At 46.0% G+C, this 142,480-nt stretch overlaps 4 protein-coding genes and 1 long non-coding RNA gene across 14 annotated transcripts; 3 read left to right on the plus strand and 2 right to left on the minus strand.

Moving 5' to 3' along the window:
- The first annotated feature begins 5,583 nt into the window (after positions 1-5,583).
- SMYD1 (SET and MYND domain containing 1) lies at positions 5,584-56,821 on the plus strand. Of its 2 annotated transcripts, XM_073342892.1 has the most exons (10): positions 5,584-5,720; positions 23,687-23,863; positions 29,047-29,260; positions 32,193-32,323; positions 36,073-36,111; positions 39,780-39,972; positions 47,942-48,034; positions 48,991-49,154; positions 51,555-51,723; positions 53,500-56,821. In XM_073342892.1, exons 1-10 carry the CDS (start codon positions 5,584-5,586, stop codon positions 53,656-53,658), a joined length of 1,476 nt encoding a protein of 491 aa, XP_073198993.1. In that variant the 3' UTR covers positions 53,659-56,821. The 2 variants fall into 2 exon arrangements, with proteins under 2 accessions (XP_073198993.1, XP_073198994.1); XM_073342893.1 differs by lacking the exon at positions 36,073-36,111.
- Positions 56,822-62,493: 5,672 nt separating this feature from the next.
- Positions 62,494-67,478, minus strand: FABP1 (fatty acid binding protein 1). The gene is made up of 4 exons (XM_073342895.1): positions 67,361-67,478; positions 65,981-66,153; positions 63,378-63,470; positions 62,494-62,605 (listed from the first exon to the last, which is right to left on the minus strand). The coding sequence occupies exons 1-4, from the start codon at positions 67,425-67,427 to the stop codon at positions 62,555-62,557; spliced, it is 384 nt and encodes a 127-aa protein (XP_073198996.1). The 5' UTR covers positions 67,428-67,478; the 3' UTR covers positions 62,494-62,554.
- Positions 67,479-81,138: 13,660 nt separating this feature from the next.
- On the minus strand, positions 81,139-89,517 carry LOC140910859 (uncharacterized). The gene is made up of 3 exons (XR_012158775.1): positions 88,750-89,517; positions 82,900-82,994; positions 81,139-81,236 (listed from the first exon to the last, which is right to left on the minus strand). It is a non-coding gene; the product is annotated as an uncharacterized lncRNA (long non-coding RNA).
- On the plus strand, positions 88,803-102,280 carry THNSL2 (threonine synthase like 2). 8 transcript variants are annotated; one of them, XM_073342901.1, is made up of 9 exons: positions 88,803-88,896; positions 91,383-91,618; positions 93,068-93,262; positions 93,728-93,880; positions 95,500-95,730; positions 97,429-97,577; positions 98,740-98,865; positions 99,811-99,962; positions 101,404-102,280. In XM_073342901.1, the coding sequence occupies exons 2-9, from the start codon at positions 91,396-91,398 to the stop codon at positions 101,606-101,608; spliced, it is 1,434 nt and encodes a 477-aa protein (XP_073199002.1). In that variant the 5' UTR covers positions 88,803-88,896; positions 91,383-91,395; the 3' UTR covers positions 101,609-102,280. The 8 variants fall into 8 exon arrangements, 7 of the variants coding, with proteins under 7 accessions (XP_073199002.1, XP_073198997.1, XP_073198999.1 ...); XR_012158774.1 differs by lacking the exons at positions 88,803-88,896; positions 101,404-102,280 and adding exons at positions 88,901-88,980; positions 97,670-97,731 and having other exon boundaries at positions 99,811-99,898; XM_073342896.1 differs by lacking the exon at positions 88,803-88,896 and adding an exon at positions 88,901-88,980 and having other exon boundaries at positions 101,404-102,279.
- Positions 102,281-113,616: 11,336 nt separating this feature from the next.
- On the plus strand, positions 113,617-126,845 carry LOC140910039 (threonine synthase-like 2). Of its 2 annotated transcripts, XM_073340152.1 has the most exons (9): positions 113,617-113,707; positions 114,509-114,744; positions 116,891-117,085; positions 119,801-119,953; positions 121,053-121,283; positions 122,165-122,313; positions 124,714-124,839; positions 125,739-125,890; positions 126,550-126,845. In XM_073340152.1, exons 2-9 carry the CDS (start codon positions 114,522-114,524, stop codon positions 126,752-126,754), a joined length of 1,434 nt encoding a protein of 477 aa, XP_073196253.1. In that variant the 5' UTR covers positions 113,617-113,707; positions 114,509-114,521; the 3' UTR covers positions 126,755-126,845. The 2 variants fall into 2 exon arrangements, with proteins under 2 accessions (XP_073196253.1, XP_073196252.1); XM_073340151.1 differs by lacking the exons at positions 113,617-113,707; positions 116,891-117,085 and having other exon boundaries at positions 114,554-114,744; positions 126,550-126,842.
- Positions 126,846-142,480: the final 15,635 nt, after the last annotated feature.

A 142,480-nucleotide genomic window follows, 5' to 3' on the forward strand; every position in this document is an offset into this window, starting at 1 on the left:
CTGTTTCTGTTGTTAGAGTATTGCTTTGAGTCTCTCTCTCTGTGAATTGCTTTGAGAACAGACTCTGTCTTAGAATGTACTAACACAATTAGCAGCTTGCAAGTTTCACACATAGAGGGAGAGAAACAGCACCAAAAACCAAGAGACCTCTTAATTAGTAATACCCTGGAATTTAAACTCTGGGGAATCAAACTCATTTGTGATTTTAATACAGAACTTCTTTAATATGATCCAACATAATCCCCCTTTTGACACTAAGATTTATAATCGTCAGTGTCACTTTCTATGTAGCCTATTCAAGAGAAAGTACTGTGAGGCAATTTGAGTTTGTGATTCCAATTCATGCCACATACATGATCCTAGTGATGTATCTTTACTACAAGGTTCTGGGGCAACAGGCAAGGTGAGGCACACCCACTTTTGAGGAGTCCATTCGGTACAACCTCTAGTGTCCAATAGCTTCCCTCCCTCCCCAGCCCACTGGCTCAAGGTCCAGGGTAGCCAAAAGGATCCCATGTGTAATATGGGGAGTGGGTTAACCTTCAATACCTTTGCCTCCAGGGACTGTTGGTGTGCAATTTTGACAACAATTTCTCCCATTAACAAGTCTGGTTTACCATACTGGAAACATATTGCATCCATTCATATTGATAAGTGTCAAACAATTATCTCTTTCTTTTTTAACAAATGCATCAAACCCTTAATATTTCCCAATATGACCCAGAACATTTTGTGTTCCAAAGTAGCTAGTGCAAGTATCTGCATTTCAGTGCATCCCATAGCTATGCCTGTGTAGTTTCCTATTTCTAATATTTTTTTTTCTTATGGATAAGCCATGTGGTAGTATTAAGCCATTACTAAAGATTCCATTGGCCTTTTAGGTTACCCAGACCAATTTGGACCAAGTCTACTTTGGCATGTACTTGTTTTTGTATCAGGCTGTCCTGTAGCTGGGACAGAAAGCTTAATTTATTTTTAAGTTCCTGCAGGTCTTCAGTATTTTTTTTTTTTAAACACACAACAGTGCTAGCAACAACACAAAACACAAGACAAAACATAGAACACAGAACACAATTTCTATTGTGACAGTAGATTCGTGGTATTGGGTTGCTTTTCAGCTGGCAGCTTTTCCTGATTTTCTGAAAGACAAAAAGAACATGTTTCTACCCCTTTTGGGGTGGCAGATTATTGCTTAAAATATTTCTTTTACAAATACCCTTGCTGATTGCAGGCAAAACAGAGAAATTGCCCCCATATTTTCCTGTTTTTGTTCTATAGGCAGGCCAGGTTTCAAAGGCTTTTATCTTCTAAGGGTTATGGGGAAATTATCCCACTGTTTAGTCATTAAATCCCTGAGTTTTCCTTCTTATACAGCAGACCAAGTTTATAATGTTTTTCCTGCTGTGTTAAGCTTTAAGTTTTATTTACAGGTAATAACTGAGAAGCATCATTACCATACGACCTTAAAGGATTTTTCCAAAAATCATACACACTATACGTTGTTACAGGGATACTTATTATCATTAAATTTATTAAAATTATCTTGTTATCCCATGCCTTTTATTTAGACAATTTGTTTGCTGACCAGGTATGTCCTTTATCTGCAGCTCCTTTGTGCTGCTAGTTCTTTCCTTCCTTTATCATTTAGGTAATTTGCATTTTCACAGAAACTTCCTGCTTTTGGATTTAAAGCCATCAGCAGCTCAGAGAGTCTATCTTAAAAGGGACACAATCAACTTTCACCAGAGTTTTGATTACTTTTAACTTCTGCTTCCAAAACACACAGCAATCTGAAAAAGAAAACCCAACCTATTGTGGCTCCCTTTGGAGCCCTAATAGCATTTTAATTAAGTAACATGGTATGTTTGCATTTCTTTTGCCCCTTCTACAATATACCCTGCACATGTTCTGGGGCAAATGCACATTCCTTCCATAGTTTAACTTCTATAACATTATCCAGATCCATTTTTACATAAGGTGTCACTATTTCTTTTTTTTGCTTACAGAGTTTTCATGTACCTTTATCAAAGTGACAGTCTGATTACTCAGAGCCATTTTAAGACTCAGTGTTTCTAACATTGCTTCTTTTTGTTTTGTGCACCTCACCCCTGCTGTTGCTTCAGAGAGGCACTGTCTTTTTTTAATTTTTTTTTTTACTACAACTCTCATCTGCTATTTTGTTACAAAAACAAACAAACAAAAAACAAACAAAAAGAATCCAAAAATTTTTTTTTATATTCTCCTGATTTTGACTGCCCTGCTGCAGCCACAACTTAAAAACATTTTAAATTTTGTAAAGCATTGAGTTACCTTTTAAGGGTTAAATGCCAAATCCCAAAGCCAAACAACACTAATTACCTGTGTCTAGCAAAAAGGTCTGTCAGTTTTGCAACTTTGAATTAAAGAGTCAAATGGATTTTTAGTGGCATTATTTAAAACAAAAACAAAACTAACTGGTCCTTAGAACTTTACATATTTACACACACACAGACAGATACATACACATTTTCTTTTCCTTAACATCCCTTCCACACTGCTCTGTTTTTTACATCTTACATTCCCTTTATACATTTGAGGCAGTTAAGTTCCAATAGAACCCTCTTACGTTCTTTTAGCAAATTTGACTAAATTGTCCAGTCAAATGATTTTAATCAGATAGTTTATTTTTGCCTGGCTAATTTACAGACATTCCTTTGGAAAAGGGCCCATTTTTCTTTCAGAATGGCTGCAAAGAAACCAAGAATGCTCTAACACTTTTCCTTTTTAACATTTTTGGTTAAAAGTTGTTTGGGTGAAATACAAAGTTTAACTGCTTAATTCCCTCCAGCCTCTGCAGAGTTAACTTTTTTTTTTTTTTTACTCTCTTTTCTCTTTGTCATTATGCCTGGGGGTGCCGTACATAGGACCTTCTCCCCCTTTACCTGCCTCCCTCCAGCCTTTGCAGAGTTAACTTTTTCACTCTTTTTGTATTCCTGGAGTGCCTCTTTCACTATTTTCAGCTGGCTTTGGATATTTGTAGCCAGCACCTTCCAATTGTCTGCTCCCTTTTCCATTTGTGCCTTTTCCTCTTTACATGAAGACAAGCGGAGGGAAGAATCCTTATATGCCTCCCACAACAACCAAATTGCTGCTGCATCTCTTTTGGCAGCACTAGAAGGTTTGTATATGAGGATATACTGAGCCAATCTATCCTCTAGGTCCGAAATAGTGCAGACATCAGCTAGGGCTTGTTTAGTCCAAGGACTGTGCCCAAATTTTTGAAGGATTTGTTTAAAAGGTGTAATTTCTTTAACAAAAGGTGAGGTTGGAGTTCCTTCTGACTCCATTCCTCCCTCTAGTACTGGCTTACCCTGTTTTCTTTTAAACATCTTAACATGGATATTTCAATCTCTTTGTCACTGCTGGTATTACTTAGCAAGTGACACAGCCTAGATTCTGAAATCATAGCTTAATCTATGCGTTTTTCCCCTGCTACCTTCCCGGAGGCCAGCAGGTCCCCTGCTACCTTCCCAGAGGCCAGCAGGTCCAGTTAACCTATTTCTCCCTGCTACCTTCTCGGAGGCCAGCAGGTCTGGTTAACCTGTTTCTCCCTGCTACCTTCTCGGAGGCCAGCAGGTCTGGTCAACCTGTTTCTCCCTGCTACCTTCTCGGAGGCCAGCAGGTCCGGTTAACCTGTTCTTCCCTGCTACCTTCTCGGAGGCCAGCAGGTCCCCTGCTACCTTCTCGGAGGCCAGCAGGTCTGGTTTAATCTGTTTTCCCTACTACCTTCTCGGAGGCCAGCAGGTCCCCTGCTACCTTCTCGGAGGCCAGCAGGTCTGGTTTAATCTGTTTTTCCTGCTACCTTCTCGGAGGCCAGCAGGTCCCCTGCTACCTTCTCGGAGGCCAGCAGGTCTGGTTTAATCTGTTTTTCCTGCTACCTTCTCGGAGGCCAGCAGGTCCCCTGCTACCTTCTCGGAGGCCAGCAGGTCTGGTTAACCTAATAGAAATGCCTAGCTCACTAGAGCTGGCGGTGTGCACACCAATATTTACAATAACTGAGGTTTTTTACCAATATTCTCCCTTTTGCAATTCTCCACCAAAATGTTGTACCAATAAAATAAAAACCAGCAGGATCTTATTAAAGGGAAAAAGGCAAAATACCACATTTATTGTGAATACAGAAAGAATCATAGTAAGCAGTTAGTTATAGCTATAACATTCCATTCAATCTCATATTTATTCTCACATTCATTCATACAAACACACACACACACACACACACACACACAGGTTCTGCAAGGTTGTTATCATAGTTACCAGCCTTAGAGTTGCTCATGCCAAGTCACTGGCCAGGTGGCCTGGACATGAGGAGGGAGCAGGGCCTTGTCAGATGCTCATCTGATGCTCCTGGAAGTTGGTTTGCAGAATCAGACCCCAAAGTTCTCACTTTTTAGAGTCTATTTTTATAGGAATTTCTTCCTATGCCAGTCTATGGGAATTGCTTCATCATGCTGTTGCTGAATCAATCAGCAGATAGCACATTCCTGACGGCTCCAAGATGTTATCTTGTTCTTTGGTTCTCCCATCCTTGAGGCTGTTGGGTGGATTCCAGTCTGCCCTCCGGGGGGGATCCTCTGATTATTTCCACTTGATGCCTTCTTCAGCCGATGGACACTGGATTCTTAGGCTGGCACCTCCCTGATCATTCAGTTATTATCCACACCAAGCATCCATCCACATACATCCTCTATCTCTATTTTAATCACAATTGTTAATACAACAAAAGGGTGGGGAGTCTCTGGGTGCTGTTTCTGTTGTTAGAGTATTGCTTTGAGTCTCTCTCTCTGTGAATTGCTTTGAGAACAGACTCTGTCTTAGAATGTACTAACACAATTAGCAGCTTGCAAGTTTCACACATAGAGGGAGAGAAACAGCACCAAAAACCAAGAGACCTCTTAATTAGTAATACCCTGGAATTTAAACTCTGGGGAACCAAACTCATTTGTGATTTTAATACAGAACTTCTTTAATATGATCCAACACACTCGGGGCAAGTATTTGACTATGGCCTCCTCTCTCCTACTGTAAATCTCACTGAGGGGGGAAAAGAAAGCAGCATTGTTTCCTTACTGAAAGAGACCAGATGACAGCGCAAAGGATACACACCAGCCCACCACTTACCACTGTCTCAGCTGTTGGCTCCTGACAGACAGAAGCATGTGGTTTCTAAAAATACCCTCCTAAAGAAAATATGTGCTCTTTCCAATGGGAGAGGGTTAATTAAACGCTGTGGCCATAACATATACAAATGCTTTCAGCTTGGGGAAATAATTCCAACGTGTTTTTCAGACAGGCGTATCCTAATGAAGCAAACAGTGCTGGTCACACGGGACCAGCCCCTTTGATTTCCGGGCTTACAACTATATTAAGTAAAAAGCTCCCCCCACAAGTGGAAAATAGTACAGCCTCATGTAGGTGGGTGTGATGGGGACCATCTATTTCTAGGATTGGTCCTGTGGCAACCCAAAGGTGCTGAAAAAGCAGGAGTGACAAGGGACCTGGCTCACAGTGGGACACTTGCGTTGCAAGCCCAGTTTCCCTGACATGACACCTAGGGAGATGGAGATGGTGGAAGTGTTCACTTCGGAAGGCAAAGGCAGGGGGTTGAAGGCAGCCAAGGAATTCTGGGCTGGAGATGTCATCTTTGCGGAGCCAGCCTACGCCGCAGTAGTTTTTGACAGGTAAGAGAGAAGTTATTACACAGCAAAAAGCCAATCTGTGCTTCTTGTGAAGCCTGATCTGGCTGCGGTCGGTGAAGGCTTCCTTAGAGTCTGGATAGCATCAAGAAAGGCTGAGAATCGCAGTCAGCAGCGCTCCACTGTGAGTCATTCTGTGGAGATGCAGCTCACAGCGGCTGTCCTCTTGCTATGATGGGATAGTCAGTCTGCTTGCCTGTTTTAAATACAGTGTGCCTGCTTCTGGGACATGATCTTGGAAGGTGCTCAGCGCCTTTAGCTTCCATTGAGAGCAGAGGGAGTGGAGGGAGCTCAGCGCCTCTCAAGATTGGTCCCCAGCGAATTATTCAAGTGGATTGCAGTGTGCAAGCTGCGATTCTAGTTACAATGGGCCTCTAACTGACTTTGCTATAGGAGGCTTCCACTATATACTGTATGATGCGGGTACAATATGCCATTGTGCTTTGTTTTCACATATAACCTCTTTGACTATATACGTAGAGAGGGCACTAATGCTGAAAGTCAGTAGATACATTCATGCCACTGATAGTTTGTAGTAACTTGAGATTCCTTCATCCTGTGCCCCTTTAAAACCCATTGCCCCCAAACAAATAGCCTAATACATGGAATTTGGCAGCATTTGGCCTGCTTTAAAATGGTGTTATACCTGTCAGTGGATGAATTAATGGGCTGGGCTGGTGCAGTCATCTTTGAGAGGAGAGATCAGATTTCTGTAACTTTCCTGTGATATTGACGAAACCCGAAAGCGAATCCTGATGAAGATGCATTTTCCAGTGATGTCACTTGTCGTGCGCTTCTTATTTTTACATGAATAATATTTGATCAACTTCTCTTGCGGATGTGGACACTGAGGGCTAGATCTGCAAAGGGATATAGGCACCTAACTGCCATGTTAGGCACCTAAGTCCAAAACGTAGATCCTCACAACCACTGCTCAGATGCCGCCTCCCACAGTAGGTGCCAATTTTTGCTGCTAAAGTCCCTTAGGCACCTACATTCCCACCAGTGGCCATGCAAAAAGCTTCCTGATTCCTGGCACCAAGTGTCTAGCTGATGCTTAAGCCCCAGTGGGATCCTCAAACTAGGCATTTCTCCTGCCTATGTGGCCTGTGGGGTCTGGTCCATGGGCATTTTCAGATGCTGCCTAAGAGCACAGCAGATCAGATGCTGTGGGCCAGGGGTTAGTTGAGATGTGGGAGGCTTAGGTTCAAATCCCCTTTGCAAGGACTTGCACCCATGTCTCCAATTCCCATGTGAGTGCCGTAAGCCTTGGGCTAAAGGTCATTCTGGCCTGGGGGTTTCTCAGTCTCTCCTGGTGAAGCTGTTCCACTTTGTATGAAATCCTTAAATACTCAGCAGGGCAGGAACTGGAAGCTGGTTCTCCCAGGTGAGTGCCCTAAACACTGGCCAGCAGAGTCATTCTCACTCTTTCTCTGGCCCATGAATATGAGATAATAGAGTTACTCTGGATTTGACATCAGTGAAATTACTCCACATTTGTATTGGTGTAACTGAGAGCAGCATTTGGCCCAAAGTTCTTAAATATGAAACTAACCTTCAGCTGCTGTTTTTCATTCTGCACTTAGGAAGAGTCTAAACTTTCCTTAAGTGCAGCACAAAAATGAATTCTGGGATTGAATTTTGCTCAAAACTGCCATTCATTTCAGTGGGGGTTCTGCACATGAAATAAAGGTAGGATGTGATCTTTCCTATTAAAGCCTTCCACGAACAAATGGTTTCTTTGAATGAGGTCACGGGTAGCATCTAACCTTTCACTGTGCTTTTTAACTCTCGTCATCTGGGATATTTTAAATCACTCACTTGAAGTGAATTTGCTTGGCAGCTTCATGTCACCTGACATGAAAATTAGGTATTGAATGGAAAGAGTAGAAAAGAAATGTGTGGAGTTGTTTGTGTTTGCATCTTTTCACTCCTTCTTTCCCTGCCTTTGCAGTATCAGTGGGAGAACATGTCTGTGAACCTAGCACAATGACAACGTAGAGGTTGAGGCCCAGATCCACAAAAGGATTTAGGCGCTAATTCCCTGAGAGAGACGGGGCTTAGGCCATACCCTGTCCTTGGCATCTGCTATTGGTTAGCTCTGCTCAGCATGCTGGTTGTTGTGGATTTCATTCTTAGGCACCTATCTCTCCCCATTCATTGTATAGAAAGTCTGGGAGTCTAACTCAGGACTGTGGATTCCACTGGGTGGCAAGACGTCTCAAAGTTAGATGCTGCAACACTGCGCATTGCGATACCTTATCCCTTTGTGGATTTAGTCCCTAGGTTTTATTTTGCATTTTAACATGTCATTGCAAGAGCTGCTGTTTTAAAATGTAACTGCAAATGTAACACCGACAGACCCCGCTGTCGGCGGGTGAGAGCGAACCTGGGACCTCTGAAGCTAAATGCATGAGCCTCTACTGCATGAGCTAAAAGCTACATAGCCCTTAGCTAAGGCTGTAGAGCAGACTCAATAATCTCTCTCTAAGTGGTCTCGGTGCCAGTAGATGGGACAGAACACCACACCCAGGCGGTGTGTGGGTTACACAAACACAACTGTACTTGAATTATGCCTAAATACCACAGTGGGTAGTGCTATATAAATGCCCAAATAGATTAGACTGACAGACTATGGGCCCAAATTCTGCTCCTGTGACTAGGCCAGATTCTGCCCCCCGTTACATTGGCCCTGATCCAGATCCCATCAAAGTCAATAGGGCTCTTTCCACTGACTTCAGTGGGCGTTCGGCCAGGCCCATTGAGTAACTTACTCTGCAATTAGTCCCACTGGAATCAGTGGATCTAATTGTGGAACACGTAGTACTCACTAAGAGTTGGGGTGGCAGTACCTGGCCTATTGAACTCAGTGGAAAAATGGAAGCAAGATAGGATTAAGAGGTGATTTTATAGTGATTTGTTCCTAAGCATGGTCGTTTGATGCCAGTTAATCATTCTAGCCAAAGCTGAACTAGGCTGGATCTGATGGATCCTTATAATGAACTTTTTTTAAAAAAATAAGCAGCAGGCTAATTAAAATATCTGGAAGAATGTTTTGTCTCAGGCAGAGACAGCAGTAGCTTGCACAGAATGTTCTATCTTTAAAATATCTTTAAAATAAAATGGTTTTATTTAGTTAGGGGTTTTTTTTTTTTTAAAATATGTTCCTAGTAAATGGACACTGCCCATTGAGACGAGTCTTAAAGATTGTAGCTGCCTTGCAGACTCCTCTAGAAATGGATGGTTATGATTATACACTGTTCTTGGAGTACTGTTCTTGGGAGCCAGTTATGCTCATGTTAAAGGCCTAGATCTTCTTCAGTCGGCTCTTTGCATACAGATCCTTATCTCTATGATGAGCCCCTTTGACTACAGCAGAGATACTCCACTTTACACTGGCTGAGGTCAGGCCCTTAGATTGTGTTGTTTGACAAAAAAAGGCTGCTTGGTCTCTTTACAGCTAAGGATCTCAAAGATCTTCACAAGCCCTCATTAATTTGCACAGCGCCTTGTCAAGGTAGGTATTATCCTATCAATGGTCCATTTATTCTACATTGTTCTGTCTACTGAACACAGCAAGCCACATCCCCACATGGTGTAAATTGCCATAACCTATGTCTGTGTATGCCAGCTGGGGATCGGGACCAATATACGGAGCTTTGCAGGCTTATGTGTGGAAGCAGCGTGTAAGGCGGGGGCGGGCAAACTTTTTGGCCTGAGGGCCGCATCCGGTTTCTGAAATTGTATGGAGGGCCGGTTAGGGGAGGCTGTGCCATCTCGGCACTGATCCTGGAGCAACTGGCCAGCCAGAGGGGTGTTCCCCAGTGCGGCCATCTCGGCACCGACCCCCAAGCAATTGGCCAGCCAGAGGGGTGTTCCCCAGTGCAGCCAATACCAGCAGAGGAACCTCCTGCTGTGAGCTTGTTCGGCACCCAAGCTCTAGAAGCTGAAACCTGAGAAGGGGCTTCCTGCCGTGAACTCTGCCCTGCTCTGAGCTCTGCTCTCTGCACCGACATGGGGCTTCTGTGAGTTCTGTGCTGCTCTGAGCTCTACTCTGGTCAACTACTGCACCGAGAGGGCACAGTTACCATACCATCTCTAAAAGAGTGCCACAGAGAAGCCCTGCTGTCAGTTCTGCTTCGCACTGAGACACCAGAGGCTTCCACCGTCATGCTCTGTGGCAATGGTACTGGTACCGTCCCCTAAGGAGAGGGGACAGTTACCGTACCATCTCTCGTCCCCTAAGGAGAGGGGACAGTTACCGTACCATCTCTCATCCCCTCCTCAGACGTTCTTGTTAAACCCTGGATTTGTGCTGGAAATGGCCCACCTTGATTATCATACACATTGTAAGGAGAGTGATCACTTTAGATAAGCTATTACCAGCAGGAGAGTGGGGTGGGGGGAGAGAAAACCTTTTGTAGTGGTAAATACCCATTTTTTCATGGTTTGTGTGTATAAAAAGATCTTCTGTACTTTCCACAGTATGCATCCAATGAAGTGAGCTGTAGTTCATGAAAGCTTATGCTCAAATAAATTGGTTAGTCTCTAAGGTGCCACAAGTACTCCTTTTCTTTTTGCGAATACAGACTAACATGGCTGTTACTCTGAAACCCATCTCTAAAAGAGCGGCATAGAGAAACCCTTTGGTACCAGGTGCAACAAAACTCCCATCTAGGAAGTGTTCTGCACCTTCCCAACCATTGATACCGACTCTCATTTAGGGAGTGCTCTGCCCAAATATTGGTACTGACAACGTACCATGGATCCTCCTCTGTGGTACCAAATGAACCCATGGTACTGCATTAGCTCTGGTACCCTGGAAGCTTGATGACTGAGGAAGAACCACAATCCCCATTACTTGGTACCAGGACCCCAGTATCGAGCACATCCCAGCACCCAGAATCGCTCTTAGCACTGGACTGTATACTGCCAATACCCCAGTCAGCGGCACCGTTACCCACTGACCAATCTGACGCTGGCCAAGAGAATATCATTCCCTGGCCCCTCAAGGTGGCCCACCACCACACTACAAGGGTCATCCCCAATTCCATCACGCCAACCACCTGTGCCTGTCTTCCTACCTCTCCCTCCCAAGGCCATATTGTAACTCTTCGGGTATATACACACACATGGTGTGACAGTCTCCGGTGTCTCTCAGGGAGAGTCCACCAGATGGTTTGCTACAGCCTGGCACCTGAGCCAGGGCAGGAGAAAGCTTTCTGAGAACAGGAAAGAAGGGGGAAGGGGAAAAACAAACAAACAAAAACAAAAAAACCACACCTGAAGAGGAAGCTACCTCTTCAGCACACTTCTCCTCATCTCTGCCAGATGAGACTGTGCTGCCCACCCCTCATCACTAGGTGAAGATTTAAGAATTTTCTGGATCTTACCAAGAGGGTGGCAGACGAGCTGCAGATTCCCTTACAGGAGGTGGCAGATACACATCACAAGTTGGTGGAAATTCTGCACACTACCTTCTCATCTAGAACTGTCCTCCCAATTAATGAGCTAATTCTAGATCCTACCAAAATCATCTGGCAGAGCCAGCCTCTATCGCACCAACCAGCAACAGAGTGTAAACAAAAACAACCCTACATCTCTACCCAAAGAGGCAGACTTTGTTTTCAAAATCCGCAACCCAACTCCCTCATAGTGGATGTGGTTAATGCATGAAGCAAGCAACATAATGCCAAGTCAACTCCATATGATCAGGCTTCACAGGATGGCATATTCATCAACAACTTTACTGTTTAGAGTCATAAATTACCAAACTGTCATGGCCAAAACAATTTTGTTAATCTTGGGAAACCGAGGATGTTTCTGAAACATTACTGGAAACACAAAAAGAACAGATTCAGACCATTCTTAGAGAAGGTCAGTTAATAGCCAGACCGGTCCTAGAGACACCACTGGATGTAGCTGTTACAGCTGCCCGCCAAGTCTCCATGACAGTGGTACTGAGGTGGGTTGTGGTGTTTTTTTTTTGTTTTCTACACCTCTCTAGATTGCCCAAAGAGCTACAGACTTCCAATTTGAAGGATCAAACTCTTTGCGGAGAAGACAGATTTTTCTCTCCACATCCTGAAGGATTCTCAGACTGCACTACATTCCTTAGGAATCTACACTGTGGAACAGAAGAGAAGATATACCTCTCAACCACACCACAGATCACAATCTTCTCAATACTCACCGTCTCTGTGCTGTTATGAGCCACAGTGTAAGAGCCCAGGGCTCAAAAGTGAGAACAGTCTGCACCCCAGTCCATGACCTCTCAAACTGCCTCTTATAAGCACTTTGATGAGCTGGTCGGGGGCCTGAACAATGATACTGTACAGCATCAGCTGCCATCTATACACCTGTCAGGGCACTCAGAAGTCACCTTACCTTACTTCACAGCAGTTAGGACCAGCTCTAGAGCAAAGAGATTGATTTCTAGCCTTGAACTTACAGGGTGCCTATTTCCATATCTCAATACAACCATCGTACAGGAGATTTCCTACTGCTTACCTTTGAGGCAGGATCATATAGGTACAGACTGCTCCACACAGGGTAGTCTCCAAGGTTCACTTTATTGTAGAGGCATACTAACCCCGGTACAGTGACTGGACTTTATCAGCACCAACCTGATGCAGTACAAGTGAGATCACTCCTCTCACTGCTCACATTCACCACCCGGAGACACATGTCTCCCTGATATGCTGGGGAGCTCACATGCACAACAACAAGGTTCAGGACAAATGGCCTTCCACAGAAATGACCTTCCATATCACTCTTCTGGGGTTAGGGGCGGTCAGGAGTGCCTGTGCACAAACTGCCTTTCATCAAAAACAACACACAAAGGTTATGATGGACTTAATGTGACCTGTATGTTTTGTATAAACTGCCAAGGAGCTGCCAGATCTCCCTCCCTCTGCAAGACAGCATTCAAACTTTGGAATTGATGCACTTATCACAATGTGCTCATCTCAGCTGTTTGTCTACAAGGGATACAGAACGGAATAACCAACAGTCTCAGTTGGAATTTTCTCACGACAATGAGTGTATACTGAATTCACAGGTGCTTCAAGATATAGCCACCCTTTGGGGAAACATTCACTGGCAGTTGCCCTCATCTTCTCAGCGGACAGGGCCCACTTGTATGTCTTTTCCCAGTTTCCTACCCTATCCAAGATTCTGTAGAAAATTCAATGAAACAAAGCAAGAGTTATTGTGATTGCCCCTCTTGACTATGACAAGTCTGGCTCCCTTACCTGATGCAGATGGCAATATGCCCTCCTGTTCCTCTGACATCAGCCCATTCCTCACCCGCTCTCTCAAAACAATGGGCTGACCCTTCACCCCAACCCATGGGTCCTCTGCCTCCAGGCATGGATCTTTCTTTGTTCCAAGGCTTAGAAGCAGAATGCTCTGACAAGCTGAAACACATGTTGCAACACAACCACAAGTTGACCCCTCCACATACCTATCTACAAAATGGGAACGACTCCCAAGTTTGTACCATTCCCAACGGACAGACCCAACCTCATCTTTCCTCCCTGTGATTTTGCATTACATTTTAAACTCTCACTCAGCTCCCTTAAGGTACATCTCATGGCAAACATGGCTTCCCACTTGGAGTTTGCTCAACAACTAATGCGTAGACTCTTTAAGGGCATTGGGACTCTCTTCCCTCATGTGACACCACCCGCTCCAGCCTGGGACTTTAATCTAGTTCTCAGGGCTTGGACTAGACCTCCCTTTGAGTCCAGGGCAACTTTTTCTCTCTTCCACCTGTCCATGACGACAGCATTTCTAATTGCCCATCACCTCAGCTAGGCTCATAGGAGAAATAGCGGCCCTGATGGCACACCCATCATTCATGGCCTTTGTCTTTAAAATAAATAAATAAATAAAATAAAAAATAACTCGAAGGCCATATCCCAAGTTTCTCCCTACTTTTTTGCACTTTCCATATGAATTAACAGATCCATCTCCCTGTTTTTCCCCAAAACCACATTGTGACAACTGGGAGACAAAATTATTGTGCATATAAAAGATATTAGAAGGACATTAGCATTCTACTTGGACAGGACTAAGGACTTCAGGAAATCCCCTAAACTCTTCCTTTCGTCCACAGAAAGATCCAAAAGCTCTTGATATCTCCTCAAAGACTATCCAAACGGGTCTTTAGTTGCATTAATCACTTAGCAAGGGCACAGCTTGCTTCCGTCCATATGCACTCCATGAGATCAGTTCCTACCTCAGTCACATTCCATAGGGATACCCCTATCTCCCCAATCTATAGAGCAATGATTGGGGCCTCTGTCCATACTTTCACAGAACATTATGCGATCACTGCAGATTTGGCTGCTGACACCATCTTCGATTCCACAGTACTCTCTGTAGTGAAAGACTCCGCTCCGAAGTCCCAGCCTTCAGTGGTACGTACTACTCTGGAGTCACCTAAAGTGGAGCACCCATAGGGACACTACTCGAAGAAGAAGAGGAAGTTACTCACCTTGTGCAGTAACGATGGTTCTTCGAGATGTGTGTCCCTATGGGTGCTCCACAACCCACCCTCCTCCCCTCTACTTCGGAGTTCTCTATAGGGCTCTGTGGTAGAGAAGGAAGTGAGGGGGGTTCACCCATGCAGTGCTAAATAGACTCAAGGCAGACCACAAGGGAGGGAGAGCACATGTGAGGGCTCAATGGGACACTGCTACCGAAAGTCTCCGATTAGAGGTGCAGGGGCATACAGATACCTAAAGTGGAGCACCCATAGGGACACACATCTCGAAGAACCATCGTTACTGCACAAGGTGAGTAACTTCCTCTTTCTTCCTGCTCTCATGGGGGGGGGACCCCAACAGCCATAGGTCAGCGGTTCTGCTGCAGCACATCCTCCAGAAAACCTTCCTTTGCTTTGACGGGTACATTGTTTACAAACCTTTTTCAGCTGCTGTCTACATGTGTGCAGTAAGATGGCTCCCCTTAACGACAGTGGGGAGGACCCCTCCATTCCCAGGCATTATCTTTCTCCTTGCTTCCCAGTACAGTACACTTGTGTGTTTTTATCAGTCCTGTGGCTCTTTGCTGCCTTACAAGGAGCGTAATCTCTGCTGCACCTTTCTGCCCCCATGACTTGACAGCTGACAGAACACAGTCTTGCATTTCTGACCAGCACCCAGTTCTGCCGTTTGACTCAAGAGAGCAGGCCACTGCTCCTGCTATTAGCATGGAACCTGCTGGCCAGCCTGCCTATTGTTAGCATTCCAGCATGCCTGATCATTGTCATCCTACAAGCCACAGTTTAACATGGGACTTTACACTCTGCCTATAATCTTGTTTGTAATTGTCGCTTAATAAAGCTCTGTTTGTGTTGCAAAACCTTGGGTGAAGGGAGCAAGGCATATGTCGTTAGCAGCGCAGGTAGCAATGCTAGACGAATTAGAGCTGGGCTGGCCTTTCCCTTTTAAGTAGCGAGGAAGGATGGCTGTGTGGGCACTGGATGAGGCCTCTGAAGCTCTGGGTTGAAGTCCCATCTCTGGCACAGACCTCCCATGCATATGGCACCTTAGAGACTAACCAATTTATTTGAGCATAAGCTTTCGTGAGCTACAGCTCACTTCATTGGATAAATTGGTTAGTCTCTAAGGTGCCACAAGTACTCCTTTTCTTTTTGCAAATACAGATTAACACGGCTGTTACTCTGAAACCTCCCATGCATAGTTTCTCTCAGCCTCGGTTTTCCATTTGCAAAAGGTAGGTGATAATCATAGGACTGGAAGGGACCTGGAGAGGTCATCTAGTCTAGAGCCCTGCACTCATGGCGGCACTAATAAATAATGCCTCCTTTGCCTGTCCTGTCTATTTAGATTGTGAGCTCTTTGGAGCAAGGATTCTCCCTTCTAGGTGCATCACTGTGCCTACCTAGCACAATAATGCATTGCTTGAGGCCTTTGGCTGGTAGGTTAGACCTTGTTACGCTTATTTGGATTCTCTTGTACTCAATAAGACACTCTTAGACTTCTTTACACCCACTGACCACTGTCTAAGCAAAAGCTGTGCACAGGCTAGCCTACCTGAACTAGTTTGAACCCAGCTGGTGCAGGTAACAACAGCATTGAAGAAGGCTCAGTGTGAGCTTCAGTGTGAGCAGTACAAGCTCGACATGGCCCGTCAGTACGTACTCAGGTTTCAGAGTAACAGCCGTGTTAGTCTGTATTCGCAAAAAGAAAAGGAGTACTTGTGGCACCTTAGAGACTAACCAATTTATTTGAGCATGAGCTTTCGTGAGCTACAGCTCACTTCATCAGATGCATACCGTGGAAACTGCAGCAGATATTATATACACACAGAGATCATGAAACAATACCTCCTCCCACCCCACTGTCCTGCTGGTAATAGCTTATCTAAAGTGATCATCAAGTTGGGCCATTTCCAGCACAAATCCAGGTTTTCTCACCCTCCACCCCCCTACACACAAACTCACTCTCCTGCTGGTAATAGCCCATCCAAAGTGACAACTCCCTTCACAATGTGCATGATAATCAAGGTGGGCCATTTCCTGCACAAATCCAGGTTCTCTCACCCCCTCACCCCCCTCCAAAAACCACACACACAAACTCACTCCTGCTGGTAAAAGCTCATCCAAAGTGACCACTCTCCCTACAATGTGCATGATAATCAAGGTGGGCCATTTCCAGCACAAATCCAGGTTTTCTCACCCCCTCACCCTCATACACACACAAACTCACTCTCCTGCTGGTAATAGCTCATCCAAAGTGACCACTCTCCCTACAATGTGCATGGTAATCAAGGTGGGCCATGTCCAGCACAAATCCAGGCTCTCTCACTCCCCCCCTTCCCCCCGCCCCCGGGGACACACACACACACACACAAACTCACTCTCCTGCTGCTCCAAACGTACTCAGTTTGCTAGCCAAGGCTGTGCTGTATTCATTGCCTTTGTTACCAGTGCTAACCAGGTTCAAGCTAGCATAGGCAGGCTAGCCTGTGCACATAGACATATCCTAAGTTTCCAGTTCATTCATGGTATAACTGTATCAGAGACTGGGGTGGAAGGATCCTGAAGGTTCTGGGGCTTACGGCAGAGGAGAGAAGTGGCTTCCCCTTTTTTCCAAACAAAGCAAGTGACCAGGAGAGGCAGCTATATGGATGAAAGTTGTAGAGTTAGGTGCATTATGGGTGGGCTTCTGCCTCCCTCTGAAGTATCTGACATTGGGCACAATCAAAGAAAGGATAGTGTGCTACTGGCACTTCCAATGTGTTTTATGAGAGACACAAGTGAAGCCCTTATGCACTTGGAGAGGAAAGTCTAAATCTCACCCTTTGAAGTGTAAACTGTAAGCTAGTAAACTACAGAGCCAGCTGGCTGCACCTGTTGTGTCCTCTGGATATAAATGTCCCTTGCATTTCAAGTGAACTTTCTGGGGACAGCTGGTTCTTCTGAGAAACCTGCCATCGCCAGCCAGTCTGCATGAAAGAGGAAGGTGTTCTAAAGAGCAAACACAAGGGTATAAAATCCTCTTGAAATGTGTGGCACATAACCTAGAGAGGTTACTCGTTACCTTGTAGGTTTAATAGTAGGCTGGTGATGAGCCTATGAAGACATCAGTGTCCAGTTCTAAATTGCTAACCTTTCAATTTGCCAAAGTGCACTTGATTCATTACTAACATCCTATCATGGTTGTTAATGCTAATCGCCTGGCTGCATTTGGCTAATATTACAGTCTGTCACCTAAAATCCTACCTGCGGTCAGTAATTTTGCAGTTTTTTAGAATTCTTCTTTATTTCCTAAAAGAAAAGGAGTACTTGTTGCACCTTAGAGACTAACCAATTTATTTGAGCATGAGCTTTCGTGAGCTACAGCTCACTTCATCGGATGCATACAGTAAATTGGTTAGTCTCTAAGGTGCCACAAGTACTCCTTTTCTTTTTGCGAATACAGACTAACACGGCTGTTACTCTGAAACCTGTCTTTATTTCCTGGCCTCAGCTATGATTTAATGTTGCTTGTATACTGCTAGACAGCTGACACATTGGATCCCACTTCAGTGATAGGTAAACAGATTCCTATGTGTATATATGGTTTTATTCAGGAGAAAGCAAAGTTAGCTCCTTTTTTAGTGCCTGATTTTGCTGCCATTGAACCAATGGACAAACTTCCAGTGATTTCACTGGGAGCACAGTCAAGTCAGTGTGAGGCAACATTTCAATCATTACATATGTAGGACCTGATCCTGCCTATCCTTACCCTGAGTACCACTTGTGATGATGGAGGACCAGGTGCCAGCTCATGCCGAAGCCCTGGGTTAATTCACTTGTGTGTTAGTATAGATCAAAGTAACTGTTAAATGTAGAAGAGTGTATTTGGTGTTTAAACTTCATGAAAACTAATGGGATGTTAGTTGCGTTGTTTTCACTTATCTGTATTCTGTTACACTATACTAGCAAACGTTTACATTGTGCATATCCCATAACGAAATAACCCATCAAACAGGAAGAGGCCTTGTGGAATTTAACAGAAAAGTGCTAATTTCAAAGCAAGAGGTCACTGTGTGTAATGATCGGAGGCAGGACCGGTGTAAGGATCTTTTGTGCCCTAGGTGAAACTTCGACCTTGCGCCCGCCGCCCCCAAGCCCTGCGGCAGCTCCCTGCCCCCCCCCGCCTTGAGGCACCCCCCCTGCAGCAGCTCCCCGCCACCCCCTCCCTGCCTCCCTCCCCTCGGCCCAGGGAGCCGTGCGGCAGCTCCTTGCCGCCCCCTCCCTCGGCCCGGGGAGCCGTGTGCAGCAGCTCCCTGCCCCAGCTCACCTCTGCTCCGCCTCCTCCCTGAGCACGACGTCGCTTCTCCTGTCTCCCAGGCTTGCAGTGCCAATCAGCTGTTTGGCGCGCAAGCCTGGGAGGGAGAGAAGCAGAGCGGGGCGGTGTGCGCAGGGGAGGAGGCAGAGCAGAGGTGAGCTGGGGCGGGAGCGGTTCTCCTGTGCGCCGCCCCCCCCATTACTTCCTGCAGGTGGCCCTCCCCGCGCCCCCCTGCCCCAGCTCACCTCTGCTCCACCGCCTCCCCAGAGCGTGCTTTTGGCCGCCCCCAACCACTTGGCGCCCTAGGCGACCGCCTAGTTCACCTAGTGGTTGCACCGGCCCTGATCGGAGGTCAAAGACTCTAAATGAGTTCCTCACTCTCTGTCCTCAAAGGAAAAGCCCATGTGGGTAGTGACACTGTCAGCTTGTTTTCTGTGAGAAGACACTATAAGTATGGATTCAAAGCAGGATCTCTGGACTGTTCAGACTCTTACAGAGAAATGTACTAGATGCAAACTGGAGATCCCCACAGATAATCGGGGTACCCCGAAAGACATTTGGGAAACTGGCAGTTTATTACATCACTGCCACCATTTGAAATGACAAACCATGACTCACCTGTGAATATAACCTCTCAATAACTCTCACTTCCTTAGCTAATAGACCTTTAGTTAGTTTTACTATAGAATTGGCTGCCAGTGTAAGATCTTTGGTGTAAAATCTGGAGTACCAATTGATCTAGGGTAAGTAACCAGTCTCTTGGGACTGGGAGCAACCTGATGTGGTGTGATTTTTGGTGTAAGTGACTTTTCATCATAAAGTCCTCTTTGTCTGGGTGGGAGAATGAGAGTGCCTCACAACCTTTAATATCTTTATTTGTCCTCACAGTACCTCTTTGATGCAGGGCACTACACCCGCAGCTTCCCTGCTATTGTCGTTTGGCAGCTAGATCAAAACAAGCTCAGGTCGGTTCATGCGTGCTCTGATTACCATGTAGACCTCTTCTTAGGGTACATCTACACTGCAGCCAGGGCAGTGAATAGCAGCTTGGATACAGGTACCCACACTTCTTTAATCTAGTAGCTCACTGAAAGTAGTAGTGAGGACACAGCGGTGTGAGCTGCTGATCCTCCCCCTCCTCCTCTTCCTCCAGGCATGTGCTCGCTTGTGCAGCTCACGCTGCAGCATGCTCACTGCTATTTTTAGCAAGCTAGCGAGATGGAAGCTAGTGCAGGTAATTGCCCATCACGCACCTGGCTGCAGCGTAGAAGTACCCTAGATGATTCACCCAGGGTCACGCAGGACAGAGAACTGAACCCATAACTCTAAAGTCCCAGGCTAGGACCTGAACCACTGGATCATTCCTCCAGCTGTCCCTAAGCTTGTGGTCAATGTCTATTTCTACCTATTGTCAGCATCATGGCAGAGAGGCCATTACTGTTTTACCCATTTGGTGCCATACCCACTTCACATTACAGACTTTTTTTTAATTCGTGCTTTCATGTTTTCAGTTCCTGCCAGACCGAGGGTGAACTGGATTAAAAAAGTGCATTTGTTTTTCTTATTCCTACACCATAAGTTATATGCTGTGTTTCAGGTGGAACAGTCGGTAAGGTTTCTATGACATTTTCCTTGTTTCCCAATCCGACCTGTGTGCTGGAAACTCTCAGGCTCCTAATATTTCTTTATGCAAAGGATCATGTCTGCAATGCACCCTAACAGTCACAAACCTGTTTTTCCAGGAGTTAGACAGGCTCTTAGGGGAAAGGAAATTGACGGGGTAAACATTAGCCAGGTAGATGGAGGGAGCTACAATTGTGACAAGGATTAATTGCAGAGAGAACATGGTAAATGCTTTGTAAACAATGGTAGTCAGTCATATGGTAACAAGCTGTACCTTTCCCATGGATTGTCCTAAGAGTGTGCACTTTACTCGGACAGGCCCCAATTCAGCAAGGTACATGAGCTAACTTTAAGCATATGAGTGGCCCCTTTGATTTCTGTGAGACAGCTTACATACCTAACCAGTGAAGCAGAGCTGTAGCCATCCATTAGAAGGCAGTGGCGCATATCAACACTAGCCGTCTAGTTACAAATATCTCCAGGTGATTTATTGCTATCCAGTGCTGTTGCCATGTGTCTATGGTGGTGGGTGGGTTACGGACGGCTTATGCCCTAGGCAAGTTCTCTGTCTCAGCCCATCCAGTAGAGTTGCCACCTGTTCAGGTTTTTCCCAGTATTGTCCCCTTTTTGGAGGTAGCTCTCCTCAGAAATCTGTGAGGATACTCAGTAAACACTGTCCCGTTTTATGGTCCCAGGATCATCCCAGATGTCCCCCTTTTTTGTACCTCAGAGGTGACCAGTTCTTAATTTATGCTGGGGCTTGCCAGGGCTGAGCCCTGGCACCTCTAGGCTTGGCAGCTCATAGTCCTGGCTCCTCTGCGCTTCCCATGTCAGTTATGAAAGTAAAAAAACTGCTTGAGCCCAGGTACCTCTTTCATTAGAAATTAGGCACTGGAGGTGGCAACCGTACCTCTCAATTAAAATGGGAGATAGAAACTGGTATCCCCAAGGGGGTGCCGAAAATCAGGATCCTCCCAACTATTGTGGGAGACAGAACAGCTCTGGCTGGGGCCTTTGGGTACTATCTTGTGGAGGGGGAGCCAGGGAGCCCCATGATACGTATTGCTGGGGTGTGTGAAGGTGGCAGAAATGTCCCAGTGGACAGAGCAAGCACTCCTGTCTGTCAAGATGGATTTGCTAGCAGCAGCCCCTTATGGGAGACTTGTAGAATCATAGTAATCACTTTCATGAATTCATGGCTGAGGGAGGGTGAATCAGTGGGGAGGGAGGAAGGAGAGGGAATAAGAGAGAGAAAATAAGTGGGGGGTGGGGACTGGCTGGGGCAGCACTCCTAGGTTTTAAACCCTCAGCTTGGCTGCTTTTCATTCGACACACAGGGGAAAAAAATTTGGGAACATTGGTGAGTGTGTGAGTGTCTTTACCTGCTTCCAGAGAGAGTTGGAGAGGGTGAAGGGGGGAGTTCTCACCTCCTGCCTCCCACTCCTCTTTGTTCCCAGTGCACTGAGGGATTTAGGCCTGCCTGTCCCACCCCTGCCATTGCATGGGGGCTAGAGGGGGTGAAAATTAGGGCTTCTCTCTTGCCTGTGAGAAATGTCCCCCATGGAGCCACAGAGAGCTTGGCAGCTGGGTTCTCACGCAGGTTTGAAATCAGTGTAATCTGTTGAATTCAGAGGAGTTACTCTTGAGTTACACCAGTGTAAAGAGGTTCTGCTGAGTGACAGACTCACTAAAACAACGAGGAGTCCTTGTGGCACTTTAGAGATTAACAAATTTATTTGGGCATAAGCTTTCATGGACTATAGCCGATGCCCAAATAAATTTGTTAATCTCTAAAGTGCCACAAGGACTCCTCATTGTTTTTACTGATACAGACTAACATGGCTACCCCTCTAAAGACTCACTAAATGAATTTTTAGAAGGAAATTCTCAGTGGACAGGCAGCTAATGTTTTAACAAGGGCCTACCGGGAAAACAGTGTCCCTTTAGCAATGATGATACGAACCAGGAGTGCATATGCTGAAGACAGGAAGATTGGAGGACTGGGGAATGCATCCATTTGTTCCCTCTTTTAAACAAAAAGCTCTCTCATACTTATAGCCCAGGAAAGAGGCAACAGCACTTGGCAAAGACACTGATAATAACTGCACTTTGCTTGAAATGTTTATCCTTCCTTCCCGATAGGCATGTGGAATATATTGCTCAGCATTATTCAGTTTATTGGGTGTGATAACCTCATGGGGTTGGTGTGATGGGTTCGGTCACAGAGACCCCCTTGGAACTGTCACCTGATGTGCTGAAATTACTCTGAGCCCATTTTCCCTGCCAGCTTGGGACTCCAGAGCCCTGCCTTGTTGAGCCAGACGTGCAAACCTGCTGCAGCACAGACTCAGGGTCTGGACCATGCTCCCAAAGCTGCAGACTTTAACTAAAATCAGCTCCTCATGTTACCTACCTCCAGCACCCGGACACCCAGCTCCCAGTGGGATCCAAAACCCAAATAAATCTGTTTTACTCTGTATAAAGCTTATACAGGGTAGACTCATAAATTGTCCGCCCTCTATAACACTGATAGAGAGAGATGCACAGTTTTTTGCTTCCTCAGGTATTATATACTGTATATTATATATATAATATTACTCTGCGTATATTAATAAACAAAAGTGATTTTATTAAGTATAAAAAGTAGGATTTAAGTGGTTTCAAGTAATAATAGACAGAACAAAGTAAGTCACCAAGCAAAATAAAACAAAACATGCAAGTCTAAGCCTAATATTATTAAGAAACTGATTTCAGGTAATATCTCACCCTCGGAGATGTTCCAATAAGCTTCTTTCTCAGACTAGACTCCTTCCTAGTCAGGGCCCATTCCTTTCCCCAGTACTTGTTAGTTCCAGCAGACATCTTAGGTGGTAAACAGGGGTTTTCTAATGACTGGGATTCTTTGTCCTGCTCCACCCCCTTTAATAGCTTTGGCACAAGGCGGGAATCTTTTGTCTCTCTCGGTCCCCACCCTTCCTTCTAAATGGAAAAGTACCAGATTTAAGATGGATTCCAGTGTCATGTGACATGGTCACATGTCACTGTAAAACCTCATTCTTCATTACCCATGGGCTGGCCCACACATACACAGGAAGGCTTTCAGGTAAATAAACCATTTACAACCAATTGTCCTAGTCAATGGGAGCCATCAAGATTCTAAACCACCATTAATGGTCCACCCTTTGCATAATTACAATAGGACCTCAGAGTTATACTTCATATTCCTAGTTTCAGATACAAGAATGATACATTCATACAAATAGGATGAATATATTCAGTAGGTTATAAGCTTTATAATTATACCTTAAAAGAGACCTTTTGCATAAAGCATATTCCAGTTACATCATATTCACACTCATAAGCATATTTCCATAAAACATATGGACTGCAACGTCACAGTTGGGACCTAGGCTATCCTCCCAGGGAACATCTCCATGGAGCCAGGGACCAGCTGGGAAGTTTGGATTGGGATCCGATGGACTTTTCCTGGGTGCTGACTGCCATCTCCTTTTGTCTTTTTAGCCTTACTCACCTGGTCTGCCACACCTGCTTTAAAAGGCAGGAGAAGCTCCACCGCTGTGGTCAGTGTAAGTTTGCCCACTACTGTGATCGAACCTGCCAGAGGGATGCCTGGCTGAACCACAAACATGAGTGCTCTGCCATCAAGGCGCATGGGAAAGCGCCCAATGAAAACATCAGGTGAGAGGGCAAGAGTGTTGATTTTGGTCTGGTTCTTGAGTAGGCCTGAAGAATGTAGGCGTGAGAGGGGCCTTCCCTTCTATGGCTTGGAAATCAAGATAGAGCCTAAATCAGATCTAGGCAGGAGTGATGCCTCCACAAAGAGCTGGTGACAAAGAGCTAGGAAGAGCCCAAGGATCATAGCCCTAGGCCAAAACCAGTACCAGGTTTACAATGGCAACAATGGCTCCATCGTGCTGGGCCCACACTCATATGTTTGCCAGGCAGGAGTGCTGGAAGCTCCCTAGAAGTGTGTGTGTGTGGGGGGCACCAGTGCCTGGACTGTGACCCTGCCCCCCCACCGGCTCCACCCTTCCCCCCAAGGCCCTGCCTGTGCTTCGCTCCAAGGCCTCATCCCCATTCAGCCTCTTCCCAAGGCCCTGCCTTTGCTCCGCCTCTTCCCACTCCCATTCTGCCTCTTCCCCGAGGCCCTGCTTGCCGCTCGCTCCTCTCCACCCTTCCCTGTCTGTCGCTTGCCCTTAAGGTAGGGAAAAAGTGGGAGGGCATTGCTTCCCACTTTTAAAGGTGACCCCTGATGCCCCTGTTCCAGCGCCCCTGTTGCCAGGTGTCCAGTTTTCGACTGGAAAGTCCAGTCAAAAAGCAGACCTGGTAGCGTCCAGTCAGCAGTGCTGACTGGACACTAAAAGTTCGGTTACAGGAGTAACCACAATCAGCCTCAATCAGCCTCCCCGCCAGGAGGGCAGGAAGAGCAGCTGCTGCTGCTTGGAGGAGCTGCAGCTCAGCTGGAGAGAGAGAATTGGCTCCCAAGAACCCGGCTCTGGTGGAGAGAAGTCGGTACCGGCTCTGCGCCACTCTGGGGGGATCCTGTCTCTCCCCCCCTCCCAGCCCTGCTATGCATGTCCCCAGCCCCTTCCTCATTCTGGGGACAGACCCCTCCTTCTGTCCCACAGTGCTTGCTCCCAGCCCCTGCCTCACTAAAGGGACTGAGCCCCTTCCCACTCCATGGGGGCCCTCAAATATGTTTGGTGCCAAGCCCACAAAAGGTTAAAACAGACTTACAGGGTGTCACTCCATCCTCTGCCTACCAAGTCCCTACCTTTCTGTGTCTTGCTATTATTTGTATCACTGTGGTTCCTAGCACCCTTAGTCACGGACCAGGACCCCACCCCTAAGAGCTTACAATTGAAGTATGAGGCAAGGAACAACAGGGAGATACAGGCAGACCAACTGGAGAGCGCAAGGAAACAATGAGACAAGATAGGTCAGCAGGATAGGCTGCATCTGCTCCCAAAGCATCTCTCTTAGCAGAGCCTACCAAGCCAAACCCAGCCTGAATGGTTTGGTCAGGTGAGGAAATGTGGAGAGAGATCCAAGCAGAAATTTCACTTGTGTCCAACTGGACACACTGATTTTGATTCCTGTCTGAATCCTGGGGGCCAAATCCCAAGGTCAGTGATTTATTTGTGAAAGTCCTGGGTGACGGGAAGCCACAAGAACGTTTCAAATACTAGGGGAAATAGCGTAATGTAGTATATAAAATATGGCTGTGAATTGGTGAGTGTGTGCACCACTGCCCTTTAGAGCAGTGGTCTCCAACCTTTTTACCCAAGATCACTTTTTGAATTTAAGGGTAACCCAGGATCTACCCTGCTCCCTTCCCTGAGGCCCCACCCCTTCCCCAAAGCTGCACCCTGCTCACTCCATCCCCCACCCCATCTCTCACTCTCCACCACCCTCACTCACTTTCACCGGGCTGGGGCAGAGAGTTGGGGTTCAGGAGGGGGTGTGAGCTCTGGGCTGGGGCCGAGGCGTTTGCAGTGTGGGAGGGGGCTCTGGGCAGAGCCTGGGGCAGGGAGCTGGGGTGCAGGAGGGGGCTCTGGGCTGCGGCAGAGTGTTGGGATGCAGGAGGGGGTTTGGGGTGTGGGCTCTAGAAGGGGGTTAGGGCTGGGGCAGGGGGTAGGGGTTCAGGAGGGGGTTTGGGGTGCTGGCTCTGGGAGGGGGCTCAGGGCTGGGGGTTGGGGTGTGGCCTCCCGCCGGGCGGCACTTACCTCGGGTGGCTCCCGGGCGGAGGTGCAGCAAGGCTAAGGCAGGCTCCATGCCTGCCTTGGCTCCATGCTGCTCCTGGAAGGGCCAACGCGCCCCTGCAGTCCCTGGGTGGGCGGGCGGGCGGGCAGGGGGCACATGGCTCTGTGCACTGCCCCTCTCTGCAGGCACCACCCCTGCACAGTTCCCCATTCCCGCCAATGGGAGCTGCAGGGGCTGTGCTTGCAGGCAGGACAGTGTGCGGAGACCCCTGCTCCCTGGGGCTGAGGGGGCATGGGGCCAGGGCAGGCAGGGAACTTGCCTTAGCGGCAGTGGGCAGCCCCACTGCACCACTGGAGATTGCGATCTACTGGGAGAGTCTCGAGGATTGACCAGTCGATCGCAATCGACCAGTTGGTGACCACTGCTCTAATGTATGGAATCAGAACTGCTCACTTGTGTGTCCTAGATTCTACACTGGATAGAGCAATAGGAAATTCCCTTTTAGCTCAAGTGGTAGGGGCCTGTGATTTTTGGAGCAGGCAGATCAGAGTTATTATTATTTATTATTTGTATCGTGCGAGCACCCAGAAGCCCTCATCCTGGACCAGAACCCCCTTGTGCTAGGCACTGTACAAACATAGACCGTCCCTGCCCCAAGGGACTTACAATCTCCATCCCTGCTCTCTCTGTGAAGGTCTGAATGGCTGTGGCATGCAGCATGGTGAGGATCATTGGCAGCTAAAGGTCCGTCTACAATACACAGTGGAGGAGAATGCAAAACAAAGAATTAGTCAGCCTCCTTCCCCTCTCAGACCATTTCCTCACTCATCCCTAGAAGGAGTTGAGCCCTCAGAGATGCACATGGCTGAGTGTGCTTTGTATTGCATCATGCTGTACTGACCGCACACAGTATTTCAGCCAGCAGGCGAGGGCCACCAAGGAAAGGAGACAGACGGGGTTTCTGAAGACGCTCTGGGAAGGGGTTATGCTCTGTGTACTGCATCACCCAGAGGGATAGTATGGGGAGAGTCCCTTTTCTCCCTTCCCCGCTGAAGTTGGAAACACCTCTGCTGTGACTCAGTTCTTGGCTTGCCCCATGCACTGCCCACCTGCCATTTGCTGCCCTGGGTGTTTGAATTCAGCACGTAAACATGCTGGGCCTTACAGAGTGCCTCGGGTAACGTAGCGCTGTAGTATAACCCACTAATTCAAGGAGGATATGAGTTGTTACAGCCCCCAGCTTGGGAGCTGGGCTCTAGCTCAAACTGTATCAGTTCGTGCTTGAAGCTGTGGAGGCCCCCGGTGTGTGGCTAAGAGGGTGGCTGTCACAGAAGCACACTGTATTCAAACACTGGGCAGCTGAGTCCAGCCTGACCCCAACTGAATCCCTGTCCTCACTTTTCTCCAGCAGTCGGGCCTCCCGCGATGGAACTGGGGCTTGAAGTTCTGTTGGGCCCTGGACTCTGCGTGTGATCTGCCGTTGCTTGGAAGGGTTTTGGGGGCCTCTGAGGCCTAGGGCCTCTTGGGAGATGGACCTGTAGCACCATCTGACCCTGACCGTATGCCACTCTGTGTTTGTTTTGTATTGTGTCACACTGTTGTACCCATATATGCTCTTTGGGGCAAGGAACTGTTATTTGTCCAACCCCAAACACCTACTGAACAGTGCTGTGTATGCTTCCAGCCCTGTATAAATAACACAGCAGAGGAGAGGAAAATCCATTCATTGCTTGGGAAGCTACTGAATATTTGGAGCTGGGGGGACAGACAGCTTAGAGCGGTGAGGGGATCTGGGAATAGCTTTGGCCTTTCACTTGCCCACTCCAAATAAATTGGGGAATCTGCTGGTAGCCCTAAGGAAGGTATGTCTAAAAGCCGTTCCTTCCAACAGCAAAGTTGACAGCTCTCACCATCCAGAAAATAACAAACATCTCTACAATGAAGGAAGTTAATCTCCCCTTAAAATATGAAGTTAAAAGGCAGGTTGGCTTTCGCTAGGACATGGAATTGCCACCTGCTTTCCCTGGGTTTAGTCTTTGCCTCACTGTAGAGTTTCTTCACTTATCAGGCTAGCTATTAATAGCCTCCGTATAAAAATAAACCTTTGTGATACATGAGACTGAAAGGTATTGTTAGCTAGTGGCAAACATAGCTCCAGGGGTTAGCAATCACTCAGACGGCGCTGGCATGGGAGTGTGTGTTGCCAACCACCAGTGTGGGTGTTCAGCCTGCAGGACAAGCAGAGGAAGGATGGAGACTGCATTGCCACTTTTAAACTAACTTGTTAACAGTTGCACTCTGCACATCGTCCACCCACGGGGCCCGTGGAGCTTAGGGTGTATTATCCTTCGATGGCTCCACTCCACCGGGGGATCCCCCTTCATGGGGGGTCCACTAGGCAGCCACTAGCTGTGGGAGTTCTGTCAGGCCTTCCATGCTGCCGGGGTGGTGCTGGAGTCCCAGAGGATACACATAGAGTGGAGAGTGGGTGTGGTGAATAAGAAGGTGCCATTTCTCAGCTTAATGACTCTGTAGAGGAAGGATTGACTAATGGTTAGAGTGAGAGCTGGCGACCCAGGTTCAATTCCCTGCTCTGCCCTGGACTTTCTCTGTGATCTTGGACAAGTCACTTAGTCTGTTTCAGTTCCCCATCTGTAAAATGGGGGTAGTAGCACCCACTCCCTACCCTTGGAGGATGTATACATTAAACAGTGTGAGGTGCTCAGATACCCAGGTGATGAGGGCCAGGTGAGCACAGTAACTATAGTCACAAGTTGATACATTTCATACCATATTTTAAAAATGAAAAAATTACTGAACTCCCTGGTTTAAAAGTTTCGTGCTTTACACAACTAGAGAGAGGACACGAATAACAGAAAAGTCTCATCACTGTTCTGCTTTAAGACTCTGCATTGTTTTCCTTCGGTGCTTTGAAGGCCATGTTCAGTTATATTGGTAGCTACCTGCGAAGGGAGCCAGGAGCCACTGATTGAACTAATTCCAGATGAGAATCATCAAGGCCAAATCCTACCCCTGCTTTGCCCTAGTGCAGTGTGATGCCTCCATTCGGTCCCTGCCGCCTTGCTGGGCTTGGGTTTGATTGTCTGTGGATTGCACAAGCACATTGGAGTTTCCTAACATGCTTCTGTATTGGCCAGGCTGGCAGCCCGCATCATGTGGAGGATAGAGAGAGAGGGAGGTGGCCTTACAGAGGGCTGCTTGGTCTCCATCGACGACTTGCAAAACCACGTGGAGAACTTTGGAGAAGAGGAGAAGAAAGAGCTGAGGGCCGACGTGGAGAGTTTCCTCAACTTCTGGCCCCCACAGAGTCAGCAGTTTGGCATGCAGTACATCTCTCATATATTCGGAGTGGTATGTCAGCCTCCCGGGAGAACAAAGTGAGAGCTATTTATAATGCTCAAGGACAAGGGCTATGCTGAGTTCACAAAGAAGGTTGAAAATGAGCCTTCTGCCATTGACTCCTGTAACCAATTAGTTCATTTTATCATCCATTTATCATTGTGCTATGTGGTGTTCTGGTCAATGCATATGCTATTGCATATATAATCAGTGTATGTTAAATAGATTTAAATTGTAGGATTATAGAAGTATAAGGTTGACAAGTATTTAGGAGTGATGAGTGTGTATTAGATACATAAGTAAAGCATGGCTGGAATGCAAGGCCTACAGGTTGAGGCCTGTAAGATTTTTGTTTAGCCAAACTAGGCCATAGACTTAAGAACACTTGACATGAGTGGATGACCTAGGAATAACCCTATGTCAGTAAGGTCACAAGATTACTGAAAAAGATGTGCCAATAGTTAACATTATGGAAACCTAGATGGCAATAAACTGCAAGTTGTTGTCCAAGATCATGAGACACCTGATTGTAATATCATGGAATGTCCTGTCCTGACTGCAGGGTCCATGTTATGTGTAGCTGCTATGAGAATAAGAGGAACTAAGAAACAACCTATGTAAAACGGGCCACCCCAGTATTCACAGGGTGTGGATGTATAGATAAGGAAAAGAGGGTTGAAACCCTCATGCATATGCATAAGCTGTTAGGTGTGGTCAGAACACCATTTCCCAGTAAAGTAGTTTGCTCTTTTTACCAGAGGCTCTCCAGACCCTTTACAAACAGTGAGGAACTTCCCCCAATACCAGAATTCCTATGTGACCTGGAGCAAGTCATTTAGTCTCTCTTTGCCTCAGTTCCTCATTCATAAATGGGGAATTGAGGCGCAGAGAGTCCAAGTGACTTGCCCAGTGGTAAACTGTGCTCTGCTTGGTGTAGCAGAGAGGGAGGCCTCAGCATAGGTGCTGACACTGTGGGTGCTCCGGGGCTGGATCACCCAAGGAAAAAAAACAGTGTGTGCTCAGCACCCACCGGTGGCCCTGTCAATCAGCTCCTCCCCCTCCCTGCCAGCACCTCCCACCTGCCACGGATCAGTTGTTCAGCAGCGGGCAGGAGGCACTGGGAGGGAGGGGGCAGAGCAAGGGAGGAGCGCACTCCAAGGAGGAGGCAGAGGGGGTGGGGTGGTGGCAGAGTGGGGGTGGGAAGAGGCAGGGTGGGCTGGGGACCTATCAGGGGCGGGAAGAGGCGGGGTGGCAGTGGGGTAGGGACAGGAAGAGGCGGGGCGGGGTGGGGCCTTGGGGGAAGGGTTGGAGTGGGGGCAGGACCTGGGGCGGAGCAGGGGTCGAGCAGACCCGTGGAAATGAGAAAGTCGGTGCCTGTGGGCCTCAGTGAACCAGTTATGGCTCTGATTCTCTGTCTGGCCCTGGTACTGGTGAGAGTTGACATGAGGATGCTGTAACATACACCAGTGGGCAACAGTCCCAAAGAACCATCGCCAGCTGAGGCTAGATGCATAGAGTGTGCTCCAGTGATTCCTTCTCCCTGCACCAGGGGCTGATGGGAGGGTTGCACAGGAATTGGCTATGCTGACTCTCAGCCTGCTGGGGGAATCCCCAGCTAGGGGGATGCAGCCAGTCTCTGCTCCCTCTGTGCTGCTCCAGCAGAGGGAACGTGTCCAATGGGTCAGTGGCAGAGCCAGGAATTACAGAGTCCAGACTCGCTCTCACCTCTGCTAACTGCTAGACGATGCTCTGCTAGTCCTTGGCTGGAGGATAGGGTCAGGGAGGCCAGGAAAGGAAATAAAACAGATTGTAGTTGAGTGAATTATTTCCTAGTGAACAGTTCATTTGACAGATTTCCGCTCCTTTTCTGTCTCTGAATTGTCTGAAAACACCTTATGGTTTTTTTGGTTTCAGAGTAGCGGCCGTGTTAGTCTGTATTCGCAAAAAGAAAAGGAGGACTTGTGGCACCTTAGAGACTAACCAATTTATTTGAGCATAAGCTTTCGTGAGGTACAGCTCACTTCATCGGATGCATTCAGTGGAAAATACAGTGGGGAGATTTATATACACAGAAAACATGAAACAATGGGTGTTATCATACACACTGTAAGGAGAGTGATCACTTAAGATGAGCTAATACCAGCAAGAGAGCGGGAGTGGGGGAGTGGGGGGACACAGGGAAGAAAACCTTTTGTAGTGATAATCAAGGTGGGCCATTTCTAGCAGTTGACAGGAACGTCTATGTTTTTTGTTACTGAAATTAGTCCCTGAATAATGACTGCAAATAGTTCTCAGTTTGTTGGTCATTTGGGAGTTGCCAGGATGCGATAGGCGAAAGCCATTACAAATGGTGTTATTTTTATTTGGATGCATAGGTCACGTGTTCTCAGATTGGGTGAGGGTGGCATGTAGAATTAGGTTGACACACATACTCTCACAAATTTGGAATTTGCTTCCTGTGACTATTCTGCACAAATTGCTTAAAAGTCCCTTTCCCCATGAGACTTGTTTGCTGGAATATTTGCAAAAAGTGAACACAAAAGGGGCTTGAACACGCTCAAAGCAACAACATTTAAAAATGGGAATAAATGTTAGCAGACAGTGTTTTGCAATATTTGCTCTGCTCATTAGATCATGCAGTCTATCTGCTAGAGTTCTGCATTGTGAACTTTCTCTTGCTTTGTCCAGGCTAAAGGATGCTGTTTCTAGCACTCCGTGTGTGTATCTCTCCCTTGTTCCCAAAATTTGAAGACCATGCCCCTATGCCTAGAGCACAGAAAATATACATTTTATGAAGAATCAGTGGAAAGTATTCTAAAATCTAGGGTGCTATCTGGGCCTCAGTGAAGTCAATGGCAAAACACCCTTTGAATTCAATAAGGCCAAGATTTCACCATTATTCTCCTCCACTAACACTTTTTTTTGCCTATGTTTTGCGGCCTAGATAAACTGCAATGGCTTCACCCTGAGTGACCAAAGGGGACTGCAGGCTGTTGGCGTGGGCGTCTTCCCCAATCTCTGCCTGGTGAACCATGACTGCTGGCCTAATTGCACTGTCATATTCAACAACGGCAAGTGAGTACATTTCCATTCTAAGGGACGGGGGGAGACGTCGGCCCCAATGCTTGACTCATTTCCCAGAGTTGGTTCCAAGCCTCGCATTGTGCACCTAGGAAGAAAATCCCTTGGTTTCCTCTTTTTCTGGCTTGTTTGTGGAAAACAAAATACTAGACGCAGGAAAGCCAAACCCCTTAGTGGCGAGCTGCTGCTTTTTCTGTCTTTTGTTGTTGTTGTTCTTGTTCTTATTGTTTTTTGGTGCACAAAACAAATACGCAAAAGACACCTAGAAGGCTTGGTCCAAACCCATTGAAGCCAGTGTTTCAATTGATTTTAGTGGGCTTTGGATCAGGCTCATAACACTCAAATGGAGTAAAATAGTAACAAGACATATGGGTTACACTTTATATTAAGGTTCCACTTAGAAATAATTTACAGTTAATGGATGATTATGGTAAAGCAATTGTTATAAGAGTCCAGGTCAATAGGTTGCTTAGAACTGTGGCTTGTAACCACTTATAATACCTTGATGAGTTTACAACCATCTATAACACAGCATACTCATGTGGCTGGCATGCTTATAATATCTAGTAATCATTTATTAACCCTTAATAAACCATTTATAAATGGAACCTTAATATAAATTGTGACTGACGTATGTGAGCTGAGACCCCCCATGCAAATATGGTGCTGAGCACCCACAATTCCTCCTGAGGTTACTTAAAGATAACAGCTGAGGCTGAAAGGGATTGTGCAAGTTACAGTGGAAAACACAGCACCAGCAGACCAGTTGGACAGGGCTGGTAGGTTGCCAGCTGCCAGAACATTTGTCCAGCCAAGTCAAAGGGGTGTGTGTGTGTGTGTTCAGAAACTTCTTGGGATCATGCCCGCAGATTTTAACATACAAGGAAGGCCAGATCCTCAGCTGGTGTGAATGGGCATTGCTCCACTGACTTACACTGACTTATGCTAAGTTACACTAGCTGGGGATCTGGTACACAGTGTTTAAATCTGAGCAAAAACTGCTGTCACTTTAATTAACAAAGAAAACCTCAGAACATCTGTATCGTTTGTAGGGTTTGTCACATCTTGTTCTCACAAAAACTAAATGTTGGGCCTAAATCAACCCAACAGTGTCCTCTTAATTATCTTCCTCGTGCACCAAAACAGGGAGCTTAAGGGGTGCCAGGAATCGGATTGAAACCCTTGCAGCATCTACTGACCATTCAAGCTTCTACGCCCACCAGTGGGGAATGAGAAAAGAGCAGGAAACTGCTTTGTAACTGTTAGATTTGGGGAGATAGGGCCTGATCCAAAGACTCTCATGTCAATGGGAGTCTTTTAATTGATTTCAGTGGGCTTTGGATCAGACCTATGTCATGGCGATGGGACTGTATAAGAACCTAGATAGATAGTGAAGTAGTGAGGTCAACAGCTCTCACATCTGATCTTGGCTCTTTGGCAGCTATGTAGGGGAGTTATTGATAGTTTTGTTTATTTGGCAGTATGTTTATTTTAAGTTTGTATGCCCGTAGACACATTCTGTTACTGAATTTAAACCATTTGGTTATTTTTTTAAAAAGGCATTTCAGTTCACTTTCAATAGCCACTGCACACCAGGCCTGGGTTACTTATAGTGCTATCTGTCATGTCAAGTGTTTGCCTTCAAAAGGTGGAGACCATTTTGAGCTGCATTCTCATCTCATATGTGTGGCAAACACTGGCTTATTTCTTTAGGACTCCACTACTGTGCATATACCCCACATACTCCCCCATGAATGAGGGTACATGCATTGTTTCTTAAATCTGTGGCAGGAAGAGGGCTGGGGATGTTCTGAGGCAGACACTCTCCAGGGAAACAAAGAAAGAGTAGATTTCAGGACAACACTGTTTCCCTGCTCCTAATAAATGTCCTTGTTCAAGAAAGTGACTCCTTCTGTGATTATATGCCATTGCCACATGACACGGCTGCAGAGACCTGGGCTGCACACTGCAGATCTACCTAGGGCCTGGGCTGCAGAAACTTTTCCTCTCTGCCCCCAGGATGGCAGTGAAGCGTCTCTACGCTTGCTATTCCAGCCACAGCTGTAGGACCAGCTTCCATACATCCCTCTCCATTCGGAGGGATGGCCCAAGAATCCATGTGACAACTGATCCCCTCACCCTGATCCAAAATGCTGACTGTGCAGCCATGGGCAAGGACTCCTTCTGGAGCTGGCCTCTGCAAGGCACAGGGGAAGTGCACTTGCCCCATGGGCTCACCAGAGCCTGCCCCTCTGTACTGTGGCATAAGTGAGGTTCTGCCGCAGACAAGGTCTCCTGGGCTCCCATACTCTGGGCTGTGCTGAGGAAGGAGTTGCTCCAAAATGTGCGAGCACACTGGCAATCCGTTACATAGACACACACATCAACGCCCACCACATGTCTGAGCTTAGAATCTGCTCTTTTGCTTTGAACATTGCTGTTTCTCATGTGTCCTGAGGCCTATTACTATTTTAGTTCTAAATGTCCAGGGCCCTGTGCGGAGTGAGTTGGAGGTCTCAGTTCAATGCTTAGGAAACCAGTGTTCATATGGCAAATCAAGGGCACTACAGCTGGCAGCTTCACCTGAGTTTCAGAATTAACTTCCCTGGAAAATGTGGAGGGTTTTTCTCCATGAAAAGTCATACATTTAAGATGGTTTAAATCATGACTTTCCAGATGATATATTATCTGGTTAGTTACTGCTCTCCCAAATCCCCTCTCGAAGAAAATGTCCCAGACACTGGTATTCTCCAGATCTCTATGCACAGTTTCCCCCCGCAATGAATTTACCAAGACTTGCAAAGTGGGTAAACACGTGAACAAATATCATGTTCAGGACATCTGCTGACCACTTGTGGGAGTCAGGAAAGAAACTCTCCACCCCTCTTGCAATTGGCCAGGTGCATTATGGCAGTTTCTTGTCTTCCTCTGAAACCCGAAATAGGTAATGGGGCCTGCTCCCATGAAAGTCAATGGGTATTTTGCCATTATTTTTAATGAGGCTGATCAGATATGATCATTTCTATGTTTCTAATAACTGGGGCTGATTTTCCTTTCACGCTGGTTTTAAGCCAGTGCATATCTATTGGTGTCAATGGAGTGATTCATGATTTATGGAAAAAAAATCAGATCCATTCTTTTCATAATGTAGCAAAACATGAGTCTCTCTCATCCAGGTTATCCATATATGCCCAGTTCCTTGCAGATAACACCTGTCGGTGGCTAAACTAACTGCAAACAGAGCTGATTTCCCCTTGACACTCACATGCACTCTTGTGCAGAATGCTCCTTAAGTCACAGTGCCAGGACAGCTGCCAGCTGAAATTGCCCTGGGCCTAGGGTGACCAGATGAAATGGACAAAATATCCAGACGCATGGGGGGAGCAAAAAAAAAGAAAAAGAAAAAAGGCAGCTGGAGCAGCCAAAGCCGCAATATCGGGACAAATGGCGTCCCGACCTTGCATCAGTCGGGACGCGAGACAAAGAACTAAAAATCAGGACAGTCCTGACGTCCGGTCAACCTACCCGGGCCACCGATGGCTGATTTGGTTACAGCTGCTGTATAGTGACAGCAGAGAGCTACATCACTTCAGACTCCACCCTGCAACTGTCTGTCTCTGGGGCCTCTGTATGTCCCCCGGACCGTGAGCAACGAATGTGCCATATACTGTATGTGCTGACTCCATTTTGCTTGTGTCGTACGTGTACTTGTGTAAACTGCAGATGTTTGTTTTGTCTTTCAGTCATGAGGCTGTAAGATCAATGTTCCACACACAGATGAGGTGGGTTGGTGTTGTAAGCATAATCCTTCCCCTTTGACCTTCCCCTCTGACCCTGTGTTAACTAAAAGCCATAAGTGACAATGATGAGGCTTGAAGTTGCCTCGGTTTGTGAATAGTTTCACTCTCCCCACTGTCGGAATGTAAATGTTTTTTCACCCCCATGTGTAAAGCCCCACTAAACCCGAAGCCTCCCTTTGTAACCTCTGCATTTTGTAGTAGATTAAAATAAAAGCTGACATTATTCAGTATGCTTAGACCTGCCACTTGTTAATGCCCTCTCTGTCTCCTCATTCCTTCCTTCCCCTGCCCTCCTTCTGTATTTGCCTTCTGCACTCTTCACTCCTGTTCTCTCAACTACAGCAAGGGCATGAAAGTCCAACAAGGCCTTGCTAACCTTGCCCAGCCCCAAATAATTGCAATAAAACCTGGTTTATTATGAGATGAGAAGTGATTGCATTACTGACAAACTAAATACTCTGTGTTTCTTTGTAACAAAGAGTTCCCTCTGGATGCACTGATTACAGTGGCAACACACTGAGATTTAGATGTCATCCATTTTTACCTTTACAGTTGTTCTTGTTATGCCTTTTTATGATGCCACTGTTAGCTGTTCAAAATATTTTTCTGTGTGGTGTTATAAAAGGATTTTTAAAGGTGTATTTTGTTTTTTAAATTCTCTGGTTACCTCATTGCACTTGATATATTGCAATCTGTTTAGTTTAAAGGGACACTGTTGTCTTAACCAGGGCTTTGGAGCTGTGCTCCGGCTCCGCTCCAGCTCCAGGCAAAAACCTGCAGCTCCACTGCTCTGGAGCTGCTCCGCGGGCTCTGCTCCAAAGCCTTGGTCTTAACATATAGGATCCAGAATCTCAACATATGTAAACCAGCATAGCTCCATTGGCTTCAATAGGATCTGCATGCAAAACAAGCAGGCAATGCATTGTCATAAATTAGAACTGAAATATTTTAAAATGATTTTCACCATTAATGTTGTTTGTGTCCTCAATGTATTTCCATGAAAATAGACTAGTGAGTTTCATGTTTGTTTACAGACATTATATCTGGTCAACTTCACTTTCTGGCTGTTTTGTGTCAGCACACTGGGGCAATGCTCCAGGTATAAACACTGCAAGTTCATTGGAATTTTGGCGGAAGAAGGGAAGGTCATGGGAGCAGTTTTGTTGATCTTAAAGTCTTGTAAAAACCTTGTTTTGAGCCCTTATCAAGCAGACAGTGTCCCTGTAACTGTATAGTTCCAAACAATTCCTTGTATTTCTTTTTTCCCCCAAAATGTTGCCAGTTCCTTCTATGGTACGGCTGGCTGGTTAAAAATATCTAAACCTCTACTGTGCTTGGGCTACCAAAGCACCATCAGAGTTCAAAAGCTTGATTTTGTTTCTCTAAGTTTATGAAAGGCCCTAGATAAGGCCCCACTAAGTCTGAAAAGGGATGTGCATATATGTAAACCTTCACCATGGATACTGTACCTGATGCATTTTTCTCCTTAGACTCACAGCTGGTTGCATCTTACTCTATGTATATGTAGTACTTTCTCATGACATAACAAATAGCTGTCCTTTTTGACGGCATGTTCAGTGGTGAGTCTAGTCTGAAGGAGCCTGCTGATATAATCTAATGCCAACAGGTGGTCAGGGCCAGCTTCACAGGATGAGTAACTTAGGTAGCAGCCCTAGAATTTTATGGCTGAGAGATTCAAGATGGCAATCCCTGCATAGTTATGGTCAAACATAGTTATCCTCTGCAAATCTTCATCCTCTTAGAAAAATGCAGTAATGAAAATCACTGAAGTAGATTTGCTCCATCCCTTGAAAATTCTCCAGGTATGCTTTTGGCTGTATTTGCCTTAGGTGCCACTGTTTAAATGAAAGCGAAGAGTTCTCATATGACCTACCCTGTTCTACTGAAGTCAGTGGGAATTTTGCTATTGACTTCAATAGGAGCAGGCTCAAATCTTTACTAAAAGAGGATAATTGTTTGAATTGTTTCAGTTCCCACGGCCCCACCTTCCTCCCGCTCAGGTTTGGTGTGCTGCTCCATTTAGCTCTGCCGTTTACAAACTAATTTAATTACGGCTGCTCTCAAGGCAGTGAACACTCCCGATAGTGCTTTATCCTGCTCTGGCAGCTGGGGGTTCTCTGGACATGATTTGCTGAAGAATAGACTTCATTCGCTACAGATCCCCAGGCCTCGTAGAGAGGTACGCAGCCCTTGATGGGTCATGCAACTAACCAGCTGAGTCAGAGCAGGATTGGGAGCATGGCGATAGATTAAAACAGGGTAAAATGTACTGTAGATCCGGTCACTGGACTAGCTCCATCTTGCTGATATGTAAGCATGCTTAGCTATGCACAAATACATTTTGCTTGCTAACTGGGGCTCTGTTCCCAAAAATGTAGTGATCTAGTGCTAAGGATGGCCAGAGTTGCTAATAGGTGGATGGGGAGAAGGGTCAAAAAGGGTAGAATAAAGGAGATATATATATATATAAACAACCTAGTACTTTTAACCATCTCCAAGGGCCTTATTTACAGTCACTTGGTGGAGCTTTCCCCACCTTAGATAGTAACCCCACAGCTGGGCTAAATTCTCCTCTCACTCACACCAATGCAGCCTGTTAACTTCAGTGGGGTTTGTACCAGTGTAAAGCAGAGGAGAATTTGGCCTGCTCCAGTGAAACAAACTATGGTGGACTTTTGAGTATCCCGGGTCTTTTAAACACATGGTAGGGGATGAAATGATGATGCAAAGTACTGGCTCTTTAAGGGGGTGGTCTGGCATCGTCCCACAGCTTTCACCACAGTACTGTAGTAGCAATTGGTATTTTCTGAATGGTCAGTGAAGACAATAGTAACACGCTGGCAGTTAGAGACATGGGACAGTTTTGTTAGGAAACCTGAAGCCCATGCGGGATTGGCCTCACTGTACATTTGAAGCATGGCCATCTTCACTGAAGGGTTTGCCAAATCTTTGAGTAGAGATGGGTGAAGCGACGTGGAGAAGTCACTTTCAGATTCCTGATCCAGGGCTTTGGAAAAAACAAAGAGTCTCCCACCTTTCAGGGATCCACCCCAAGTTTTACACTGAGTCCAGTTTGGCCAGGGTGGGGTGGGGTGGGGAGGCAGTTTAGTCAATGCTTTGTGAATATTCACATGGGGCAGACAGGATCAGAAAGGCTAGTTTCAGTGGTAGCCGTGTACTATCAAGCGTCAGTGCCTTCATCTGAGGAGATTCCCCAGTAAACTGGGACACATCAATGGCCCGGAACCAAAGACCCACATCCAGCTCCCCTTAAACATAATAAAAGTTTGTATCTTAGATTCAGCCCCTAACTATATAAGCAGATCCAGATCTGAAGATCACAGTTCATTTACTACTTTCAAGTGAACTTCTGGTTGGGACAGAGGGAGGGGCAAGAGGCGGCGAAGGGTTTGGACGAGGCGTTTTGTAGTGGGCGTTAGAATAGCTGAAGTGCTGCACAGCTGTGTATTTTCTTCAGCATTCGAAGGGTTCAAGTGGTTCTTTAAGACAACAGTTTGCCTACCGGAGGCCGGATCTTTAGTGGAAATTGTCCCTTTCAGTTTTACAAACAGTGTCCTGGACTTGAGATGTCACTGTCTAATTCCACATCTCTTCTTGTCTGACACCAGAATCGAGCTGCGTGCGCTGGGCAAAGTCTCACCGGGGGAAGAGCTGACTGTCTCCTATGTTGATTTCCTCAACGTCAGCGAAGAGCGGAGGCAGCAGCTCCAGAAGCAGTACTATTTTCGCTGCACGTGTGAGCACTGCCAGAAAGGGATCAAAGATGATCTGATGCTGGCTGTAAAAGAAGGTGAAAACAAGGTACTTCACTGACTTTGTTAGCTGCTCTCAGTCATGGGGCGATGCTTTTTCTTTACTATTTGTATTGCAGCAGACAAGAGGGGCTACCGCCCAGGCAATAGGAGACAGGGTAGGCCAGAGCTAGCCCAAGCAGGTTAAAAGGAAGTTTCCCTGGTTACAAACACGGGGTCTAGGTCAGTGTTTCGGCTGCCAGGGGCTTTTCTTGGGTAGTGACTGGGGGAAGGGGCAAAGCAGCAGTCCCTCCTCTGGGGCTGCCAGGAGGGGATGGGCCCTGGCCTCCCTGGAGCCACAAGCATTGGAGGACCAGACAGCCAGTGTGAGTTCCCCACCTTCCCGGGGGAGGTGGGACTCAGGCTTCTGGCTTCAGCGCTGGGGTGGCGGATGGCGGGGTCCGGCTCCGCAGAAGTGGGCTCCTGCCACTTGCTCTGACTGTGGGGCTTTGAGCTCCAGGCTTTGGCTGCACTGCGGCGGGCTCCATCCCCCGGCTGCAAGACTCTATCCCCAAGCTTATCACCCCCCTCATCGCCCCTGCTGCCTCCCTACTCACCTCCTCATCCAAGGCTTAATTTGTGCCCCAGCTTGCCAGGACTGAGTAAGTCTGCTGTGAAAAGTGATATTTGAATATTTGTCAATATCACTTTCACTGCCTCCCTGCTAGAACAAGTCTGCTGCTGTGAAAAGTGATATTAACAAACGTACAAATATCACTTTTCACAGAAGCAGACTTACTAGCTAGTAAGTCTAAAAAAATGCAACCAAAATAAGCAAAAGAAACAATAATTAAAAAAAAGAACAAGAACATGTAAAGCCCCTATATTTGTGTTTCTAGTCTGTTTAGGTCCAGTAAAGAATAGAGACAACTTACATTATTTTTATTATTGAGTCTGCAAAAAACCCCTACATTGAATCATAGAATATTAGGGTTGGAAGAGACCTCAGGAGGTCATCTAGTCCAATCCCCTGCTCAAAGCAGGACCAACCCCAACTAAATCATCCCAGCCAGGGCTCTGTCAAACTGGGCTTTAAAAACCTCTAAGGATGGAGATTCCACCACCTCCCTAGATAACCCATTCCAGTGCTTCACCACCCTCCTTGTGAAATAGTGTTTCCTAATATCCAACCTAGACCTCCCCCACTGCAACTTGAGACCATTGCTTCTTATTCTGAATGTAAATAAATAAGTTGCTATGATTTGGACATGTATATGTGCATATTTATTTGTTTTTCATAAAGTTAATTAAGTATTTTAGGAAAAATTGTCTGAGTGACCACCAGCAAGAGTTGGTGGCCGCACTCTGAGGCCACCAAAAAAATTGTTGTGAGAACCTCTGGATAGGTCTTTGTGGGTGACTGCATTGGGTCAATTCTCTGTGGGGAGTTCACACGACAGGCTATTTATCTTTTGTGCAGAAGCATAGTGACTTGTATTTGTTTATTATTCAGCTTCACACGAGTTCTTGGAAGAATGGATTATGATAGCATGGCAAGTTTGTGGGGTGTCTTGTAGGTATTAAGCTGTTTTCCTTGACAGGCTGTTTTACTTTGAGACGGTGCTGATAGCTCCTGATTACATGTAAGTGGGAATTTTTTCCCTTGATTGCTGTTCTCTTTCTGAGCTAGCTTTATTCACACAATGATCAGCTCCTCTCTAAATCAAATCACAGCTGAACTACGTTAAGGACCTAGTCCTGCAACTTTGCACTCATGCAAGTAGTATCCCTGGAATCAGTAAAAGCTTGATCCTGGAATGTGAGTCTTGCACTCGATTTTGGTAGGACTACTCCCACAAGTAAAGGTTTACAGGATCAGGCCCTAATTGAAGTCAAGGGGACTACTTGTACAAACAGGATCTACTCACATGAGTAAGGGCTGCATGCAGCCCGTAACTCCTACTAACTTCTGGGAGACCACTGCAAATTAAACTGTTGCTTAGTTTCTATTATTTGCTATAGTAATTCATCGTGTACTAGTAAGTTACCTCTCTTTATTCTGTATCTGTGGCCACTTGTACCACACTTATCACCGTGGCTTTGGACCACTTCCAGCAATGTCTTCAGAAATATAAGATCTTTCTACAGCACCTGCTGTTAAACCTTTAGGCTACATCGACACAAGGAGTGAGGGGATGCGATTCCCCTGCTCATGTACATATACTCTTGTTAGTTCTGATCCAGGTAGCACGTGTATAAATAGCATTGTAGTCATGGAAACACTGACACAGGAGTGGAGGCGCAGTTTAGCTGTACTGAATACCTACCCACTGGTTTTCAGGTGGGCTCATACTCAGCCTGGCCTCTGCGGCTGCTCATAGTGTAGACAGAGCCTCAGTGAGTAGCGAGGGCTTGTGTGTCTCTGTGTGTGTGTATGAGTGGGGATCTGCTGTACACACAGTCAGTGTGTGTCACTTTCAGGGTGAATATTTTCCATATCTTTTAGTGCCCTCATGGAAAAATCTCCCTGTATCTATGCAAGGCCTGGGATTTTACGTATTAAAAATACACTCCATACATAGGTAATAAATCTTGGTATTGACCTTAACAGGAGACAGTTCCTGCTTGCTGCCCAGCTTGTCTACATTCTCCGAATTCAGGCTCAGTCCCCGGTTAGTAGCAGCCCTCACAGCTGCATGGAAAATGCCCTCTGAATGTATGCTGGAATGACAGTTTACATACTTGACAGCCGTTCCATTCTCTGATCCTTCACCTCTTCAGATTAGTGGCAAAGCTTCCATTGATTTCAGTGGGACCGGGATTAGGCTCTTAGTGAAGGCAGGAAACAGCTTTCATTTGACAATTCATGTAGGCAAATGGGATAACCCCTCTTCCCCCCCGCCCCGCATGCATGTGCTGCTACTGTTTAAGTGACATTTCAAGTGCCCATTATAGGACAGTGCCCTTACTCAGACAAAACAACTTGCATTGACATCAAAATTCTTTTTGAACAAAGTCTGCAGGACAGGATAGGACCCCAATAGGTCTACACAGCAGCTGGGAGGTGTGATTCCCAACTGGGCTAGAAAGGACATAGCTCTGCTTGAATTAGCATGCTAAAAATAGCCATGTGGGTTGTTGAGGCACAGGTAGTGGCATGAGCTGGCTGGCTGAGTCCAAGCCTGCCTGGGCCCCCTGACCACACTCCGGTGGCTAGCCCGTGTCACAATGTCCATACTGTTATTTTTAGTGTGAGTTTGAGCAGAGCTAGCATGTGCCTGTCTACCTGGGCTGGGAGGCATGCTCTCACCTGCAGGGTAGACCTATCCCAAAAGCACTATTCAGGCTTAAACCCTGGTTAAAATATTAAAACCTGGTTACCTTCAGTAGTTTCAGTCTTTTAAGCTATAACTCTGTATATAGGCTCCGAGTAAAAGACCATTCTTGTTCCTTGTATTGTAAACTTTCAGGGCCCTTTCTAGCCTGGCTGTCATTAGGATCACAGGTGGCTTTCTTCACAAATTTAGCAAAATCTAACACAAAGATTCCCCAAGCCTCCCGCAGTCCAGATGTTAAAAGCAAACAACAGGACAAACCTAGAGCACTGAATCCAAACCCCTTCCTCTTTCAGGAGGGATCAAAATCTATTCCTCAGGTCCAAACCCAGGATTACTGCTTTGGTTCTTGGTCGTATAACAGTGTTGTCAATTTTATCGTGAATTTCACAATAAAGGGTGGTTGGGTTTTTTTGAAGCCCCACCTCAGGGCACCATGTGATTATAAAACAACTTCAGCTTTCCTTAGAAACAAAAAAAAAGTAGATTTCTAGCCCTTGTGATTGTGGGGAAAACTGTAGCATTTAATTTCAGAAAGGAGGACTACACAAAAATGAGGAAGTAAGTGAAACAGAAATTAAAATGTACAGTGCAAAAAGTAAAATCCCTGCAAGGTGCATGGAAACTTTTTAAAGACACCATAATAGAGGCTCAACTTAAATGTATACCCCAAATTAAAAAACATAGTAAGAGAACCAAAAAAGTGCCACCGTGGCTAAACAACAAAGTAAAAGAAGCAGTGAGAGGCAAAAAGGCATCCTTTAAAAAGTGGAAGTTAAATCCTAGTGAGGAAAATAGAAAGGAGCATAAACTCTGGGAAATGAAGTGTAAAAATATAATTAGGAAGGGCAAAAAAGAATTTGAAGAACAGCTAGCTAAAGACTCAAAAAGTAATAGCAATTTTTTTTAAAGTACATCAGACGCAGGAAGCCTGCTAAACAACCAGTGGGGCCAGTGGATGAACGAGATGCTAAAGGAGCACTCAAGGACGATAAGGCCATTGAGGAGAAACTAAATGAATTCTTTATATCGGTCTTCATGGCTGAGGATGTGAGGGAGATTCCCAAACCTGAGCCATTCTTTTTAGGTGACAGATCTGAGGAACTGTCCCAGATTGAGGTGTCATTAGAAGAGGTTTTGGAACAAATTGATAAACTAAACAGTAATAAGTCACCAGGACCAGATGGTATTCACCCAAGAGTTCTGAAGGAACTCAAATGTGAAATTGCAGAACTACTAACTGTAGTCTGTAACCTATCATTTAAATCAGCTTCTGTACCAAATGACTGGAGGATAGCTAATGTGACGCCAATTTTTAAAACGAGCTCCAGAGGTGATCCCAGCAATTACAGGCCAGTAAGCCTGACTTCAGTACCAGGCAAACTGGCTGAAACTATCATCAAGTACAAAATTGTCAGACACATGGATGAACATAGTTTGTTGGGGAAGAGTCAACATGGTTTTTGTAAAGGGAAATCATGCCTCACCAATCTACTAGAATTCTTTGAGGGGGTCAACAAGCATGTGGACAAGGGGAATCCATTGGATATAGTGTACTTAGATTTTCAGAAAGCCTTTGACAAGGTCCGTCTTTGACAAGGCTCTTAAGCAGAGTAAGCTGTCATGGGGTAAGAGGGAAGGTCCTCTCATGGACTGGTAACTGGTTAAAAGATAGGAAACAAAGGGTAGGAATAAATGGTCAGTTTTCAGAATGTAGAGAGGTAAATAGTCATGTCCCCCAGGGGGCCTGTACTGGGCCCAGTCCTATTCAACATATTCATAAATGATCTGGGAAAAGGGGTAAACAGTGAGGTGGCAAAATTTTCAGATGATACAAAACTACTCAAGATAGTTAAGTCCCAGGCAGACTGCGAAGACTACAAAAGGATCTCTCAAAACTGGGTGCCTGGGCAAAAAAATGGCAGATGAAATTCAATGTTGATAAATGCAAAATAATGCACACTGGAAAACATAATCCCAACTATACGTATAAAATGATGGAGTCTAAATTAGCTGTTTTACCACTCAAAAAAGAGATCTTTGAGTCATTGTGGATAGTTTCTCTGAAAACATCCACTCTATGTGCAACAGCAGTAAAAAAAGCTAACAGAATATTGGGAATCTTTAATAAAGGGATAAATAATAAGACAGAAAATATTACATTGCCTCCATATAAATCCATGGTACACCGACATCTTGAATAATGTGTGCAGATGTAGTCTCCCCATCTCAAAAAAGATATGTTGGAATTGGAAAAGGTTCAGAAAAGGGCAACAAAAATGATTAGGGGTATGGAACAGCTTCCATATGAGAAGAAATTAATAAGACTAGCACTTTTCAGCTTGGAAAAGAGACGACTAAGGAGCGATATGATAGAGGTCTATAAAATCATGACTGGTGTGGAGAAAGTAAATAAGGAAGTGTTATGAGAAGGAGTAAATAACACAAGAACTAGGGGTCACCAAATGAAATTAATAGGCAGCAGGTTTAAAACAAACAAAAGGAAGTATTTCTTCACACAACGCACAGTCAACCTGTGGAACTCTTTGCCAGAGGATGTTGTGAAGGCCAAGACTATAACAGGTTTCAAAAAAGAGCTAGATAAGTTAATGGAGGATAGGTCCATCAATGGCTATTAGCCAGGACAGGCGTGGATGGTGTCCCGAGCCTCTGTCTGCCAGAAGCTGGGAATGAACAACAGGGAATGGATCACTTGATGATTCCCTGTTCTGTTCATCCCCTCTAGGGCACCTGGCATTGGTCACTGTCGGAAGACAGGATACTGGGCTAGATGCACCTTTGGTCTGACCAGTATGGCCATTCTTATGTTCTTATTTCAAAGAAGTGGGAACCCCAGAAACTCAAAAACCAGAAGGCAAAGAAAAAGAATCCAACATTAATTAGTTTTTAAATCTCATGACAATCTCAATATTTTGGGGGCCTGACTTGTGGTTTTGGAATGCTTGCAGCTGTCATTCCAGCATGGAGAGCTGGAAGGGGCCAGCTTTTAAGGCCAGGTGGGAAGTCATGTTTTGGCCCAAATGCTGACATTTTTTCAAGTATGTAAATTCTTGTCAGCAAGTTAAGGAAGTATGGGCTGGATGAATGCACCATAAGGTGGGTAGAAAGCTGGCTAAATTGTCGGGCTCAACGGGTAGTGATCAATGGCTCCATGTCTAGTTGGCAGCCGGTATCAAGTGGAGTGCCCCAGGGGTCGGTCCTGGGGCCGGTTTTATTCAATATCTTCATAAATGATCTGGAGGATGGTGTGGATTGCACTCTCAGCAAATTTGCGGATGATACTAAACTGGGAGGAGTGGTAGATACGCTGGAGGGGAGGGATAGGATACAGAAGGACCTAGACCAATTGGAAGATTGGGCCAAAAGGAATCTGATGAGGTTCAATAAGGATAAGTGCAGGGTCCTGCACTTAGGACGGAAGAACCCAATGCACAGCTACAGACTAGGGACCGAATGGCTAGGCAGCAGTTCTGCGGAAAAGGACCTAGGGGTGACAGTGGACGAGAAGCTGGATATGAGTCAGCAGTGTGCCCTTGTTGCCAAGAAGGCCAATGGCATTTTGGGATGTATAAGTAGGGGCATAGCGAGCAGATCGAGGGACGTGATCGTTCCCCTCTATTCGACATTGGTGAGGCCTCATCTGGAGTACTGTGTCCAGTTTTGGGCCCCACACTTCAAGAAGGATGTGGATAAATTGGAGAGAGTCCAGCGAAGGGCAACAAAAATGATTAGGGGACTGGAACACATGAGTTATGAGGAGAGGCTGAGGGAGCTGGGATTGTTTAGCCTGCAGAAGAGAAGAATGAGGGGGGATTTTATAGCTGCTTTCAACTACCTGAAAGGGGGTTCCAAAGAGGATGGCTCTAGACTGTTCTCAATGGTAGCAGATGACAGAACGAGGAGTAATGGTCTCAAGTTGCAGTGGGGGAGGTTTAGATTGGATATTAGGAAAAACTTTTTCACTAAGAGGGTGGTGAAACACTGGAATGCGTTACCTAGGGAGGTGGTAGAATCTCCTTCCTTAGAGGTTTTTAAGGTCAGGCTTGACAAAGCCCTGGCTGGGATGATTTAACTGGGAATTGGTCCTGCTTTGAGCAGGGGGTTGGACTAGATGACCTTCTGGGGTCCCTTCCAACCCTGATATTCTATGATTCTATGAAATAAAGGGTTAAATTCCTCCCTGGTAGAACTCTGTGGAAGTCTCAGTCGATGGCCCCAATCCTGCCATACGCTGTGCACATGCAGTACCTGGTGGCTCTGTGGAACCCCACTGAGGGCGGCCTCTTCTCTGTCTCCCATGCTCAGTCTCTTCCATTCCCCCGTGAGGTTTGCAAGAGTCTCCCAATTGCCAGTCACTAACTTCTGACATTTTGCAGGAACAAACAAACCAAACCAAGCCACCCAAACCACTCAGGTCCCTTCCTGTCCCCCTACCCTGCTACACCCTCGTCCCAGCGAGAGCACAATCGGGTCATATCTATTCAGTAGCAGCACTGAGTGACACTGTAGATTAGTACAGGTAGGGGCTGATCCTGCTCCCATTGAAATCAGTGGAAGTTTTACTATTGAGTTCAATGGTAGCAAGCTTCAGGACCTCAGTGTGGCAGCTGGTTCTATTCCGGGGAGCATGGGTGTAACTTCAGAAGTGAATTCGTTTCAATAGCTTTCCAATGCTGTCCCCAGCCCTCCCAAGATGTAGTGAAGGAAGTTCTCCAGTTCTCCAAGGACACCCTGGAGAAGATCAGCAAGGCCCGATCCGAGGGGGTCTACCACGAAGTAAGTCACGGTGTCTTTGGTCTCTCGTTGCTGTGGAACTTCAGGGGCAGGAAGCAGGCAGCTGATCTCACCAAGCCACTGGGCAGACTCAGTCAGCCTTTGTGTTGTCATATTAATGAAACAGTCCTGCAGACAGGGGCACTAGTTGCACACTCAAGCTGACGGATCAGTTTGCTTATGTCAGTGTTTATGGGGCAGACAACGAATGAATACACTGAAATTAATTCACCAGTGTTCACTTCCTTCCTCCCTGGCTCATTCATTCTCCTCTGCCCGTCTTAGCCTCCTCCACCTCTCTATCCACAGCCTGGCAGTGGGTGATCCTTCCACCGGGGCTGCCTATCTCGCTGGAGTGCTCTTGTTCTCTCTCCATGGCAATAAAATAGGGATGGGACCAAGTCACAAGGGTTCTGGGGTGGATCCAAACTCCCCCAGAGTCCAAGGGAATCAGATCCAGTCCTTCTCCTCAGATCCATCTCACAGAGGATGAGCCTGAACCTCCAGGGATGACACTGGATCCACCCTTCACCAGCATGTGAGAGGTTCAGAGCTGGTGTCAATCTGGTCCCATCTCTCTGCTGATGCCCTTTAGTGAGGTGGGGAAGTTAGTGTGATGGCAGCCATCTTTGCCAACACACTAGGGATCTCCAGAACTAAAAGCATGAACTAAGAGCCAAGACTCCCTAGGTGAGGCTGCAATAATCTCATGTCCTTTGCAGATGGGGACAAAGGGGAAACCTGTGACTCACTCACCAGTGGGTTACATTTGCACCCTTCACTCTTACTTTCCTCGCTTGTTTATGACTGACTCTCTCTATTTGGCGAGCAGCTATTGAGCAAATAGGATAAACGTGAAACATACAAGATACAGCGCTCTGTCGTGGCGGATGTGCAATTCTAGGGCAGGTGGTGCTGTGACATTCTCTTGAACTCATTTGCCTTTCATGGGTGCCTAGGTTGTGAAGCTCTGTCGTGAGTGTCTGAAGAAACAAGAGCCTGTGCTGGGAGACACTAACATCTACCTGCTCAGGATCCTGAGCATCGCTTCGGAAGTGCTCTCCTACCTCCAGATGTTCGAGGAAGCAGCAGGCTATGCGAAGAGGATGGTTGATGGTTACATGTATGTGATCAAGTCACCCGTTTTCTTTTTGACTCAATAATTTAATTAAGACATTTCTGCAAAGAATCTGGACCTGACTCTGCTCTCACTTTACAGTGGTGTAAAACAGGAGTAAGTCCACTAAGGTCAGTGGAGCAACACTGGTGTAAAACCTATATAACTGAGCTCAGAATCAGGCCCTGCTTTTATCACCAAAGAGAGAGAGAGAGTTTTGCTCACTTTGTGAATGGAAAGCTCCAAAACAGGATCATTTTTCAATTTGTCTACATATAACTTCAGAGGGCAACTGGACAGGTTTAATTAACCCATCTCTTTTGTCTGAGAAGCTGCCCAGAGCTGCTTAGATGGTGTCAGAGAAAGTAGACATGGAGAAAACCTATCATTATGTAAAGAACACACTGTGCTCCTGTAATGTGATCTCTGACTGGTAAAGAGATGCTACTGTGATAAGAAAACTGCTGGTGGATTGCACAGATGTCCCCAAATGCAAATTTTTGTCTTGCCCTTTTACTTTACACTTCAGGTCACATCTAGGCCTTGCTCCTGCTAGTAACTGTTCCTTGCAGTTTATTCCTGAGTGTCACAGTCAGTGTTTAAGGCCAGAAGGGACCACTAGATCATCCAGTGTGACCTCCTGTATGGCACAGACCACCAACACCCACCCAGGACTCGCACACTAAACCCAACAGCTGAAGTCAGACCAAAGTAAATGAAACCCATGGAAGACTAGAGTATTATGTGCGACAGGCAGAGAACAGGAGGGACTGAGGTGCACCCATGCCCAAGGCCCCCACAATGGCAGGGAAATAATTAAATGAGATACACTCAGATAATCCTGGCAAGTCACCTGCATCCCCAGCTGCAGAGGAAGGCACAACATCCCCAAGGTCCCTGCCAATCCAACCTGGGAGAAAATTCCTTCCTGACCACACACATGGTGATCAGTTAGACTCTGTGCGTGACGGCAAGAACCAGTCAGCCAAGCATTTGAGAGAGCAAATGCTTGATTCTACCCCAGAGCCCTGGCCCAACTCGCCCAGTGTCCCCTGTGGCATCCCTGAAGCTTCAGAGGAAGAAGATAAAAAAAACCCTCCCAGAATACACTGGGGGAGGAGGAGGAGAATCCCTTCCTGACCCCCTGCAGCTGGCTTGGCCCAGTCCCATTTTAAAGGAGTCAAGTGACGGGGGTAGGGGACAGGCATTTAGGAAATAATATATATTCAACTTTGTTTTGGCTGTTGACATTTTCCATTGTGAAATAGTCTCTTGCTTTGCTGGGGCATCTCCACCTGGAAGCTGCTTGCCTTCCTTCCAACAGTTGGCCATCAAGAGGTGATTGGCCAGAAACACCCAGTTGGTCTAGAAAGAGCCTCAAACCGTCTAGAATTTCCTTCCATCTTAGCAGCCCAGCAGCATCTTATCCAGGCGCTTCCCCCATGTTGTGATAATTTTAATGTGATCTCCTTTTGGACAGCCCAATCATACATGATGGAAATTGCTGTCTCCTTTGCACACTCTGTAGCTACTTCTTTACTGAGTAAACCAAGTTTCTACTGCAAAGCCAGGAAAGCTATGGATTGGGTTTTATTCTGTTCAGGCTAAGGCGCTCCAATTTCTGTTTTTCCTCCCTCATGCTAAGTGTAGCTCAAATGATAAAGTGAGCACAGATTCTTAGAAATCACAGGTTTTAAAATCATAGACATTAGAAGTGGAAAAGGCCTATTGCATCACCTAATTCATCCTTCCTTCAAAGAAGAATTGTTCCCAGGAGTGTGTTGTTTGCCATTTTGTCCAGTTTCATTTTAATGCCTTTCACCACTGTTGTTTGATGAGAGGCAGCGTGGTCCAGGGGAAGGGTCATAAGCCTGGAAGTAGAACCTGCATTCAAGTCCTGTCTCTGCCGCTGATCTGCTAGGTGACATGGGGAAAGTCATTTCACCTTGCTGTGAGTCAGAGTCCCCATCTGTAAAATGGGGACAATGATACTTTCCTTCCTTTGCAAAGTGCTTTGTGATCCACAAATGAAAAATGTTACATAAGAGCTAAGCGTTAGGTTTAAACGTAATTTCAAGCAATTGCTCACTGTGCTGGAACTGCAATGTTAGGGGCATAGCGTCGGATCCTGATTGCAGTTATATCGATGGAATGTGGTGTTACAAACCTTCGGAGCCTGTATCAGACCCTGTCAGCATGTTGTTCCTGCCCAGCCAGGTTCTGCCACACCGTGTAGTAGCTCCCACTTCCAGCAGTTCGACTGATTTCAGTGGGGCTACTCATGGATTGAGGTACCGCTCAGTGTGAGTAAGCGTGACAGAATCTGGCCCTCAGTGAACAGTGTTTTCAGGTAATATTTGGAAAGTTAGACGCTCCCCACAATGAAATTTCTCAATGTTTTCCCAGGAAAATATACCATCCCAACAATGCGCAGTTAGGGATGGCAGTGATGCGGGCAGGAGTGACCCATTGGCATGCCAGTCTCATTGAAGCAGGGCATGGCATGATCTGCAAAGCCTATGCTATTCTTCTGGTGACCCATGGACCTACCCACCCAATCACCAAAGACCTGGAGGTAGGTGGCCAGCATCTCTTGGACAGTTCCTACGTTGACATGTGTCTGTGTAATCTGGTTTGTTGTCATTGTATATGAAAAGTTAAATTTAAATAAACAGTAGAAGCAGATGCCTAAAAAGCTGGGAACTGATCATATAAAGCTTGCTTCGTGCAGTGTGATGTTAATATGTTTTCCATTAGATTATACTGGAGCTGGTTAGAAAATGGAATTCCTATCCTCTGGGACATTCCAACGTTTTAACATTGGTTTTCATCCCAAATGGGGAGAATAAGTCAAAATACAGTATTGAAAACCTTCATGGAATGAAAAGCGATAAAAAATTGGAAATGTTGAAACAAGATGTTGATTCGAAATGAAGTGTTTCATTTTGGAATGTCGATTTGAAACGAAAATGTTCATATCTAACAGACATTTGGACTAAAAGTTGACATTTTTAAGTAAAAAATTGTCAATTCAAAACAAAGTGTTTCACTTCCAAATGCAGCGTTGAGAAACTGAAAAATGTGACATTTTCCGATGAAGTTGTTTCGCTTACCTCTATATTAGCCACAGAGCGGGATGTAAGCTTTGCTGTGCCTTTGGAGAAGTGACATGTTCTCCTGCCAGCTATGTCCTCACCTGAACTTGGCTGGTGGCACTGTGACTGCTAGGTCAGGGATGTGTGTGTGTGTGAGAGAGAGAGACAGACATGCATAGGTCTTTATGCAACTGCCCCAGTAGTATAGGGCTAAAGCCACTGCCAAATGTGCATTTTATTTCCTCGGCCCATAATAAGGGGCAGTGCGTTGCTGTGCTCTCCCAGGAAAAGAATTGTCCTTTAGGGACCCACTTCATTCCATTGTAACGCTGATGGGCCCCAGTCTTCGGTGGGCGGGATCGAACCTGGGACCTCTGGAGCTTAGTGCATGAACCTCTACTGCATGACCTAAAAGCCATAGGCTCCTTAGCTAAGGCTGTAGAGCAGGCTTATTTTTTCTCTCTCTCTAAGTGGTCTTGGTGCCACTCAATGGGACAGAACCCCACACCCAGGAGGTGTGTGGGTTACATATGCTCTCCCTTTGCTCCCGGGATAGTAATTTGTTGCTGGCCTACAGAAGCAGCAAATTACAGGCCTCCTTTCTTCCTGACCGCACTGACTTAGCTCAGTTGTCTGGTGTACTGGAGGATGGAGTCAAGGCTCTGCCCGTTCCCTGTTGTTCCCTGCCGAGCTTCTCCAGGAGGAGAGCAGTGGGCTCACAGCACCCACTTACCCTTGTGTGCCTGGATCCAAGGCCAGCTAGCCTGCAGAAGGGTGTAAGGGGAATCCTTAGCACCTCTTCTCTGCCTGTGCAGGCACAGAGGCAGCCCTTTAATCTAGCGCTGGCAGTGAATTTGTGCTCATGAAGAACTCTGGGTTGACAACTTTGGGAATGGGAACCTGTATTTGTCTGCAGAAGAACCACAGCAGACAGGCAGTGCAATCTACCCCACACTGCCTCACCACTAATCAGCCTGGTCTAGGAGGGACCATGATTGGGTTTGGGAGAGCAGCTGAGTCTCTATGTCTAGGCAGCCTTTGGCCTCCTGGATGAGGGACAGGTTATGGAACTGGACTGATGTCATCCTCCCTTGTCACATGGGCCACTGAATACTCATTAGATGGCACCGATGTTCAGCCATCTAACAGAACTGGGGAGCAGGAGGCCACTATCCTACCTTAGAAGGTACTTTATTTCTTTACTTTGAGAGATATTGTAGAGTTTTCACCACTTGGCCTGCCCTTCATCCCTGCAGGTCATGCGTGTCCAGTCGGAGATGGAGCTGCGCATGTTCCAACAGAACGAGTTCATGTATTACAAAATGAGAGAAGCAGCCCTGAAAAACCAGAAGATCCAAGTTATGCCTGAGCCCACCAATGAAGCTTCATCGGGCCTCTTCCACACGAAACAGTAACCCCAAAGCTTCCAGTTATCTGTATTCCTGCACATCTGGTAGAACATCCACCCTTTTCTTCCAAATCTGAAGAGGTTATTTGTAATAAGCACCGTACTATCTAATTAAGAACACTTATATCTCCTGAGACAAGTATTCTTCCAGGAGCTCAGGGCACCAGCTAAGAAATATTTCACAGGAAATAGATCTTGTTTCCACAAATAATAAAAAGGTCATTATAGCTTCGCTTCCACAATAATTCATTTTAGGTCTAGTTCTCTTCATATAAGGCCAAATCCTGAAGTCCCTCACTTAGACTTTCAATCAGTTCTTTCTCAAGCGAAACATCCACTGGAGTCAGCAGGTGCTTGCCCAAGTGAGGATGGGGATAGACCCCAGTAAAAATGAGGATGGACGACAGTGTTTGACCCAAAGGGAGTCTTGTCTGTGTGAGGACTGAGTGAAAACTGAGGAAAGCTGTTAGGATTTAGCACTGAGGAAGTTTTAAGTAAAGACACTTTTCCTGCCATTTTTCTATAGTTCAAAAACGATTCTGTAGTGTAGGAACTAACCTGCCGAATGGAGCAGACTTTAGGCAGTACTGTGACCAGTATGCAGATTAATTAGAGATCCTACCTTCGGTAGAAGAATTTAGGTACCATTAGGGCCGTATAAACTAGGGTGACAATGGCTCAGCTGACATTGCCCTGCCAAGTAAAAAGTGCATAGACAATGGTTTAAATCTCAGCATGAATGAAGTCAAAGCAGGTTAGGTTTCAGAGTAACAGCCGTGTTAGACTGTATTCGCAAAAAGAAAAGGAGTACTTGTGGCACCTTAGAGACTAACCAATTTATTTGAGCATAAGCTTTCGTGAGCTACAGCTCACTTCATCGGATGCTGAGCTGTAGCTCACGAAAGCTTATGTTCAAATAAATTGGTTAGTCTCTAAAGCAGGTTAGGACAGTGATCAGAAATGGAGCTCTGGTGTTGGTCCAAACCAGTGGCCAAAGCAGATTGAAAGAGAATTGGGAGCTTCCATCACACCAACCAATGGGGCAGGGAGTGGCGGGGAAGCACTCGGCCACAGTGTGGGAACTCCCATCTGGAGTGATGTGGAGGACGGGGAGTTGTCCTCCTCACTGCTCCTACTTCCTTTAGTTCCCAGTCCCAACCTGGACTGGAGCAACGTCGGTGTTCTAATGTGCTTTGGACCCCTTCATGCTGGCCGACCAAACTGTGTCGTGCTTACCCTGTTTCAATACAAGAGCATTTAAATCATGCTTAAGCCTGGTGTGTAAGTTAATTTATGAGGCATGTGTAGCTGGGGCCTGCAGTGAGTACCACAGATGGATCTAATATAGTATATAGCCAGGGGGTGGCTTTAAGGCTCATGTGCCATAGGAACTGAACCCTGATGGGCGGGGAGTGGGTAGAAGGACAATTCTTTTAGGAAGAGAACGACAGATGTCGTTGCCAATATCTTTCCTGCGTACTTGCTTTGATTCAAGAAATGTCAAGTTCAGCTTGGACTTATCTGGTGGTAAGGAATATGGTCTAGTGTAATGGCCAAGGGAGCCATCATCATCTGTGTTCCAATCTCGCCTCTGTCATTGACTTTGGTAAAGTCAATTACTCTCTCTAGCCAAGTTCAGAGTTGAGTCTAAATTTCAGCTAAAAAAATGTGAACTCTGGTGAAGCTGGAAAGAAATGTAGATTACATCAGTTTAGATTCACCTTTGTATTTGACTTTCTGTGCCACCATTTAATAGGCAGCAGGTTTAAAACAAACAAAAGGAAATATTCTTCACACAACGCACAGTCAACCTGTGGAACTCATTGCCAGGGGATTTGTGCAGGCCAAAACCATAACTGGATTCAAAAGAGAATTAGATAAGTTCATGGGGGATAGGTCCATCAATGACTATTAGCCAAGATAGTCAGGAATGCAACCCCATGCTCTGGGGGTCCCTAAGTCTCTGCCAGAAGCTGGGAATGAGCGACAAGGGATGAATCACTTGATGATTGCCCTGTTCTGGTCATTCCCTCTGAAGCACCTGGCATTGGCCAGTATCAGAAGACAGGATACTGAGGTAGATGGAACATTGGACTGACCCAATATGGCCGTTCTTATGTTCTTTTGTTCACCATCTGTAAAGTGTAGGTTCATAGATTCCCAGGCCAAAAGGAACCATTGTGCTCATCTAGTCTGACCTCCTGTATAGCACAAGCAGAGGATTCCCCTGAATTAATTCCTGTTTGAATTAGATCATGTCTCTTAGAAAAATGTCCAGTCTTAATTTTAAAATTGCCACTTATGGAGAATCCACCCCAAACCCTTGGTTGGTTGTTCCAACTGTTAATTACTCTCATTGGTCTAGCCTGAATTTGTCTAGCTTCTACTTCCAGCCAGTGAACCTTGTTCTACCTTTGTCTGCTAGATTGAAGTGCCCACGCAGGTACTCACAGGTTGTGATCAAGTCACCACTTACCCTCCTCTTGATGAAGCTAAACAGACTGAACTCCTGGAGTCTGATTGGATACCAGTCCCATCTCACGGAGTGCTGGGAAGATCAATTAGATAATGTTTGCAGGGTGTTAAGTGGTGTTGATTTTCACTGCTGTGGAAGATGCACAGCAATCTGACAACCAGCTTTGCCCCAGCATGTATTAACACAGTGTCTCTTTAAAACTTCCTGTAACTCAGGCTCTACAACAGATGCACCTACAAAACAATTCTCATCCGCTGTTAATGCATGCTAGACAGTGACCATGCTGCTAACATCATCCTTGGGACTGGTTTGGGTTCTGTACAGTGCCATTAGCAGGTTATGTCACTGAGGCTTTCGGTTTTATGTTAAAAAGGAAATACATTAGAAACAGCATTTTTAAACAAAAAGGTGTTTTCTGTCTGTCTGTATTTCAGAAATCAAATTCTCCAAATCTTAAAATTAAACCTGGAGAATGGTCAGTTTAGATCAGCTATTACCAGCAGGAGAGTGAGTTTGTGTGTGTATGGGGGTGGGGGGGATGTGAGAAAACCTTGATCTATGCAGGAAATAGCCCGACTTGATTATGTAAAGAGTTGTCACTTTGGATGGGCTAGCACCAGCAGGAGAGTGAATTTGTGTGGGGGGGTGGAGGGTGAGAAAACCTGGATTTGTGCTGGAAATGGCCCACCTGTTGATCACTTTAGATAAGCTATTACCAGCAGGACAGTGGGGTGGGAGGAGGTATTGTTTCATGATTTCTGTGTGTATATAAAGTCTGCTGCAGTTTCCACGGTAAACATCTGATGAAGTGAGCTGTAGCTCACGAAAGCTCATGCTCAAATAAATTGGTTAGTCTCTAAGGTGCCACAAGTACTCCTTTTCTTTTTGCGAATACAGACTAACACGGCTGTTCCTCTGAAACCTGTCCAAATCTTCAGTGGTGAGTAGCAGATAAAATTAATGGCATATTCAAGAAGTTTCTCATTACTCCTGACCAGATAGGCCACTGAAATAAGGCCAGGTTCTTATCTCATATTATCCATTGACTTTGCTGCAGTTACTCTAAATTAAAATGGGTGTAATGCAGATGAGAATCTGTCCCATAGGGCCCACTTTACATTAGTCCATTGTGTGTGTGGAATCTGGACTCCAGCCTGGCCAATCCCTGAGGATTCAGGGGGTGAAATTCGTTCTTGAGCCCTACAGTGAACACTTCACATCTTCAAGCATGAGAATTTCCTACCCGTTGCTATTGTCCACAGCTGCTGATGTTATTAAAAGTCATAAAACTATTCAGGGAGACAAGATGGATGAGTTAATATCTTTTATTGGATCAACTTCTGTTGGTGAGAGAGACAAGCTTTCAAGTGTTACACAGCGCTCTTCTTCAGGTCTGGGAAACACAGGGCAAGTCTACACTTAAAATGCTGCCCTGGCGCGGCTGCGAGGTTGTAGCACTTTAGTAAAGATGCTCTAAGCTGCCGGGAGAGAGCTCTCCTGTCGGCATAGTTAATCCACCTCTGCAAGAAGCAGTAGGTCTGCTGGTGGGAGAAGCTCTCCTGTCAACACAGCGCTTTCTGCATAGTTTAGGTCAGTATAACTACGTCACCCATTAGGTGTGGATTTTTCACACCCCGAGCGATGTAGTTTGGGTGATCGGACAGCAAATGTGAAAAATTGGGACGGGGGTGAGGAGTAATAGGAGCCTATATAAGAAAAAGACCCAAAAGTCGGGACTGCACCTATAAAATTGGGACATCTGGTCACCCTAGATATAGTTATACCGCAGGGGTTCTCAAACTGGGAGGTCGTGACCCCTTAGGGGGTCGCGAGGTTATTACATGAGGGGTCACAAGCTGTAAGCCTCCATCCTAAACCCTGTTTCACCTCCAGCACTTATAATAGTGTTAAATATAAAAAAAAGTGTTTTTAATGTATATTGGGTGGGGTGGTCGCGCTCAGAGGCTTGCTCTGTGAAAGGGGTCACCAGTATAAAAGTTTGAGAACTTCACTCATATTGGGGCCATAATACTGGATAGAGGTAGGGGGACAACTTACCACTTTGGAAACCATCTTGTTCGGCACATGGTCAACTGTAATGGGAATGCCTAAGTGTTTCCTTTTAGCCCAAAGCTGCCCATCCATATGGGATGGTTTAGGTTGTGTTCCTGTGTTCTACTGCCCTCTGCTGGCCTGGATATCACACCTAGTCGGTATTCAGCATACTGGACGAGCTGACAGTGTTACTTCCGAGTTTTATGACTGACCGTGGTAACTTTTTCCGCTTCTTTAGTGCCTGCCATTGGTTGATGACCCGGGTCTCTGTCTGCACACGTCTCCACTGATTGCTCGTTACATATTCTTTATCCCCACATAGCTGGATGAACAGAATGTTGGGAATCATTAAGAAAGGGATAGATAATAAGATAGATAAAGGGATAGATAATAATATCATATTGCCTCTATATACTTCCATGCAGGGTCGTCCCTAGGGGGCCCAGGACATAGGCGCTGAGTTTCCTGCGTGCTCCCCCAGGCCCCGACCCCACCCCACCCCACCCCTTCCCCCAAGGCCCCACCCCCACCCCACCTCTTCCTGCCCCCGCCCTACCTCTTTCCTGCCCAGTTCCGCCCCCTCCCCTGACTGTGCTGCACCCTCGCTCTTCCCTCCTCCCCCCAGTGCCTCCAGACACCGCGACACAGCTGATCGGTGGTAAGCACTGGGAGGGAGTGGGAGGCGCTGATTGGCGGGGCCAGCTGGCGGGCAGAAGGCACTGGGGGGAGGAGGAGGTTGGTAGAGGGGCACCGCCTCACCCGCTGGTGCCCCGCCTCACCTCCCCGCCAGCCTTCTCATGAAGCGCGGGGCCCTCCAAAGCACAGGGCCCAGGGCTGTCGCCCCATTTTGCCATACCCTAGGGATTGCTCTGCCTCCATGGTACACCCACATCTTGAATACTGCATGCAGATGTGGTTGCCACATCTCAAAAAAGATATGTTGGAATTGGAAAAGGTTCAGAAAAGGGCAACAAAAATGGTAAGGGGTATGGAACGGCTGTATGAGGAAAGATTAATAAGACTGGGACTGTTCAGCTTGGAAAAGAGATGACGAAGGAGAGATATGATTGAAGTCTATAAAATCATGAGTGGTGTGGAGAAAGTAAATAAGGAAGTGTTGTTTACTACTTCTCATAACACAAGTCACCAAATGAAATTAATAGGCAGCAGGTTTAAAACAAAAAAAAAGGAAGTATTTTTTCACACAATGCACACTCAACCTGTGGAACTCTTTGCCAGAGGATGTTGTGAAGGCCAAGACTACAACAGGGTTCAAAAAAGAGCTAGATAAGTTCATGGGGGATAGGTCCATCAAAGACTATTAGTCAGGATGAGTAAGGATGGTGTCCCTAGCCTCTGTTTGCCAGAAGCTGGGAATGGGCGACTGGGGATGGATCATTTGATGATTACCTGCTCTGTTCATTCCCTCTGGCATTGGCCACTGTTGGAAGACAGGATACTGGGCTAGATGGACCTTTGATTTGACCCAGTATGACCGTTCTTGTGTTCTTATGTTGATGGGCTGACAGATACAAGCACCTGTCTCAATTGGCATGGGAGATCACAAGAATTTCTCTGAACCTAACTGGTATTGTTGTTAGGGCTGTGGGAAAAAATTCTGCCCACCAGCAGAATCAGCAAAAACTCACATTTCATCAAACATGCATCATGATTTTTCCCCATGGCAAAAGGGAGGTGAAAGAAATGATTCTCCATTTGTTTGAAAGCACATATGAAAGATGAATCAGGCACAGCTTTGAGCTAGAGGCATGAACTAATACCCTTGATCCCAAAACTAGGGGCCAGGAACTCCTGAGTTCAAATCCTGGGTCTACCACAGTTTGCTGCCTTGGTCAAATCACTCACCACTGCTTTATCTGTGCAAGGGACATGATATTCACAACTGGATTAGGGAATCTTGAGGATTGGCCAGGTAATATCTGTACAAGATGCTGAGGATTAAAAGCGCTAAGTAGTCTATGAAGGAACAGAACAAAAGAGAGAGAGGAAAAAAACAACCCAACTTCTGTGGGCGGGGGTCATCAGAGCTACAGCTGCGGTGAGCTAGTGTCAGGAGTAGATGAATCAGTTAGACAAAGGAGCTGACAATGGACACTAGAAATCAAAAAGATGGACCAGAGAAGAGATGAATCTTGTCTGAGTAGAGCCCCTCCCTTCAAACCTGATTGGCTGGGGGGTGTGCCACTTAGGATGACCAGATGTCCTGATTTTATGGGGACAGTCCTCATATTAGAGGCTTTCTCTTATGTAGGCACCTATTACCTCCCACCCTCTATCCTGATTTGTCACCCCTGCTATCTGGCAGCCGTCTGGGAGGGTTTGAGCTAATAAGAGATTGGGGAAGGGGCGGCAGGGTCGCAAGCCTGGGAAATTTGGAAGGAGGAGAAGAAAGAAGGAGCAGCTGTCCCTGGAGGAGCAGAACCAGCAGCACAGAAGAAGGGGCAGGCAGGCACCAAACAGCCACCTGGACAGCTGAGACCATGCAGCAGGACTCACCGTTCTGAGTGCATGGTGCATGCTAGCTAAGTCTGGCGGCAGTGTGCTGTATGGTGTACCGGGGCAAGGGACTCTGTGGAACCTCTGCCAGAGATCTGTCCCTGGGCTGATTCTTTATGGTATACTGGGGGCAAAGCAGTCTGTAACACCACCTAGAGGTCTTCCCCTGGGTTTGCTACTGGGTTTGCCTGGCATAAGGGAAGGTGGTGTTCTATCATTAAGCGTGGTACTTTTCCCAGAAGCTTAACTCTGATGCACCTAGGAGGGAGGGTTCGCGTGTGCATGGGGCTCGGACCCCTTCCCCAACCCTGGGAATCCCCAACCTGACACTTGCAAGTAAATTGGAGAAAATTCCTCTGCAAGGTAATTAAGGTTTAAAAATAAATTCTGGACTCTCCAGCAGAGTCTGAAACTATGGTTCTGAATGGCTGAATTCATGTCAATGGGTGTAAACTCAGAGGCCAATGGAGACACTTTAAATCCCCAAACTGTTCACTGTTTGAACGCCCATCACATGTAAGGCAGGAAGAGGGAAGATTGTATTATGAAGATCTACCATAGTGTTTCCCAAAGTATGGGGCATGCCCCGCTGGTGGGTGCAAAGGACTAGTGAGGGGAGAGGGTTGTGGAAGATGTGTACATTAAGATGGGTCAGGCCTTTAACAACCCAGTGAGGTTCAAGGGGGTGTGTGTGTGTGAGATTGGTTTCATCTTCCTGAAGCTGTGTTCAGCTGTATAAATGTTTGGAAACATCATCTTAATGGGACATTTGATACCTGAAAAGATACTGGAACAAATTATTCAACAACTAGTTTGTAAGCACCTAAAGGATAATAGCGTGATAAGTAATAGCCAACATGGATTTGTCCATATCAAATGATACCAAACCAGCCTAACTGCCTTCTTTGACAGGGTTATTGGCCTAGTGGGTTGGGGGCGTAGCAGACATGATATATCTTGATTTTAGTAAGGCTTTTGACACAGTCCCACATGACATTCTGATAAGCAAGCTAGGCCGTGAGGTCTAGAGGAAATTACTCTAAGGTAGGTGCACAACTGATTGAAAAAAAGATGGTCAAAGAGTAGTTATCAGTGGTTCACTATCAAACTGGGAGGATGGATCTAGGAAGGTCCTACAGGGAGGTCTGTCTTGGGTCTGGTATTATTCAATATTTTCCTTAATGGCTTGGCTGATGCCGTGGGGAGGACACTTATAAAATTTGTAGATGACATCTAAGCTGGGAGCGGTTTTGCAAGCACGTTGGAGGACAGGCTTAACATTCAAAATGACCTAGATGAATGGGAGAATTGGTCTGCAATCAACCAGATAAAATTCAATAAAGAGAAATTCTTAGGAAGGAAATAAATCAGCGGCACAGCTACAGAATGGGACTATCTGGCTAGGTCGTAGTACTGCAGTGTCTGGGGATTCTGGTGGCTCACAAATTGAATATGAACCAACAATGCGATGACTGTGTTTAGCAACAGAACAAATACAGCCTGGGCCACAGCAATGGGCCTCAACGCTGACCTGGAGGAACCACTTCTGTGGAACAGAGGGTAATTCAGTCTCTAAAGCCCATTCATACTGAGTCCTCTGTGTCGAACTTGCTTGCCAGTTTATGCCAATTGTGGTGGTGGCTTTTGTGATATGGACAGTTGTTCACTAGGAAAATGGATAGAAACCACGGCCAATACAGCTCTTACAACAGGCATCTGCGAATCACAGCATTGCCACCAAATGACAAGGAGGATGCTAATAATAATAATAATAATGAATAACAACAAAGGGGCTTTAATACAAACTGTACTTTATTGGGCACACTTTACACAGTATAGGAAATGCACAGGCTAGCTAGATTCTCTTGCTGATTCGCGTGTAGCTGATGTCTCCCATGGTCATTGTCTAAAAACCACACAAAAAGCACAAAGTGTTAAGTCTTTCACTGAAGTAGTCTGCAAATATCACACATATCAAGGCCCTGATCCCACAGACCAGAGACCCACACTTCAGGGTGGGGCCCAAGTCCAACCATTTAAATTGAAATTTATCTCATTTAAATTGCACTGCTAATCCTTTAACTATATTAATAAATACTCTAAAACGTGAGTGTCCTGTGTGACCTTGCTTATTTGAAACCAGTCAGCTAACCCTCCCTTTTTTCCGACACCGAGTCATGCCCCACAACTTCTACTATAATGAGAGTGAAAACATTCTTCACTTACCTGAAATCTTAATTATTAACACTTTTCATTGGATAATTAAGGGTGTACAGCATGTAGCGTACTGCATGTTCTCATTGAAAATGGCCTTAAATGGCCACTTGATTAACCAGCCAAACTTAAGCACCTGGGGTAGATGTTGGTCATTACCAAAAGGCCAAATTAAGCACATGCTTGTACAGGATATATTTAGAATAACTGATTCTCACAGATTACTACATAATAGGCCAGATCCTTAGCTGGTGTGATTCGGCATAGCTCGACTGAAATCAGTAGAACTATGCTGATTGATACCTGCAGAGGTTCTGGCCCAATGTATAAATCAGTACTTTGGGTCAGTGGGTCTATGCTGATAGCTACTTGCTCTTGCTGGTCTCCATTAGAAACTCCCACTGTAGTTTCATGCTATAAGTGATGACATTTTTCTAATGTTATATAGAACCTCATGTACTTACATTGGTGACTATGTCTCCCTTTATTTCAGTGACAGATTTGATTTTGCTCAAGTTCGTGACCAGTTTATTGTCACCGTCCATTTGAACAACAGCCTGAAAGAGAAGGGGTGCGGGGGAAGAGAGACATGAACATTATTGCTGTGGAATAAAGACCAATTTGCACTCTCACGTGTCTAATTACTAGATACATTAGGCAAGTGTAAGACTCCAAATTAACTAAAGGTGTGAATTTGAAGTGGATTAGTTAAATCACATTAAATCCCTGTGTGGATGCTGTTATTCAGAATTAAAAGTGACCTTAATTCCATTTAGTTTAATTCACTTTGGAAGTAAACTAAATCAAGTTAAGGCCACTATCATTTTGAATGAGGGTGTTCACATGGGGGTTTAATGTGGTGTAACTAATCCATTTCAAATTCACACCTTTAGTTCCTTCAGCCTAACTTTCCCAGGTGTCCCCGTGTAGACAAGTCCTAAGTGGTTTAACATCACTGCTAACTGAAATTACACAAGTAAACCCCTTCAATAGGAAAACATTATTTATCTGTCTACCTCCTTAGATTTGTACTCTTTGGGGCAGGGAATGACCTTTTGTTCCACGTTTGTATAGTGCCTAGCACAGTGGGGTCCTGGTCCATGGCTATGGCTCCTAGGCAGTATGATAATACAAATAGTATTGACCTACATGCTCCCTAGTGGCTGTTATATAGAAGGTAAAACTCTTATAGCCACACTTGCAGAGAATTCTCCTTTAGCTCAAGTGCTGGTGGCCTGTGGTTTGCTCCAGAAGTTCATGATGCTATCCCTAGTGCAACAAGTGTGGGATATCAGTGACCTCTAGGTGTGTAGCCTTGCAGTGCTATTTCAGGTGACAGAGAAATTCCTCCAGTCTTCAGAAGATCTAGAAAGCTACCTGCTGATGAGATAAAGAAGGTGAGGGGCAGGATTTGCCAATTCCTGGGTTTTAAATGAACCACTGGATCTGTCCCTTTCCTTCCTGGAACAGGAACCATCCAGTTTTAAGAGCTATGAACCCCAATTCCACAATCACCCACCAAATGCAAACAAGGGCAGAGGAAGGAGCAGTCAGAGCTGCCAAAGAGCATGTGCGTGTTCCTTCTTTAAGAGGGAAGGTTTTTGTTTTATGACTGTACATCTCCTCCCACATTTCATCATCCCCTTTTTTAAAAATAAAACAGAACTCCATGTCTCTTTTGTAATGCAACAGACCACATGAAGTCAACCCCGATTCAGCTGGCTAGTCTGAAAGAACAGTATTTAGCACTTTTACAGAATTGTTCATCTGTGGCTCTCGAACATGTTACACGGGGAAACTGAGGCAAAGAGAGGCTACCGCCTGCATTTTCAGGGGTGGCCTATAGTTTTGGGCATCTAACTTTAGAACTCCAAGGCCTGATTCTCAGAGGTGCCAAGTGATGAGTTTAAGTAGGAATCTAGTAACAGTGAGCAGCCACACATCCAACTGAAGTCAATGGAAAGTGCTTAGCACCTCTGAGAATTAAGCCCTGGGGCTCTAAAATAGGGCACTAGAAACAGAGGCACCCAACATTCGAGGTCACTTTTGAAACTTTGCTGACACACAGCCAATGGCAGCCCGCGGCAGTGAGCGCCGCACCCAGGATGACAGACTCGGGCTCATGCCACAGAGCTAAAAATAGCGGTAGATGGCGCCCTTAAGCTGCAGTTTGGGTTCTAAAGCCCAACCCATCCCTAGGTTTCAGAGCCTGAGCACCAGCCCGAGCTGCAACGTCTACACAGCTGGTTTTAGCGCTTTGGCGTGACTGAGCCCAGTGAGCCTGAGTGTGGTGACCTGGGCTCAGAGGCTCACTGCCACGGGCTGTGTAAGAGACTTGGTGACGTCCTGTCTAAAGCAGAGCACGGCATGGCCCCCAAGTGGCCAGACGTCCTCTCCATTGTGCAATGCTTCCCTCGGCTACCGTGTGGAGCTTTACTTCCCCTCCACTACAATAAATCACACATGGCCAAGCTGTGAGCCAAGATCAAGCCATGAAGTTACACACTACAATCCATGGCCACCTAAACTTTACTATCTGGGACTCAAGCCACAGCAATTACAGGTCCCAGCATGCAGTGCTCCATTTTGATCCATGTGTATGCTGGGAGCTCTAATCGTTGAGGGCCACTCATCCCTATTACACACCAGGGGCCAAATTCTTTGCCAGTGTAAATGGGTGCAATCCCACTGAAGTTAGAAGAGCTGCCCCCGTTTACATGAGCAGAGAATGTAGCCCAGCAGCAGTTATGGGCTTTGATGCATCTTGCAGATCTGCAGGCAAGCTGATGGTGTGGCTATTAGTTGAGCAAATCTGGGGCACCTCTGGGTTAGATGAAAGGGAAAGAAAGTGCTACAAGTCCACTAGAAATCAACTGCCATGTACTGGGAGCAATGTCAGTTCAGCCCTTTCTGTGGGATAGTGTAGCTGGGATGCGGCGTCAGGGCAGGATCCTGCAAGTTGTGGAAGGCCCCTTCCAAGGGACTGAGCACTCTCAGGGCACTCAGCACCCCACAGGAGATGCTCAGCAACCCACAGCCATACACGAAGGGAGGACCAGGCATCTACCTTGACCTTCTCTCCAGTGGGGGTCTCCAGCTCGGCCTCCTCTCCAATAGTGAACTCATTGGTCAGCACTTTGCTGCCAGTTGTCACGGTGACCTTGAACTTTTTGCCATTCTGCACAATTTCTGAGATGCTCTTGAGGTCCTTACCCTTTTCGATCAATTCATCAGAAAGACCTGGCCAAAAATAAAAGCCTAGGCTTAGCGAGCGTTCTGAGAAGTGCTATTTCTGGGGCAGATGGGGAAGCCACACAAACAAAGCCAGCTTTCAGGGCTGTTAAATCCACGGCTGAGAGGGCTCCTTGACTGGTACACACTCTGAGGGACACTTCCTACATTAACATAGGACCATGCGGTTGGCTGCTGTTTGAGTGCAATGAACAATGTCATTCATAGTCGAGTCTGGGGAAAGTTTCCAACCCAAGGATTTGTCCCCTGTCCTACATGGCTGGTTAGAAAGAGAGGAAATGCAATCCCCGCCCCCACCTTGAAAATCTAAGGGGAAAGAAAAGATCAAGCAGAAGAAAGTGGATGGAGGATAGGAGAAGACAGGAGTTTTTGTGGGAGATGTGGGAGGAATAGGGACCCCAAGAATATCCTGGTTGGGATCCCTCAAAATCCTTAAGCCAATTGTACATATGAAAGGTAAAAAGAATATCACAATACATGGAAGAAATGATACAGCAAATCACTGATGAATATCTAATGAGACTGGAGAAAATACAATCCCTGGTTAGAAAGTGATTGAAAATGTAAGCCAACATTTTTCAAACTTGAGTGTCTAAAAGTAGGCACCTAAATCTACCTTCAGGCACCTAAATAAGTGGCCCATTTTATCTAGTTCTTGGCAAGCAATTGAATCAGAGCTTCCATACAAAACGAACACAGTGACAGATTAGCAGAGTCAAGGCAAAATCAACAGAGATTCATTTAATAGATTCCTAGGACCAGCTCCTCAGCCAGTGTAAATTGGCATACCTCCACTGACTTAGGGGGAAATTCACACCGGTCTGCAGTAGAGGAGGATCTGGCCCGCAGACTCTTAGGGAGAAGGGACCATTATGGTATTTTAGACTGATCTCCTGCATAATACAGGGCAGAGAATTTTATGCAGTGTTTTCTACATATCAATCATAGAGAGAGACTCATTCTATTATGTGTTCTTTTCACGAATGCACAAGATCACATGTACACTATTATGTATTTTTAAAACATATTAATGTATAAAAATTAAGGACAGTAACATTTAATATTAGAAATTAAAATTATTTTCATCTAAATCCTGAATGCCTGCAAGCAATAGACTAATTTTAACCAATGTTGGACACTACATACAGACAGAGGCAACACACACTAAACATAGTTACATTTATCTAATACTTACCAAGGGCTTTCATGAAAGGCTCAAAATTTTCATGGGACTGGAGTTCAAACTTTCCATTGAAGCTCATGATGGAGATGTTCTCTGTGGCCCTGTCAGGAGAGAATGTAGCTTGTCAATAACCAGCACTTGAGCTTTGTAAAGATTCATTGCCTTGAAAGTTGGTCAGAGGTAATATGATGTAATTCTTTTATGGCCTTGCTCAAACATTAACATATGACTGAGCAATGGTCAGTGATAAACTGCCCTCAGCTGCTGACCTAGGTTTACAAAGTGGGGGTAGGTTATTTTTGATAAAGACACAGAATTACAGATGTAACAAAATACAAAGCAGCATCTGTAAAACCAAAGAAATGAAAAAAAGTGCAGAGAGATCTTGCCTGCTGATTGTCAGAAAAAAAACCCAAATGATTCAAACCAGCTAGAGCAGTGGTTCTCAAACTGCAGATCAGGACCCTAAAGTGGGTCATGAGCCCATTTTAATGGGGTCACCAGGGCTGGCTTTAGATTTGCTGGGGCCTGGGGCCAAAGCCCGAGCCCCACCGCCCGGTACCAAAGCTGAAGCCCGAGTCCCATTGCCCGGGGCTGAAACCCAAGGGCTTCAGCCCTGGGTGGCAGGGCTCTGGCTTTGGCTTTGGCCCTGAGCAGCAAGGCTCAGGCTACAGGCCCCCCGACCTGGGGCTGAAGTCCTTTGGCTTCAGCTTTGGCCCCTCCCACCCAGGGACTCAGGCTATAGGCCCCCCCCACCTGGGGCTGAAGCCCTTTGGCTTCAGCTTTGACCCCTCCCACCCAGGGTGGCGGGGTTCAGGCTTTGGCCCCCCCACCCGGGGCGGCAGGGCTTGGGTGGGCTCAGGCTCCAGTCCCCTCTGGGGTCATGCAGTAATTTTTGTTGCCAGAAGGGGTTCGCAGTGCAATGAAGTTTGAGAACCCCTGGACTAGAGCTCTGGAAACACGTTAGAGAGAGTAGGGCAGCTGGGAAGATATTTTGACACCTGAGTGTGGTGCTGTGTGAGACGCTGGGATTTTCATTTCTTCTTCCCAACATATTGGCACAAAGAGCAATGGTTGTGGTCCAGCAGCTACACATATCACCCAGTTGTAATGCTTGGCAGCATCAGTGTAACTGCAACTTGTGTTGCAATCCAGGGCTATCCCTGGATCTCACAATAGTATTAAAAAACCGTGACCGTCCTCCAATAGGTCAACGAAGATACAGATGAGTCTGAACCAACACCCCAGATCCAACTTGGAAAAACGTTGTTTCAGATCCAAGCTTGATCACCGGCCTTTGTCTCCATATCCAGGCTAAGCTTATGAACAAAAGAGCTAGTTGCCACTAAATCAGTGATGGCAGCGGAGGTGATAATGCCATGTGCTACCATACATGCAAGGGGAAAGAAACAGGAACAAACCATCCGTAGACTCCCCCTTCTCTCCCCGCCCCCTGCCCCCTTCCACTGCCAGATCTGCATATTAGTCTCTCTAAAAAGCTGCATAATTTGTGAGATGAGCAGCAACCTCCATGCTGAACTGTTGCATGATCCATCCATCCAAAATGCTGCTGTCAAAATCCTCCTCACTGCTTGGAATCATCCTCCCTTGGCTGGTCTCTGCCTGGTTTGTGCATCAAGTCCAGGCTTCCATTTGTCACCCTTAGAGCTCTGCCCAGCTCTGCTCCTTACTCCACCTCTGATCTCATCTCTTCCTATGGCCCCTGAGGATTTCTGTCATTCTCCCTAAGCCACCAGCCTAATTACTCTCTGCTTTTTCCATCTTCCATTCTCACCCCTGTTGCTCCTTACGCTGAGAAGAGTCTCCTTGTTTACTAGATGACCATTAGGGCTAGGAAAAATTTTCTATCAAAACTTTTCTCTATGGAAAATTGAAGGGTTGACTCAATGTACATTTGTGCAGTAAGTTTTTGCTTCCCTCTAATTTTTTTGTCCGAAAATCAAAAAACCAAAAACCCCAATTTTGTGATTTTCAGCCAAAAATTTTCAATTTTTCAATGAAAAGTCACACATTTCCACAGAAAACAACCCCATTTTCCAACCAGCCCTACTGACCAAATTCGCTTCATCTGAACCCCTCCTTAAATCTCACAGCTTCCATTAAGCCTTTCAGGGATGACCTGCTAAAGAAATCCATAACTCTTCACTGTCTGCGACAAGACCTTTCTTTGTTCAGCTGGTTTATCACAGCGTGTGTCTGAGCGGCATTGTCTGGGCTATATTAATCCAGTTAGCATCTGCTGGGGTAAACTTTGTGTTAGCCCTTTTGACCCAAGCAGTTAGTTAAAAACCTGGACTCTTGCAGGCTGTTCCAGTTACAAGAGGAAATTGATGATGGGGACAGGTATCTTTGATGCAATCCTGTTTATGTACAAAGTCCTGTTTCCCTGAATACAGGATGAATCAAACCACAGGAACCAGCTGTTTTTCTCACAGCTCCAAACCTCTTTCAGCCAGCTCTCAGCCCCAAAAGCTCGGTCTCTCTCGGCTTTTCTCAAGGCCATGCTCCCAGTTCTTGTTCAGGCTTTGTCTGTTGCTTCCTTGCTGCCTTCTCTCTCAGCTTCTCTGGTCTTTCTTCTTTTTCTCTCACACACACAAACCTGCACAAAACAATAGCCACAGAACCCGCTTCTCTCACGGGTGCCTTTGTTTGTGTTCTGTCCCATCTAGTGGGACCGAGACCACTTACAGAGACATTAATGAGTCTGCTCTACAGCCTTAGCTAAGAGCTGCATGGTTTTTAGCTCACGCAGTAGAGGCTCATGGATTTAGCTTCAGAGGTCTCAGGTTCGATCCCACCCACTCATGACCAGGACCCATTTCACCTCCTCCAGCCAGCTTCAGGGCATCTGGCCCTCTGCGTAATTCAAGTAATGAGCCCCTCTGGGCAGGGGACATGTTGCACTGAGCAGGGGTGAGAACACCAAGAGTGCTTGGTAGATAAGAAATGCTGCTAATATTTATGCATGCCTGTCTTCTTTGTGAGAGAGGATCCCCCAAATGGACTGAAGCAAGAGGTTGCAGCCCTGCCTGCATGTGTTGTTGGTAGACTGTTATCTGAAACAGGCTGTCTCCTGGGTGTAATTTATTACTCACTCTTGGTGGAAAGACTAGTATTCCAGGACCTATGGTGTTTGACCAGGCCCGGCCTCTGATTTTGACACCAAACTCCCACCCACTTCTGCCCATCGGTGGAAGACAAAATGTGGATTTTGAGTCACCAGGGCTTTGCCAGGCCGCAGGAGTTTTAACGAGCCTCTCAGCCAATTTGAGATCCATTTACAACATCCTGCACTCAGGGACCTTGCACGCGTGTGCCACTCCCTGGGAGATTTGGCTTCATTACCCAATGGGCAGATCCCAGTGAGACAGCAGAGCTGGGCCAAATGAAGCCAATGGCCCAAACCTTTTCTGCCTGAGAAAGGGCCATGTAAAAACACCAGGATCTGACAGATAGTGTTTTAAATTATGACAGGTACAAATCCTAGTGAATCAGTCGAACTTCAAGTGTAGACTAGGACAGATTTCTGAAACCATGGTTAAAGCCTGCTCTAGTCTTGCACTCATAGGCGTGGGAACTAGGCGTGCAGGTTTTGTGCGGGGTCCTGGCTGCCGGCCCCACGCCTTGGGCTCTGTTCCTGGCCCTGCACCCGGAGTCCCGGCTGCAGGACCCACGCCCAGAGTTCTGCTCCCATCCCAGCTGTGGTCCCAGCCTCAGCCCCTTTACCCCTGTCCATGTCCTCCCCACCCCCTGGAGCCATGGCCTGGTCTTGGCCCCAGCTCTGGGGAGAGGGCACAGACAGGGGTAGGGGTGGGTGTGAAGTAAAACATTTGGGGATCCCTGGCTTTCAGCACCCCCACTGTAAAAAGTCTTCCAGCGCCTCTGCTTGAACTACGATGTGTCCATCCCCATTTCAATTTCATTCAGCCCTGACACCCAAGGCCTGCTTATGAGTGTGTCTTCACTGCAAAGTTAAGTGGTGATTGTCATGTGGGGGCTGGGTACGCATACCTGTGTTAACTTTAATCCAGCAACAGCCGTGAAGATGTGGTGGCATGGCTCAGCTTTTCCCCACCCTCTCCCTATTGCCAGAGTCTTTTCCTGGACCCTTGCCCGCTGCAGGGAAAGACTCCGGCAGTAGGAAAAGACTCCGGCAGCAGGGAGCTGCTGAAGCTTTTCCTTGCTGTCTTCCCCTGCCAGAGCCTTTCACTGCCCCGTGTAGCTACACTCCATAGTGTGGACGCAGCAGGCTTTTCACTGCGGTATGTAGCTTGACATACTCTACAAGCACGTCCAGTGCAGGGCAGTGTAAAATCAGGTGAGTTGAACCAGATTTAAAGCAGTCAGAGTTTGGGGGAAATTTCCCCAGTGTAGGCCCCATCATCAGCAACTGGTAGTTTTCCTAGTGTAGACCAGGCTTTAGAGAAGCATTTTTGTCTCATCTTGGTATTTACTACAGTGGATTTCACTCTAACCTGATTATCTCAAGGCTGTTCAAATAAATTGCTGTTCATGAGTCTGGAAAACCAAACCCAAGCCCCTATTCATATTTGTTGTAAGTGGTTTACAATAATTGATTGATCACAATGCTAACACCACTATTGAGTGTTTACATCCTTTGTCTGCAAATCCTTTGGGGGCTTTAGGTTCTTTTATTATACTCAGTTATACCATACAGAAGAATATTCTTTAGAAAAGAAAGAAGACTTGACTGAATGAATTTTGACTTGGGTAATTATTATCTAGATAGGCTTGCTGACAAGTGAGATAAACTTAATCTCAATAGCAAAGGTCAGCCAACTTCTCCTTGTTGCAATGTGGGTTATTTTAAAAAATGAGGTCAGTTTAACCTCTCTAGCCCAAGAAAGGGTGTCCTGAGCTGCATTATTATGGGATCCATAATTGATTGTTGGGTTAAAATTAATTCAGTCCTCCCTAAGCTTGAAATCTCAAGGTCAGGTTCCCAGTTTGGGTGAGGGGTGGGGAAAGGGATGGGGAGAGAGAAAGAGAGAGACGGATAGGCCAAGATTGTCAAGAGTGGCTAGTGATCTTGGGAGTGTCCATTTTTGGGTGCCCACCTTGGGACACTTTAAAGTGGTCTGATCTTCAGAAAGTGGGTACTCACCCCTTTCTGAAGATGATGATTAAAATTTTCAAAAGTACCTAATACTGTACATATTGTAGTTGTAGCCACATTAGTCACAGGATATTAGAGAGACAAGGTGGGTGAGGGCATATCTTTTATTGGACTAACTTCTGTGCTGAGAGAGACAAACTTTGGAGCCACACAAAGCTCTTCTTCAGGTCACCCAAAGAAGAGCTCTGAGTAAGCTCGAAAGCTTGTCTCTCTCGCCAACAGAAGTCTTGGCCATAAGTTTGGTCAACATATTCGTAAATGATCTGGAAAAAGGGTGAGGTAGCAAAATTTGCAGATGATACAAAATTATTCAAGATAGCTGAGTCCAAAACAGACCAAAGGGATCTCACTAAACTGGGTAATTGGGAAACAAAATGGCCGGTGAAATTCAATGTTGATAAATGTAAAGTAACGCACTTTAGAAAATATAATCCTAACCATACATACAAAATGTTGGGGTTTAAATTAGCTGTTACCACTCAAGAAAGAGATCTTGGAGTCATTGTGGATAGTTCTCTGAAAACATCCACTCAATGTTCAGGGGTAGTCAAAAGAGTGAACAGAATGTTGGGAACCATTAGGAAAGGGATAGGGATAAGACAGAAAATATCAGAATGGCTCTATATAAATCTATGGTACACCCAAACCTTGAATATTGCATTCAGTTCTGATTGTCCCATCTCAAAAAAGATATGTTGGAATTGGAAAAGGTACAGTGGAGGGCAACAAAATGATGAGGGTATGGAACAGCTTCCACATGAGGAGCATTTAAAAATAATGGGAGTTTTCAGCTTGAAAAAGAATCAACTAAAAGGGCTATGGTAGAGGTCTAGAAAATCATGACGGGTGTGGAGAAAGTGAAAATGAAGTGTTATTCATTCCTTCACATAACACAAGAATCAGGAGTCACCCATTGAAATTAATAGGCAGCACGTTTAAAACAAAGAAAAGGAAGTATTACTTCATACAATGCACAGTCAACCTGTGGAACTCATTGCCAGTGGATGTTGTGAAGGCCAGAATTATAACTGTGTTCAAAAAAGAATTGAAAAGTTCATGGAGGATAGGTCCATCAATGGCTATTAGCCAAGATAAACAGGGATGCAACCCTATTCTCTAGGTGTCCCAAGCCTCTAACTGCCAGAAGCTGGGAATGGATGACAGGGGATGGATCACTCGATACGTGCCTTGTTTTGTTTATTCCCTCTGAAGCACCTGGCATTGGTCAGAACACAGGATACTGGGCTAGATGAACCATTGGTCTGACCCAGTATGGTCGTTCTTATGTTCTAAACCATCAGTTTGTTCACACCAGGAGGATAGTAAGGTGATAAGTAATAACCACACTGGATGTGTCAAGAACAAATCATGCCAAACCATTCTAATTTACTTCTTTGATAGGGTAACCAGCCTAATGGATGGGGGGGAAGCAGTGGATGCCTGAACTTTAGTAAGGCTTTTGATACTGTCTCTAGTGACATTCTTATAAACAAATGAGGAAATATGGTCTAGATGAAATTTCTATAAGGTGGGTGCACAACTGATTGCAAAACCATACTCAAAGAGTAGTTATCAATGGCGTGCTGTCACACGGGGAGGATGTGTTAAGAGGGGTCCTACGGGGTCAATGGATGACACCAGGCTTGGGAAAAGGGGAGGTTGCAAGCACTTTGGCAGACCAGGTTAGCCAAACTCCTGTCAGGGATGGTCTAGGTTTATTTTATCCTGACTCAACACAGGGGGATGAACAAGATGACTTCCCAAGGTCCCTTCCAGCCTTACATTTCTATGATTTCCCCCACTTTATAGATGGGGAACCTGAGGAAGAGAGTGGCAAAGCGACTTGCCCAAGATTATCCAGTAGGCCAGTGGCAAACCCAGTATTACAACCCAAAGCTTCTGAGTCCCAGGCCAGTGCTCTGGCCACTAGATCATACTGCCTTCCCATGTTTTAGAGGATGTCACCAGTGGATTTGTGAGAAATTTAAAGGGCAGAGCCCCAAACCTGGTGAAATCAGGTAAGGTGAGCTATTACCAGCAGGAGAGCGGCGGGGTGTGTGTGTGGAAACTTATTGTAGTGATAAACAAGGTGGGCCATTTCCAGCAGTTTACAAGCACATGTGAGGAACAGTATGGGGCAGGGGGGAGGGGCGGAAAGGGGGAATAAACATGGGGAAATAGTTTTACTTTGCATAATGACACATCCACTCCCAGTCTTTATTCAAGCCTAAGTTAATTGTATCCAGTTTGCAAATTAATTCCAATTCAGCAGTCTCTCATTGGAGTCTGTTTTTGAAGTTTTTTTGCTGAAGAATTGCCACTTTTAGGTCTGTAATCGAGTGACCAAAGAGATTGAAGTGTTCTCCAACTGGTTTTTGAATGTTATAATTCTTGATGTCTGATTTGTGTCCATTTATTCTTTTGTGTAGAGACTGTCCAGTTTGACCAATGTACATGGCAGAGGGGCATTGCTGGCACATGATGGCATATATCACACTGGAAGATGTGCAGGTGAACGAGCCTCTGATAGTGTGGTTGATGTGATTAGGCCCTGTGATGGTGTCCCCTGAATAGATATGTGGACACAGTTGGCAACGGGCTTTGTTGCAAGGATAGGTTCCTGGGTTAGTGTTTTTGTTGTGTAATTATAACATTCAAAAACCAGTCGGAGAACACTTCAATCTCTTTGGTCACTCGATTACTCTCTAAGGTGCCACAAGTACTCCTTTTCTTTATACCTAAAAGTGGCAATTCTTCAACAAAAAAACTTCAAAAACAGACTCCAATGAGAGACTGCTGAATTGGAATTAATTTGCAAACTGGACACAATTAATTTAGGCTTGAATAAAGACTGGGAGTGGATGTGTCATTACACAAAGTAAAACTATTTCCCCATGTTTATTTTCCTCTTCCCGCTCCCCCCCCCAAACTGTTCCTCACACATTCTTGTCAATGGCCCACCTTGATTATCACTACAAAAGGTTCCCCCCCCCCCCGCTCTCCTGCTGGTAATAGCTCACCTTACCTGATCACTCTTGTTACAGTGTGTATGGTAACACCCATTGTTTCATGTTCTCTGTGTAAATAAAATCTCCCCACTGGATTTTCCACTACATGCATCCGATGAAGTAAGCTGTAGCTCACGAAAGCTTATGCTCAAATAAATTTGTTAGTCTCTACGGTGCCACAAGACCTCCTTTTCTTTTTGTGGATACAGACTAACACGGCTGCTACTCTGAAACTACACATGGAAGTTATTCCAGAAGAAGGTAGAGTATGAATTTAAAGCAGAATAGGTATTCCTGAATTACTCCATGCATGAACAGTCTGATTCTGTAAGAAAAGGCTTCCCCACATGGTGTTATTCAGGAATAGACAAGCTCTTAATATGGGGTTTCTTGTATCACTATCTTCTTTGATTTCACCCTATGTTAATTACCGAATGCCTGTCCCTGATGTATATTTCCTAGATTAGATTACATCATTATCAGCTGCCTGATAAGTCCTTGCAAGCGCAGAAGCTTGTTCAGAAGGCTGCAACATGATTTACTTCAGTGATTAATGCTCATAAGGGGTAAACTTCACCCCTGTGCAAAAGGCCAGTCCCAGGCCTACATACCATGTAGGTCCCTATTTTGAAGGCTTAAAGGGGATTTATGTAGGGTGTAGTCGTTGTGCTGGCTCACGGTGAACAGGGCTGAATTTCACCCAAACAGTGTGACACACCAAATCTTAACTTATTTTCTTAGCTTCTGTTTACCCAGCACTCATATTTGAAAGCAGAACGTATAGAGTCAGTGGCCTCAAACAGCAGGTTCTCCTCGAGAATCTTCTCTCCTCTTACAATGGATGAATGTGACAAGGTGGGTGAAGTAATATCTGTCATTGGACCAACTGCTGTTGGTGAGAGAAACAAGCTTTCGAGCTTACCCAGAGCTCTTCTTCAGGTCTGGGAGACGTACTCCGAGTGTCACAGCTAAACACAAGATGGAGCAGATTGTTTGGAGTGAGTAGTTAACACATATTTCAAGGGACCATTCAAGGTGAAGTGGCCCATGAACTGTGACATTAAGTACATTTCCCAGACCTGAAGAGGAGCTCTGTGTTAGCTCCAAAGCTGGGCTCTCTCACCAACAGAAGTTGGTCCAAAAAAGATATTCCCTCACCCACCTTGTCCCTCTCATATCCTGGGGCCGACACAGCTCCAACAGCACTGCATACAACAATGGAGCGATGTGTGCATTCAAAGTTGTTGGGTATTCTCTGGTACCCTCCAGTGTCCTGTAGATTTGCCTTGCTTGTTTTAGCATCTGCACTGGTGAGATGTCACTGACTGTTGGGATGGAGATGCCCGGCGTCCTGAAATTCACAGAACAGTTCTGACTTCCCTGGGGCTGTCCCTTATTCTGCAGTTGGAGTCCTTCCTTTATTTCGGGAGTGCTGGGGCTGTGGTGCAGTGACATGACGTGATGACACTGCGTAGGGAGGCTCTTTCCTGATTGCAGGAGGAGAAGATCATGATTTTGTGGTGGCACTCCTTCGCATGCTTGTTTTGTTCCACCAATCAATGGGAAAGGCACTGAAACATTCTATGGTCTCATGTTTGAGTAAGATGGGCTCCCCCAAAACCTGCCCTTGTTGGGGTTGCCTTAATCCGAATGCGGAATCTGAACTGACATCTGGAGTTACACTCTATGTGGAATCACCCTGGGCCCATTTTACAGGGCACAATGGCATTTTCCTTTTGAGAAGTTCTTATCTGTGAAGCACCCTCACCAGAGGGTCTTGGAGAAGCTGGAACATATTAGTGTTAATGAATCACCATGATGCATGGGCAGTCAGTAAGAGCCAGATTGTCCCTGGTCCTTAATGGGGGTGCAGAAGGGTGTGTGGGAATGAGGAGACTTGCCACCCCTTGAATTCTATGAGCAAGGATCAGGGACAAGTGCAATCTCTGCCCTTTGGGGAGCATAGAACCTGCTCACTCTGTGCATCTAAATGTACGATCTAGCCCTAATTTATCCTCTTCCCTGCTATGTCACTTGGATAACTGTGCTGTTACGGTCTCGTGCACTACTTGATATTCAGTGAAACTTGGTGATTCCAGGACTTCACGTGCTGGGAGCATCACTGCTGTCATCAGTAGGGATCTTCTCAAGGCCCACCATTTGCATCTGGATTTGGAGCATGGACCGTCTTTTTTGTCTGTTTGTACAGTACCTAGCACCATGGGGTCCTGGTCCATATCTGGGGCTCCTGGGTGCTACCACAACACAATATAATAAATAATAATAGGTTCTGATTTATATCTGCCCCCTAATTCAGGAGGGTCAGCTCTGCGCCCAGTCCAAGTCATGAGCTTGATTGTAACCTCCCTTACACCAGTTTGACTCCAATGCAACTACAGTAACTGCAGCAGAGTCACTCCTCATTTGCACTGGTGCAAGTCAGACCTGAATCAGGGCCTATATATGTAAAGTTTCCCTTTTAAGGCTTGCATATGTATAGTCATTAACTACTATTAAGTGGTTACTGTTATTAATCACTATAATTAAATGTACAAGTGTTAGTAATCAAATTATTTTCCTTCTGGATGTCAGTTGGGAGACAGCATGATCTAAAAGATGCTGTATGGATAAAGATGACTTGTACTTGTCCTCTCTTTGCATTGGAACACCTCATTTCCTACCCCAAACCATGCTCTGTGGACCCCATCACTAGGATCTGAGCACCTCACACTATTTAACCTATTTCTCCTCAAAACACCTCTCTGAGGTAGGAAAGTGCTACTGTCCCCATTTTGTAGGGAGGGAAATGACACACACAGAGATGAAGTAACTTGCCCAAGGTCATAAGGGAAGTCTGTGGCAAAGCAAGGAATTGCACTGGGGTCTCCCAAGTGTTAGATTATTGGGCTAGCCACTGGACTCTCCTTTCTCTCTGGTTTGGAGCACAGGGCCCAACAGGCATTCCTCACTCATTTTCATTCACATGCAAAAACAGCTCTTGAGATAAAATGTAGCCCTTGGATTTAATGTAATTGCTAGACTTTTAGGGCTGGGTTGTACAACCCTTCCTTTGGTGAACCCTTACCCACTCAAATAGTCCCATAGACGGGAGTAAGAGTTGCACAATTTCTCCCTCAAGCTTCCTGTGACCTCTGTCTCCACAGCTGTGTCTTGCACTTTGCTCTACTGAACACAATCGGACGCAGTGGTGCCTTGGAACCCATTGTGAAACTCATTTCTGCATTGAGAATCTACAGTGAGAAGCTGAGATGAAAGGGCTAGAATCCTCTTTCAAATTCTGCCAGCTTGTCTTTTTCCACACAGTGATCTTTGGCCTGATTAAGTATTGCCCTCCAAAATACAGAATAACTGTGGAGGAAGTGGGAAAAAATCACCCACGTGGAAATGTTATCTCTGAGCCCATGTCAGATGATAGTCATTCTTTAACACATACTGTATCTGGAAGAGGGGATGTATATTTGTCATGCCAAAAGGGCAATTTTGTGCACTTTGGTTTGTTTGCAGATTTAATAATATATCCATTGTGACAAAGTTCCTCCTCTGCCTTGGCGGGTCCTGCGCTTATTGGCGGATATGCTTGCCTCAGAGATACATGGCAGCCCTCAGTTTGGCCACTTTTGCTAGTGGCTCAAACCTGCCATTCACTCAGCTAACCTCATCCCTGGCCAGCATGGGGAAAAGGAAGGAGAACAATCCCCACAGTCTCTGCTGGTCCACCTAGTGGGTTGGGGGACAGGCCAGGGACCTTCCCCTCTGGTGGGACCCACAGTCCAGGTCAACTCCTCCTCCCTGTATCCAATAGGGAGTTGGGGGGAACCCGGGCCTGCCCTCTACTCCGGGTTCCAGCCCAGGGTCCTGTGGATCACAGCTGTCCACAGTGTTTCGTGTAACACCTGTGTGACAGCTACAACTCCCTGGGCTACTTCCCCATGGCCTCCACCCAACACCTTCTGTATCCTCACCACAGGACCTTCCTCCTGATGCCAGATAGCATTTGTACTTCTCAGTCCTCCAGCAGCACACCCTCTCCCTCTCAGCTCCTTGCACACTCCGCACTGACTGAAGTGAGGTCCTTTTTAAACCAGGTGCCCTGATTAGCCTGCCTTAATTGATTCTAGCAGCTTCTTAATTGGCTCCAGGTGTCCTAATTAGCTTGTCTGCCTTAATTGGTTCCAGCAAGTTCCTGATTGTTCTGGATCTGCCCCTGTTACCTTACCCAGGGAAAGGGGACCTGCTTAACCTGGTGCTAATATATCTGCCTTCGATCACTCTCCTGTAGCCATCTGGCCTGACCCTGTCACACCATATAAATATATCAATAAAAAGGCATTAAAAGAAGATTAAAGGTGCACAGTGACATGATCCAGAGGATATATCTACACTGCAATCACAGGATGTGATTGCATCTCATCGAGACATCCCTGAGCTAACTTTAATCCAGATAGTCCAAGTAATTACCTAATGTCCTGGGCAGGCATTGTACACACAATGTTTCTCTATAGACGTAGATACAAATGCACAGAATCTTCCAGTGCTGTCTATTTCTCAGACAGAACCAGAGGAAATACCATACTGGATTAGACCAGTGAATCACCTATTTATTTATGTACTGTTTAGATTTGTTTGATTTTAGTTTGGGGGTTTAACATCTAGCTAGCTAGTACTTACCTGAGGGGAAGGCTGGGGTTTGTAGTCCCTGTGCTGAGGCATACCTGTCAAATTTCTTTATGATGTGTGAACTGTAGAAGAACTTAAAATATGTTTCTGACATGGATGGATATTCTGACAATCCATCAAGTGGATTTCTAATGACACTTGAGTTGAGTATGTTATGTTGATGGATGACTGCACAGAAAATTAGTATTTAACCTACAAGATCTTAGAATCATAGAATATCAGGGTTGGAAGGGACCTCAGGAGGTCATCTAGTCCAACCCCCTGCTCAAAGCAGGACCAACCCCCAACTAAATTATCCCAGCCAGGGCTTGGTCAAGCCTGACCTTAAAATCCCCAAAGGAAGGAGATTTACCGCCTCCCTAGGTAACCCATTCCAGTGCTTCACCACCCTCCTAGTGAAAAATTTTTTCCTAATACCCAACCTAAACCTCCCCCACTGCAACTTGAGACCATTACTCCTTGTTCTGTCTGTGGCCTTGTGTTTAACTCTGCTCCTGATGGATGAGTTATTAGTTGTTTTACTCTACAAAGGGGAAAACATTGCAAGCTTTTTAGGCCAGGGACCTTGTCATCTTCTGTATTAAGAATGGGCCCAATTTTCTCAGATCTGCAGTTTCTGCTGGAATCGAGGTAGGTGCTCATCGTCATTGAAAATCAGGCCCCTCTGATTTTACACGTCTACAGAAACTTTAACTGAAGGTTTTAAACAACACCAAGTTAGATCTCACAACAGGAAAGGGTATTGGAGATGGTGGGATTGCTTTCTCCCACCCATGAAATGCAGCCACCTCTGGGGAGGGGAGGGAATAAAGCAGCTCTGCACCTCACAGCAACACTACACCAGCAATTAGGACAGGAGGTGGAGAATATCTTTTCCCAGTCAAAACCGATGAGGGAGCTGAAGTAGGGAAAATGTAGTTACCTGAGTTTAGCCAGAATAACGGAGGTGACACCCCTTATTTTAGAAAAAGTGCCGTGGGAACTTGAATACCACAGGAGGTCAGGACCTGGATTTATGTCTTAGCTACAAGAAAGAGGAACAGGACAACAAAGGCTGGGTTAAAGCAAAGTCACAAGTGTATGTAAAGCCACTGAGGAGTGGTCTCCTGCATTCTCAGTTCTTGTGGTCTCCAGACTCTACTGGAGTGAGGAATCGAAGCAGGGGAAAAGTCAGTGTCTGAATTATCCCACCTAGGGGAGTTGGTAACGCTGGTTATGCCTAGACAGACACCGCTGTTGGGATCCTGCTTGCCTTTCCATCAGCTCCTTCCAGCCCTGTCCATACTCAAAAATGACTCTGATCCAAGGCTAAGTGTTACAAGTAAGGGTTTCTAGCACCCATTGGACTTGCATTACTAGCCTGGCTCTGTAAATCAGTTCAGTGTATCCACACTCAGCACTCTGTGGCCTGGGCTTAGTGGTTCCTACCCCATAGTTGAGGGGGTGGGCCTTTAGTTTTGTGTGGGCCTGGACCCGACTGTCCTAGTATCTGCAAATAGTACACAGCACTCCTATGCTGTAGCGGGTTTCCCATTCCACAGTTCCCAGCACGGCTCCCCAACAAGGGGTTGTGGGAGAACCTGCAAATCACTGTGGGAGCAGAAGCGTAGTCTGAGAAATAGGGTGAACATCCTACAACCTCCCTCCAGCCCCCACTGGATGCACTAGGGCAGCTGTAGATGGCTGCAGGGCATTATGGACAGCTACAAGGCATTTCATTTACTGCACGTAATGACCTGGGAAGGGGCCCACAAAGTCCAGGCAGGTTCCTGCAGGGTGAGGCAAGAGTAGCGAGGGATTGTGCCAGAAAATGGCCGCAGTGCAGCTGTGACACCTTCCCAGCCTCTCTAACTTGGGAATGGTTTGACCAGAACCAGTTTGGGTGGAGGCGTTCATAAGACCAGCTCGGAGATGGTGCAGTCATTATCTGGCAACAGGTGCTTGTGTGTGCAAACATCAGCCTGCCCATATTAGCACACAGGATGTCCCTTTCTCTAGCAGGGGGTGCAGGAGCCTTCCATGTCATGCTTAGAAGTGAGATTAAAGCTGACTAGACCCGCATATTCCAACCCAGGCAGAGAACAAGGAGTTCTGATTGCTCTCTTCAAACTAACTAGCTCCTGAGGAGGGAAATCCCAGTCATAAGGCATGGTGAAGAGTTACACCATGGGCCAGCTCTGCAGATGGCATACACTGGTGTTGTTCCACTGACTTCAGTAGAGTCTTGTTGACGAACTACACCAGCTGGGGATCTGGCCTATGGCATCCGAGCACAGAGTCAAAGCACGTTTGGAGAGTGTGGCTGCCGGCGGTGGTGGACTTGGGGCTCATCGAAAGCACGGCTTCGAGCCTGATTCTGAGGGGTGAGCACTCGCAGCTCCCACTGAAGGCAACTCATTGCCACCTGTAAAGTTCAGGCTGCTAGTGATCAAGCCCTCATAATCCATTCCTGTGCTCTTCTTCTCCACTCACCTTCCTCTCAGGGAGCTCTGAAAGGCCTGGGAATTTGGAGGCCGGCCTGAGAAATCTCTGAGAAGCCCGAGTGTGTGGTTGAAAGCTGGTACAGTGTGGCCTAGTGGCTAGGAACCTAGACTAAGAGGAAAGCTTAGTTTTATTGCAGGTGCTGCTGTGTGACTGCCCTGTGCCTCAGTTTCCCTAGCTGTAAAAATGAGGTTAATGATACTTACCTCCTTTCTAAAATGCTATGTAAGAACTCAGCAGGATCATTAAATGTGTATGCAGGCACCCATGTTCTGTAACTGCTGTACACCCCCAGTGCGCTCTGTAAATGATACAAAAGACAGAACAATCATTGGTAGGGTCAGCACAATACAGAGAACTTGAAGGTATAAGAGAATTAAAAGGGAAGGGGGAGAAATCTGGGCAGAATCATGCCCTGCTCCCCAAAATTTTATCATTTACAGGGTGGCGAATAAACCACCTCTGCCCAAGGAAACGCCCTGCATAATTCTCACAGGGGGACAAAAGGATTAGAGGGACAAAAGGATCTGTACAATGAACAGCTGGCCGGACCCCTGCACTTGCATTTCATTGTTTGCAATTTGTAAAATAGGTACAGGATAGCAAAATGCTAGAGCCTCATGGCACTATGTGTGGAAGTAGAGGTTGCTGTCACCTACTCTTTAATAAGAACAGTACATGTTGCTCTGGTATAATAAAGCATATGGAGTCCTGCTGGGTTTGGTTCTTGTGGGTTACATTATTTGATCCCTGCAGCATCTTTTCTTTGGGGTTGACACACTTTTGGTTTGCTTGGCGTTTATGGTTCAACTCACCCTAAATCTCCAAGGGGAAAGTCCCCAGGCATTAGCCCTCCCCACCCTTGCTCCTTCCTTCCTAACTTTGCCTTTAGATGATTCTGGAGGATGGAGGGACCGAACAAATCAAATCCATCTTAATGAAAGCCAATGCAGTATTTAAAATGCTATGGATGCCTAACAGTGACTAGATGCTACTGCGACTGGTGCTCTGTACATACAGAAGATTGTAATCAGCAAGCACTGCAATCGATTTAACTCCTGTGTACTCTTAATGGCAAGCACCAGGTACTTGCACCAGAATAGAAATGCAAACTCAGCCTGAAATCAGGGTTGCCGGGTGTCCGGCTTTCGACGACCCTGGTGGCTCTGGGCTGCACCACTGACCGGGCCGTTAAAAGTCCAGTCAGTGGCGCTGCAGGTCTAAGGCAGGCTAGTCCCTATCTGTCCTGGCACCTTGCTGCACCCCAAAAGCAGCCAGCAGGTCTGGCTCTTAGGTGGGGGGGGGCATGGGGCTCTGTGTGCTATCCCCACCCCAAGCACTGGTTCTGCACTCCCATTGGCCGGGATCCTGCCTTAGCCCCACTGCACCGCTGACTGGGAGCCGCCCGAAGCAAGCCCATGCCCATGCCCCAAACCCCTGCCCCAGCCCTGAGTTCTCCCACCAAACCCCTCATCCCCGGGCCTACCCCAAAGCCTGCACCCCCAGATGGAGCCCTCACGCCCCCCCCACTCCAACCTCCTGCCCCAGCCCAGAACCCCCTCCTGCAGCCCAAACCCCTCATTTCTGGCCCCATCTCGGAGCCTGCACCCCAGTTAAAGCCCTAACCGCCTCCCGTATCCCAACCCCCTATCCCAGCCCAGTGAAAGTGAGTGAGGGTGGGGGAGAGTGAGCCACCGAGGGAGGGGGAATGTTATGAGCAGGGGGCGGGGCCTCGGAGAAGGAGCAGGGCTAGGGTGTTGGTTTTGTGCAATTAGAAACTTGGCAACCCTACCTGAAATACTGGGACGCTAGCCAACATTGTGGAATCCATCACTGGAGATTTTTAAGAGCAGGTTAGACAAACACCTGTCAGGAACGGTCTAGATAATACTTAGTCCTGCCATGAGAGCAGGGGACTGGACTAGATGACCTCTCGAGGTGCCTTCCAGTCCTATGATTCTACGATTCTAATATCTTGCTGTTAAGTGTTCAAGCTTGTAATTTACTAATGAGGTTGGTAGGGAGCCTGGTAATACACCTAGAGAACTGAGCACTTCCCCCCCGACCTCAACCCATGTGCCCACACTTTTTTTTGTAATCAAGAAAAACACCTAACAACCTAGGAAATTAAGTGCACAAATACATTAATCCCACATGAAGGGTTAAGCACTAAAAGGTCAGGAAAGGCAAAAGTTATGACTGGGTGCACAAACCACTTCCTTTTGTGCATAGGCTTTATGATACACCCTTTAAAGACATGAACACTGATTATATGAATTACTTGGGGAGTATGTGAGGTTGTAGCAAATGGTGAATTATTCACAGTTATCAGAGAAACCGTATGTAATCACATAGTCAGAGACTACCGTCATCGTGTAAAGGCGCAAGGACAGTCACAGAGGAGCAGCCCTTGCTTCTGCAGTTCCTCACTTTTGCATGCTGAATTGTGCAACTTTAGGCCTGGTCTGCACACGGTGTTGGTCCTGATTTAGCTATGTCGGTTAGGGGGGCTGCTTTTATACTGCCATAGTGAAAACAGTACAACACCTGCTGTGAATGCAGTGAGACCAGTGTAAAGGTGTTTAGACCAGGATAACTTTATTTCCCAAAATTTAGGGGAATAAGTTATACAGGTATAACCATCCCCACACTAGGAGGTTCTGCTGTAACTATAGCGGTGTCTATAGTTAAAGCAGCAACACAGCTGTGTGTTGACCAGCCCGTAGTGTTGCACTGTCACAGGTTTTGCATTCAATAGCTTGTGGTCTGTTGTCAGTACGGCTGCAGGGGTATAAGCACCCGGCCTATGTTGCTGCCAACCAACTCTCACTGGCAGAAGCGTTACACATGAGTCGAATTTGGCTGATCATTTGCACAGTCGCTCAGGCTTGCCTTCCCTTCAGCGTTTGATCCAGGTGTAGCTCAAGCGTTACCCCTCACCTGACTCTGGTGTGCACACAAAAGTTCGGTGGTGCTTTAAACTCAAGCTAGCTGGCCTGTGAGGGGGTACGAGTTGGAATTCAAGTGGGGCTGTTCCAGCTAAGAATGCAGTGGGGATGCAGCGCCTCTGTGCTGCTAATGCAAACACTCTGCTGCGAATCGGATCAGTCTGTGCAGCTCGGAGTGTTGTTTTGCCGTGTGAGCGCTTTCACTGGAGCTGGCTAACTCAGGGAGAATTAACTCAAGTGGAGATAACTTGAGCTAATGCTGCAGTGAAGACGAGCCCTTAGTTACACTGGAGCATATTGATATCCAGCTGGATGAAAGGTCCCATACAAACGCAGTATCGATATCCGCACTTGGTGCGCTCAGGTTTTTGCCAGCCATTGCTGGGCGGCCCATTCGTCGCTTCTTGATGTTTGCTTGTTGTGTCTGCTAAAGGAGCTGCGTAGACTTGAAAATGCCCACATGCATATCTAAGCCGGACAGTTTAGCTGTTCTTTTAAGTGATGGTCAAAAGCATCTAGAGTTTGCGAACTGTGCCTCTTTTTGGTGCATTATAAATCTAAATAAAACTAATTCAAAGCTGAGCTTGACATCCGTCTCCAAACAATGGTTCAGGAATAATGAAATGAGACACACGTTTTTAACATCAAGGGCAATTAATCATTGGAAGGGTTACCAAGGGATGTAGTAAATTCTCTACATCTTGGGAGTCTTTCAATCAGGATTTGATGTCTTTCTAAAAGAGAAGCTCTCATTCAACCACAAATTGTTGGGCACCATGCAGGAATTCCTGGGTAAAATTCTCTCCTGTGTTATGCAGGACTAGCTGATCAAAGTGGGCTCCTCTGGCCTTAAGATCTATGACAGCTAGGAAACCATTTCTACCACAAAGTACCGGGGAAAGACGAGACAACCCGTTAGAGCAGAACTTTCTTGCAGTTCTAATTATTCTGTGACATCACAGAACTAATGACCAAGGCAGCTAGATGAACCCTGATGCTCTTTTAGGCTCTAATCCTGCAAACTTTTGTGCATGTGCTGGACTTTACTCATGTGCATAAATGAAGTACTTGCATAGGTGTTTGCAGGACTGAGGCTTTAGACTCAATTGCAGTTGTTATCAGCATTGCACTGTACCTTTGGATCTGATTTTTCTGGGTCGAAGTCCCGTTAGGTGCCATAGCAGTGCTTGGGCTGATATATGGTGACACTGATCAGCCATGTGCTGCTCACAGCAATGTGGCATTATCCTGATTCTTGAGCCTATAGAAAAGAATGAGTATTTTTCTCAAAAACATAAAATTAGAGGTGGAAACTATCTGTTAAGACCAATCAGGGAAGCACAGAGTCACAGACAGAGGACATATAACATGCTAAACTGATTTAAAATTTTGTATTAAAGCTAATGCTAAAATTATATAACACACAGGTTAAGGAAAGCATGTCTGTACATCTGGGTATAGTGCTTATATTATCCAAAAGTACAAAGTTTGGCTTAAAAGTCATAGAACACTTATTGTACATAATCTGCAATATTCCAAATTAAGGTTAATAAATTTAACAATACAATTTAGATATTAGCATACAAATATCCGGGTACATCACTCATGAAAAGTTATACAGAGAGTTGGTTGTGGAAAGCAAATATAGCAATGAGTGAAGATTGTCTCTTGGTAATTGAGAATTTAGGATAGGTTGTCTGCTAGAAAATACAATCCATCAGGAAAGTATTCCAGTTACTTTCCCGATTGCGCTTCTCATCGGCTCTCCAGCTCATCTCCGATGGTATTGCTGATGTCCGGTGATGTGTTCTAGGTAGATATCCCTTCACTACCTGATAGCATCCGACACATGATTGGCCGCATCAGCCGAGTGTAACGCTGACCAATTCTGCATTCCTGCAACACTTGCTTGTTGCTGGGGTCCTATTTGTTCAGGGCTCCAATGATCAGAGCATGAGTTTCAACCTGGTAACCCCTAGCTCTTAAAGTGTCAGCCAGAGGAGTGTATTTCTCCACCTTTTGAACTTGAGCTTTGGAGAAAGCCAAGGTCCTGTTCTCAAAGGGCACTGTGATGTCCACCGTGACGATCTTCTTTTGGTTCTCATTGGTGATGACAATGTCCGGTCGCAATTGGCTGTCTGTTCCAGAGATGGGGGAGTTCACGGCCACTTAAACTGAATCTTAGCCTAAAAGGTCAACTATACGTAAAATGGTTTCTACAGTCAACTCTATGAACTCTTGCAAATAGACTGTATGAGACTCTCAGGTGAAATCTTGGTTGATCCAGAGCTGTCTATATACCAAGGATGTCCCTGTCTCAGTTATTTCTGTATGACAGCTGAACATAATCTAAATAAACAGTGTGTGTAGCACAACTCATTTCCTTATGCAGAGTTTATGATCTACCTGTTCAAGACATATGGATTCCCTTAGTTACAAATATATTATTGTTCAGAGTACTTGACCAAACATAGACAAGAACCCTGCCCCTAAGTACTGATCATCTAGTGATGCCTGAGGTAACAGCTAAGGTATAAGGACTTCTGATAGCAGTGGCCAAGTAAGTCCCACACTATTTGCACCAGGCACATTCATAACTCACTGGGAGATGTGATTATACACAGTTATTTATCTATGGAGATTTTTATGCCATGCACCTTGCTGTAGTATCTGAGCACTTTACATGGAGATTGTGGAATAATTTCCTCTCTACTTTCCCTGGGGTAATCGTAACAATTTGCAAGTCAATAATTATTTCTCTGTGTCTCTCTCTGGTCCCTGTGCATGCATACATACACACAGAGCAAACGTCCTGGAAGACTTGGGAGTGCATTTTTCCAAATATCCAGTGTGAAGCTCACTTTGAAGCATCCATTCTGTACTCACCTTCTCCCCAAAATACAGCCATGTAAAAACAAACTTATTTAAACTGATGCAAGAAAAAGAAGATAGAATAGAGAGGAAGGATTGTCTTGTGGTTAAGGCTCTGGGAAAGCTGGGTTTTAGCCCTGCCGCTGCCACTAGCTTGTTGTCAGACTTTGGGCAAGTCACATCACCGCTCTGTGCCTCGGTTTCCCCATCTGTACAATGTGGATTTTAATTGCTTACCTACCTCTCGGGGGAATGTGTAGCTTTATTCATCATTGTCTGCAACGAGTCCAGAGATCTACGGACGGATCGAAGTGCAAAGGTTCCGTATGCAGATTTTTGACTTACAACTGGAGTCCTGTTGACAGCGGAACCTGCCGTCCCTGTGTGAGTTGGCGCGGGGAGCGTTTCCAGGGAGCACACGCAGGCAAAGGCTGGCTTGCTGCCTGGACGGCGGGTTGGTACCGGCTGGTAAATAAAGCAAAGCTCCCGTGGCTGGCTGGGGGCGCCTGGTTTTGCTCTGTGCCGGAGTCTAGCCGGCTTGTGCATTAGGTGGCTGACGCCTTGCTAATCAGTAGGTAAAGCCCAGCCGCTTTGGGCAGGGCCAGGGCGGCTCTCTGGGGCTGCTTTGAGCCCTGCTCGGAGGTGAGCGGGCATTGCTTTCTGCTGCCGGGGCGTCCTTGCAGCTCGCTGGGGCTGGGGCTGCGGCTGGGGCCGGGCTCGCCTCGCCTTCCCCGCTCACACTCCGCGGGATGGGCTGGATCAGCTGCCAGCTTCCAAAGCTCCAGGGGGCTGAAGCCGGTAACTGACCAGGGGGGTATTTGCCTGGGCTCCTGCACCCCACAGCCCGCCTCCTGCTGGGGCCAGCGGCTCTCAGGGCTTGAGTGTCTGCAGGGCGCCCTGTTGCCGGGTGGTGACTGGCTCTGATTTCCGCGGCTGGGGCCGGCAGCCGCTTTGGATTGTGCGGGGCTCCCGCTCCTGGCTCGGAGAGGCTGCAAAACGCCGCCCCCCCCCACCCCAGCTGCAGATAAACATGGCACGGGCGAGCGCGCCCCCTGCTGGCGTAACAGCGCTGGGCTGCGCTTGGATGGTTCGGTTCCCCGGCCAGGCTCATTCTGGGGCCCTCCAGCGTGTTGTATTCTCCAGCTGTTTGAAGTGTTTTTTTCAAATCAGATTGGAGGAGATTTTGAAATAAAACGTAATTTTGAATTAAAAAATCGAATGCCAGTATTCTCCCCCCCCCCAACTGAACCAATCTGGTGAATTTAACACAGTTTTGGAAGTGTTCTGGTCGACCCAAATCTGTATTTTTTGGGGGGAGGGGGCGTTTAACTGAAAAATCTCACCCCGCTCTGCCTGAGAGCTTTCCGGGTGGTGCGGGGACACCTCCTCCTTCCAAGGCTGCATGCCTGAATCGGAAAGCCATCGGTTTGCCTACGCTGTATGATGATTTATTATTTGTATTGAAGTGGCGTGCCTAGGGGCCCCAGTCATGAACCCATTGTGTTAGGCTCTGTACAGACGCGGAACAAAAAGATGGTCCCTGCACCAAATTGCTTACAGTCTAATAGTGTGTGTGTGCAATGTTGTCCTCCCCAACACTGAAATATCATGATCCAGGCCTCTTGAAAAATCATGAGCTTTTAAAAAATAATGAGTTTAGGCTCTTTTTATCTGCTGTGTTTTTAAAGTCTTTAGTGTTCACATTTTCCAGCGTTACTCCACAAACATGAGGGCTAAAAACTTTGAGCGTGCAATAAAAGCTGAGATTCCGAGGCATTTGTACATTCTAGGGATGTAAAATATCATTTAAAAAGTTAACCGTTTAAACAATTAAAATTATATTGTTTAAATGGTTAACCAATTAAAGGGAGAGGGGCTGGGGCTGCTCTGGCCAGCCCGGGGCTGGGGCTGCTCCTGCCGGCACAGCTGGGGCTGGAGTTCAGTTCAGCCAGCGAGGCTGGGGCTGCTCTGGCTGGTGCACCTGGGGCTGGGGTTGGCCGGTTGGCATGGAGCTGCTGGAGACGGCGGGCCTAATGCTTACCGCCTAATATTTTACATCCCTAATACATTCCAAGGCCAGAAGGGACCATTGTGATGATCTAGTCTGACCTCCTGCATAGCTCATGTCAGGGAACTTGCCCAAAATAATTCCTACAGCAGATCTTTTAGAAAAGCTATTGAATTCTCTTCCTATTGCATTCAGTGGGAATCTGGCCATTGACTTCAGACAGTGGGCCTAGGCCTAGTGCTAGGATCATTTTTAGAAGGAGCTGTGTGTCAGTGTCTGGGAGTGCTAATGTGGTCCCTTGGGAGGCTGTAAGCAGGGTCTCTCTGATCCAGTTGGTTTCCACGGCTTGTGAACTTTACTTACTGGGCAGTCCCCTTGCTGGGTCTCTGGTGTGGTGTCATCTTCTGTTTTGGCTGTGCTAAAGTTATATAGGCCTAAATTCTCAGGATAAAGTTAGGGGCCTAATTCTCAAAATGCTGACCCCCCCCCCACAGCTCCCTCTGGCTTCAGTAGGAGCTGGAGTGGTGCTCTGTGGACAGGAGTAATACCAAGAGAAGTGTTTCCATAGTGAAATAAGTTCTCTCCTTCCCCAAATAAATCTCCCAGTCCCCATGGAACGTGCAGAGTCCCACTAATGTCCTCAGAGAGTCCTGGCCTGAGAATACCCCATTGCACTTCCAGATAACTAGTTGCCTTGGTGAATCAGTCTTGAAGCCAATCTTGTTCCCAGTTTCCATGACACTGATCAGTAAAGGGCACAACAGCAGCATCCACAAAATACCTGTCTGTCTGTCTCCCTGTCATGTGATACCCCAGACTTCTCCCCCAGGGCACCCTGGTGTAACTGTCACATCTCTTGCAGCGACGCTGGAAACATGAGGTATGTCAGCACTCGAGGAGAAGCCAGGAGCGTTGACTTTGAAGGAGCCCTCTTTTCTGGCTATGCACCGGATGGTGGCCTTTTCATGCCCCAGGAAATCCCTACCCTGGACTATAACACCCTGCGAACATGGAGTGCCTTCTCCTATCCAGAGCTGGTGAAAGAGCTGAGTTCACTCTTCATCTCATCTGAACTAATCCCACGGAAAGAGTTGAATGGTAAACACAAACCAGACAGCAATTCAAGCAGTGTGCTGTAGGGTTCGCTCTATTTGTATCAAAGCTTTTAGATGACTATTATTTTATCCTGTATTAACCCATCAGCCTAATAACCCTGATCCTCACTGGACCTCTGAAGGCCCTTAGTGGCCAGAATCTCCATGGTTATTATAATGTTAGCTTGTTCTTTCTCTCCTCCAATTGTTTCATCCACTGGATGTGTCTTGTTGTTAAACTAGATTGTTGGAGATCTGCTTCTCTTCTGAAGACTAGCAGAAGATTCTCTTTAAATGAACACAGGGCCAAATTCTGTCTATGTCTATAAATGTCATTCTCGTAGAGGGCTAATGCAGTTTCCAAGGTTGCTGTACGAAGGCAGATCTCTGTTGCAAGTGGGTGCAAATACAGTGTGTATAACGTTTCAGAATCGGTGCTATTTTATGCTGGCTGCAGCAGCCCCTGCCCACATGGCTGTTCCATGTAGAACATGGGAGCATATCAGATGAGACCTTTGGTGTATCCCAGGGTGTACATGGGAAAGATAAGCAGGCTCTGTCACCTTTGTGGCTCCTATCATAGAAGACCTGTGAAGCCCTAAGTGGTTTTTGATTGGTGTAGACAGGATTAAGGAGGAAATTTCCTCTCTTCCTGTGTGTGTAGTTTTTCTCTGCCTTTGGGTAGCACCCTGTCAGAATTTGGCCCAGACTGTTTTAAGTAACACATATTTGTAAACAGAAGTAAAAGCAAATGTGGCAAATTGATTGCTCCTTCTGCCAGGTGTTCCTGGTTCTATATTTTCCCTTTGCAAAATGGATTACAAAACAAGCATGTAACATGAAGCCAGGTGTAGGTTTTGGTAAAGAAAACTTGTAACAAATTGGTGGCCTCTTGGTGCTTCAGAGCTGTCACTGTGGTGCACTCCATGGATGCCCAAATTTCTCTCCGACAGTGGGAAAAGAGTTTGGATTCTCCTGCTGTAAAAGCAGCATCTCCTTAGCTGTCAGTTGTAAACGGCCTCTGACAGACAGTTGCGCAGTTCTGTTTATACAGTTAGATTTTATTATAGCACCTATCCAAAGTCTCACTGCGTCCATTAGAGGGCAGTGGGGACCATCCACCCGAGTTGGTTCACTGCAACATTGGTTGATTCTTGTTTTAATTGTTCAAATAGTTCTGATTGGGTCAGATCCTCAGTTGGTATAAATCAGCACGGCTCTGTTAAGGTCAGTGGTCCTGTCCAATTTACACTGAGGAGCAGACTCTTAATTTGTAAGAGAATAATGTGTTGGGCTTCTGTCTATCACTTCCTCAGCTCTGTGGTACTGGAGAGTCTTTGGTTTTTCAGTAAAGATTCTCATGAGCTTGGCAAACCATGATCATGCAGGTGACGTGTTGGAGGTTTGTTCCTGGTACCTGTTCTAACAGTCCCCTTCAACTGCTTCCCTCCAGATCTGATTGACAGCGCCTTCCGGAGGTTCCGGCACAACAACGTTGTGCATCTGGCCAGGCTGAAGGATGGGCTGAATGTTTTGGAGCTCTGGCATGGTGTAACTTATGCCTTTAAGGACTTGTCCTTGTCCTGCACAGGGCAGTTTTTACAGTACTTCCTGAAGAAAAGGAAGCAGCACATCAGTATTCTAGTCGGTAGGTTACAGCTAAACAGATGGGTGCAAGCAATGTACTTGGAATTTATGCCAGTGAGAGGTTGTGTGTGTGTATGTATATATATACACACATAATACCATCCTATTCGTGCTTATAAGTGGAACTGGATTGATAACCCTGGAGGCTTACATCCTAGATATCTCCGGAACAGGGCAGCCAGTATGCCTCACTTGACCTAGAAGGCATCTTTACTGGTTCAGCCTCCCATTCATTCCTTGGTGCCACTGGTGGTAGTGGTTTGTGATGCAGACATTTGCCTACTGGAAGGTGTTCATTTTCCAGTATTAAATGCCACACAGCCGGCACTAACCAAAAGTATCCCAGACTGAGAACTGCACCCTTCTTCTGTGTGAAAACACAAATGTGGCTGATCTTTCAGTCTTTAATTAACTCTTAATTAGTAGATATAATTATTTTCTCTTTGATTATTTTCATGTGAAACAGGAACTTCGGGAGACACCGGTAGCGCGGCAATTGAAAGTGTGCGAGGGGAAAACAACATGGATATCTTTGTTCTGTTACCCAAAGGTCTCTGCAGCCAGATACAAGAACTGCAGATGACGACGGTGATCGAAGAGAACGTCCATGTCTTTATTGGTTTGCGTTTTGTTGAATGATCTACTTTATACTATTGCTGGGTTGATGTTAATGTCAATCCCAATGTGAATTGGCCATTAATTCTAGAAAGCCTTGGGGGGGATTGTGTTACACGCTGCTCCCACTGTGGGTGTACCATGCTGGGCCATCAATCACCATGACTTGTGTGCAGTATTGTTGTAGCCATGTGGGCCCCAGGATATTAAAGAGACAAGGTGAGTGAAGTAATACTTTTTATTGGACCAACTTCAGTTGATGGGAGAGAAAAAAGCTTTTGTGTTTGCACAGAGCTTTTCTTCAGGTCTGAGTAGGTTTCCCAGACCTGAAGGAGAGCTCTGCATAAGCTCGAAAGCTGGTCTCTCTCACCAACAGAAGTTGGTCCAATAAAAGGTATTATCCCACCCTCCACCCCGTCTCTCTGATCAGCATGACTGTTACTTCAGTGTTTGACTTTTCAGCACCCCAGGCCTCTGACTAATGGGAGGCTAGTTGGAGTTGCTTTACTCTCTTGACTTGTTCACCAGCTGACTCAGAGCTGCCCAGGATTCCTTCTCTTCTAGTGATAGTTTTAAAGCCATTCCCCTGCAGCTGAATGGGTATTTAGCTGTGCTACACAGACTGTTGGTTTGCACTAAAAGAATGAGAATTTATCCTCCTTTCTGCTCAGTTTTTCCCTCCCTTGTAAGTGGTTTGAGTTGTTCTGATGAGTTTCTTCTTCGAAGGGTCTCTCGTGACAGGGGCCCTACCAAATTCAGGGTTGTAAATAACATGTCATGGACTGTGAAATGAGCCCTCCCCCCTGAAATCTAGCTATTGGAGGGGATGGGGGAAGGGAAGGGCTGAGGGTTTTCCCCAGGATCTGGCTGCTAGTCCCAGCCAGGTTGGAGAGGAATGGCATTTACTCTCCCCCGAACAGCTGCTCTCGGTGGGAGATCAGACCCACGTCCACCTTCAGGAACCGCCTGTGGCTGCAGGAAGCTCTGGGGCTGCTGCCTTCAGAGTCCAGCTCTGAAGGCAGCACAGAAGTGAGGGTGGCAATTCCATAACCCTCCTACAACAGCTTTGTGACCCTCCCACAAACCCCTTTTGGGTTGGGATCCCCAGGGTTACAACACTGTGAAATTACAGATATAAACATCTGAAAGCATGAAATTGACCAATTTTCATATCTGTGAAATTGACCAGAATGGACCCGGAATTTTGTTGGGCCCTACCATTGCTCACTTTGAACCAGTCAGCGCTCTGAGTTACTGAACAGAACTGGGAGCCATAAGACATTGGTTCAAGACTGACTGTGCTGCTGGTTCATTTTATGACCTTGGAATAACCTGTAGATGGGCCCAAACCAAAATCCCAGATCCAAACATCCTTAAAAGTTGGGAATTCTGAGTAATTCAGAATTGAAACCCACATCTGGATCCAAATATTGCTGTTGGACCCTCTGTATGTGCGATGGCTGAACCAAAACCCCAGCTCCCACAACTCCAGTTGGATGGCTAGAATAACCCGTCAGTTTTGAATCCTCTTTGGTAGGCGAAAACAACTATTTTATGCCTAATTCACTAATTTCAGCAACACTTCAGTTAATACTCCTGATTGTTCCTTCCTCTTTTCCACAGCTGATGGAAATAGTGATGAAATTGACGAGCCAATCAAAGAATTGTTCGCTGATGCAGATTTTGCCAGACAACACAATCTGATGAGTCTGAACTCAATCAACTGGTCTAGGATTATGGTGCAGATCGCTCACTACTTCTATGCTTACTTTCAATGCACCCCATCCATGGACATGACTCCACTTCCGGCTGTGGAAATTGTTGTGCCAACAGGGGCTGGAGGAAATATCACAGGTTAGGTGGGTGGGGGGGAGACATTCTTTGGGTCTTAAAACCAAACACTGGTTTGTGATAAAGAGGGAGGTTGTATTTTTTTTCTGAACCACTTAAATCATGATTAGTAATATTTAAGAACAAACAGCATTGTTGGTGCCATACAAAACACAGAACAGTGCGATGGTGCCATGTGTAGATAATACGGGGATGAGCATGTTAGAAATACACGTGAACAGAATGAGTCGGAAACTGAAGAGAGAAAATACTGAGGATCTGATTATTTAAATTAGACACGAATACAGAATCATAGACTCATAGGACTGGAAGAGACGTCAAGAGGTCATCTAGTCCAGTCCCCTGCACTCATGGCAGGATGAAGTATTATCTAGAGCGCCTCTGACAGGTGTTTGTCTAACCTGCTCTTAAAAAAATCTCCAAAGATGGAGATTCTACAGCCTCCCTAGGTAATTTATTCCAGTGCTTAACCACCCTGACAGTTAGGAAGTTTTTCCTAATGTCCAACCTAAACCTCCCTTGCTGCGATTTAAGCCCTTTGTTTCTTGTGCTATCCTCAGAGGTTAAGAAGAACAATTTTTTTCCCTCCTCCTTGTAACAACCCTTTACATATGTGAAAACTGTTATCACGTCCCCCCTCAGTCTTCTCTTTTCCAGACTTTTCCAAAACAAACCCTTTTTTTTTTTTTCAATCTTCCCTCATCGGTCATGTTTTCTAGACCTTTAATCATTTTTGTTGCTCTTCTCTGGACTTTCTCCAATTTGTCCACATCTTTCCTGAAATGTGGTGCCCAGAATTGGACACATGACTCCAGTTCAGTCCTAATCAGCATGGAGTAGAGAGGAGGAATTACTTCTCGTGTCTTACTTACAACACTCCTAATACATTCCAGAATGTTGTTTGCTTTTTTTGCCACAGCATTACACTGTTGACTTGTATTTAGCTTATGATCCACTATGATCCCCAGATCCCTTTCTGCAATACTCCTTCCTAGGCAGTCATTTCCCATTTTGTATGTGTGCAACTGATTGTTCCTTCCTAAGTGGAGTACTTTGCATTTGTCCTTATTGAATTTCATCCTATTTACTTCAGACCAGTAGTAGTACAACTAATCTGGCCTGTGTGTACCCATGGCTCATTATACATCCATTTGCACATGAACGTTATCCTATTTGGGAGGGCGGGGGAGGGCAAACATGGTAACAGCTCTCTCCTAACTTTACAATTCTGGCCTTTTTAACTTTAGGGGAATCATATCTACTGGAAAAGCAATACAAGGGGTGATGTAAAAAGTTGCATTCATGGTATTTCAGGAGCATCTGCCTGAAGCTGCATTAGCATGTTGCCAAGAGTTCAAAAGTCACATCCTATTTGAATGAAAAGCATCTTCCAGAGGCCCCTCTCTTCACAACATCTCTTAATAGGATGGTGGGGGCTGCAGAGAGTCCAGGAGCAACCATGCGGTGGTCTCTCTGGCTGTGAGGCTGCTCAAATGGAGCATTGTATACAGGGAGCTGTAGTTTCTTTGCACTATACCCGTATTATGAAACCTAATTTTTGACCCTTCCTGATAAATTTGCACAAATGGAGGAGCAATGATTTCATTGGTAAATCTGACTAAACAGATAAATCTGGTAAATCTGTTTTATGAGTGTTTCATCGCAGGGCTGAAGCCCAGGTGTAATTGCTTTCTTTCCCAGCTGGATATATCGCCCAGAAAATGGGACTTCCAATCCGACTCGTCGCTGTGGTGAATAATAACGACATTATCCACAGAGCAATTCAGCATGGAGATTTCTCATTCTCTGGGAGCGTTAAGCCAACTTTAGCTTCTGCAATGGATATTCAGGTACGTGTCTGCTTAAGAAGGAGAGATCACGTATACTATATGGACTGATACAGCTACTAAAATTATTTTGCTGTCCGTATTCTGTTCTACAGTGTTCTGACACCACCCTCATTACTGCAGAGTCTGAGTGCCTTCCAGTAGTGCATGAAGTGATGTGAGTAACGTGCCACGTGTGGTTCATTCTCCCTCTGATTGTCTCCCTAGTGGGAGAATTGTGTGTGCAGTGTGGTGTTTTGTTACGGATTTTTTTGTTTGGTTTATGTGTTGTTGCTCTGTGTTTATACTACCAACGGCAGGCTGGAGAAGTGTCCCTGGCATTTGGAGAAGGTGGGGAGGTTTGTGATGGTCTGTAGTTCCAGATAGGTCATTCCACAGTCTCAGACCATCTTTGAGACAGCTCTGTCTCCTGTATAGATGAGCTTTTCCCCTCTGGTAGAAAGTCCCATTGTGCCTGAGAAGTGGCGTTGTCGACCATGTTCTTCATCCGGGAGCGCAATTAAAAAATCCTGGGTCTCTGCCAAGATGTCAGTAATTCTGCGAATCTTCTTCCTGACCTCTAGCCAGGTCACCACTACATCATCCCCCTGTTCTGGGGTAACAACGTCACCCAGACAAGCTGTTTGTATGTTGCCTCAGGCAATCTTCTCTTCCAATTGCAGGACGTGTGTCGCTTTGCCAGTGGCTGGTAGGGGAGCCCCGGCTCACCTACTCCTTAGCTCCAGCCCAGGGACCCTGTGACTAGCAACCTAGATCTGTTCAATCTAGGACTCTGTTGCTGTTTCCCAAGGTTCCTACTCCACCTCTCTATTTCCTTGCCTATCTCTGGTTTACCTCCGGAAGTTCCTGTTCTCTCTATAGCTAATTTACCTTTCTTGGGCTCTTGCTGGAACCCCCAGTCTAGGGTAGGACCCCAGGCTTACTCTCCACCTGTATCTCCTCCTTTCTTTTTCCAGCCCTATTTATTTTGACACAAATATACAAGGCCTGATCCTGCAAGCAGCTGAGCATCTCCAAATCCCATTGAGCACACAAGAGGTGCTGAGCCGGGCGGTATAGTAGTATCTACCGCACTAAGTATCCAACGAGAGCTCAGCAGTGCTCCAGATTCTGAATTTGATCCTTTGTGGATGGAGGTTCATGTGTGTAGTGTGTGTTTTTATAGGAACCTTACAATATGGAGAGAATCTTGTGGCTGCTTTCGGACTGTGATGGCAGCTTGATTAAAACACTGATGGAACAGTTTTACACGTCGAAAAACCTTACACTCCCAGAAGAAGTGCAGAGAAAGGTCAGTCACTTCATGTGTGTTTAGTAAATACTTTTCCATCACAATTTTTTTTAAATCAGCTGTTTTCAGAATAAATATTAATATTGCAAGTGCATTGAAGGGATCATGCCACATCATCTCAAACCTAAAATGAAGGTATCTTAGGTCGGTTGGTGGAAGACAGGTGTTTACAAAACCTATGTGCATAGGTATCTTATCAAAACCTTTCTTTTAAAATTACAATTACAGTATTTTGTTGGGATTTAAACATTCCCCTGCAGTCCTAGAAACCCCAGTCCAGTACCATGTGCATTATTTGTACATAGGACCAAAACGCTCCCCGACAATGTAATTTCACTGTCCAACACCCTGAGCCAGCAAAGCTTTTAATCAAGTCCGTAACTTTAAATATGTGAGTGGTGGTATGGATTTCTGTGGAACTGCATGCATGCTTAACCTTTTAAGCAAGAGCTTTGGTGAATCAGGCACCAGGCTGGAGAAATACAAAAAGGAAAAAAATTAAAGGTGAAAAGTAAACTAATGGTTTCAATGTTTATCTCCATGGGAAAGAAACACTAGCAAAGTCCTTGTTAAATCATAAAAGTTATGTATTAATGCGTCCATCACATACATCAGGGGGTTCTTTAGACAGTTTGAGATCGATATCCTCAAATACCAGCGTCAGTTGCATTGTGTCCACCAACAAAGGGCAGTTATTAACTGATAGCTGGACTGACTCTGGTGATGATATTAATGTGATTGACAGAAGTACCCGTCTCTCTTGCATTCAAGATACTAACAAATAAGAAGGTCTTATGTACAAGTGGTAGCATCACAGAATGCACTTTTAATACATTTTTAAAAATGATTTAACATTGATCTGTAAATTCTAGTGTGGTTTTTGTCTATGATTTTTGGGGATTTGTTTCCATTTCCTCCTCTCCCCCCTCCCCCTTGGTTCTCCAGCTTTCTGAAGCGCTGAGCTCATGTTCAGCATCTGACGAAGACATTGTTCAAGCAATGAGACGCTGTTGGGAAGATAATCACTACCTGTTGTGTCCCCACTCAGCTGTGGCTGTTCACTACCATTATCAGCAGTTGGACTGCCATGTCAGCAGGTAAGAAGCTACTAATGGAAGGCCAGATTTCTTTCAGGAAATGGCTAACATGTGCTTTTTATGGCGCCGGGGGGTGGGGGCGGAGAAGCATCCTTAAAGGGCCCTAATTTTTAGTAGGAGATTTTGGCATTCTGCTTTTGCTCAAGTCTTTCCAATTCTTAGAGGAGGCTGTTTGACACTGATGATACATGTAGTTGGCAGTAGGATAATTTTGGTTATAATTGTTCAATGAGAGGCAGTATTTAAGGAGAGGTGTAACACACATGTTTGAGGCTAGAGCTCAGCCAGCTGGCCTGGCTGGAATTATGGGCTAGAGTCTGCTGTTGCTTTCACTCAGGCTGGTATCCCACACAGTTTGTAGTGAGGATGCAGGCTAAACCACTCGAGTGCTGATAGTCCTCAAAGCCTCCCCTCAGTCCCTCCCACCCCGCGTGCCCAGATTAACAAAGAAGTTCTCCCACCATTCACTGAGAGAGAATCCTAGAGTGATTTGGTTTACTTCAGCACAAGGAACCAGGGGAGTTTTAGCAACACACATGTAAGAAGGCAGCACCCATGAGGACAACTACACTCTAAAACCAGGGCCGAGTTACTGTATCCTCACTGATGCTGCTCACTTGTGTGTATGTTGCTAAAACTCAGGGTAGGCTAACCTCATTGGCTGCATGGCATCCAGCTGGTCTGCCTCTGAACTGCGTCCAGGAAACATCTGTACGCGCTCGTGCTCCATCCTGTTTATTTCCTCGCCCTCGTGTCCCGCCCTGACACCAACTGGTGGGACGTATTGCCACCTGAAGAGGCAAGGAACTCCAGGACCTCCACTCTATTCCCACGGCCCTCCAGGGATAGAAGCTGGCGGCTCCTTCATGGAGCCATGAGCATGGACATGTACCTGGTGTGGTTCATGAACTCCCCTGCCCTCTGTTCCTTCTGCGGCAAGAGGGAGATCCTGGCTCACATCAGTATGGGTGCATCAGGTTGCAGCCTCTCTTCCAGCTTCTTCATAACCTCTTACTGAGGTTGTGGCTGCACCTCCTGATCCAATCACACCGCATCTGTGCCCCACAGGGTTGCGGGACCTTCTTGTCAACCCCAATGGCCAGGTCAACCATCCATCACAGTGGGAGGAGGAAGCTGGACAAGGGGGTGATCTGTGACCATGGGGCCTATTTCCAGGGCCTATTTCTGGTCCCTTCTCAGATCAAACCTCCAGGCAGAGTTCCTCTGGGCAGTGTCCATTGACTCCTTACACACCTTTGAGGAGCTGTGGGCGCTGTCTGGAGTTCTCTGCTCAGTATCTCTTTAATTGTCCCGAGAAATCACTAGTAGCCTAGGCTTGGTGGTTCTTCCCCTTTAGCTGAGGGGACGGGCCTTTTATTTGGGTGGGTCTACACCCAACTGACCCCAGAACTGACATCCTCTGTCTGTCTGTCTGTCGCAGCAGACCCAGGTGCTGCTTAGCACCCGCCTCAGCTGCAAAGTTCCTGGATGCCGTGCTCAGAGCAAACCTTGTTCCTGAAGTTCCACCTGAGATCCAAGCTTTAAACACAATGGAGACCAGATCCACAACATTGAGGAGAGAAGATGATTGGGCAAAAACCCTAAGAGACAGAATAGAAGCTATTGCCATGCGCAGACACACATAGGTGGAGTTCGTCTGATCCTGAATAATGCCATGCCTGGGCAGTTCCATATAAAAGACAAGGCTGACTTAATGATGCTTAAGCTTTCTGATGATTTCCCTCCTAAGAAAGTCCTAACAAACTCAATAGAGGATTATATCGTCTCCACATAGCGTGTAACCTAAGCGATAGAATTCTGTAACAGGAATATAATTTTCAATCAAATTCTATAGAATGGTTTAAAAAATTATAGAAAGGATCTGTCTGTCAAATTCTATAGGGTTTTTAGAGTAAGTTTGATACAATCCTATTTAAAGTCTCTGGACTCATATTTTATCCCTGTTAACCCTTATGGAAAAGTTCTTTGAAGATAAATTTAAAAGTGCCTTACAAACATGAATCATTAACTGACTAAGGCTTTACACAATTATTATAAGCCCATATCTTTTCTTCCCTAGTAAAAAATCTGTAGAGGAATATAATACAAATTGCTGTAATGATTTTTTTCCCTAAAAAGTTATGTTGTAATTTGAATAAGTAATACAAATGAACTGTTGTCCAAAGTACATTAAATAAAATCAGTGCTGCATTCTGGCTTCTGTATCCATTTTTTGATATCTTGATAATGGTGAATTTTATCAGTTTCTTTACCTGCCCACCAGAGGGCACTTCTAATTTTTTTTCTGTATTTTAAAATAGATCATAAATTGAAAGAGTGAGGAGGAGTTGTCACCTGTATACTGTTCAAGCATCCTTAGAGGGTCTTCGGAGGCTTGGATCTCCATTTAGGTGAACAAAAAATGCCAGACGATGCTTCAACAATACTTCCAGGGACTAATCTTCACAATTCAGGATGTGAATTTTTCCCCTGGCAATTCCATGCCTTATTTGCATGCACAGACATTCAATGCCTGCAGATGGGGTCCTTGCACAGTCGGTAATGCAGCTAACTGGCCATTTGCATACACAAATAGTGGAACTGCACGGGCAGTTGGGGGTAATAGGGCCCACAGGCTAGGCAGGCAGTTTGGCCCTTGTGAATGTGGGCAACTAACTTTTAAATGCGGAATAAGTCACATCTCTGAAAATAACAGAGGGTAGCCAAATAATAAGACTCTCCACATGTGGAGGATGAAGACATTCTGTGTCCAAAGAGGAGAAGCTGTTTCAGTTAAGGGAAGGTAGGTGCTATGGATGTGCTCACAACAAGGTGGCATTATCCACGGTGAGAAAAGATTCCTGGTCCTATAGAAAAGAGTCAGTGTTTTTCTCAGAAACTTAGTTTCTGTCTCTAATTTCTATTATTCAATCTGTGAAGACCAATCAGGGAAGCACAGAGTCATAGACAGGCCATATAACATGTTAAATGGATAATCTTAGTCTAAAAGATCAACTATATGTAAAATGGTTTCTACAGTCAACTATATGAACTCTTGTGAATAGGCTATATGAGAGTCTCTCCGGTGAAATCTTGGGTGATCCAGGGCTGCCTTTGTAAGTATGAAGGATGTCCCAGTCTCAGTTATTCCTGTATGACAGCTGAACATAAGCTAAATAAATAGAGTGTGTAGCACAACTCATTTCCTTATGCAGAGTTTATGATTTACCTGTTCAAGACATGGATTTCCCTAGTTACAAGTATATTGTTGTTCAGAGCACTTGACCAAACAGACAAGATCCCCGCCCCTAAGTACTTATCATCTAATGATGCCTGAGGTAACAGCTAAGGTATAAGGACTTCTGATAGCAGTGGCCAAGTTAGCCCCACACTATTTGCATCAGGCACATACATAGTTCACTCGGAGAGGTGATTATACACATCGTTTTGTCTATGGAGATGTTTGCACCATGCACCTTGCTGTAGTATCTGAGCACTTTAGATGGAGATTGTGGAATAATTTCCTCTCTAATCGGAACAATTTGCAATCAATAATTACCTCTCTGTGTGTCTTTCTGGTGCTCAATTGCATGTGTATACATACATAGGAAAAGTCCTGTAAGGCTTGGGAGTGCATTTTTCCAAATATCCAGTGTGCAGCTCACTTTGTAACACTGAGGCATCCCTTCTCAATTCACCTCCTTTGTTGGGATGGTGCTGAATTATTATGAATTATTGTGGTTGACATGAGTGTGGTAAGCTTGATAAGTTTTGAATTTGCTAGAGGATTCTGGGAGCAGGATTCTCATCGTCAGACATGCCATGCGGAAATTTCCTGAGAGTGCTGACATTGCACTTGGACGTTGACTCGATGTGATACTCTGTGCCCCATATTCACCACAGTGATATGACTATGATGATGTACCTTTTACAAAATATGTCATGTGAGGTGTCAATGGAAAAGTTAGGGTTTGCTTAGTATGATTATCCTATTTGTATGCATGTATCATTTTGGTATCTGGAGTTATGAATATTGACTATGCATCGGTATCTCAAATGTACTTGCTCCTAGGTAACTCCCACAAGTTAGTTTACATCCAGTCTAGCCAGCACATTGTGAATGTTCTATTTATGGTAAGGGCCCATCAACAAAAACAGTGGGCCATGGAAAAAGCTTATCCTCATCTGAGGAGCTTTCCTGTGGACGCTTCAGCCCATATATGGCTAATGGCTGCTATGACTCATCGAAGCATGCAAAGGCAGGTGACCAGATAATGTGACTCTAGAGGCCATCTAGTTTCTGTATTTTTCCATAAATTGTGCTGGGAACTTTGCTTGGAACAATGAAGTTCCCTCCACATGAAGCTATAAAAGGGGGAAGTGACATCTTCACTGGGCCTCACTCTCGCCCCCTCGCAACTCAGCACCTGGAAACACCTTAGGAACAATGACTGAACAGGGGAAGAGGGTCCCAGGCAGGAAAGAAGAAAGCCCTACATGCGTATGGAAGATTGGTGGACTGTTTGTACCATCAGAGTGAGACACTGCTTAATACAAATCATGTCTAATGTATAGAACGGGGTGGCCAACCTGAGCCTGAGAAGGAACCAGAATTTACCAATGTACATTGCCACAGAGCCACAGTAATATGTCAGCAGCCCCCCATCAGCTCCCCCATCCTGCTTCTAGCGCCTCCTGCCCACCGGCAGCCCCGCTGATCAGCGCCTCCCCCTCCCTCCCAATCAGCTGTTTCGTGGCATGCAGAAGGCTCTGAGGGGGAGGACGAAGGTGCGAGGGCATGGTAGGCTCAGGGGAGGGGGTGGAAAGGGGTGGAGTGGGGGCAGGGCCTGGGGCAGAGCCAGGAGTTGAGCAGTGAGCACCCCCCCGGCACACTGGAAAGTTGGCGCCTGTAGCTCCAGCCCTGGAGTCGGTGCCTAGACAAGGAGCTGCATCTTAACTTCTGAAGAGCCGCGTGTGGCTCTGGAGCCACAGGTTGGCCACCCCGGTATAGAACTTTCATTGTGATTTTGTTTATTTCTTAGGCAACTAACTTGATCTGTACACTATTACTTATAGTCACTTAAAATCTATCTTACTGTAGTTAATAAATTTGTTTGACATTTTTTACCTAAAACAGTGTGTTGCTTGAAGTGAACAAAAACTGGTGCATATCCTCTTCACATTGAGGACTAGGCATTAATCTTATACTGGTCAGGCTTTTGACCAGGGCAGGACGGTACAGTGCAAGTCTAGGGAGCTTCAGGGAATTGGCTGAAGTCTTTCTATTGTTAGGTCATGAGTGGTTGAGGAGAAGCATTCATGTAACTGCAGCTGGGTGCGCCCTGCCTGTGTAAATGTCTGTGTGAGTGCAGGACTGGGAGCAGTCTGCAGCTTTTCACAGCCTCACAGTCTGAGAGGGGACCCAGACTCGTATGCCAGAGGGCTCAGCATTCAAAAATAAAACAGTGTAAAACTTTAGAGCCTATAGGTCCACTCAATCCTACTTCTTGTTCAGCCAATTGCTCAGACAAACAAGTTTGTGTACATTTGCAGGAGATAATGCTGCCCGCTTCTTGTTTACAATATCACCTGAAAGTGAGTACAGGCGTTCACATGGCACTGTTGTAGCTGGGCATCGCAAGATATTTTCATGACAGATACGTTGAAGATTCATATGTCCCTTCATGCTTCAACCACCATTCCAGAGGAATGTGTCCATGCTGATGACAGGTTCTGCTCAATAACGATCCAAACGATTGATGCATGTTCGTTTCCATCATCTGAGTCAGATGCCACCAGCATAAGGTTGATTTTCTTTTTTGGTAGTTTGGGTTCTGTGGTTTCCGCATTGCAGTGTTGCTCCTTTAAGACTTCTGAAAGCATGCTCCACACCTTGTCCTGCCTAGATTTTGGAAAACACTTCAGATTCTTAAACCTTGGGTCGAGTGCTTTAGCTATCTTTAGAAATCTCACATTGATACCTTCTTTGTCAAATCTGCAGTGACAGTGTTCTTAAAATGAACCATATGTGCTGGGTAATCACCTGAGACTGCTATAACATGAAATATATATTCCAGAATGTGGGTAAAACAGAGCAGGAGACACAATTCTCTCCCAAGGAGTTCAGTCCCAAATTGAATTAACAAATTTTTTTTTTTAACGAGCGTCATCAGCATGGAAGCATGTCCTCTGGAATGGTGGCTGAAACATGAAGGGGCATATGAATGTTTAGCATATCTGGCATTTAAGTACCTTGCAACGCCGGCTACAAAAGTGCCATGTGAACACCTGTTCTCACTTTCTGGTGACATTGTAAATAAGAAGCAGGCAGCATCAGCTCCCGTAAATGTAAATAAACTTGTTTGTCTTAGCGATTGGCTGAACAAGAAGTAGGACTGAGTGGACTTGTAGATTCTGTTTTACATTGTTGTTTTTGAGTGCAGTTATGTAACCAAAAAAATCTATATTTGTAAGTTGCACTTTCACAATAAAGAGATTGCACTACAGTACTTGTATAGGGTGAACTGAAAATACTATTTCTTTTGTTTGTTATTTTTACAGTGCAAATATTTGTAATAAAAAACTAATATGAAGTGAGCACTGTACACTTTGTATTCTGTGTTACAATTTAAATCAATATATTTGAAAATGTAGAAAAACATCCAAAAATACAGTATTTAATAAATTTCAATTGGTATTCTATTGTTTAATAGTGCTATTAAAACTGCGATTAATCACGACTAATTTTTTAAATTGCGATTAATTTTTTTGAATTAATCACGTAAGTTAACTATGATTAATTGACAGCCCTAAAAACCACATATAGATGGTAAACTTAAAACGGACTGACGTTGGTCAACTGACTGTGTAAGACCTGCACAACCACAAAGCTGCCTCAAAGAGCGATTGATTACTGAGTAAATGATTGATGAGAGAGTAAATGTCAGCTGGCCTTCAGTCTGTCCATAGTGTCCCTTCTGAAAACATTCATTAGAAAACACAGGTTATGTCATGCCAACGTAGCATATTTTGGGGACATGTGACTCCTCCGAAAAAGGGGTATAAATACCGGGGAATATCATCTGCTCAGTTCTCACCCCAATTAACATTTGAAGAGGCCCGTGATGCTGTAGGATGAAGGACACAGGGTAGCCAACACCCTGCTACAAGGGACTTGTGGGGACTTTTGAGCCAGAGGGTTTCAGGGTAGCCAGCACCCTGCTCCAAGGGATATTTAACAGACCAAGTGCTTGAGAGGAAGAGAAGAAAGAAAGGCCTTCATCTAGGACTGGTAGCTATGCTTGGTTTGTTTGCTAATGAGGATACTGTGTAGGGCCAACATAGTTACTCGGGGTTAATGCTTGGGGACTTATTAGGAAGAGGCATTGTATAGCCATTTTGCTGCCTGTTTGTGATTCTTTCAAATAAATAGCTTTGCATTCAAGAAAACTGAATCCAGGTTTTTACTGGTTTCAGAGTAACAGCCATGTTAGTCTGTATCCGCAAAAAGAACAGGAGGACTTGTGGCACCTTAGAGACTAACCAATTTATTGAGCTACAGCTCACTTCATCGGATGCATACAGTGAAAAATACAGTGGGGAGCTTTTATATACACAGAGAACAGGAAACAATGGGTGTTACCATACACACTGTAACCAGAGTGATCAGGTAAGGTGAGCTATTACCACCATGGGGCGGGGGTGGGGCGGGAAAGCCTTTTGTAGTGATAATCAAGGTAGGCCATTTCCAGCAGTTGACAAGAACGTCTGATGAACAGTAGGGGGAAAAAATAAACATGGGGAAATAGTTTTACTTTGTGTAATGACACATCCACTCCCAGTCTTTATTGAAGCCTAATTTAATGGTGTCCAGTTTGCAAATTAATTCCAATTCAGCAGTCTCTCGCTGGAGTCTGTTTTTGAAGTTTTTTTTGTTGTAATATTGCCACTTTTAGGTCTGTAATAGAGAGACCGGAGTGTTCTCCGACTGGTTTTTGAATGTTATAATTCTTGACACCTGATTTGTGTCCATTTATTCTTTTACGTAGAGACTGTCCAGTTTGGCCAATGTACATGGCAGAGGGGCATTGCTGGCACATGATGGCATATATCACATTGGTAGATGTGCAGGTGAATGAGTCTCTGATAGTGTGGCTGATGTGATTAGGCCCTATGATGGTGTCCCCTGCACAGATATGTGGGCACAGTTGGCAACGGGCTTTGTTGCAAGGATAGGTTCCTGGGTTAGTGGTTCTGTTGTGTGGTGTGTGGTTGCTGGTGAGTATTTGCTTCAGGTTAGAGGGATGTTTGTAAGCAAGGACTGGCCTGTCTCCCAAGATCTGTGAGAGGGATGGGTCATCCTTCAGGATAGGTTGTAGATCCTTGATGATACGTTGGAGAGGTTTTAGTTGGGGGCTGAAGGTGACGGCTAGTGGCATTCTGTTATTTTCTTTGTTGGGCCTGTCCTGGTGTAGGTGACTTCTGGGTACTCTTCTGGCTCTGTCGATCTGTTTCTTCACTTCAGCAGGTGGGTATTGTAGTTGTAAGAATGCTTGATAGAGATCTTGTAGGTGTTTGTCTCTGTCTGAGGGGTTGGAGCAAATGTGGTTGTATCGTAGAGCTTGGCTGTAGACAATGGATCATGTGGTGTGGTCTGGAGGAAAGCTGGAGGCATGTAGGTAGGAATAGCGGTCAGTAGGTTTCCGGTATTGGGTGGTGTTTATGTGACCATCGCTTATTAGCACTGTAGTGTCCAGGAAGTGGATCTCTTGTGTGGACTGGTCCAGGCTGAGGTTGATGGTGGGATGGAAATTGTTGAAATCATGGTAGAATTCCTCAAGGGCTTCTTTTCCATGTGTCCAGATGACAAAGATGTCATCAATGTAGCACAAGTAGAGAAGGGGCATTAGGGGTAAATTTTGTCCAGCTGTGAGCCAATAGAAGTCCCAGTTCTTCATCCTCCCCCAAATACAGCCATGTAAAACCAAACTTATATAAACTGATGCAAGAAAAAGAAGCTAGAAGAGAGGAAGGATTGGCTTGTGGTTAAGGCAGAGGAATGGGCTCTAGGAAAGTTGGGTTTTAGTGACTCTGCCACTAGCTTGTTGTCAGACTTTGGGCAAGTCACATAACTGCTCCGTGCCTTAGTTTCCTCATCTGTATAACATGGATTTTAGTTGCTTACCTACCTCCCAGTGGGAGTGTATAGTTTTATTCATTATTGTTTGTGAAACATCCTGAGATTCGTGGACGGATGGAAGTGCAAATATCTTTATGCAGATTTTTGGCTTACAACCGGATGGAGTCTGCAGTCCACATTTGAGTTGAAGTGGGGGGCTGTTTTCACACACAGGCAAAGGCTGAGAGCAGTTTGCTACTGGCTAGTAAATAAAGCTTAGCAGAGCTCACTGACTGGGGACTCCTGATTTCGTTCCACCTCGGAGTCTAGTCGGCTTGTGCATTGGGTGGCTGATGCCTCATGCCTTGCTGATTAGTAAGTAAACCCCAGCTGCTTCGGGCAGGGCAAGGATGGCTGTATGGGGCTGCTTTGAGCCCTGCTCGGAAGTGAGCGGGCATTGCTTTCTTCTGCTGGGGCATCCTTGCAGCCCACTGGCTGGGGCTGGGCTCTCCTTCCCCACTCACACTCTGTGGGATGGGCTGGATCAGTTGCCAGTTTCCAAAGCTCCAAGGGGCTGAAGCCGGTAACTGACCAGGGCGGTATTTGCCTGGGCTCCTGCACCCCACAGCCCGCCTCCTGCTGGGCCCTGGGGCCAGCGGCTCTCAGTGCTTGAGTGTCTGCAGAGCGCCCTGTTGCCGGGTGGTGACTAGCTCTGATTTGAAGGCCAGTGTGATTTCCGTGGCTGGGGCCAGCAGACGCTACCCCTGGCAGAAGCTTTGGATTGTGCGGGGCTGATGCTTCTGGCTTGGACAGGGTGCAAAACACTGCCCCAAAGCTGTAAATAAACATGGCAAGGGCGAGCGCGCCCCCCTGCTGGCGTAAAAGTGCTGGGTTGGTCATTGATTGTTCGGCTCTCTGACCAGGCTCATTCTGGGGCCCTCCAGCATGTTGTATTCTCCAGCTGTTTGAAGTGTTTTTTCAAATGAAATTAAAGGAGATTTTGAAATAAAAAGTAATTTTGAATTAAAAAATTGAATAGTTTTGTTTTTGAAAATGTCCATTTTTTCCCCCGATTGAACCAATCTGGTGAATTCAACACAAATTTGGAAACATTCTGGTCGACCCAAATCTGTATTTCTGTGGGGGAGGGGGAGTTTAACTGAAAAATCTCACCCTGCTCTGTCTGAGAGCTTTCTGGGTGGTGCGGGGACACCTCCTGCTTCCAATGCTGCATGCCTGAATCGGAAAGCCAAAGGTTTGCCTACGCTGTATGATGATTTATTATTTGTATTGCAGTGGTGTGCCTAGGAGCCCCAGTCATGAACCCATTGTGTTAGGTGCTGTACAGACGTGGAACAAAAAGATGGTCCCTGCACCAAATTGCTTACAGTCTAATACTGTGTGTAACCCCCCAAATTGAAAAATCATTATTCAGGCCTCTGAAAAATCATGAGATTTAAAAAAATAATAAGTTTAGGCTCTTTTTCTTTGCTGTTTTTAAGCCTTTAGTGTTCAGATTTTCCAGTTTTGATCCACAAACATGATGGCTTCAAATCTGATTTTTGCAATGAAAGCTGAGATTCTGAGGCATTTGTACTTTCCAAGGCCAGAAAGGACCATATGCTCATCTGGTCTGACCTCCTGCATAGCACAGGCCAGAGAACTTCCTCAAAATCATTCGTAGAGCAGCGGTTTTAGGGACAAAAACATCCAATCTTGATTTCAAAATTGCCAGTGATGGAGAATCCACCACAACCCTTGGTAAATTGTTCCCATGGTTAATTACTCTCACTGTTTAAAATGTATGCCTTATTTCCTGTCTGAATTTTTCTAACTTCAGCTACCATCCACTGGATCGTGTTACACCGTTCTCTCCTAGATAGAAGAGCCCATTATTAAATATTTGTTCCCCATGAAGGTACTTACAGGCCAAAATCAAGTCACACCTTAATCATCTCTTTGTTAAACTAAATAGTTTGAGCTCTGAGTCTATCACTGATGAGACATGTTTTGTATCCTTTAATCATACTTGTGGCTCTTTTCTGAACCCTTTCCAATTTATCAACATCTTTCTTGAATTGTGGGCATAGAACTGGACACAGTATTCCAGCAGCTGTCACCCCAATGTCAAATATATTGGTAAAATAACCTCTCTACTCCTGTTTTAGATTCCTCTGTTTATGCATCCCAGGATCGCATTAGCTCTTTTGGCCACAGGGTCACCCTGGTATGACATGATAATCATGTTCAGCAGATTATCCACCACAACCCCCAAATCTTTTTCAGTCACTGCTGCCCAGGATAGAGTCCCCCATCCTGGAAGTATGGCCTCCATTCTTTGTTCCTAGATGTATATATTTACAGTTAGCTATAATAAAACGCATAGTGTTTGCTTGTGCCCAGTTTACCAAGCGATCCTGATTGCTCTGGATCAGTGACCAGTCCTATTTATTATTCACCACTTCCCCATTTTTGTGTCATCTGCAAACTTTATCCATGATGATTTTATGTTTTCTTCCATTGTTTAAAACATTAAATAAAGTAGGGCCAAGAACAGATCCCTGTCAAACCCCACAACCCCACTAGAAATATTACTTTTCTTCAATTCTTTATTAATTAACTTCTGTGTCAGCTGCTCCATTATCTTGCCTGGGATGATGTCAGAGACTGACAGGCCTATAATTACCCGGGTCATTCTGTTTACTTTGTTTAAATACTGGCACAACATTAGCTTTCTTTCAGTCTTCTGGAACTCCCCCAGGCACTAGGAGTTATCGAAAATCAACATTCATGGGCCAGTGATCTTGTCAGGCAGCTCTTTTATACTCTTGGATGAAAGTTATCTGGATCCACTGATTTTAAAATGTCTAACTTTAGTAGTTGCTGTTTAACATCCTCCTGAGGCATTAGTGGAATTATGTTATCATTAAGGCTGAGAATCTGTCACGGAGGTCACGGATTCCGTGACTTTCCATGACCTCCGTGACTTCTGCAGCGGCTGGTGCTGGCTCAGGGGCTGCCTGAGCTGGGCAGCCCCAGACGAGCAGCAGCAATTTGGGTGTGTGGGAGTGGGCTTACGGCTCGGGGCAGGGCTTTGGGGAGTGCAGGGGTGGCGTGCTTAACTGGGGTGGGGGGCTTTACTCGGGGGGGGTGCTTAACTTGGGGGTCCAAGTGTAGACATGCCCTGGGTCAAATTAATCCTTGGTGTAATCCATTGAAGCAGATTAAGTTACATTCTAGAGGTGAACTTGTCCCACTTTTAAATTTTAAAACACACTATTGCTCATGTCAGAATAAGTTATGTTACTCAGGGAGTGAATAAGCCACCCTCCAAGTGAAGTAACTTACACCGATCTAAGTGACGGTGTGGACAGCCCTATATTGTTGGGAGAAGCAGGTATAGCACTAGAGCGATCCCTATAGGCCTAAGAGAGTAGTTCAATCTCCAGTCCCATCCAGTCCTTGGCTTCCTGCTGGAGGCCTCAGGGTCTTGCTACCCACTGTCCCAGGGAGGAGCAGAAGAGAAGTCCTCCAAGCAGCCTAGAGTGGCTGCAGGGGAAGCAGCCAATCAGAGGAGCTGCAGGAGCTGGCAATCGGCCATTTAAAAAGGAGCAGCAGGGACAGAGTCCGTCAGTTGCTGCCCAGAGCTGGAAGAGAGGGGCCTGAGTTCCTGTCTGGCTGAAAGAGCAGCAGATCCCTGGACAGCCCAGTGTGGGCAGGGACCGGAGGGGAGCTAGGAAGGAGCTCTGGGCTGGCTGCTGGGACTGAGCAAGGACTGAGCCCAGGGAGAGCTGCAGGAAGACAGGGAGGAAGCTCTTGGTTATGGCCCTATACCAGGGCCAGGAAAAGTTAAAGACTGAGTACCCCGGAAGGGGTTTATTCTGTTCTACCTACAGACACCGCGTGTGACTCAGCCAGAAGTCTGATAGATGAACACATTGATTTTAGCCTGGCTCAGTGGAGGCAGGCTCAGAATTTTCCCATACAACTGACAGGCACAAAGCCCATGTTCCAGGTCCAGGCCTCTCATATGGGTCAAACATTGTAGCCGCTCTTATGCTGTGCTTGAGGGAGGACTAGAGCAAGGTTCTGTCTCTTATCACTCCCACAGCTGCAAAACCAAACAAATTCCTGGCTTTAAACAGCACTGCTGAAGTTCTGAAATACTGTAACTCCTGCAAATAGTTTTCTGACTTGCAGGGTCAATAGTTCTCTGGGTGGGGCCATCATGTCCCTTGTATCAATTTGGGATTTTGTTTGCAATGAAAAGTCCCTTCAGGTTATGCTAGAAAGGCTCAGTGAAAGGGTGCAGAAAATGCAGCTCTTTTACATAGATTACAAGGCCAGAAGGGAACACTATGATTATCTACCCTGCCCTCCTGCGTAACACGACTGTGGCAGTAATAATCATGCCGCCTTCGTGCAGCCAATCGAGTGGTGTTTCTAATGCCCGCTAGATGCTGAATCCACTTCTGCCTTGACAGCGTCAGAAATACGCAGTGAGCCAATGCACAGCAAATAATACTGCTCAGCCACCTCTCAAAGAACGACCAGCAACTGGGATCCTACTGCTGTGAAGGGGACTCCAACAGGCTGCTTAGAACTGGACACAGAAGGAAACTGAATTGTAAAGCATTTGCTGTGGGGAGGGAGGGAATGTTTTGGATGGGAGTTGCTGGGAGCATTGCGTCAGCCAGGAGGGAGAGTCTAACCAGAGGCTTGGGGGCCATTACTCAGGCTGTCCTGTACTGCTTCCAAAACTGTACGTCTTTAGGCTGCACTGCAGCTGTGGCTGCCAGAGGCACGTCTTGGAAGAGAGTGGAGAGATGGGTCTGGCCCAGGCAGGTTGCCTGGGCCCTGTTGTTGCCTGGGTCCTTTTAAAGACGGGGAGACGTTTATTTTTCTGATTTGAAAATAAGTGAATTTAAATATATTTGGGGCATGTACGGAGGGGAGGGGGTTCAAGCTGCAGAGAACTAAATGTTGTAAGAGGAGAATCCTCTGGAATTTTGGTTTCCCAGTGTTAAGTGTGTAAGGCTCCCCCTGCCTTGTTGGCTCAGGACACACTGGGGCTTGGAGTTCCTGTCCGCACTCTGGGTCTCATTCTGAGGTGTGGGTGCTGAGCGCTTCTTGGGATCAGGCCCTGCATTCGGAAGCCACTGAATTCTATTCTTCCCCAAATAAATTTCCCAGGCCCCATGGAATATGCAGAGTACCTCTAATCTCCTCAGAGAGTCCTGGCCTGAGAATACTCCTTTTTACTTCCACAGAACTAGTTGCCTTGGTGAATTAGTCCTGTTCCTTGTTTCCATGACACAGATCAGTAAAGGGCATAACAGCAGCAGCCACAGAATACCCGTCAGTCTGTCTCCCTGTCTTGCGATACCCCAGACTTCTCCCCCTGGTGTAACTGTCACGTCTCTTGCAGTGACGCCAGAAACATGAGGTACGTCAGCACTCGAGGAGAAGCCAGGAGCGTTGACTTTGAAGGAGCCCTCTTTTCTGGCTATGCACCGGATGGTGGCCTTTTTGTGCCCCAGGAAATCCCTACCCTGGACTATAACACTCTGCGAACATGGAGTGCCTTCTCCTATCCAGAGCTGGTGAAAGAGCTGAGTTCACTCTTCATCTCATCTGAACTAATCCCACGGAAAGAGCTGAATGGTAAACGCAAACCAGAAACATGCTGTAGGGGTCACACTGTTTGTATCAAAGCTCTTAGATGAGACTATTATTTTACCACAGCGGTTCTCGAAATGGGGGTCGCATCCTATCAGGGGGTTGTGAGGTTATGATGTGGGAGTCATGAGCTGCCCAGCTCTGAAGGCAGTGCCGTAAGGGTGGCGATGGGGCGCTAAATCTGCTGTGAAAAGTGATATTGGCAAAGTTTCTTCACAACCCCAGTACTAAACAGTAATGGTTTAAAAAATTCTTTTCTGCTTATAACAATAATTCAATAAAAATGTGTGTTAGTCTTAATGTGAAATTGATGATAAAAGGTAAATCCATTTTGAAGAACAGGGTTATAAAGTTACCATTTAAAATAATGTTAAACATTAAAAATGTTTTTAATTTATAAGGGGGGGGGCTGCACTCAGAGGCTTACTGTGTAAAAGGGGTCGCCAATACAAAAAGTTTGAGAATCACTGTGACCCTGTATTAATCCATCAGTCTAATAACCCTGATCCTCAATTGACCTATGGAGGCCCTTACTGGCCAGAATCTCAATAGTTATTTTAATAAAAAGAAAAGGAGTACTTGTGCCACCTTAGAGACTAACCAATTTATTTGAGCATAAGCTTTCGTGAGCTACAGCTCACTTCATCGGATGCATACTGTGGAAAATACAGAAGATGTTTTTGTACACACAAACCATGAAAAAATGGGTGTTTACCACTACAAAAGGTTTTCTCTCTCCCCACCCCACTCTCCTGCTGGTAATAGCTTATCTAAAGTGATCACTCTCCTTACAATGTGTATGATAATCAAGGTGGGCCATTTCCAGCACAATGTTTTTAATGTTACCCTGTCCTTTCTCTCCCCCAATTGTTACATCCACTTGTCATTGAACTAGATTGTTGGAAATCTGCTTCTATTCTGAAGACTAGCAGAAGAGTCTCTTTAAACAAACACAGGGCCAAATTCTGTCTCTGTCTATAAAAATCATTCTCTTAAATGGCTAATACAGTTTCCCAGGTTGCTGTAGGAAGGCAGATCTCTGCTGCAAGTGGGTGCAAATACAGTGTGTATAAAGCTGCAAAATCAGTGCTTTTGGGCACCTTTATGCTGGCTGCAGCAGCGCCAGCCACACACTGCTGTTCCATGTAGAAAACTCCTAGGAACATGGTATCATATCAGATGAGACCTTTGGTGTATCCCAGGGTGTGCATGGAAAAGATAAGCAAGCAGGCTCTGTCACCTTTGTGGCTCCTATCATAGAAGACCTGTGAAGCCCTAAGTGGTTTTTGATTGGTGTAGACAGGATTAAGGAGGAAATTTCCTCTCTTGCTGTGTGTGTGGGTTTTTCTCTGCCTTTGGGTAGCACCCTGTCAGAATTTGGCCCAGACTGTTTTAAGTAACACATATTTGAAAACAGATGTAAAAGCAAATGTAGAAAATCGATTCCTTCTTCTACCAGAAATTCCTGGTTCTATATTTTCCCTTGGCAAAATGGATCACAAAACAAGCATGTAACATGAAGCCAGGTGTAGGTTTTGGTAAAGAAAACTTGTAACAAATCAGTGGCCTTTTGGTGCTTCAGAAATGTCACTGTGGTGCACTCCATGGAAGCTCAAATTTCTCTCCGACAGTGGGAAAAAAGTTTGGATTCTCCTGCTGTAAAAGCAGCATCTCCTTAGCTGTCAACTGTAAACGGCCTCTGACAGACAGTTGCGCAGTTTTGTTTATACAGTTAGATTTTATTATAGCACCTATCCAAAGTCTCACTGCGTCCATTAGAGGGCAGTGGGGACCATCCACCCGAGCTGGTTCACTGCAACATTGGTTGATTCTTGTTTTAATTGTTCAAATAGTTCTGATTGGGTCAGATCCTCAGTTGGTATAAATCAGCATGGCTCTGTTAAGGTCAGTGGAGCTGTCCAATTTACACTGAGGAGCAGACTCTTAATTTGTAAGAGAATAATGTGTTGGGCTTCTGTCTATCACTTCCTCAGCTCTGTGGTACTGGAGAGTCTTTGGTTTTTCAGTAAAGATTCTCATGAGCTTGGCAAACCATGATCATGCAGGTGACGTGTTGGAGGTTTGTTCCTGGTACCTGTTCTAACAGTCCCCTTCAACGGCTTCCCTCCAGATCTGATTGACAGCGCCTTCCGGAGGTTCCGGCACAACAACGTTGTGCATCTGGCCAGGCTGAAGGATGGGCTGAATGTTTTGGAGCTCTGGCATGGTGTAACTTATGCCTTTAAGGACTTGTCCTTGTCCTGCACAGGGCAGTTTTTACAGTACTTCCTGAAGAAAAGGAAGAAGCACATCAGTATTCTAGTTGGTAGGTGTGACAGGTGTCGGTCGGTCCTCCGAGCCCCTAGGGGCGACGGAGAGCTATGGTCTCCCTGGCAGGCCTCAGCCACACCTTCCGGGCGTTGGGGAATTAGCGGGGAAGGTGTGCCGGCACGAGTCAGTAGCGCGCCCCTCGGGCAGGGGAGCGCCGGGGTAGGGGAACACAGGCCCACCCAACTCCACTGCGTTCCAGCCCAGGGCCCTGACAGTGGCGGGAGGCAAAAGTCCCGCCGCTGGGTCAGCGGGGCCGTCCGCACCCGCTGACCAAACACACCCACCCCACGGTGTAGTTCGGCCCCTGGGCTACTTCCTACCCGGTCTCTCAGGCGGGCCACTCCGGTGCCTCCATCTCCTCCGGGTATTCCGCTGCAGGCAGCTCCAGTCCCTCCATCTCCTCCGGGTATTCCGCTGCGGGCAGCTCCAGTCCCTCCATCTCGTCCGAGTATTCCACTGCGGGCCGCTCCGGTCCCTCCATCTCGTCCAAGTATTCCGCTGCGGGCCACTCCGGTGCCTCCATCTCCTCCGGGTATTCCGCTGCGGGCAGCTCCGGTCCCTCCATCTCCTCCGAGTATTCCGCTACGGGCAGCTCCGGTCCCTCCATCTCGTCCGAGTATTCCGCTGCGGGCCACTCCGGTGCCTCCATCTCCTCCGGGTATTCCGCTGCGGGCCACTCCGGTCCCTCCATCTCCTCCGGGTATTCCGCTGCGGGCAGCTCCGGTCCCTCCATCTCCTCCGAGTATTCCGCTGCGGGCAGCTCCGGTCCCTCCATCTCCTCCGAGTATTCCGCTGCGGGCCACTCCGGTGCCTCCATCTCCTCCGGGTATTCCGCTGCGGGCAGCTCCGGTCCCTCCATCTCCTCCGAGTATTCCGCTACGGGCAGCTCCGGTCCCTCCATCTCGTCCGAGTATTCCGCTGCGGGCCGCTCCGGTCCCTCCATCTCCTCCGAGTATTCCGCTACGGGCAGCTCCGGTCCCTCCATCTCATCCGAGTATTCCGCTGCGGGCAGCTCCGGTCCCTCCATCTCATCCGAGTATTCCGCTGCGGGCAGCTCCGGTCCCTCCATCTCATCCGAGTATTCCGCTGCGGGCAGCTCCGGTCCCTCCATCTCCTCCGGGTATTCCGCTGCGGGCAGCTCCGGTCCCTCCATCTCCTCCGAGTATTCCGCTGCGGGCAGCTCCGGTCCCTCCATCTCGTCGGAGTATTCCGCTGCGGGCAGCTCCGGTCCCTCCATCTCGTCGGAGTATTCCGCTGCGGGCAGCTCCGGTCCCTCCATCTCGTCCGAGTATTCCGCTGCGGGCAGCTCCGGTCCCTCCATCTCCTCCGAGTATTCCGCTGCGGGCAGCTCCGGTCCCTCCATCTCGTCCGAGTATTCCGCTGCGGGCCACTCTGGTCCCTCCATCTCCTCCGGGCATTCCGCTGCGGGCAGCTCCGGTCCCTCCATCTCCTCCAAGTATTCCGCTACGGGCAGCTCCGGTCCCTCCATCTCGTCCGAGTATTCCGCTGCGGGCAGCTCCGGTCCCTCCATCTCGTCCGAGTATTCCGCTGCGGGCCACTCTGGTCCCTCCATCTCCTCCGGGCATTCCGCTGCGGGCAGCTCCGGTCCCTCCATCTCCTCCAAGTATTCCGCTACGGGCAGCTCCGGTCCCTCCATCTCGTCCGAGTATTCCGCTGCGGGCAGCTCCGGTCCCTCCATCTCGTCCGAGTATTCCGCTACGGGCAGCTCCGGTCCCTCCATCTCGTCCGAGTATTCCGCTGCGGGCAGCTCCGGTCCCTCCATCTCGTCCGAGTATTCCGCTGCGGGCAGCTCCGGTCCCTCCATCTCGTCCGAGTATTCTGCTGCGGGCAGCTCCGGTCCCTCCATCTCATCCGAGTATTCCGCTGCGGGCCACTCCCGCTCCCCCTCGGTATCGGACTCATGCTGGCCCGGGCTGCAGTCAGGCCCCTCCAGGTCCTCTGGGTATTCGGCGGCTGGCAGCCCTGGTTGCCACAGGCCTTCCTCCCGGTCAGGCTCCTCCTTGCCCAGGGCTTTGCCTGGGTCAGCAGCAGGATCGCGAGGGAGCAGCCAGCAGCCTGTGTCTGTCTCCCTCCCTGATGCTCTCTTCACTGGGCAGAGGGCCCTGCCCTTTATACTTCCTGTCCCACCCTTCCCCTTCCGGGGATTGGCGGAAGCTTGATCCCCTTCTGGGGATCAGGCTGAGAGGGTGGCTCTTTACCCTCTGGTTCAGAGGGGAGCCACCCTGGCTCCCTACAGTAGGTTACAGCTAAACAGATGGGTGCAAGCAATGTACTTGGAATTTATGCCAGTCAGAGGCTACCAAAATGGTCCATGTACTCTAGCCTCATATTAGTGCTTATGCGTGGAACTGGATTGATAACTAGTATGTAAGTCTCCAGGGTTATCTCCGGAACAGGGCAGCCAGTATGCCTCACTTGACCTAGAAGGCATCTTTACTGGTTCAGCCTCCCATTCATTCTTTGGTGCCACTGGTGGTAGTGGTTTGTGATGCAGACATTTGCCTATTGGGAGGTGTTCATTTTCCAGTATTAAATGCCACACAGCCGGCACTAACCAAAAGTATCCCAGACTGAGAACTGCACCCTTCTTCTGTGTGAAAACACAAATGTGGCTGATCTTTCAGTCTTTAATTAACTCTTAATTAGTAGATATAATTATTTTCTCCTTGATTATTTTCATGTGAAACAGGAACTGCGGGAGACACCGGTAGTGCGGCAATTGAAAGTGTGCGAGGGGAAAACAACATGGACATCTTTGTTCTGTTACCCAAAGGTCTCTGCAGCCAGATACAAGAACTGCAGATGACGACGGTGATCGAAGAGAACGTCCATGTCTTTATTGGTTTGCATGTTGTTAGATTATCTATTTTATACTATTGCTGGGTTGATGGTAAAGTCAGTCCCAATGTGAACTGGCCATTAATTCTAGAAAGCCTCGGGGGAATTGTGTTACACGCTGCTCCCACTGTGGGTGTACCATTTTGGGCCATCAATCACCATGACTTGTATGCAGTATTTTGTAGCCATGTGGGTCCCTAGAGATTAGAGAGACAAGGTGGGTGAGGTTATACCTTTTATAGGACCAACCTCTGCTGGTGAGAGAGAAAAGCTTTCGCTTTTACACAGAGCTTTTCTTCAGGTCTGAGTATGTTTCCCAGACCTGAAGAAGAGCTCTTTGTAAGCTTGTCGCTCTCACCAACAGAAGTTGGTCCAATAAAATATATTACCCTCTCCCGCTTCTCTCTATTCAGCATGACTGTTACTTCAATGTTTCACTTTTCAGAACGCCAGGCCTCTGACTAATTGGAGGCTAGTTGGAGTTGCTTTACTCTCTTGACTTGTTCACCAGTTGACTCAGAGCTGCTCAGGTTTCCTTCTTTTCTAGTCATAGGTTTAAAACTATTCCCCAGTGTCTGAATAGTATTTACACAGATAATTGGTTTGCACTAAAAGAATGAGACCTTCCCTCCAAGGTAATTTATCCTCCTTGGTGCTCAGTCTTCCCCTCCCTTGTAAATAGTTTGAGTTGTTCTGGTCAGTTTTCTTCTTAGAAGGATCTTTCATGACTCACTTTGGCCCAGGCAGCACTCTGGGAGCCATAAGACATGCATTCAAGTCTTGACTCTGCTGATGGTTCATGTTATGACCTTGGAATAACCTAGAGATGAGCTCAAACCAAAGTCCCAGATCCAAACACTCTTACAAGTTGGGAATGCTGAGTAATTTAGAATTGGAACCCACATCTGGATCCAAATATTGCTGTTGGACCCTCTATATGTGTGATGGCTGAACCAAAACCCCAGCTCCAGTTCGATGGCTAGAATAACCTATCGATCTTGAATCCTATTTGGTAGGCGAAAACAACTATTTTATGCCTAATTCACTAATTTCAGCAACACTTCAGTTAATACTCCTGATTGTTCCTTCCTCTTTTTCCACAGCTCATGGAAATAGTGATGAAATTGACGAGTCGATCAAAGAATTGTTCGCTGATGCAGATTTTGCCAGACAACACAATCTGATGAGTTTGAACTCGATCAACTGGTCTAGGATTATGGTGCAGATCGCTCACTACTTCTATGCTTATTTTCAATGCACCCCATCCATGGACATGACTCCACTTCCGGCTGTGAAAATTGTTGTGCCAACAGGGGCTGGAGGAAACCTCACAGGTTAGGTGGGGTGGGGGAGACATTCTTTGGGTCTTAAAACCAAACACTGGTTTGTGATAAAGAGGGAGGTTGTATTTTTTTTCTGAACCACTTAAATCATGATTAGTAATATTTAAGAACAAACAGCATTGTTGGTGCCATACGTGATACATAATCCCAAATAGTGCTATGGTGCCATATATAGATAATATGGGGATGAGCATGTTAGAAATACACGTGAAGAGAATGAGTTGGAAACTGAAGAGAGAAAATACTGCAGATCTAATTTTTCTAAATTAGACGTGAATACATTTGTAGTAGTACAACTAATCTGGCCTGTGTGTACTTGTGGCTTATTATACGTCCATTTGCACATGAACTCTATACTATTTTGCAGGAGGGGCAATCATGGTAACAGCTCTCTCCTAACTTTACAGTTCTGACCTTTTTAACTTTAGGGGAATCATATCTACTGGAAAAGCAATACAAGGGGTGATGTAAAAAGTTGCATTCATGATATTTCAGGAGCATCTGCATGAAGCTGCATTAGCATGTTGCCAAGAGTTCAAAAGTCACATCCTATTTGAATGAAAAGCATCTTCCAGAGGCCCCTCTTTTCACAACATCTCTTAATAGGATGGTGGGGGCCGCAGAGTCCAGGACCAACCATGCGGTGCTCTCTCTTGCTGTGAGGCTGCTCAAATGGAGCATTGTATACAGGGAGCTGTAGTTTCTTTGGGCTATACTTGTATATTAAAGATAGAGCTGCATTATGGAACATAATTTTTGGCCTCTCCTGATAAATTTGCACAAATGGAGGAGCAATGATTTTATTGGTTAATGCGCTTTCTGAGCGTTTCATCACGGGGTTGAAGCCCAGGTGTAATTGCTTTCTTTCCCAGCTGGATATATCGCCCAGAAAATGGGACTCCCAATCCGACTCGTCACTGTGGTGAATAATAACGACATTATGCACAGGGCAATTCAGCATGGAGATTTCTCGTTCTCGGGGAGCGTTAAGCCAACTTTAGCTTCTGCAATGGATATTCAGGTACGTGTCTGCTTAAGAAAGAGAGATCATATATACTATGTTGAATGATGAATCTACTAAAATTATTTTGCTCTCCAGATTCTGTTCTACAGTGTTCTGACACCACCCTCATTACTGCAGAGTCTGAGTGCCTTCCAGTAGTGCATGAAGTGATGTAACTAACATGTCATGTGTGGTTCATTCTCTCTCTGATTGTCTCCCTAGTGGGAGAATTCTGTGTGCAGTGTGGTGTTTTGTTATGGATTTTTTTGTTTTGTTAACGTGTTGCTCTGTGTTTATACTACCAACAGCAGACTGAAGACGTTTCCCTGGCATTTGGAGAAAGTGGGGAGGTTTGTGATGGTCAGTAGTTCCAGATAGGTCATTCCACAGTCTCAGACCGCCTTTGAGACAGCTCTGTCTCCTGTATAGACGAGCTTTTCCCCTGTGGTAGAAAGTTCCATTGTGCCTGAGAAGTGGAGTTGTTGACCATGTTCTTCATCCAGGAGCGCAATGAAAAAATCCTGGGTCTCTGCCAAGATGTCAGTAATTCTGCTAATTTTCTTCCTGACCTCTAGCCAGGTCACTATATTATCCCCCTGTTCTGGGGTAACAATGTCACGCTGGACAAGCTGTTCATATGTTGTCTCAGGCAATCTTCTCTTCCAATTGCAGGTCCTGTGCCATTTTGCCAGTGGCTGGTAGGGGAGCCCTGGTCCACCTGCTACTCTGGGTTCCAGCCCAGGGACCCTGTGACTAACAACCTAGGGCTTCTTGCTCTCAGACCCTGTTGCTGTTTCCTAGGGCTCCTACTCCACCTCCCTACCTCTGGTTTACCACCGGCGGTTCCTTTGCTCCCCATGGCTACTTTGCCTTTCTTGCCTGAATCCCCAGTCTTGGGCAGGGTCCCAGGTTTACTCTCCCACTGTATCTCCTCCTTGTCCATGGCCAACACCCTTTCGCTCTAGGGAGTGACTGCAGATCTCCCTGCAGCTGTCTTCTGCTCTCAACTTCCTGGCTTTATACTATCCAGCCAGCCCCTACCCAGCAGGCTTCATGATCAGCTACACCTGAGTCTTTTGCCTCTCAGGCCCACATTAACCCCTTCAGGGCCTATTAGGATGCACACCCCATCACTGGGCCATATAATGGGGTCCTCTTCCTCTTTTTTGTCCTCCTGCTAACTCTAAAACATTAGGTTGACCCAGCTACATTGCTCAGAGGTGTGGAAATCCACACCCCTGAGCAATGGACTTAAGCAGCTCTAAGCCCTCGGTGTAGACAGCGGTAAATTCTTCATCAGCCTACTTACCAGTTCTTGGGGAGGTGGATTAACGAGGCCGAGGAGAGAATCTTCCCCTCGGCATTGGTAGTATCTACCCTGAAGTGCTACAGCAGCGCAGCTGCAGCTGTGCCACTGAGGTGTTTCAAGTGTAGACAAACCCCTAGACTCTGAGCTCGCTCGGGTCAGGACTATCTTCTTTCTTTGTCCAGACAACGCCGAGCACAAGGGGGCCCTAATCTTGAACTTCCCATGGCACTGGTGGTTTTCGTGGTGTGGTTTATAGGTTTTGATTAGCAACTAGACTGAGACCAGTCCCTTAAAGAATTTCTTCCACATAAGCCACTAGATGGCTACTTCATTATGACAGGTTTCAGAGGGGCAGCCCTGTTAGTCTGTATCCGCAAAAATAACGAGGAGTCCTTGTGGCACCTTAGAGACTAACCAATTTATTTGGGCATAAGCTTTCGTGGGCTAGAACCCACTTCATCAGATGCATGGAGCGAAAATACAGGAGCAGGTATAAATACATGAAAGGATGCAGGTTGCTTTGAATAAATTCGTTAGTCTCTAAGGTGCCACATGGACTCCTCATTATTTCTACTTCATTATGTTTCTCCATGTACAAATGAAGATTAAGAGAAATATCGAATGTCTACTCATTCAGCGAGCACCCTCCATTGTTTGCCATGGAATGAGGCTGGAATCCTGTGGGGGGTGAGAGTGAAGGCCGACAAAACTGAAGCTATACCAGAAAAGTGTCTCATACAGGCAACCCCTCTCAATGTGAAATGAGCTGTGAATTGTTTCCTAGGAGGAGAAATTCCAGGACAATAGTGACAGCAATGTACAGGCCAGTAAAAGCTCCCAAATGTGCTGACGTACCTTTATAAATGGCCTGGAATAGAGCCAGGTAGCTGGGTGTTTCCAGCCCTATTTATTTTGACACAAATATACAAGGCCTGATCCTGCAAGAAGCTGAGTATCTCCAATTCTCATTGAGCACACAAGAGGTACTCAGCCGTGCGGTACAGTAGTATCTACCACACTAAGTATCCAACTAGAGATCACCGGTGCTCCAGATTCTGAATTTGATTCTTTGTGGATGGAGGTTCATGTGTGTATTGTGTGTTTTTTAGGAACCTTACAATATGGAGAGAATCTTGTGGCTGCTTTCGGACTGTGATGGCAGCTTGATTAAAACTCTGATGGAACAGTTTTACACGTCGAAAAACCTTACACTCCCAGAAGAAGTGCAGAGAAAGGTCAGTCCCTTCATGTGTGTTTAGTAAATACTTTTCCATCACAATTTTTTTAAATCAACTGTTTTCAGAATAAATATTAATATTGCAAGTGTATTGAAGGGATCATGCCACGTCATCTCAAACCTAAAATGTAGGTATCTGTAGGTAGGGTGGTGGAAGACAGGTGTTTACAAAACCTGTGTGCATAGGTATCTTTTAAAATTGCAATCATTTTGTTGGGATTTAAACATTCTCCTGTAGTCCTAGAAACCCCAGTCCAGTAGCATGTGCATTATTTGTACATAGGACCAAAACACTCCCCGACAATGTAGTTTCACTGTCCAACACCCTGAGCCAGCAAAGCTTTTAACCAAGTGCATAACTTTAAATTTGTGAGTGGTTGTATGGATTTCTGTGGGACTACATGCATGCTTAACCTTTTAAGCAAGAGCTTTGGTGAATCAAGCATCAGGCTGAAAGGGAGAAAAATCAAAGGTGAAAAGTAAACTAATGGTTTCAGTGTTTCTTATCTCCATGGGAAAGAAACACTAGCAATGCCCTTGTTAAATCGTAGAAGATATGTATTATTTCACCCATCACAAACATCAGGGTTTGGGATCGATATCCTCAAATACCGGCGTCAGTTGCATTGTGTCCGCCAACAAAGGGCAGTTATTAACTGATATAGCTGGACTGACTCTGGTGATGATATCAATGTGTCTGACAGAAGTACCCGTCTCTCTTGCATTCAAGATACTAACAAATAAGAAGGTTTTACATACAAGTGGTAATATCACAGAATGAACTTTTAATACATTTTTAAAAATGATTTGACATTGATCTGTAAATTCTAGTGTGGTTTTTGTCTATGATTTTTGGGGGTTTTGTTTCTGTTTTTTTCCCTCTCCTTGGTTCTCCAGCTTTCTGAAGCGCTGAGCTCATGTTCAGCATCTGACGAAGACATTGTTCAAGCAATGAGACGCTGTTGGGAAGATAATCACTACCTGTTGTGTCCCCACTCAGCTGTGGCTGTTCACTACCATTATCAGCAGATGGACTGCCATGTCAGCAAGTAAGAAGCTACTAATGGAAGGCCAGATTCCTTTCAGGAAGTGGCTAACATCCCGGGTGATCTTATGAGAGCAGCATTTGTGCTTCTTTCTGCGGCAAGAGGGAGATCCTGGCTCACATCTGCATGGGTGCCTCAGGTTGCAGCCTCTCTTCCAGCTCCTTCATAACCTCTTACTGAGGTTGTGGCTGCACCTCCTGATCCAATCACACCCCGTTTGTGCCCCACAGGGTTGCTGGACCTTCTTGTCAACCTCCTCCTGGCACTGGCCAGGTCGACCATCCACCACACTGGGAGGAGGAAGCTGGACCAGGGAGTGCTCTGCGACAACAGGGCCTATTTCCGTTCCCTTTTCAGATCAGACCTCCAGCCAGAGTTCCTCTGGGCAGTGTCCATTGACTCCTTCGACACCTTTGAGGAGTCGTGGGCGCTGTCTGGAGTTCTCTCCTCAGTGTGCCCCTCTGGCTCCCTCATTATTAACCTTTGACCCCACTCCTGTTTTCTCTTTAATTGTCCCCAGAAATCGCTAAGAGCCTAGGCTTGGTGGTTCTGCCCCTTTAGCTGAGGAGACGGGCCCTTTATTTTGGGTGGGTCTACACCCAACTGACCCCAGAACTACTAATAGTACACGACATCCTAGGTCTCTCTCTCTCTTTTCACAGCAGACCCAGGTGCTGCTTAGCACCTGCCTCAGCAGCAAAGTTCCCAGATGCCGTGCTCCGAGTGAAGCTTGTTCCTGAAGTTCCACCCGATATACAAGCTTTAAAAGCGATGGAGACCAGGTCCACGACACTGAGGAGAGAAGATGACTGGGCAAAAACCCTAAGAGACAGAATAGAAGCCATCGCCATGCGCAGACACACATAGGTAGAGTTCGTCTGATCCTGAATAGTGCCATGCCTGGGCAGTTCCATATAAAAGACAAGGCTGACTTAATGATGCTTAAGCTGTCTGATAATTTCCCTTCCTAAGAAAGTCCTAATGAACTCAATAGAGGAATATAACGTCTCCATATAACTTGTAACTGAAGTGATAGAATTCTGTAACAGGAATATAATTCTCTATCAAATTCTATGGAATGGTTTAAAAAATTATAGAAAGGATCTGTCTGTCAAATTCTATAGGGTTTTTAGAGTAACTTCGATAGAATCCTGTTTAAAGTCTCTGGACTCATATTGCTTTTATCCCTGTTAATGCTTCTGGAAAAGTTCTTTCACATTTATCTTCAAAGTGCCTTACAAACATGAATCATTATCTAACTAAGGCTTTACACAATTATTACAATCCTGCATCTTTCCTTCCCTAGAAAAAAATCCCTAAAGGGATAGAATACAAATTGCTGTAATGATTTTTTTTCCCCTAAAAAGTTATGTTGTAATTTGAATAATTAATACAAATGAACTGTTGTCCAAAGTACACTAAGTAAAATCAGTGCTGCATTCTGGCTACTGTATCCATTTTTTGATATCTTGATAATGCTGAATTTTATCAGTTTCTTTAACTGTCCACCAGAGGGCACTGCAATCTAATTTTTTTTCATATTTTAAAATAGATCATAAATTGAAAGAGGGCTCACCAGTTGTCACCTGTAGATGATGCTTCAACAATACTTCCAGGGACTAATCGTCACAATTCAGGATGTGAATTTTTCCACAGACAATTCTATGCCTTATTTGCATGCACAGACATTCAATGCCTGCAGATGGGGTACTTGCAGAGTCGGTAATACATTTAACTGGTTTTAGCCCATGAAAGCTTAGCCCAAATAAATTTGTTCGTCTCTAACGTGCAACAAGGACTCCTCGTTGTTTTTGCTGACACAGACTAACACGGCTACCCCTCTGAAACCTGTCACAGTTGGTAATGCAGCTAACTGGCCATTTGCATGCACAAATAATGGAGCTGAACGGGCAGTTGGGGTAATAGGGCTGTAGCGAAGTGATGACTCACCAGTGTGGCACCTCCTGCTGGTCGTTGGGGAATTAACTCTTTTTTAGTTCTGGAGCACCTCCTTCTGGCCGGTGTCTCGCCTGCCGCTGGCCCCATGTCCCTCCCGGACCCCAGTGCCCTTTTCCTCAGGGTTCTGCCCCAGCAGTACCCCCACGCTCTGGGTCTCCCCTTCCAGGGGAACCTCCAACCCTCTAAACCCACCTTGCCTCAGTGACTACTGCCAGTCGTCATCTAGCCCCCGCTCACTGGGGCAAACTGCAGTCTGTGAGAGCCACTCATCATTGGCAAGGAGGTTGGACCAGGTGCCTATCTCTGGGCTGCACCTCCCAGCGCCAGTACCTGCATAGGCCTTTACCAAGCCCTCAGCCTGGGGAGTTGCCAGGCTAGAGCTCCTCTGGCCTTTCCCCAACCCTGCTCTGCTCCAAATGCCCTTTTCACTCTGGCAGCTAGATTCTTCTCTCTACAGAGTTAGAGAGAGACTTCCTCAGCACCTGGCTTACAGCCCTTTTATAGGGCCAGCTGTGGCCTGATTGGGGTGTGGCCCCACTGTGGCTGCTTTCCCCAATCAGCCTAGCCTTTCACAGCCCCAGCCCTCTCCAGGGCTGCTTTTAACCCTTGTTCTACTGGAGTGGGGCAGTTGCCCCACTACAAGGGCTCACAGGGTAGGCAGGCAATTTGGCACTCGTGAATGTGGGCAACTAACTTTCAAATGCGGTATAAGTCACATCTTTGAAAATAACAGGGGGTAGCCAAACAATGAAACTCGCCGTTCTGCGTCCAAAGAGGAGAAGCTGTTTCCGTTAAGGAAAGCTGTAGATGCTGGGGAGAGGTTTTTTTGTCTTAAAATGTGGATGCGTGCATGACCAGAACAAAACAAAAAGCCGAACCCAACCTCCAAAAGGTAGATTTTAATTTATGGAGCACCCAAGGCTTGTAGTAACTTCATGAACTCAAGCATGGTTTGATGTCACCATAGCCTGATGATGGCAATTACAGTTTTGTGTGTGTCCATGTGGAAGACAAATGATCATCATCCAGATCATTAAATGAAGATGTTGAACAAAACCGGCTCCAGGACCAACCCCTTGGGCACTCTGCTTGATACCAGCTGCCAACTAGACATCAAGCCATTGATCACTACCCATTGAGCACGATGATCTAGCCAGCTTTCTATCCACCTTCATCCAATCCATACTTTTTTAACTTGCTGGCAAGAATACTGTGGGAGACCGTATCAAAAGCTTTGCTAAAGTCAAGGTATATCATGTCCACCGCTTTCCCCATATCCACAGAGCCAGTTATCTCATTATGGAAGGTAATCAGGTTGGTCAGGCATGGCTTGTCCTTGGTGAATCTATGTTGACTGTTCCTGATCACCTTCCTCTCCTCCAGGTGTTTCAAAATGGATTCCCTGAGGACCTGCTCCATGATTTTTCCAGGGACTGAGGTGAGTCTGTAGTTCCCCAGATTCTCCTTCTTCCCGTTTTTAAAGATGGGCACTATATTTGCCTTTTTCCAATTGTCCAGGACCTCCCCCGATCGCCACGAGTTTTCAAAGGTAATGGCCAATGGCTCTGCAATCACATCAGCCAGCTCCCTCCTCACAGGAACAATGTATTAGTGCATTGTAGATTGGAAGCTGGAAGGTTGGAAGCTGGAAGCTTTGGCAGCTGGACAGATTTATTTTATTTTTTTTTTTTTTGGTCAGCATGGGAGTATGTGGAATTGGTTTGGGATTAGAACTAGGGAGGTCCTGGTCTTGGCTCCAGATGCGATTTAGTTGAGTTTTGCAGCTAAAACCGGGATTCTCTGTTAATAGTGTATTCTCCCCCAATTTACTGCACTTGGACCCCAATGCCGGAAAGCACTTAGAAGCGTACGCTTCGCTTTCCGCACATGTGAAGTGCTTTCTTGATTCAGAGCCCTACTCTACTTAATTGTACGGGAATTTACAAATAAATCCGTTAATTAGCTTGAGTTAAAATTAATTGAAAAATTAGTCCTTTCGGTAATTTGAGTCTTTTGTTCTGAATTACAGTAATAAGAGAATAACATAGGGCATGTCTACACTACAACCTTTTGCCCACGCCAGTCGCATGGGCATAAAGCCCCCTCAGTTAGTATATTGCTTGTGCGTGTATGTACTTGGCTCCTTGCATGGCACAGTGCGTACTCATCAGAAGTGCTTGTATTGATGCACAGTATGGTGCACCATGGGGTAGGTATCCCAGGGTGCAACTCACCGCCATCCAGTGCACTGACATTTGGGAAGCTTTGGCAATGCATGGTGGGGCAGAAACGAGTCGCACAGGGGTGACTGGGACTGCAGGGTCAAGTTCCCGTCCTGTAACTTTCTGTGCCCCCATAATGCCACCTCTAGCCCATAATTTTCACTCCTATTTCGAAAATCCCATGAACCTGTGCAGGATTTGTCACGGGCCACTATCTCTGACAGAAGCATGGAGCCTGCCCAGCTCTGCACTATTGTCAGGAGCGTTGCGGGCACGGGACGCCTTATGCTATTTGCAGAGCCGCTGGAAGACCTGTGAGGAACGTGACGATTTCCTGGAGGTCAGTCTGCTGTGGGATGTAGCAAGAACCAAGTCACGGCTGGTGGTGACATTCGCATAACAGCTGCAAACAGTGGAGCCTGAGAAACCAGCATTGACTGGGGAGATTGTAACCCACACACCTCCTGAGTGTGGTGTTCTGTCCCCTCTTGCGGCACCGAGACCACTCAGAGATTAATGAGTCTGTTCTGCAGCCTGAGCTAAGGGCCAGTTGGCTTTTAGCTCATGCGGGAGAGGCTTGTGCACTAAGCTCCATAAGGCCCAGGTTTGATCCTGCCTGCCGACGACCGGGGTAATGACCGGCGACTGCATCGTAATGCAGGCTTGGGATGACGAGCAGGGGTTGCAGAACTCTGGGATGTGCCAGGCTACGTTCCTGGCTCTGTGTGCCGAGCTCTCCTCAGCCCTCCAGAGCAGGGACACCCACATAAGAGCTGCCCTGACAGTGGAGAAGCATGTGCTGCATCGGTGCCGACTTTCCAAAGTGCCGGGAGGTGCTCAACCCCTGGCTGTGCCTCAGGCCCTGCCCCCACTCCACCCCTTCCACCAAGGCCCTGCCCCTTCCCGCCCAGTTCCGCTCCCTCCCCTGGGCGTCATGCGCTCGCTCCTCCCCCCAGAGCCTCCTGAATGCTGCAAAACAGCTGATCGTGGCGGGCAGGAGGCGCGGGGAAGGAGGGGGAGGTGCTGATCCACAGGGCCCACCGGAGAGCAGGGTGTGCTGGGGAGGAGCTGATGGGGGGCTGCTGACGTGGCTCAGCACCCGCCATTTTGGAGCACCCACGGAGTTGGCACCTGATCACGTGGTGGAAAATTGACTTTCCAGATTGCTACCAGTCAGTGGGAAACCATTTTGGAGTTGGAAAATCCACTGTGGGGGCCGTTGTAAATCATGCAAGGGTGCATTTTGAGTTGCGGGGGGCATGCCGGGAACATGTGAGAGGAGAAGGTTAGAATAATCCAGAGAGGTGTTGAGCAGGGCATGGCCAAGTGTTTTAGCTGTTGGGATGGGAGGAAAGGTTGAACATTTTAACTGCCGTGGAGGAAGGAGATGGATACATTTTATGCTAAGTATCAGAGGGGTAGCCATGTTAGTCTGTATCCACAAAAACAACGAGAAGGCCAGTGGCCCTTTAAAGACTAACAGATAAATGACTTCTCGACATTTTATACTACTACACACTTGCAATTTTACTTCAGTGCCATGCTCTCGGGGCCAAACTCTCTTGATTTACATCTGCTCAATTCAGCTGATTCTGACTCGCTGCATGGGCATAACTGAGGGCAGAGTCTAGTACTTAATGCCAAATAGGCACGTAACTGGCCCTGGCATTCCTGTAAACAACAATTGAGACAGTTGTGATGCTGGAGTGGGCAGGGGTCAAGCAGCAGCCAGGCATTATTTACACCAGAATGAGCTCTTTGGTGGCGATGGCGTCTGAGCGTCAGTCAGTCAAGGTGAATTACCTATGAATCCTTTACCGTTAAAAGCACCACTGTCACTGAACCACGGTGCTAGAAGTGCATTTTCCCAGTCACTAACAGCCATTATTTACTAGCGTGACCATTTTTAGCAGGACTTTGTCATTTACAAACGAGGCTCTTTGTTTTCCGTTTTTATTTTTTTAAACATTTCCCAGGAATTGACCAGTATTTACTACAAACATTTAAAAATGGGTGAAAATTGGTGCAAAAAAATTAACATCACCATTTTCTGGGTAAATATCAGGGTTAATACCGTAGGACAGGAGGGCAGAGTAAAAGCAACAAACAGAAAAGAAAGATGATTGAAAGTAAAAGCAGTTTAACGCTGCGTTATATTTAATGACGTCTACATTCACAGTACGTACACGTGCATTTATGTGTATCTTCTACTACATGGCCTTACTGTAACAGACAGCCTAACTGATTATTGACACACACATGTAAGTGTAAATGCAAGGCTGTCTGTTGTAATGTATTGGGGATTTCTTAATAGAATCAGTATTTTCATGTACGTGAGTGGTCCAAAATTCAGGAGAAAAATCTGTAAAAACCAAATAGCAGCTTTGGTAAAACTCAGGACTCTTTTGGAAAAAATCAGTAAAAACACTGAAAACGAAGGACCTTCTCTCCAGGTGACAATGCCCAGGCCTGATTCATAGATTTAAGATCAGAAGGGACCATTCTGATCATCTAGTCTGACCTCCTGTATAGCACCAGCCACAGAATTCCCCCCCAACAAATACACAGCATGTATTTGAGAAAGGCAGCTGGTCTTGATTTAAATGACGTTTCTTAAAGCAGATTGTATCTATAAATTGGTCTAAGTGATGGACACTAGGCCTCTTGGCATTGTGCCTTTCTACACTGGATCCTATTTACCAGGTACATGTTGGATCACAAAGAACCTCTTTACACCTGGGAGACAATACTAATATTTCACTCTTAAAATCGTTTCCATTTTTCAAAGCCTAGTGCAAACATTTAGATGCCTAATACTGATGGTAAAGGGCAGCAACTGATGGCTAACTGGGTAACCTGAGGGCTAGAAAACCTGCCCCAGTGTAAGTAAGCTGATTTTAAAATTGATCTAGTTAAACTGGTGCCAGGCCCTAACCAGTGATGAGCTGCCAGAAGCTGAAGAACTGGTTCCTTCAGTCACTCCGGGTCTTCGGCACCACCGAAGGGCCCGCTGCTGAAGTGCCGCTGAAGACCCAGAGCGACTGAAGGACCCGCCGCCGAAGGACCGCAGGGCTGCCGGGTGAGTAGAAATTCTCAGGGGAGCCTCCCCAGCCGAGAGCTCAGGTGGGATGGACAGGATGGTCCTGTGGTCCGTGTGTGGCCCGCGGGCTGGAGTTTGCAGAACCCCTTTAACAACCGGTTCTAAACCAGCTTCAAAATTTAACAACCAGTTCGCGCGAACCGGCTCCAGCTCACCAGGGGCCTGAACAGAGATCCACCTAAACTGGGCTGAATCGTGCTCACGTTGATTTAGCTTAGTGTTCAGTTGGTGTAAGTGCTCTACTAAGGGTGTGCACTGCTAGGGTTTTTGTAATTGCTCCAAGTTAGCGCCAATGCAAGACAGGCCAGGCCTGGTCCGCCTTGTGCTGCGGAAGACTGTTTCTCAGTGTGTCAGTAGCTGGACTCGGCACCTATTTAACTTTGAAATGAAAATACTGGAGAGGAGCCTGGGAAGACTGTCGGCTAGTCCCACCTTTCCCTGGGTTTGCCACCTGTGCTGACTTTAACTTGGAGCCGGTTACAGAAAAGATTCAGCCTGTCCCTGTTGTCTAATGTCATCAGGGATGGGGACGCTGGACGTTTCTCCCTTTTCCCTTTGGGATGGCACCTCGGCACCCACATTTTCTGTTTTTTATACGCTTTAAAGAAGAAATAGACCCTTGTTATTGCCTGCTCTGGCATCTGCTTAAGCCATGGAGATGGATGGAAAGCAGGTCTTAACACCCATTGATTTTCTTTTCCATTTTTCCCTCCAACATTTGTTTCATTTTTATAGCGCCCATTGGAAAATGTCTGCCAAGCATGTTGGCTTAGGACCAGCTGGCTGCAATATTCTCCTGGGAGGAACTTGTAGCGACAGCATCTCTGGGTTACCTTGGACTAGTACCTTCACCTCTTTGTGCCTCAGTTTCCTTATTAGTAGAACAGGGATGACTCTACTTCCCTAACGGGGAAGTTGACCTTAAATCACTAACGTTTGTAAAATGCTTTGCTATATTAGGTTAGAAAGCACTATAAAAATATGAATGATTGTTACTTTACCCTTGACCCGGGCCTTTCTGAGGGCTTGTCTACACAGCATTACAGTGTCTGCACCACTGTAACTAGCTCAGTTTAAAACCAGTATAGTTACAGCAGCACGAGCCCAAAGTATAGACTCGTTTATACGGGTCGAGCTAATTCCCTTAACTGTAGGGCTAGAGCTGGTTGAACATTTTCCAACTCAACAGTTTTTGTGAGAAAATGTGGGTTTGTCAAAATCAAAACTTTCCGTGGGAATGTATCTATTTCAGTGAAGTTTTGTTTAAAAAAATCTGGAAAAAGTTTGTTTCTAAACGACTTTTCACTGGGACATATATAGGATGTATTCATTAACAGCCAATAAAAATCAGGATGAAAATTGGAATGAAACTTTTCAATTTAATTGAAACAAAATGTTTTGATTGACCAAAAATAATTTTTTTCCCCCAAGACCTTGTGCTGCAGGAAATGTTGAAATTGTGTGTTTGTTTTTTTCCAGTTGAGAATTAAAAGAAAATTTAAAATTTTGGAATTTCCCACAGAATAGAAATTTGATATTGTGACCAGCTGTATTTACACGCCTAACCGCTGGACCCAACTACTTCCTTCCAAGTCCTTGGACTACACCAGCTTCTCAAAAAGAAAAGGAGGACTAGTGGCACCTTAGAGACGAACCAATTCATTTGAGCATAAGCTTCCGTGAGCTACAGCTCACTTCATCGGATGCAACTTATGCTCAAATAAATTGGTTAGCCTCTAAGGTGCCACACGTCCTCCTTTTCTTTTTGCGAATACAGACTAACACGGCTGCTACTCTGAAACCAGCTTCTCAGTTGTTAATTCAAAGGCCTGGTTGGGTTCTGTCTACTATAAAAAGAGAGGATCCAGCTCAAACTTTTAAGCCAGATCCAATTATCTCCCAAGTTCTGAGATGTTAAATCAGAACCAAAACCACAGATCCAGTCTCTCTTTACAACAAAGACTTTCTTTGTAAGGTGGGGTCTACTAGTGATGGCCATCAGCGGCTGCTGAGATACTGGCAGAATTAAAGTGATACATTTAACAGCTGACCTTACCCTTCGTGGGCCCCACGCTACTTCAGTGGAATGGGATCAGGTGGGGATGCCCATCTGCTCATGCTCATCGAAGGGGAGAGCAGGCCAGCCTGTTTGTTGCAAGTGTGCGTCCCAAAAGCTTTGGGCCCAAGCAATCACTTGCATTGCTGGTGTAGGGGTAAGCATAACACTGTTGCTCACGGTCAGCACTGGCTCATCATGGTCCAGACCTGTCGTTCTGTGTGAAGAAATGAACACAGTTCAGTGGGAGGCGATGGCAGATTAATGTAGACTAGCTGCTACTCAAGAATAATGTGATCTCCACAAGTGTCAGAAATATTGTCACTGCTCTTAGACTATGATAAATGACTTAAAAGCAAGTGCTGTGCATATTTCAGGGGCAGACCAGTCAAAAGAAGCTCTCAGATATCTCTACCATTCCTATCCTGCCCTGCTTTAGGAAGTGTCATCCTAGCAGTCCACCTAATGGAGATGGATTATGGCAAAACACTAGCAGGAGCCTTTTGTTTGGGCCCATCTGCCGTATCCAAGTGTAAACAAACGAGCACAGCACTTGGGGTCTTGTGACTGCCGTGGGCATGTTGGGGGGGCTTTGCGTTCCTGTCTCACTTGATAGATGGCTTGTGCATCGCCCAAAGGCACTATACATCCTGACTGAGATATTTTTGTTGGGATAATGATGGGGGGGGGGGGCGGCCCTCTGGCACATTTGCTAATTCTCAGGGTTTAAGCAGTTTCTTGATAGGAAGAAGTCTCATAAATATAATCTTGGGTGATCTTTAGCACTAGTGAGAAAATGGATCTTTTGGCTTTTGACCTGGTTTATAGAGGTTTCAGCAGTTCCCCTCAATCCAAACTAGAAGCAAGAGAACGCTCCTATTAGTTAATGCATCTTATTTTTAAGAAATCTAATAACCTATGGCAGTTAATGTACAAAGTTCCCACAGTCCTCAGCTACCTGAATATGTACATCATGGGGAAAAATACAACAAAGGGTCATCGGCTTCCAAAACACAGTTCTCTAGCCTTAACGCAGCACAATCAGTCCTTGTCCTATATTCCTGAGCTGGACTGACATCTCCCATTGAGAAAACCATATACAAACAAACCAGTTTGTTTCAACAGTCGAGGTATTTCACATAAGGCTTCCATATACAGTAGCTGTGGCAATGCTAGTCACCAACCACAGTCTTCTCTGAGACCTTCTGAGTTAGAGGCATTGTTGGCTCTAAACATAGTTTGTGTCCATGCACAACATGGTCAATGCTCTAGTCACACCCCTGTCTCCCCAGGCCTAGACTGACTCAAGGTTTCCTTATAAATTTGCAGGGATCCCTAACACTGTCCCTTTGTCTGGCCTCCCTTTCTCCTAGCTCTCTGGCTCCAATTTAGGAAAGCAAGTGCTGTGCTTAACTCCCATTGACTTTAATAGGTCTTAAGCATGTGCTGGATGCTTTCCTGCAGATGGAGAAGGCCTTCCTGAATTGAGCCTTCAGTGTTGTAGAACATCCCAAATGCATTGCCCCTAAGGCCACTCTGCATGCACAGCCTCAGGGCACGCCATCCTCTTCAAAGAGCTAGCGAAGTAGCCTGAGCCATGCCTTTTGGTATGCTCAAGGCCCTGAGGCCTGTTAAAGAAGGATGGATGAGTGTCATGTGAATGCATTCCTCAGCTCAATTATGAGGCAATAGCGTGAGTTCTGCCCTTCTCCTGGTGAAGACCTGGAGGTTCTGCCCTTCTCCTGGTGAAGTAAGGGAGTGTTCGGAAGAGGTGTTTCAGTGCTTTATTCTTTAAAATACACACATGTCAAAGCCTGAAACAGATAGATCAGCGTGAAGGAAATGTAAGGATGAGGTCCCAAGATATGAGAGACAAGGTGGGTGAAATAGTATCTGTTACTCGACTGACTTCTGTTGGTGAACGAGACAAGCTCTTGAAACCTTGTCTGGTTCATCAACAGATGTTGGTCCCATACGAGATATGACCTCAGTCACCTTGTGTCTCCCATTATTTGTAAAAGTTCGGATGAAAACAGGGAAGGATGGGTAAAGAGGGCTGTGTGTATTTAAACAATCCACGGCAGAGTTTGCAGCCTAGCGATTGCAGCTTTGGGCTAGTACATGAGACCCAGAAGGTGAAATAACTAGAAATGAGTGAAACTGATTAATCTGTTTTCCTTGCCCAAGCAGAGTGAAAGGCAAGGAATTTCTGATCAGTGCCAGAGGTTAGGTCTACGCCACAGACATTACAGAAGCACAAGGTCTGCGCTGCAGCTGTGTTGCTGGACTGCCATAGTGTCGACACTCGCTGCAGTGCTGAAAGAGGCTTTTACGTTGCTGTAGTTAATCCACACCTCCAAGAGGCAGAGTTCTCCCATTGACTTAGTCGGGTCTCCGTTAGGGCTCAGGTCAACTTAACTACATCTCTCAGGAGTGTGAATTTTTTTCAAACCCCTGAGTGACATAGCAAGTGCGACCTAAGTTTTAGGTGTACACCTGGCCTACCTGAAGTGCAGTTAGTTGAATCATGCATTCAACTAATAATGGCAAAGCTTGGGAACGTCATTATTAGGCAAATAATATTCAACCAGCATTCACCTGGTTTTAGATCTGGCATGTGGTACAATGCCTAGTGACAGTGATCTTAGTTTCCAATCTTGCATTGTCAGCTGCACTGCAACCTTTGACCAAATCCCCCAGCAGGCTCTTTTGTAGGGAAACTCCCACTGAAATAAATGGGAAATGGGCATTTCCCCCTGCCTAGGGATTTCACTTTCAGCTCTTTTAATAGCACTTTATATACGTATATATTGGTACAGTATCACAATGTGTAAGTGAGCTGGGGAGCTGCCTCTACAAGTCATAGATTTTGAGGAATAGTGTATAACTAAAAAGAAAAAAAAAAAGGAATAATTACACTGGGGGAAAAAAATCCCCTTTCAACGTCAAGATAAGTTCCATAGTAGGAGGATTAATTTTAAGATTTGGTGGCATTTGGCAGGTTAAAAGTAAGTGCTGTGAAGTGAATAAGCATGGGATTTTTTAGGCTGTAAGAGAATACGAGAACTTTGCTTGGGCTGAAATCCCTACTTTCTAGCTCTTTGGCCGCCTCCCACTGACTTCCTCTGCCTGGCTAATACATGCAGAGAACTTTCCCCATCTGTCTTCCCCGAGATATGTCTACACTCCAGCTGCGACAATGGCCCAGTTATGGCACTGCAGCTGTGCACACACAGCACCATAGTGTACACACTTGCTACAGCAACAGAAGGGATTCTTCCATCGCTGGAGTTAATCCACATCCTTGAGAGACAGTAGCTAGGTTAATGGAAAAATTCTTCTGTCAACCTAGTGCTGTCTACACTGGGCTTACGTTGGCTTAACTATGTCTTGCAGGATGTAAATCAGTGGTGGGCAACCTGTGGCCCGTCAGGGTAATCCGCTGGTGGGCCACCAGACAGTTTGTTTACATTTGCACGGCTGCCCGTAGCTCCCAGTGGCCATGGTTCGCCGTTCCCAGCCAATGGAAGCTGCGGGAAGCGGTGCGGGCTGCAGGGATGTGCTGGCTGCCACTTCCCGCAGCTCCCATTGGCCGGGAATGGCGAACCAAGGCCACTGGGAGCTGCGGGTGGCCATGAAAATGTAAACAAACTGGCGGCCTGCCAGTGGATTACCCTGAAGGGCCACGTGTGGCCCGCAGGCCACAAGTTGCCCACCACTGGTGTAAATGGTTCATACCCCTGAGCAACATATGGCGGTTGACCTAAGGTAAGGTGTAGACCAGGCCTAAGACTCTGACCAGGTCTACACTGGAAAATTAGGTAAACCCAGCTCTGTCGGTCAGGGATGTGAAGAATCCATACCGCGGAGCGACGTAGTGAAGTTGACCTAAATCCTGGCATAGGGAGCAATAGATCGGTGAGAGAATTCTGAACTAGCTCCTGTCTCTCTGGCCGGTGGATTAACTGTGGCCACGAGCTGTGAGAATATCAGTGGAAAGAAAACTGAGATGTGTAAGCAAACCATTCTTCAGTTCTGCCAGTGGATTTGTTATTATTAATAAGTATCATTTTTATTACTGAAAAGGAACGATGGTCCAATGTCTAGGATGCTAACTTGGGTGATTTGGATTCAATTCTCTGTCCTGTCTCAGACTTCCTGTATGATCCTAGAAAAGTCATTTAGATCCAGATCCTCAAGGGCATTTGGGATGCTCACTTCCCCTGGAAAAAAAAAAAATCAATGGGTGTTAGGAGCCTAAATACCTTTGACATGGGCCAAAGACATTTGTCATCGATCACATAGCAAATCAGGAAAACACCCAGGAACAGGATCCAGATTTCAGTACTCTCTGTTGTTTTGCCATCTCTGTGCCTCAGTTCTCCATCTATGAAATGAGGATAATAACACCGCCCTGGCTCAGAGGGGTGTTGTGAGGTGCTCAGATACTGAGGTAACAGGGGCCATATAAATATATAAGATACATAGAAGTATTCACCTAATAGTTTGGATAAATTATTTTCAGACTGTGGAAACTTTTTAACTGGAAAAAAAAAAGATCAATATTGAATAATGAATTATTATAATGAATACGGCCCTCAGTAAACTTCTAGGGCAAATATTTTCATGAATACCAGTGATCATCCAAATATCACAAGCACAAACACACGAAGAGCAATGAATCATTCAAGTCACTTATTCACAAATATATTTCCAACATCTATTTTTCGACCCATTATTCAACCGGTTCTAGAAACAAGTAGCATTGTCACAGTGTCCCTTCCAGATGTCGGATACTGAAGAAACAACCATTTTGTGGCAGGAATGGGCAGAGAAAATCATTTAAAGATATTTAGCCAAGGCTGAAAATGAAAAGGCCTCAAGCTCAAACTACTACATGACGGCAGAAATATTTCCTTCCAGTAGAGGGCAGTCTTCTGTAATGTTTGTTTGGCTGGAGCCACCAAATGAATACTAGAGATTTTGGTAAAAAGAACAGGAGGACCTGTGGCACCTTAGAGACTAACCAATTTATCTGAGCATAAGCTTTCGTGAGCTACAGAAGTGAGCTGTAGCTCACAAAAGCTCATGCTCAAATAAATTGGTTAGTCTCTAAGGTGCCACAAGCACTCCTTTTCTTTTTGCGGATACAGACTAACACGGCTGCTACTCTGAAAGCAGAGATTTTGGTGATAACCTTGGCGTATTAGCATCTTTAAGTATTTGTTGAGTGTTGTAATCAGATGTGATGGGCCTGAATATTATTCTTAGTTTATTTGATTTTAAGGCCAGAAGGGACCATTGTGGTCATCTAGTCTGACCTCCTGCATAGCACAGCCAGAGAATCCCACACAGTGATTTCTGCATCTAGCCCAAAAACTTGTGGTTGAAATGACATCATGTTTCCAGTTTGAACTATGCTGGCTTCAACTTTCAGCCACTGGCTCTTAGACTGAAATGCTGCAGGGAGGGGTTTGGTAACAACTGTAATAACTCACATGGTACAAGAACCACCATATTAATTTGACCGAAAATATGGTTGAAAAAAACTCCAAGGAGAAAATCCTCTTTGCAGCTAGAGCCCTGTCCCGCACGATACCGATCACTTCCCACAAGGGGCGCTGAGTGCCTTTACACCACCTTTGAGTTGAATGGGAGGTGAGGTCTCACAGCAGCTTGCTGGATGGACCCCTATCAAGAATAGTGGCAAATGAAAACACTGGGGCAACATGGATCAATTAGAGTGGAACGAGTGTATGTGTACAATACTGAGAGGCAACGTGTAAAGGAGTCCTTGTGGCACCTTACAGACTAACAAATTTATTTGGGCATAAGCTTTCGTGGGCTAGAACCCATTTCATCAGATGCTTTTGCAAAACATTTCCTAGGCTGGCTGTGGAGTGATGTTCTTCTGACCCTAATCCTAATTATGTAACATTGTCCTTGTGGGCTGGAGAGAAGGAGGCAATATGGCGGTGGATTATAGGCCAATTCTTTAAAACTGTGTACTGAAGGTTTAGGAATTGAATTATTATATATAGTGCCCACAGGATACTAGGTAATTTATGGACAAGTAGGTGCTCGGATGCTATGGTGGTGATGAACACAATAAAACTGCCTAGATAGAAAGATAAATAGACAGATGAAGACAGGGCTTTTGTCCTCAAGAGTTGACAATCTAGAGGCTCCATCCCACAGATACGTACTACCCTCACATAGCACTTACTCTCCAGAGTGGTCCCACTGCATCAAAGGTTCACAGATCTGGTGCAAATGGGTTATTTACTCATTTTTTAAATTAATTTATCCCAAGTGAATACTTTGTTGTTGCAATTTGCTGCTAGGCATTCCTACATGTGCTAATGATAAGTATTAATTAAATACCTCACTGTTGTCTTTTAAATGCAGTTCTTCCAGGGTGTAATTAAGCACAGACACCCAGCCCTTTCTGTCTGCATAGAGAGCGGCAGGCAGGCAGGCCTTTTTGGAGCTGTATGTTTCCCTTTGTGCAGCAGGAGAGAAGTAGAACATGAGACAAAGCCAGTTTCACCAGTATACATATCCTTTGTGGGGAAAGCGACCAGGTAAAGAAAATTAAAGGGATACTCTTGTGTTAAGATACAAGCCCCACATATTGTGCAAAGGGTGTGCCACCTTAAGATTTTACTCTTTCATAGTCTCATAGATTTTTAAGGTGAGAAGGGCTCTTTAGATCACCTAGTTTGACCTCCTGTGTATCACAGACCACAGAATTTCACTCAGTCACCCCTGAATACAGCCCAGTAACTTGTATTTGGCTAAAACATATCTTCCAGACAGGCATCCAGTCTTGATCTAAGGGCTTCAAGAGATGGTGAATCCACCACTTTCCTTGGTAGTTTTCTCCAACGGTTACTCACCCTCACTGTTAAAAATATGGGCTTAAATTAAATCCTCCCCTGCTCACGGTAAACATACTGTATGCTCTTTGTTCTCATCCCATGCAAAGAAATGCAGATTGGATCACAACGTAGGCACCTTTCATCAGCAATCTCAAAATATACACACAGCATCAAGGCCTTCTGGAAATTAATATAAAAAATAACGTAGGTGCACATTAGTGACATGTAATCATCAAGCACAACTCCACATAGGGACATAATTCTACCTTAAATCCATAGGGCTTAGCAATGTGAAACTACACATATAATAGGTTTCAGAGTAGCAGCCGTGTTAGTCTGTATCTGCAAAAAGAACAGGAGGACTCGTGGCACCTT

This window comes from Lepidochelys kempii, chromosome 4 (genome assembly GCF_965140265.1).
Source record: "Lepidochelys kempii isolate rLepKem1 chromosome 4, rLepKem1.hap2, whole genome shotgun sequence".
Taxonomy (NCBI): Eukaryota; Metazoa; Chordata; order Testudines; family Cheloniidae; genus Lepidochelys; species Lepidochelys kempii.

Excerpts from the sequence above, each read along its gene's own strand:
- SMYD1 (XM_073342892.1), top strand. The coding sequence starts at position 5,584 with ATGACACCTAGGGAGATGGAGATGGTGGAAGTGTTCACTTCGGAAGGC. Across the intron at positions 32,324-36,072 it reads GTCATATTCAACAACGGCAA|TCATGAGGCTGTAAGATCAA; the intron begins GTGAGTACATTT and ends TTTGTCTTTCAG. Across the intron at positions 48,035-48,990 it reads CCGAGGGGGTCTACCACGAA|GTTGTGAAGCTCTGTCGTGA; the intron begins GTAAGTCACGGT and ends ATGGGTGCCTAG.
- THNSL2 (XM_073342901.1), top strand. The coding sequence starts at position 91,396 with ATGAGGTATGTCAGCACTCGAGGAGAAGCCAGGAGCGTTGACTTTGAA. Across the intron at positions 93,263-93,727 it reads GCACATCAGTATTCTAGTCG|GAACTTCGGGAGACACCGGT; the intron begins GTAGGTTACAGC and ends CATGTGAAACAG. Across the intron at positions 95,731-97,428 it reads GGCTGGAGGAAATATCACAG|CTGGATATATCGCCCAGAAA; the intron begins GTTAGGTGGGTG and ends TTTCTTTCCCAG.
- LOC140910039 (XM_073340152.1), top strand. The coding sequence starts at position 114,522 with ATGAGGTACGTCAGCACTCGAGGAGAAGCCAGGAGCGTTGACTTTGAA. Across the intron at positions 117,086-119,800 it reads GCACATCAGTATTCTAGTTG|GAACTGCGGGAGACACCGGT; the intron begins GTAGGTGTGACA and ends CATGTGAAACAG. Across the intron at positions 122,314-124,713 it reads CTTCTGCAATGGATATTCAG|GAACCTTACAATATGGAGAG; the intron begins GTACGTGTCTGC and ends TGTGTTTTTTAG.
- FABP1 (XM_073342895.1), bottom strand. The coding sequence starts at position 67,427 with ATGAGCTTCAATGGAAAGTTTGAACTCCAGTCCCATGAAAATTTTGAG. Across the intron at positions 66,154-67,360 it reads GCCTTTCATGAAAGCCCTTG|GTCTTTCTGATGAATTGATC; the intron begins GTAAGTATTAGA and ends ATTTTTGGCCAG. Across the intron at positions 63,471-65,980 it reads CCACTGGAGAGAAGGTCAAG|GCTGTTGTTCAAATGGACGG; the intron begins GTAGATGCCTGG and ends CTTCTCTTTCAG.